We start from the raw sequence: 144179 nt of genomic DNA on the forward strand, positions 1-144179 counted from the left end.
AAACACTCTTAGATGTAGACCACCTGGCCTCTAGGGCCATAAAAGACAGTGTGATCAGACCTGTGAAAAAAAACATACTTACTCAGAAATACAAAAGATAATCACGATGTATATAATATTTTTTTATTTGCAATACGAAATAAATGAAATAAAACTGTATACTAACACGTTCTTTAGCGCTTGTCAGGGTGAACAACAGCTGATACATGTCATCACTGACACATCATAATAACAAAAGTAGATGCAGAATCTCCTGCTTTAGGAGAAACTATTAATTAATACATGAGGGAAATTGTTCAATTTGAATGATAGAATCGTACAGTTTTGGATACTGTGGTGATACACAAAACTTTAATTTAAATTTAATTTTGAAATTCATTATTTTCACCCAAACTATCAAATATCAATATCAATAACATCAATAAAGCCATGACTTCATAAAACTCAATCACACAACAATTACAACAGAGCTTGTATGGTGATGATTTGTCTAATAATTATAAACTTGCAATAGTTTTTGTAAATGCAGCTAGACAACCAGTATTTCCTATCAGGAACACAACTAACATCATCTTCTTGGCTTTGGAAATCTGAAAGAAGTGACAGTGAAGAATCAATAAAAAAGAGGAAGGTATAACAATTTAAAAATAATAAATAAAGGCGTATCTGACCTCTCCGTGCTGCAATCTGTCAAGCTGAGCAAATGAAATATTCTCATCACTGCTGCTGTTGCCTGTGGATACATATGTGATTTTTAGTCAGACACGTTTGCTAAGTAGAGAACACTAAAACCAATATATCTTAGTTCAAATACTGCTATACCAAGAACATTGCTATGTAGAGAACTGGATCATCACTGCATAGTAAAATAACAGACTTAGCTCTGCTGTCTCTGATACTAGACCTGAGCCTGACGGGATCCATCCTGACATGCTTGGCCATGTTCAGATAAAATGTTTTAAATTATATTTGGGTTCAGGTCCAGTTCAGTGCGTGATTATTGTCAAGCTGAGGGCTTTTCACTGTGCATAGATACTATTCTTACATAATAAAAAAAGCCAGATAAAGAAACATTGGTGAATTTCAGAATTTTTGCAAAAACTGCGCAAGAGGGTTTTGAGAAGAAATATCATCTTAAGAATGGTTGGTAAATGAGGCCAAAAGAGTTAAAGTTAAGTCTTTCATTAAGATACATGCTGCAGATGTGATGATATTTCCAAGCTATTTCACCTTCTCATTCGTTCAAGCCCACGTAAAAACACCCACCCGTGATGTGCACAGCGTTTGTTCACCCTGACTCAGCACAGAGGCTGCAGCTTTCAGGACAGACACCAACAGAATAAAGATACTAATAAATATGAAATAAATATTATCTTATATATCACGCACACACACACACACACTCACAATTTTTCAGGGCCTTAGTCATAATGCTTCAGAACATAACAATTGATTGATTCTCTCGCTGCAGGCAGCAGCAGCACTGGCTGCTAATTGAAACAAACAGGTAATACCTACTGTTCCAAGTCTCCAGGCGTTAAGAACTGATTCAAATTGCACAGCTATAAAAAGAGAAAGCTAAAGCTGTTTTCCGGCATGACTTACGGAGGATGTCCTGAGTTTCACACATGTACATCGCATCAAGAGGTTCTCCACTTGAAGTGTTCACAACAATACAGAAATCTCTGCAGCATTCAGGTGAGAGGTGGTGCAGCAGGCTAAAGGAAAATGTTATGTAGTTATTATGCTTCAGAAATCATAACACGTAGGCTATTTTTTCCACAAGCTCTCTTGAAATCTTCTTTTGTGTTTTCTGTGTAGGGCACAGTTTTTTCATGTGGAGGGATTTGTGTTGTTTTTTTTTATTTTTGCGTCTAATGCGTGTCGAGTTTCTCTTATTCTCATATCGACTCCTTCGGACATTCTGCAGATTTTTTACTTGGGGCTGGCCGGAGAAGTCAGGAGGCTCTCATTCAGGCATTTGCATTGACAAAACAATCCTCCAATTAAGTGCATGTCTGAAAGCAGTTTAATGTCATTCATCCAATAATATGGGTCTGTATTGCGTATACCTCTGAGCCTGCACTGGTGGATTAGTAGCAGCAGGTCGACCATCATGATCCACAGCAGCCATCCAGTCAGCACCGCAGGAGACCAGGGACTGGGTAACAGCAGCGCCTGCTGAGCAGCACCAAGGAATACACACACTGGTGGGAGGGAGAGAGGACCAGACAGTGCTTGAATTTCAATCTCAGGCATCGTGAAAGAAAACCACGTGGATCATGGGGCACACAGTAAATTGTGCTTTACTGCACAGACTGTGCTTCGAAAAATTATTAATATAATCATTCACGTTTTGTTTCTTTTATTGATTAAACAATTTAAGCAGTTCTTTTGAATTTTAGTTTTTTCCACAAAATGTGTTCTTCTTAACTAAAGGTGCCTTAAATTATAGAATACAAGTTAACAGTTTAAATTCATTAATGTCCAAGTGAATGTGACAAAAATCTGTTTACTGTAGCCTATGCATTTTCAACTGGAGTTCTAAGACACTGGTATTACATATTTTGAAATAACTGCCATTCAAAAAAGTTAAAATATATAAGTAATAACTCATGGTCCTCAAGTCATCATCGAGCAGCAGCAATCGTATTTAATTTCTCCAGAATAAAATCTTTTCTAACTAGTCGTCTTACTGGCAAGTATCTGGGCAGCAGTGCCTGCTCCAAAGTGAAGCCATCTGAAGATGATCCTCCTGCCAATGTAGAGAGAGAGGAGAAGAGACAAGACCTGGGTGAATTTAAAAGTACTACTGCTGCTTTTCACAGTACAGTCATGTGCAAGTTAGGGAGTTATTGAAATCTGGTTTTAGGTCTTACCTGGGGGACTCGGGAACTGGTCGGAGAATTGCCATTATTGGTTGGATGGTAGACAGAGCCATGATGCTGCAGCCTATGTAAGGGTGAGAGCCTGCACCCTGGGAGGAAAGAGAAGACAAGAGAAAACACGGAGGAAGATGAGCTGCAGGGATAATCTGTGGCCCACTGGGGAAATGTTCTACTATGCTGGTAAGAAAATAATCAGAAACACATTAACTGTCTCTATTCATTTACAATCACCTATGTTGTTGAATTCTTAGGATTGGTATTAATTTAATAAACTCGTATTCTTTGACAACCATAGCTATCAGTTGTGATTACATGACATTTCAATGGAATAAAATTTCATCAGCCAGGTTGTTTACAAGTCTTTGGTTAATCAGTTGGAGGATCACTTTAAGGGGAGGTCAAACTGACAGTTAGAAAACCTGAAATGTTGATAATAGTTCCTTACTGCACAGGTACATTGTGTGCTCACCACTGCAATGAGTACACTAGGTCAAATATGAAGCAGGAAATTGTTCTATAAACTGTTTTATTCAAAACTTTTTACTATAAACTGTTCACTTTCATTTTCTCTTCCTCTTATATTTGCTGATAACCCTTTTGATCATGTCAACTTTTATTAACTTTTTTGATAAAGCAGGAGAGGTGGGTGAAGTGTTTGAGTTCACCCACTCCTCCATCGGAATTGGTGGTGGGTAGTGAATGAGTGAATTATCCTTTAGTTTTTATTTTTTGGGGGTTGACACCCACTACTCTCTACACCCTCTGCATTGGGGTTTTCAATGTTTATTGCATTTATTTTTAATCCTTATATTATAAGCATCATGATGTGAGGCGGTCATGGCTATGGGGTTAGAGCAGGTCCATTAGACAGACGGTCAGGGATTTGATCCACGTCTGCCCCATTCCACTTGCCAAAGCATCCTTGGGCAAAATATTTAACCCCAAATTAACCCTGTAACAATTGTGTTTGAGTGATTTACAGTACAGTATTTTGCCAATTTCACCCATTTATACAGTGTATCTATGGGCAGCACATTAATTTTTCTTTTAAAAACAGCACAAACTAAGTGCTATCTAAATATAGGGCATTTACTATCATGATAAGCATTGCCATCCTATTGACATAAACATTATTAATGTTATTATTTTCTCCTTAACCATGTGTTAAAAGTGCACAAGCTGTTTCTTCACTGAGATAACTACATTCTGAGACTTCAGAAATCCACTTACAGAGTAAGATTTATACCTTCTCATTAACAGCATGCAACTTTAGAAAGAAAATATTTAAGTAAAATTTAGCAGCTAACAATTTAATTCTGGCAATTCTGATATAACAAGCAATGCTTGGAAATAATATTGAAGTACATTTAATACATATTAAAATGTTATAAAGGAGTACCATAAATGTCCTGGAATCCTTCACTAAACATAACTGAAAAGCATTGGTAGGAATTACAATATTCAGTTAGATACAGTGTGGAAGTTGTTGATCATGAGAGGATACGAGCAGAATCCTTTTTTTAAATAAAACTACATTCTACATGTGTACATGAGCCAGTTTCATCTTATTTGTTCTTATTTCAGACTAGATGTCATTAACCTGTGTCAACAGCCACTAGATCCAGAGAAGGAGACAACTTTCCACTTGCATGTGGTCTGAAGATCCCTCACCTTCTAACAGCTACAGAGTAAAATAACTACACACTTTATCTGTACATAAAGTGTTTGTATAAAAACAGAACAATAGAAGCACTGACATGAATGAGGATAGAACCACATCATCTTTCATCTGTATCTTTTTAAATAATTGAGTTATGATTCACTGGCGGACCTTCAGTCATTATGTTCTATTGGCCTGTGATGGGAAAGACAGACACCTAGAGGCCACTGCACAAAACAGGAGAATAAACAGCATCTAGGTCAAGGAGCTGAAAATATTAACATCTTTATGTTTCAGGTCTATTTTAGCCTTGTACATGCAGCTACTGTCAGCACTGCATTTCCTTATTCAATAGAGTTTTCTCATGTTTATAATTTTCCTCCATGTTTTCCCACTTCAGCCAATTTCCGATTTTTTCATGCTGATTGATATAATGTGAATTTTAGATTAGAAAATTAAGGATGAACATTCACTCGTGCTGCCGTGACTCCGCCTGACACTGGCAGAGGGGGGTGGAGATCTGCAGATTACAGAAAACATAATTCACTAAAACTTTTATGTGTTACTGCACAAAATTTTGAGTTTCAGTCAACTCTGTGTGTGTGTTTGTGTGTGTGTGTGTATGTGTGTGTCTGTGTGTGTCTGTGTGTGTGTGTGTGTGTGTGTGTGTGTGTGTGTGTGTGTGTGTGTGTGTGTGTGTGTGTGTGTGTGTGTGTGTGTGTGTGTGTGTGTTTGTGTGTGTGTGTGTGCGTGATATATAAGATAATATTTATTTCATATTTATTAGTATCTTTATTCTGTTGGTGTCTGTCCTGAAAGCTGCAGCCTCTGTGGTGAGTCAGGGTGAACAAATGCTTCGATGTACTCAACACTCTGTCTCTCACACCACAGAACGGCATGTGATTAATCTGGCTGAGTCATTCACACACATACACACCCCAATGCAGCTCACAGTGTTGACCACAACGTCAATCACGGCAGAAAAAGCTTATTCCTAAAATCGACCTCAAAGGACACAGTTTTAATGAAGAAAGACGTGTGACTAACTTATCAAAGATAAAAATTATACATTATAATTATATCTTATCAGTTGTATCATATTATCATGATAATCATACATTGATGGCATTGTTTAAATACTATCACAGACTAAGAAATCAAAGTGAATTGATAGACAAAGCCAGGATGATATGTAATAACTTCACTCCACTTAACTTTTCATCCAGTGCCAACTAGATACAAATATTATAATGCTAATATGTCCCACACTGACTGGTGATTTCATTTCCGTTAGCATATATTTTATTTTTAAAGCTAATTAGCAATGTTTGTATGCTAACATACTCCACAAAGACGACTACCTTGGTAAAAGTGTTTTCAGGTGAACATGCATTAGCCTTTACTTTAAAACACTGATATGCATAAGTACAACCTCACGGAGCAGTATACTACCTGGACAATATAGTGAATACCTCATTATGGTATGTCTTATCAGTCTTTCTGATATCGAAAATAAAAGAATATTTGCTAAATGTTTTGTGAGGGTGACTAACTCCACAGCTGAAAAAACATTTATTCATCCAATTTCACACATTCCGACTCAAACAGAGCATTGAGCTACCACTCATTGTGAATGGAAAAGAACGTGTTAAAGCACATTGCCTGGGAAATTTATTGTGTTTCAGTGTGAGAATGTGATAAAATCATAGCTGAATATTGATCCATCTTTGAATGTGTATGTGTGAGTGTACCATTGGTCGGAAAGACTCTTTCAGACAACACTGATGGAGAGAAAAGGTCACAAAAAATGCCATGAAGAGGTTTTGCTACAAGGTATATATATATATATATATATATATATATATATATATATATATATATAAATACTGTTAAGATATATATACCTTGTAGCAGAACCTCTTCATATATATATATATATATAGACTGACTACCGCCAATACACACTTACCTTACTCCATCCCCTCCTGTATATGAAAGGCAGAATGAAGGCTGCACTAGTTAGGACCATAGCCAAGACCATCATGGTTCGATGGAGCTGCAAAGACAAGGAGATTAAGAGAGAAGGACTATTTAAATTCTATCGTGAATGTCTGTTTAGTCAGGTCCATGGAAGACAGACAGTAACACATTAAGAATATTATTGTGAAGATTAATGTGTACGTTTCTGTCGATAACATTTAGAGCATATAGAGTGTTTGAAAGACAGATATGCTGGGGTTCTCACCTGAAACCAGAGCCTTTGTCCCAGCACTGTTGTGTCGGGCCAAAAGTCTTTGTAGTGGCGAGCAATGAGGGCGGCTGTGCTCACTATCCACATCCAGACAGTCAGCATGACCACACCTGAGGACAGATCACAGGTGATGATCTGTTGATATTTGGTGGAAGAAGGAGAGATTCATGAGCTAGTCACAGTCTGCTTCATACCTATTATGAATACTGTACATGTCTGTTTTATTTATTATTGCTCAAAGTTCTTGTTTTATCCTTTGTTCTTGGAGATTTTTTGAGAATATCTAGATTTTCACTGTTATGTTAATTTATTATTCTGGAATTTTAGCTACATAGCCTACACACATACCCAACATACACAGTAGGTACACTGTAGAATAGATGATGTGTGCAAAAATGTGACCACATGTTGGAGCTATAGTGATATCAGATGGAGTAGGATTCAGTGATATTATCACAGTGTGAACAGAACCAGGGAGATGACAGGATATAAGGTTCTATTCAGTAGTTCAACATGACATAAATTTGTATCAGCATCAGTAGATGACAGAGTTACTGTGCCTAATATACTACGGAACACAAAATGGCTTGATGTTATTTTGGTTTGTCCAGCTTTGCGCTACTCTGAGATGAAATGGACACAGCAGTCTTTCTGAAATCTTCAGATTTTAGACTGTCGTGGAACTAACCATGAAACTTGATTAGCAGGGGGGAGCGTGAGCCACTTAAAACCTCCGGAAGTCCAGTAATCACCTTCTGAATGGTGGAGATGAGAGGTTGATGATGGTGTTTGTAAATCAAACCTATGGAGGACAAAGTTTTACCAATATGCACTCTGCACAAAGTTTAGACAACCTTATGGATGTCACAGTTTTTTTCCAATAGTAATTGAAGAGGAAACTATGCTATTCTCAGCAAACTGAGTCATAAAAGTATTCCCACTGAAGGTGTGATGCATCAGATTAAAATACACATGACCCGAGAAGAGATAAAATGTATCTCCCCAGCCTTCAAAGTGTTTCCATTAATACAACAGAATCCGATTCAGCAGACACATAAGAAGTTGGGAGCATGAAACTCAAATTGACAACTTTCAGAAGGTCAATGCTGAACCTGAAATAGTCAAATGGCTTTCTTAACCTACAACATCTACATTAGATTTGCTGCCCTACACCTGATTCCAGTTAATAAACACATGGCCTTAGGTAGAAGTCAATTTTAGAAAACCTGTCATATGTCAAGTTTTAACATAGTTTTAATTTTGTGAAAATCGTGTCTGTTACTTAACAGATCTTGGAACCTGCTTACACACAATGTGAAAAAACAACAGCGGTTTAGTAAATTATTCAAACACACACACACACATATATATAAGCCTCACACATGAACAATAATAAAGTAAATTCAGTTTCATCTCATGAAAAACATTGACTACTAAATGTTCTGTGCAGATAAACCAGGTAGGATGAATGCAGTTTTATAATGTCACTCTACACCATAGACATGTAAAACAAAATGTCACAGTATATTGTAGGCCAGTGGGATAAATTTGGAGCAGATCCAGAGCATTACCTCAGACAAAGCAAACAGCCCCTCTAAACAGGCGGATTAAGGACAGGCACTGTACTAGTTTAATAAATACTGTTCACCTTTCAGAACTGAGTTTCCCACTGTCTTACCATGGTGACATCTACCATGCGCCAGAAACAGGAAGTAGCTCTGGTTTAAGTTGAATCTGTTATGTAGGTGGATGCTTCTGTGGAAACGACACTGGATGACTCCATCAACCAGCCTCCAGGCCTGCCCCCACAGAGCCTCCTGGAAACAGAGAGGTTAGGACTGAAAACCGATGGTTACAACAGTACAGCCACTGATACTGTGTGGTGATGACGATCAGTCAGTGTTTACCTCTGTTGCAAGCTCAGGGTGATTTCGTCCAGAGACATATCCAGCACTGATGGTAACACTGCCTCTATCGTTCTCGCAGAGATAGACGTCATCATTCCCCTACAAGGGTAAAAATCAATAGTACACACACTGATATTAATTTACAGCTCATTATTGTCAGTACCTTAAAGGCAGCCTTATCTCCCATAAATTCAGTTCATGTGTTTTGACAGTTTTGACAGTAATGTTGTCATGGCAAAATAATAATTGGCTAGATTATGTAAAAATGCTGGGTTAAAATCGGTCAAGCATTTTGATTAACTGCAGCACAGACATTAAAGGGATAGTTCACCAGGAAATCTTAATTCGAAAGTTATCTCCCGCTATTCCGATGGAGGGGTGGGTGAAGTGTTTGAGTCCACAAAACATTTTTGGAGTTTCATGGGTTAACAGCGTAGCAGCCGAATCCAATATAATTGAAGACATAAGTGACCTCTCTTCAGCAGAGTAAAACAACAGAAAGAAACATAACACGCCTCCATAATGCTCCTGTGGTGTCATCCAAGTGTCCGGAAGCCCCGACATTCAAATTCGACTTGAACCGGCTTAATTTACATAATTTTTAAAGTTCACTAGCTTAACCACTTCTGGTGGACATTTAAGCTAAAAACACGATGAAAATTAGCTTATTTTGAGTCAGATGTGAATGTCAGGGCTTGCAGATATTTTGATGACCCCACAGGTTGAGGCTGAAGTCACTGAAATGTTTCTGCATTAAACCAAACTATCATCCTTTGAGTGGAGTCTGCTCACTTTCCCCAACACCATACAGACTTTTGGAGACATAGTTTTAAGCGTGGTGGCCCCCACCTTCTATCAATCAATCAATCAATCAAGTTTATTTGTATAGCCCACATTCACAAATCACAATTCGTCTCATAGGGCTTTAACATGGTGTGACATCCTCTGTCCTAAACCCTCAACAAGAGTAAGGAAAAACTACTAAAAACCCTTTTAACAGGTAAAAATATGTAGAAACCTCAAAGAGAGCCACATGTGAGGGATCCCTCTCCCAGGACGAACAGAAGTGCAATAGATGTCAAGTGTTAAGAAAACATCATCAGGATTAAAGTTTTTAGCAGCATCGATGAGGGTAAACATTTTTTCAATACTATAAGTGAAGCAGTCCTGCTGCAATCATAGTCTCTGGTCAGCAGCAAGATCACGATCCAGCATCAGGATGGGATCCACTATAGTCCACAGTTATTGTCCACTGCCGCCAGTTAGAATCCATTATCAGCTACCGCCTCGGTCGTGGTCCACCATCAGCTGATGCCAGCGCGACAAAGGATCCTCCATTACCACTACGATCAGCAGGCACGATACAGAATCCACCGAACTGGATCCACCATTGCAACCTCTGACGCGCGATCCACAATCATATCCATGGTGCGGCCACAGCTGTGGCCCTGCATCTGCGGGCGCTGAGGCACAGAAACTCCGGGAAAGGGGTCAAGTTAGTAACATGTACTGATAAGATAAGAATTACCTTGATGTGTTAGGGATGGAGAAAAGGAAGGAGAAGCAGGAAAGAGAAGCTCCGTGTGTCTTGTGTTATAAATTCCACTAATTAGCTCTAACTATAAGCTTTATCAAAAAGGAAGGTTTTGAGTCTACTTTTAAACGAACAGAGCGTGTCTGCTTCCCTAACTGAAAGTGAGAGATTATTCCACAAGAGTGGGGCTTGATGGCTAAAAGCTCTGGCTCCTACTATACTTTTAGAGACTTTAGGGACGACAAGTAAACCTGAATTCTGGGATCGGAGTGCTCTAGTAGGTTGATATGGTATTAACATCTCTTTAAGGTAAAAAGGTGCCATATCATTAAGGGCCTTGAAGGTGAGGAGGAGAATTTTAAATTCCTTTTCTTGATTTAACAGGAAGCCAGTGTAGCGATGCTAATACTGGGGAAATGTGCTCTCTTTTCTTAGTTCTTGTCAGGACACGTGCTGCGGCATTTTGGACCAGCTGCAGAGTCTTTAACGACTTACTGCTGGAGCCTGATAATAGTGAATTACAGTAGTCCAGTCTCGATGTAACAAAGGCGTGGACTAGTTTTTCTGCATCTTTTTGCGAAAGGACATGTCTGATTTTTGAGATATTACGCAAGTGGAAAAAGGCGGTCCTAGAAATTTGTTTTAAGTGACTATTAAAGGACAAATCAGGATCGAAGATCACTCCCTAGTTCCTGACTGTTTCATTGGAAGCAAGGGCAATGTCGTCTAACGCAGCTATATCATTAGATAATGTTTCTCTAAGGTGTTTAGGGCCGAGTATTATAACCTCAGTTTTATCTGAGTTTAATAAGAGAAAATTGCGGGTCATCCAGGTTTTTATGTCCTTGAGACATGCTCGAAATTTAGTTAATTGATTACTTTGATCAGGTTTTATTGACAAATATAACTGGGTGTCATCCGCATAACAGTGAAAATTTACCGAGTGTGTCCTGATAATGTTTCCTAGTGGAAGCATATATAATGAGAATAAAATTGGGCCGAGCACAGACCCCTGTGGAACACCATGGTTAACTTTTGTGCACAGATGACTCATCATTAATTTGTACGAATTGGGAGCGATCAGAAAAATAAGATTTAAACCAGTTTAGGGCTGTTCCTTTAATGTTAATTAACTGTTTTAGTCCCTGATCTGAAGCTATTAGAAGGTCATTAGTGACTTTTGCCAGGGCTGTCTCTGTGCTGTGATTGGTTCTAAACCCAGACTGAAAGTCTTCATGTATATTATTTTCCTGGAGAAACTCACACAGCTGATTGGCTACAACTTTTTCTAAGATTTTAGAGAGGAAGGGGAGATTGGATATTGGCCTGTAATTTGCTAAAACCTCTGGGTCTAGGGTGGGTTTTTTGAGTAGGGGTTTGATAACAGCTATTTTAAAAGACTGTGGTACATAACCTGATGATAATGACAGATTTATTGTGTTAAGTAACGAACTATCTATTAGGGGCAGAATTTCTTTAAGTAATTTAGTTGGAATCGGATCTAAGATACAGGTTGTTGGTTTAGAACCTGAGATTATTTTGGTAAACTGATCACGGGTGATCAGAGAGAAGCTGTCTAAGTAATGGGAGGGATTCTCAGCCGTTTCTGAGATCTCTGTTGTTGGGAGGGTATTAGTGCCAATTGAGGGCAGGAGATGGTTGATTTTATTTCTAATAGTTAGAATTTGATCATTAAAAAAGGTCATAAAGATATTGCTATTTAGGGATCGAGGAATACTGGGTTCGGTGGAGGTGTGACTCTCTGTCAACCTGGCTACAGTGCTGAAGAGGAACCTGGGGTTGTTTTTATTCTCTTCTATTAGTTTTGAATAATAGGCAGCTCTTGCTTTGTGGAGAGCCTTTTTATATTCTTTAACACTACTCTTCCAGTCTAGGAGATTTTCAACACTGTTGCTGGAGCGCCACTTCCTTTCTAATTTTCTTGATATTTGTTTCAACTCATGTGTCTTGGAATTATACCACGGAGCTAATTGACTATGTTTTACACATTTCTTTTTTAGAGGCGCTATTGAGTCTAATGTTAATCGTAATGAGTCTGCAGAGCTATCTACGAGATGGTCAATCTCAATAGAGCTCGGGTTTTTAAAGAATTTGTTGTTTATGTAGCCGAGCGTTTATTTGTGTTGTATTAGTCAAAGGAAGACAGAAGAAGGGCATCCATTCGGGAGACAGCACCCGTTTATTATCTGTCAACTTCACAACAAAATCATCACACACCACACACTTCCGGTAAACCCTTCACACAACACACTTCATGATTTTGAGGGCGGCTGTGGCTGAGGGGTAGAGTGGTCGTCCTCCAACCTGAAGGTCGGCGGTTCGATCCCCAGTCTGAACCATCTGCATGCCGAAGTGTCCTTGGGCAAGATGCTGAACCCTCAATAGCCCCCCATAGAATAACAAAGTGCTGCAAGTAGATGCACTGTGTGAATGGGTGAATGTGTAACTGTACTGTAAAGCGCTTTGAGTGGTCATCATCAGACTAGAAAAGCGCTATATAAATACAAATCCATTTACCATTTAACTTCCGGTAAACTCCTCTTCAAACTAAAAGTCACAATATCAAAACACAAAAACAATAACAACAGCCCCAGCAACAAAAATTACACATATACATATATATATTTAAAAAAAAACACCATATATATACCTATACATATACACCTGATACCATGTACCACGTACACCCAGGCCAAAAAAAATAATTCAGTTAACCCACACAACTGTCGAACAGATCAGTTATTTCTAAACAACATAGTCCTTGAAATGAACCGGCTGTCTCACGGCTCTCCCAGAACGGGACACCATCTGGCGAGGCTCTCTCAGGCCAGTGTCACTACCCGCCAGCGGCCCTTCAGCACCACAGCCTCCTTCAAGTGACCCCTCGTCCTGTAGCGAAGGAGCATGACGAGGAGAAGCTGGGGAACTACACGCAGAACCCACCGGCAGTGGTAGAGTGTAAGCCTTGAGTCTGTCATAATGAACCACCCGCTCCTGTCCAGGAGTGAAAGGGCAGTTAATGCGATAGGTCAGCCCACTTTCTCCAGCAGAGTCCATCACAGCCAGAACCTTGTAGGGGCCCTTCCAGTGGGGAGCCAGCTTCATACGGTCCTCCGTAGGATCGTGCAGCCACACCAAATCTCCTACTGCATATGGCCGATGACGAACAGACACATCATAATAAAGTTTCTGTGTCTCGTGAGCACTGATACTAAACTGCCTGGCTCTTCCAAAAGCAGTTTCCAGCCTCCCCACTAGAGAGGCTACGAAGTCAGCGTGAGACAAAGTCACGTCCAAATGCACCGCCTGAGGGGACACTAACACATCCACCGGGACACGGGCTTCCCGCCCATGAGTCAGGTAGTAAGGCGTGTAACCCGTACTTGCATGCACTGAGGTGTTGTAAGCAAATGCAACATGTTGTAGGTAGTCGTCCCACTCACCTCCACAGGCCAGCAATGATCTAGCTAACTGGTCAATGAGTGTCCGATTAAAACGTTCCACCATACCATCCGATTTTGGATTATATGGCGTGGTGCGCGTTTTCTTAATCTTCATAAGCTGACACAGTCTCTGAACAATTTCCCCCTCGAATTGCCGACCCTGATCACTGTGAATTATCTCAGGAACACCATGAACCAACACATAACCCTCAAACACACACTTTGCAACCGAATGAGCGGTTTGATTAGGAAGATCATACAGATTCACAAACTTGGTAAAATAGTCCTCAACAACCAACACATATCTGTTACCCTTAGACGTCACTGGTAGTTCCAAAATGTCCATCGCCACTCTCTGGAATGGATGAGTAGCCTGGGACCCCCCCATCGGTGCCCGATGTTTAGGAACAGGGGCCCTGCGGGTCTGACAGGGGACGCACTGCTCACACCACTGCCTAACATCCTTAAACATACAGGGCCAGTAACACGATTGCCTCGCTCTTTCCCACACCCGCTCTGCAGAAAAATGTGCTGATGCAGGGCCTCCATGCAGGTGCTGCAGTACATCAGGGATAAACGAGGAGGGCACAACCACCTGATACTGAGCGTCCCCTGTGAGAGAGGAATACACTGACCGACAGAGCACACCATTCACCACAGAAAGACGAGGATATTCAGTCCATAATTTACGAAGCCACCGAGAGCTCCCTTTCATCTGCCACCGTGGAGGTCGCGACCCCTTCACCTCAATCCAGTCCAAAACTACACTAATGTCACTAGTGTCTGAACTGCCGTACGCCCCAAACTACAGCCCATAGCTCCTTGTCAAAAGTGGACCAGCGTCTTTCGGTGGCAGTGAGTGACTGACTAGCATACACCACCACTCTCTCCAATCCATCCCTGTCCTGTGCCAATATGGCCCCCACAGCGTCCATGGAGGCATCCGTATACACTTTAAAGGGGCAGACATGCCCTCACTTCCGTTGGATTCTGTGGAGTAGGCCATGTTCTGACCTTGTCTGTGTTTCGTGGGTCTGGCTGCAGGCCACGGCAAGACACAACATGCCTCAGGAACACCACATGATCTTTAGCTAGATGACATTTCTTAGAATTCAACCTAAGACCCGCCGCCTGAATCCTGGAGAAAATTTCCCTCAGGCTGGAGAGATGTTCCTCAAAGGTGGGGCTGTATATGAGCACATCGAGATACACCATACACACCTGCCATGGGAGTCCTCTAAGCACGAGCTCCATCATGCGCTGAAATGTTGCAGGCGAGTTGGTGAGACCCATGGGCATCGACCGCCACTGGTAGAGGCCCCTCCCCGTTGTGAAAGCGGTCTTCTCCCTGTCATCTTCAGCGACCTCAACCTGCCAGTAGCCATTAGAAAAGTCCAAAGTGCTAAACCACACGGAACCTGCTAATGCATCTAATGTGTCATCCACCCTGGGAAGGGGGTGGCAGTCTCTCACTGTTACGCTGTTTAAGCGGCGATAGTCAATACAAAACCTCCACTCTCCATTCTTTTTCTTCACCAGAACGACAGGTGAGGCCCAGGGGCTGCAACTCTCCTCTATCACCCCATCAGCTAACAGAGCCGACACCTGCCTATCTATCTCTTCCCTCTTGTCTGGTGAGGTGCGATATGCACGCTGTCGCTGGGGTGGATGATCATCGGTTTTAATATGATGTTCAATGAGCCTGCATTTGCCAATCACCCCCTCTGGTGTACTAAATATTTGCCTATATTCCTCCAGCAGTTCCATCAACTGTGCCCTCTCATGCTGATTAGTTGGGGATTCCCTCAGAGACACAATCGGCCCCTCCGTGGATGAGATGGTGGAGACCGTCGCCACTGGGGTTTGAGGGAGTAGTACTAACTCAGATTCCTCGACCGACAAAAACTACCCCAAATGCATGCCTTCCCTGAGCACAATAACTCTGTCTGTAGGGTTCAAAACACGGGCTGTTGTGATTCCATTTTTTGCCAGGGTCACAGTGTGAGCCACTACAAACTCACTATTTTGCTGGAGATTTGGAGACAAATATCCGACAAAGTCTGGGAGCCGATCAACGATCCCAGCTGGAGATACACTCACAGGAACAATCATTTCACTGAGGGGGGGTAATTCCAGAGCAGAAGAGACCGTGACATTGCAGCATTCAGGAACAAAGTCTTTGTCACTCAAAAGGGAAGTCATTGTGTCCCACAACTGCAGTCGGCCATGGGCGAAATCCAACAGGGCGTGATTCGGAACAAGAAAGTCCAAACCCAGCAGTACTGCTTGTGTCGATCCCCTAAGTACATAGAAAACTTGCTGCCAGGACTCATTACCCAAGCGTAGAGTCGCAGTTATAGTGCCCAAGGTGTCGAGCATCTGGCCATTCACCGCACGTGCAGCAATGAGATCAGGGTTCAGGGGTCGTCTGCGCAGGGCGGGGACAGCCATACGGAAATCAGCACTGATGAAAGTCTCTGTTGCCCCAGAATCCACTAGGATATTGACTTCAATCCCTTCCATGCAACCTTTCACATAAGAGGTGCTCTTCTTCAAATGGCCCATATGTGTTGTAGCTGGTGTCTGGGCCGCAACATCAGCTACATCTCTTTTCCCGACTGCTTGGCTGAGTCCTCTCTTTTGGGGGAGAGAAACCGCACACCGCGCTGTCTCTGCGGTTCCTCATAAAAGGGTCCCCTGGCAGGTCTTGGACCCCTCCAGTTTGGAGAGGGGGCTCTGTTATGTTCAGGCCCCGGTAAAACTGTCTCTCTCTGGAGCCAACCTCGGTTTCCCGTTCACGCCAGAAACGGTCCGGGGAGCGTCCTCCTCGCTCCCCTTGTGGGCGACGAGATTGGCAGCCATAATTGCCACAGTCACACTGGCAATGACTTCCATGCGCCGAAGGAGAATTTTTCCATTCGCTACGACCCTCGATGGATCTCAGGCGTTTATTCTCATCTGCCATCTGTCTCATGTCCATTCTCATTTCTCTCATTTCCTCATTCAGTCTATCTATGGCTTTGAAAAAACCACCGCCATCAGAAATGGACTGCACCATGGATGTTGAACCACTGTTTACTGCAGGCTGGTTTGCATGAGGATTGCCATAGTCCATCTTTAACGTCTCTCTGGCCATTTCACACCGACCTGCGATAATCAGAGCTTCTTCCAAATCAGTAGCCCCCTGCTCATGACATTTAGCCCTCAGGGACGGGTCAAGGCCATGTAAAAATCTGCGGAATTTTTCTTCTCTTTGAGCAACATCCCCATAGCCTGGGAATGCCTCATGGACCAGCTTGCTGATGTCTGCTGCATATACCTCCAAGCTCTCACCTAAAGCTCGAGGACGAGCTGAGAGATTTGCTCTGAAGCGGTCCAGAAAATGTCTCTGTCCAAACGCCTCTTGTAGCTTCTCCTTCACTGCAGAATAGTCACTTTGAACTGCCTTTGGCAGGCTATCCCACAGGAGAAACGCAGCTCTAGCCAGGCGGGTTGGTAGAATCCGGACCAGTTCATACTCATAGTCGCCTCCTGCGCCTGTCACCAGCGCCTGCACAGCCACCTCGAACTGTCGAGCCCAGCAGGGGAAACTTTCTTTTTCCTCCCCAGTGAAGGGCAGCGGGAGCTCGATCCTGACGTTGCTTGAGATCGATCTCTCTCCGTAGGGCATCTTAGAGTCCAGGGGGTCTGTGGCACCCCTCCACATCTTAATCCACGTTGACGTTCTTTTAATTCCAACACTCTCTTTTCTTATTGTGAGGGAGAGCTCTGGTTTTCCTCGTTGAATACGTCACAGAAGATCCGTCCACACTTTAGCGGCACGTCGATTAGCTGTGGCTAACTTAAGCTAACTCGTCAAAACTTTGAGCTGCTTCGTTCTTCCTCACCGTGCACTTTTCCTGCGATGGGCTTCGGGTGGGCTCGAAACCACCGCTGCCACCAATGTAGCCGAGCGTTTATTTGTGTTGTATTAGTCAAAGGAAGACAGAAGAAGGGCATCCATTCGGGAGACAACACCCGTGTATTATCTGTCAACTTCACAACAAAATCATCACACACCACACACTTCCGGTAAACCCTTCACACAACACACTTCCGGTAAACTCCTCTTCAAACTAAAAGTCACTAACTAAAATACTGGTTTAAATGTAATCGGAATTATTTCCTTGAATTTAGCTATAGCACTATCAGGTAGACATCTAGAAAATTAGTTTTTTATTAGGGGCATATATTCAGATAATGAAAAATCAAAGGTTATTAAATTATGGTCTGATAGTACTGGATTGCGCGGAAGTACTGTTAAATGTTCAATTCCGACAGGTCGATGGACTGCTAGCTGAAGCTAAACTACGGGCTGAGCTACGTGGCTTCGCTGCGGCTAGCACGGGGCGGCTAACTACAGCTAACGGGGGTTCTAAGCTGAGGAGCCGAGCTTCTTAGTCGCTAAGCCTCGCCTCCATCGCTACCAACATACTACATTTATTACATTTACCACTACTGTTAATGGAGGCGGAGGAGTAAGTAAACATGAGACACTCGGAGCAAGAGAGAGCGGTGGAGCGAGAGGGAGAGAGAGAACACATCGCTGCTAAAACTACGAGGGTGAGATTTAAACAGAACACAGACTCACAAAGCACCAGAGTGTAGGGGCTGGTATGTGAGGGTGCTTAACTATATACCGGTGATTTTAGCCGTAGTAGAACAGAAAGACAGTTGTGTTTTAGCGGAGGAGCTAATTCAGATAGCGACTACACCACCCGTGGCAATAACAGGAAGTGACGCAGCACGCTTACCGTAATGACGTCCGTAGAGCGCAGGATCCCGGTATCCACAAGCGACCTGTCTGTTGGATTTTAACACCTCTCAGAAAAGGCGTCTGCTTACGAGTGGTTAAATGAGAAGGCTAGAAGGCTCTGCAATTGCACTTTCCCAGGTACATTCAATAAACTACTCAAAACTCAAAACTCTAACCCTTAAAAATGCATATGATCTGATCTAATACAATCTGTACTTGTATGTCCTTAAGAGTGTTTTGCCAAATGTGTAAATTAATAACATTTGCTCATTATGTTAATAGAAATCATAAATTAGCCATTACTATCTTTCATTCAGGATGAGTTTGCTCATTCAAATTTATTGTATGGAATTTCTATATGGGAAATGCTGTCAGCAAGATAATAACACACCAAATGTTTTTGATATTGACATAATATAGGACATATGGACACCCAAATATTTTTTATGTCAAATACATATACTGTACATCAAGCCATTTTTTTTATTAATCATAAATAGAGACTAAAACATTGATTCCTAAATATACTGTACACAGTGACACCACTTTACAGAAGTTTTTTTTTAACTGTACAATCATCCAACTGGGTTTCAGTGGCTCATGTTTGAGAGTCTTCACATCAACAGTATAGGTGAACAATTTGTTTCATCATTTAAGTATAAAGCTTCAGGGCAGCATGTAAACCTCTCAACGCATTCTGATACTGTATTGATATGAAGGAAAACCATTTTTTGCCAGGAAGGAAGTTACTTTGGGAATTAAATGACAGCAGTTGTGAAAGATTTGAAATCGCTGATTAGTTCTCAGACTTCAAGCAAAAGGTGGACTCTAATGATTTCCTTCTTTCTGTCCATCACACATCATACTTTATCATTGATAAACCTGGGATTTTTGGTTGTTTAAATTGAAATAATTATACTTTCAGGGGTTATTTAATGATAACTGACTCTTGAGATTGAAAAGTAAATTTCATGATTGAAGTAAAACTCACCATCCATTTATCGTGGGACAGGGCAAAGGACATGTAACCCTCAGTAGGCCCACTAAGTTCAAACATCACACTCCGTCCTGCTTCATCAGTGGTAAACGACAGGAAGAAACAGTGGGGATCTGACTCTGGGTCACAGCCCATTGGGTCTCTGAGGCAAGATTTACTGTGGCCACACCCCACTGAACTAAACTGAGGAGAGGGAAGAAGATAACAATTTAGATATGCTATTCTTACTCTGAATGGTAAGAACCTTGTTATTCGGGATGATGTGCAAACCTTCCCCTAAGGTCTGTGTTGGATCTAAATTAACAGAGACAGGGTTTCTGAAAGCTGTGTCTACAATAAACTTAATTCCATTCACAGATGTTAATTTAGAAATCTCTGAAACATATATCTGTGAACCTGTAAACTTGTTATTTATAAGGCTATACTTTGGATTATCTCCCCTCTGTGCGTGAGATACTGACCTGTGTGGACAGAGCAGTGGGGCTGGTGGTTTGAGGAGATACTGCTGTGGTTGGAGCAGCAGTCATTCCTCTCAGTGACACCACAGGACCTGCAATCTTCACCCAGTAAACCTCATAGTCATGTACCACTGTCACACTGCAAAAACAAATTAAACCCACCTTGACATACTGAAATATATTCATCTATACAAATCTGTAAAACAAGACCTGTCGATGAATTTGAATACTGTGTTTGCTGGACAGCGCTTTGTGGGTGGCTCCGGATATCAACCTGCAGTTTGATGCATACTCACAGAAACCGGACTCTTTGTGGAGGCTTCTCTGGTGACTCCCACACTGCCTGGACCTGGGTTTTTTTTGTGTTTCTCTTGTGGCTCACCCCAGATCCCTTTAAATGATAGGGATTCACAGCAGCATACACCCAGAAAGAACACGCTCATTAAACACATCATGTTTATCCCCACTGAGGTGGCCTGCCAGGACTGGCATCTTCTTAGGTCATGGTTTAGCTCATACATACAGTAAGTAATAATTATGTGCTATAAGAGGGGACGAGCAGCATGTACACTGCAGGTGGAAGCAGGTGGTGCAGCAGCAGTGAGACATGCATTTCATACAACAAGGAGGTTTTTTTTTTCCATGTTTTTCAATAACTGGTAACACAACTGTTTTGTTGTGCTTATGAAATGTGTGTTGTGAAAACATCTGCAGATTAAGTGTCCAATACTGTATACCTGAGTGTGGCCACACTGTAACAGCTGGGACTGATGAGGGTCCGTCAGGATGAAGAATCCTAATGGTGGGAAGTCCAATTTCCCAGCATCCCGTGCTTCCATAAGGAACCCCTTGAAGAACGTTGGGTCAGAGGAGGCCACTTGCAAAGAAACTGTGAATGAAGGAGAGGAAAGAAGTAAGGAGAAAGGATTAGGTCACTATTGTAACCTGTAAAATGAAAGTTGAACAGGTTACCTGTGATGTTTTCACCAGGACTGAACGTGGATTTGTCCACATTGATCGTGTATGGAGGAGGCTCTGGTCTGGGCTCATGACCATGTTGAGGTTCCATGTCTCCACAGGCTACACCCACCTTCCCGTTACTGAACCCTCCGACTGAGTCCACACACCAGGTCAGGGCTGCAAGGGTGAAGTATAGACCCCACATTGCGGATGCCTACAGCAAAAACAGAGGAAAGACACCTACTAGATCTGTAAAGATAATTGACCCCCCCCCCCTCCCTTATTTGTTAATTTATGTGATCATAAATACAAATTAAATGTTATTGTGTCCCTTTTAATGGTGGAAGGTCAAAATGTGGAAAGCAACACCTACATTTAATCACATATATTAGAAGTAGGAACAGTCTTAAGTTATCGACACATCTTAATCCTGCACATATTAAAAAGCTTCAGTGGTTGAAAGTGGGAAAAAGAAGCATTAATTGTTGAAAAAATATATATGTGGCATTCTAATGGTTTGTTTTGTTTCTAAAGCTTTAAGATTATAAATGAAGTATGCGTTTACTCTGTAACCATATAGGGCTGTGAAACACTCAACTTCAAACGTATGTGCAGATTATTCAACTGTACTGCTGCACTATAGAGAACTTTTTTTTAGATAAGGCTATCGAATTGAAACGATGTGAAGTTTGTCAAACTATGTTTTGTAGTGGGAAATTATAAGTGAAATTATAAAGTGAGCCAAATCAAATAATCCACTTTTTTAAAATACAGTTCTCAATAAAATTAAAAAATAAAGGAGAAGTCAACAATTCAAAGCAAGCTTTCTAAAAGTACTACTTTGATGTCAAAACTCAAGTAATTTGTCAAATAAGACACATCTTTAATCCAATGCCTATATTGTTTTAGAAGAAAGTTAGAAATACAGTTCAATTCCACCATCTCATTCTCATCCTTTACTTTTTAAATGACTGTGCTTAGAAATAATGAAGCTGTCTCCTGCTAACACAAATAAACTTTATGATTGAATAAAACTGGCTCATATACTACATTTCATTTGTCACAGAGCTGAGACATTTCAAAGTCAATTATCTAAAACAAAGTGTTAAGACTTACCTACCCCGTGTGTTGCCAGTTTTTGCAATGCAGCTCCAACCTGTACATAGAGAGTAGTGAGTCATGTTAGCCCCCAGAGGGCAGGGCGTCTGCTGCCTTCACTTCCTGTAGAAGAAAATCGTACATGTGACTACTCTACCATGACACACAGTCTCCCAGATCGATTTCAGGAATGCCTTAAATAAAAAGGGACAAAAAGGCCTCACTAGCTGGTAAAGTTCGACTTCCAAATAAACGTCCTGTCAAAATTAAGACAAACAGAAATACATAATCAAAACAATAATTCGTTTAACATTAGATAGTTACTAAGGACGGAAACCTTATTTTGACCAGGACAAGTCATCTGACTTGTACATTGACAAGAAAGCTTTCTTCCAGCTGAACAATTTAGTAAAACAAAAACTGAAAATGAGAAATTCTCTTGCTGACAGGAACTCATGTAATGCCTGTCTCAGCTTCTCTGTATTGGCTCCTAGTTAAGAAATATAAAAAAACCTCCTTCTCACATCCTTAGATACAGGCTCACTTATTATTCCTAGAGTCTGTATTATTCCTGGAGTCGTTGGATTTTCATTTGTTTGTAGTACTTGCAAATCACCAGCAAGTGGAGATTGCATTGATTAGAAGTAAACCTAGTTATTTTTTAAATTATCCAGTCAATGCTTCACTATGTGGCGGCAGAGAAGTTCATATGAGGTCAGAAGCTTCACTTGATGCTTCACCTAACTGACCTCCTGGGATTTTCACAGAAGTGTGGTTAAAAACACAAAAACATCCAGTGAGCAGCATTTGGAAACACGGTTATTTGGAGAGACCAGGGGCGAATAGCCAGACATATTTGAAAAGATTAAAGTAACTCAGATAACAACTCTTCACAACTGTGATGAGCAGCATTTCAGAATGAACAACAGGTCCAACCTACAGGTGATACACCAGCACTGGACAGTTAAGGACTGAAGAATGTAGCCCGATCTCCCAAGTGGTGGATGTTTACAACGTTATAAAATCATGTGTCATTTTAACCTCTTGAATCCGATACACAAGAATGACATGTGGAGAGCCATAATAATACAGTGCTGCCATCATGTGGCAAAGAGCATCCATTACACCACTCTCTCTGCTAAAAGTCACCATCTGTTGTTGCCGTTTCCACGGCAACAGTCTCCTGTTACCTGGTGCAGGTGAGAACAAGCTAAGGCAAACAACAGAACAGAGGAGACACAGAGATTACAACAGAACAAATATGACCAGCCTCTTCTCCAGGTAGGAGAACTTGTATGTTTAAAATTATCCAAAGTATCCGAAGTATCATTAAAATCGTATACTTGCACCTTTTTTCCTGCTGATTTGTCAAAGCCGGGACATCCAGGTGAAGAGCATGGAGCAGACAGTGAAACATGCTGAGAAGTACCTGGGTGAGATCTGCTACCTGCTGGGCTCCTACACCAGGAAGACAGCTAAGCTCAGAGACAAGGCCGACCTGCTGGTGGCTCAGCTCTTCGACTTCTCCAGCACAGAGGGCCCAGAGCTCCAGATCGGCCTGAAAAACCTGGCAGAAGATTTAGCCATGGTCCAGGACTACAGGCATGCTCAGGTCAGGAACACTGCAGTTATCCATGCATCACTGTCTTTTATGTCATGACTCTTTAACACAGTGTTGCCTTCATGATGAATATTTATCATTGCAGGTGGAGAGACTAGAGACAAGAGTTGTTGCTCCTCTGAAAGCCTATGGAGACATAGTGAAAAATAAAAGGGTGAGTTTGGATTTAGATATTTTCTATTAATAGGAATACTAGTTGATTACTTTATTGACATGATTATAAAATGACATTCCCTTTTCCAAGAGCAGTTTTTGGAATATTTGTAGCTTTATCGTGATAGGAAAATAGATATTTACACTTACTTAATTAGGAAATACTTGAGTCCAAAGGAAAGATGGAACCCGTTCAAGCTGAGTTTCTCATAAATATGAGTGTACTTGACACCAAGGTTGTGTTCGGAAATTCTTTATAATCTCCTTTACTAACCACTAGTCCTTGACCCTGATATGGAATATGTCACGAGGTCCAGGAAAGATGTGAAGGAGACGCCTTAAGGAATTAGGAAAGGAGAAAATCCGACTCAACTTACGTTCATATAAAACCCCACACTTATAAAACCCCTACAAACTTTCTGTATAAGAGCTGGTACTCAAAAAATGCACGGCACTCTGTGCTGTACACTGTGCACTGACAGGTATAATAAAAAAGTGAACATATAATCAGTACTTACTCACAGCCAATAAAACTGGCTCATATACTACATTTCATTTGTCACAGAGCTGAGACATTTCAAAGTCAATTATCTAAAACAAAGTGTTAAGACTTACCTACCCCGTGTGTTGCCAGTTTTTGCAATGCAGCTCCAACCTGTACATAGAGAGTAGTGAGTCATGTTAGCCCCCAGAGGGCAGGGCGTCTGCTGCCTTCACTTCCTGTAGAAGAAAATCGTACATGTGACTACTCTACCATGACACACAGTCTCCCAGATCGATTTCAGGAATGCCTTAAATAAAAAGGGACAAAAAGGCCTCACTAGCTGGTAAAGTTCGACTTCCAAATAAACGTCCTGTCAAAATTAAGACAAACAGAAATACATAATCAAAACAATAATTCGTTTAACATTAGATAGTTACTAAGGACGGAAACCTTATTTTGACCAGGACAAGTCATCTGACTTGTACATTGACAAGAAAGCTTTCTTCCAGCTGAACAATTTAGTAAAACAACAAAAGATTGAATTGAAAATTTAAATAAAACCAACAGGACTTAAATGTTGAAATAATATGATAATGTGAAGGATATATTCATGGAAAAAACGTTACATAAGTGGCGAAAAAATGTTTTTCAGCATTGACGCTCCTTTGCTAATACTTAAGAGAATTCGAACAGCTCTTATTATGGTGGCCACTGGAATACTTTCAGGTCATTTCACTCAGTTAGAAAGGTTCCTAAGCTAAATGGACTATTCCAATGGAACCCTACTTTCACCTCTAAAGACAAAATCATCTTATCGGTTTTCATAAAACTAATTTCATATAGTTTGAGAAAAATCATTCTACACACTTCTCTGGATATTTTACATGCACAGCAGTAATTACATGTGGCATTAATAGACAAAATGCCTTTTAGTCTACGAGTCTACGACCAAATTGTGATTTCAGTCTATGACCATTGTTAATGCAATCATAAATTAACTTAAATGTTTCAAACCCTGGCGACGCAGAGAACACACACAATAATTTAGATTTAAGTCAACTTTATTGGCCTGACATCTATATGGGGTGACAAAGCACAAATGTAGCATCGAACACAATAATAAATCTATCATCATAATAAAGATATCATTGTAAAAAAACAGATCTAGCTTCTATCATTGTACTTCATTTATTTTTACTGATGATTGTATTTCTTTCCTTTGCCATGATTATAAAGCACTACACCTCATGTTGATTTTAATGTGCTTTATAAATAAATCTGATGACCTCACTTGACTTGAGAGTTTGTAGCACTAAAGTGAGATTCTACTGTAATTAATATGACCTCTATAAGTCCTTGTGATACAAATGAAGTTAAGGCATTGGGATTGAGTTTTTGCCCGTCTGGCAAAAAACTCAATCCCAAAGTCCAGCCTCCTAAATTTGATCAGACAATCTGTGCTACGTTTGTCTTCTGATGTCAATGACTTCTTCCTGGCCTTTATTTTGTATGTGGTGTAAGGTGACATTGTATTTTCCATCCAGACTGATCTGAAGAAGTTCAACACTGATCTGAAAAGAGAACTGAAGGAGCTGCAGAAACTGGAGAAAGTCAGGCTGAGGAACCCAGCAGATCGACAGAGCATTGTATCCTTCATATACCAATTCATATAATTGCATTATATGAATATGTAATCATGCAAAATTTATTTTATTGACTTACAAAACCTCCATAATGTGACAAACTCATAACAGGCAATCAAACATTGATCAAAAGATTCTTGAGGATACACCAAAGCTCGAATTGACCAAATTTATGTGAAAGAATATGCTCACTAGATATTGTGTATATTTCAGTTAGATATAGCCATTAAACATGTAGTATAAACATCATATAGATTTGATGAAGAGATGGTGCAGGCTAAAACATAATATTGATACAGTATCTGACACTTTCAGACATTGTGGAATAAAAACAATTTTTCAAAACATAAAATATTATAACAAGACTGTTAAATAGTGATGTAGTGGCTCAACCAATATTATTCAACTCATGTCTGTCTGTGTCTGTCTGTGTCTGTCTGTGTCTGTCTGTGTCTGTCTGTATGTGGAATGCATGTCTTGCCCTAGCCCTTTACACTTGGAAGGTGTATTTTTAGTTGTCATGTGAATTGCAGTGGTCAGTTTCAGGCAATCAACCACCTCCTGTTTAGCTTTTTGTCTTCACAACATTCAACTTTTGCTGTAATTTCTGATACTGAGTGGGATTACAGATCTTTTATTTTGAAAAGTTAAGACCTAGGGCCTGCTTACCAGATCTTTGAAATAGCCAGATGCAAAGTGTGAAAGAAACATCATTCAGTCAATGATTCAAACATTTATAAAGGTGTAAACAGTGATAAAGCAAATTCAGTTTCATTTCATAAACAACATAAGTAGTGTAAAAATTGCAGATAAATTGGGTATGATAAACACAATGTTTTCAATATTCACTCTGCCTTAAGATTGTATATAAAACCTTTGCAGACAACATCATGCACAGAAACAATAAAAAAGGGACAGTATATTGTCCAACTGTTTGAGGAAGGCCTCACTAATGACAAGGCCTAATGCACTGGAGCATTTACAAAGGCCAGGTAAACAGGCAAGTTTAAAGCAGGCACTTTTAAAGTTTGAATAAAAAGCAGGTATGATGACTTGTTAACAGCTGTTCACTTAGTTATAGCGAGACTTATTTTTGATATGGGTCCAAAGTTGTGAAAACCTGGTTGTTTTTAAGCTTAGGTAAAAGTTTTAAAAGTTTAGTTAACTCCAAACTCCAAATACTCATAAAACATGAAATTTGACAATATTTCCTTGACAATAACTTTCAGTCCCAGGTAATGATTTCATGATTATCTTGTACAAATTATCACATTTATGGGCCTTTTAGCCACTCATAAAGACGTGAGGTAAAACTGTGTTACTGCATTTCATCCACAGGCTGAAGTAAATGCTCAGAAGGCTTCAAACAATGCTCAGCACAGCATCAGACAAGTAGAGGCGACCATCACAGACTTCCAGAGACAGAGACTGGAGGATATCAAAGTTGGTCTCTGTCTCACATGCATACACGCACACACACAAACTGTACATCCCAAATGTGCATCGTAAAGGATCAGTGTTTGATAACATTGCTTTGTTTTTTTTTGGCAGAAGATTTTCACAGACTTCATCACGGTGGAGATGCTCTTCCATGCTAAAGCACTGGAGGTCTATACACACACCAACCAGAATCTTGAGGCCATGAATGTTCAAAAGGATCTAGAGGTATTTGATGATACCTCAAGATCCTAGATACAGTCGATACCACTTCAACCAAATGTGTGTTTACTACTCAATCAGATAGCAGGTGGTGAATATTGTAGTAGTAACATTTAATTCAGTTCAGCTTTGTTGTATAGCACCAAATAACCCTAAAAGATTATATCACAGCACTTTACATATGCTGCTTTCAGACAAGCTCTCAACTCTGGATATTATTATTGTTATTATTTTTCTTTTCAAGCTCAAAAAGAGTGTTCAGGTATACAATTTTTAATGGCTAACCACGTTGCTCTGCTTTTGCTGGATTTGTAATTAACTATTTACGGCCGCATTTGGCATATTTACTTATTATCACTAAAACCAGATTATGCGTTAAATGGTGTGAATACAATTTGTTATATTGTGGATTGTTAGATTTCTTGACAGTGAGGAAAAAACACAAATTTGTAAACTCTGCCTATGTTTTTGGGAGGAGGCATGTGACTATCTTTCTGTCTCCACAGCTGTTTAGTGGACGGCTCATGATGTCTGATTCTCTGGCTGGGCACCTGGATACCCCCCTGAGCAGCCACTCGTCTCCCCTCATGAGCCGCTACCCAAGTCCTCCTGTAGCCTTCCCCAAAGGCCAAAGCCTCAGGCCAATGCAGGCTCTTACTATAGGCCTAAACAGCAGGCAACCACTCATACAGTGTCCAGAAAAAGCCAGGAGGGTGAGACCTAATATCTCAGTTTCCATGGTAACATAGCAAATCAAACTTTGAGCTGCTATCTAAAGAACATCTCTCAATTAACCTGACACTTTTCATTTGCAGTCTCGTAGTACCTTACAACGTCAAAGAGGTATGGAGGAAGCGGACCTTGAGGAGGAAGAGGAGGATGAGGAAGAAGAAGACGATGAAGAAGAGGATGATATGTATGAATCAGAAATTGAGGAGGCTCAGAAAACCAGCAGACAGTCTTATGCTGCTCAATATGCCCAAATGCACAAATGGCAAAAGTAACAGCCAGTGCATGGACACACACACGGCACACAACCAAATGTGCACAGTGCTGCTCCTGGACAGATGAAAACATTTTGTTGTTAGCTAGTTTCCTCCACACTTGAATACGTGCGTCAGCACTTATTGCTGCAGTCTTAACAATATGAATGTGTTTAACTTAAATATGTAACCCTGAATTCACAGAAATTGGTTAAGTTCATTTATATAGTAATAGCTATGCTATAATCTATTAGTTTGTAGTCCCTGCTGCTCGGTTTTGCAGAACAAAGTTCCAAAAACATCTTCATCTGATGAATACTTCTTGCACATAATTAATTTGAGATGAAAAATAAATGACTACAACAGATGCAGCAAACAATATGACATGGTATCAAAATGTAATGTCATTAGGAAATGGCAGCTAAGGGGACATGAAAAAGTTAAGACAAGTTATAGGATTAAACTTTCAGATAAAAAATTGCATGTGTGATGCACTAATAATATGTCTAGATGGAAGAGTCATCGGAAGGAAATCCTTCCTGCAACTTCATCACAAATAATGTGCCGAAATGTGGATTTCTAAGAACTTTAAATAAAATGATTGAATCAGTTATGATTGATCAGCATAACTGGCACTGTGGTTAAACTGGGTTAACTATAGTACATAATGTGAAACAGCATCACCATACAAGCAGGGTATTGTATGCATCTGTGTGTGTGTGTACCAAATAAGAATGGGTGAATGGATTCTCAACAAACTTGGTGGTAGTTTTACTCAGGAGGATTACTCCGGGGAATTTTTGTTGCTGATCAATGAATGGTCAAGTTAAAGAAAATATATTCTGAAAAACAAAATTTTCACAAAAAATTAAAGCGTAATCTATGGCATGGTCAGAGAATGATCCTCTATGAAATAATTTGATGTCATAAAGAAATCACGATGTCAAAATGATGTTGTGCATTGGTAAATCTTTTTAATTACCAGGTATTTCTGTGTAGATTAGGACTATAGATACAAAAACTCAAGTACTTTATAATCCTATTGTAGGAATTATGTAGTCATCTATGATGTCAGGAAATTACATCATATATAGGGAATCCATTTACTTTTGCAACCAAAATGATAAGAGATTTAATCTAGTTTTTTTAGGTTAACCAATCATTTATTATCATATGGTATAAATGACGTCATGATGACATTATTAAGAGAAGGGGTTTTACAGTATGAAAAAGTAAGCACTTCTATATTGAGGTACACACAGGGAACACTAAGGAATGCTTTGCTTTCATTCTTAGATTAATCAGGAAACTGTAGCTTTGCATACGATTTGAAATAGGTTTTTGTTCTTCTACTTCTGTAACTGCACATCCATATTGTGAATTTGAAATGAAAAGGTTTTATATAGTTTTACCTGTGAGCAATAAAATATATGTCCATCAGCAGTAATAATAATCATAATAATCAGTGAAGGAACACCTACAAATGTGCAAACGAAACTAACTTATATCAAAGACTTGTCGAGTCTCCTCCCACTGACCCACTTCTCAGGTATGTTTAAAGATCTCCAGTCTGCTCCACATCATGGGCAAAGAAATGGGTTTGTCACAACAAACAGACCGTTCTGCTCTTATCCTCCAGTCGTTAGACTAAAACTGAAACAGGATATGAAGTGTTTTTTTCTTTGCAAATTTAAAGGTAAATCAAAGTTGCCTGTTTTGACTGACAGTACAAAAGAACGTGATATATTTGCATGGCCCGTATCATAAGACAAATTTGGCTTGATAATAATATATTTAAACCACATGACCCCCATACCTTGAAGTACAATCACACACAGACTACTCATGACTAATTAAAAAACCCCAGGTTCAGAAAAAAAATGGTTTATCGAAAAATGCCGAAACTATAGTTTGGTGTGATTTTGACCCCTTTCAGAAGGTCGGAGGCTTGATCTGCCTTGAGCAAACCCCAGGCATCTTGATGAAATATTTTAATTCTGTAGACAAGCTTTATTGGTGTCACAATTGTCGTTCTTTGTTCCAATACCATAAACAATTACCAAAAAAGAATACCAAGAACAAATAATCACTTCAGTTCACAGCCACATTTGTCAGCTTAGGAATGTTTAATATTCCATATTGTCAGAAGCTAAAACATTTGAACATAAAGGTGAGAGGAGTACATTACACTGAATGCACTTACAAGGTCATATCACTGGGCTGCATTGATTTATTTGAAAAGAGATTATACCAGAGACCAGATACACAGAGCAGGGATACTGGATATCAGAAGTACAGGTAGATAAATAACTGTCTGTTTGTGTGTGTGTGTGAGAGAGAGAGAGAGAGAGAGAGCGAGAGAGAGAGAGAGAGAGAGAGAGAGAGAGAGAGAGAGAGACAGAGAGACAGAGAGACAGAGAGACAGAGAGAGAGAGATGCTGTCAGCCTAGTAGCACAATAAAGTCATCAGTTTCCTGAATCTGGTTAAATATAGCTGGATTCTTCAAAGATACAAAAAATAATCTTCACAGTATTTTTCATCACATCCATGCATGTCATTGTAAGTCATCCATGGCACACTTCAAATGGCACTTAAAAATTAAAAAAGAAAGAAAGAATAGGTTGTTTACTCATTGACATGGTACGTATAAGGAAGAGTCGAGGATCAGACTCGAGGAATGTGTGTTGCTGGAAAGTGTGGGTTGCTGCTGTTTGTTTGAATAAAAAAGCTCTTTATCTGTAATGAGTTGAATCTTCTTTGGGCTGCATTTATGTTGTTTTTTAATAAATTGTTTGCGAAATACCACGAAATGCACCAGAGAAATACAGAAAGATATCCTGGTGGATGGAGATCACAAAACACGTCAAAACCCAGCTGAAAGGATCCTGAAACTATATATTTGCACAGAGAAAAGCACAAGAATCGTTATCCCCCTCCTCGTTTTCCCTTTTTTTCAAAAGCAGACATAGAACAAAACAATACAAAACAAATCATCTGGCACTGCGAACTGTTGGCATCTGTCAAATCATAAAACATAAGAACAGTGGAAATGAATGACATAGATTTGTCGACAGGCAACGTCTTTACAGAGGCAGCACAGTCAGAAGTCCCACGCTCGCTTGCAGCAGTACAGTAGTAGTATTAGTACCAATTTGAGCGTGACTGAAGGTATATTCCATGCTCCCTGTTTGACTCAGTGTCTCCAGGAGACAATTCTCAAGTTTGATTGTTAACCAACCTATAAAGTGCTTTCAAAAATAATCTCCCCAACGTCATAATCATTCTTATCTATACATTAAATCAGTATATCAATTAGGGCAATGATACCGATAGGAAAGGAAGGGGGAGGAATTAAAAAGGGTCTGTTCAGGCACGAGCAGAGAGCTCTTCTCTTTCTCCTCCTCTTTGTCTTGTTTCCACAGCTTTCCATTTCTGTCAGCTTTTTTTACTTCTTGAAGGGTGTCAATCTCCCGATGTTGTGCCAAAAAGTGGAGGCTTTGCGCTTGGGCTCAGCCAACATGAAAACTTGCTGCTGGGGCAAAGCTGTGGGGAGGGAGGGGTGTTTCTGTCGCAGAAGGAAGTCATAGTAGGGTCTGGCCACCGCTGTGAACAGAAAATTGAATCATTTATTTAATGCATGAGTGAAATATGATCAACTGATAAAAGCTCCCTGAACCACTGGGTTCCTACCTTTGGGTTTCCCAGCTGGATGGCTTTTACAGGCATTCAACATGGCTTGTTTCTTCTGGACCTCTGTGAGAGAGAAGCCTGCAAACAGAAAAAGAAACACTGTCACTATTTAGCTTTCTCAAAATATTTTTTATTGGGAAAAACATGATTGATAACTGCTACTCTTGTTTTTCTTTTACATGAAACTGTCTGGACATGTAGCATCTGGGTCAATATTTGTCTGATGACTATAATGTGAGGAAAAAAAAGGGATTCCACTATTGTCTAATGTTACCCTACACATGTTCAAGAACAGTAGGATACTGGTGGTGGATGAGCTACATAGGTGAGATAAATTACTTTTATATATGCTTCATTAGTAATGCAATAGGAGTCATTGAAAAGACTGTGTAGGAAATTAAATTAAGATAAAGTGACGGTTAGATGCATGATAGACAAAATAAACAGCCAACCAAGGCACCTTAGCCTGTATACTATGTATGACATTAAAAATAATATTTATTATTATCTATAAATATGAATTAAATGTTCAAGAAATAGAAAAATAGGATGCACATGCAAATTTGGAAACATCCATCACTAACTTTTCATGCCCTATACTGGGAGATGTTACTAAGCTACAGCAATGGGCACCATAACTTGGTACTCTCATTTTTGCAACTAATGAATAAAAACTAAAAGACAGTACATTTTTCAAGTAATGCAAACTAAACGAAAACAGAAAAACAAAAACCTTGACCATAGAAAAAAGCTTTCAACTGATCTAAGGAAAATTCTCAATAAAAGAGACAAAAAGGACAACTAATAGGTGCTATACATACCATTTTAACCAAAGCTGAGAGCAATGGCGAATTACTACCCAACATTACCAATAAATGGACTAGTTCTCTAGATCTTGGAATGGTGAATGCAAATGAGAAATAGAAGAAATGTTTACAACTCGTATGTAAAATGACCACTAGTTAACATGTATGTTTAGTTCAGTATAAATGAATGATGAGAACATACTTTAGTAGAGACAAAAGAGTATCACATCAGCACATTAGATAGATGTTTAAAATGTGGCACTCACAGTGACTCCCTCATCCAGGTAAAAGAAAGTAAGAAAGACTTGGGATTTATGAAGCTCTGTAGCTGTGTAGAGACGCAAGATCGCCTCAAGGCACACAACTCACAGGTTTGTCATGTTGTTATGATAAAGTCACCTGTTTCCTGAATCTGGTTCAACATAACTGTGAATCCAGTGATTTACTGTCAACATTTCTCTGATCAATATACACCCACAACCCTCTCTTGAACATACAGTAAAATGTGAGGTGCATCTTGCAAACACTCACTAAAATGAAATTAGTCTATCGGTATCCAAAACACATGTGCAGTAAATCTTTGACCCTCCAAAAATAATTGCTACATTAACCTCTGAAAGTCTGCTGTAGACTTGAAAAGTATTATAATGTGACATCAGCCTGTTTGATGATGAATCCGGTAATAAGACAACCTTAGTCAACTTAAAGGATGGAAATGTAAAGGACTCAACACGAGTCTAAGACAAGGAAAATAATCTCTAATTTCCCAAATCTTTAACCTTACCTACAGACCGACAACACAGGGCAGAAATCTGGTGGTGTTTCAAAGCGGGAGCTGAGGTGGAATCTCAAACACTCTGCTTGTCTTGTCTTTGAATCAGTATCATAGAGACTATCTCCCCAGTACAGTATATAGTCCACATGTATGGGACAGATCAAACACCTGTGTTGGTGTGAAACAAGGTAACAGTTTGATCAACACATGTCTCCCAGCAGCCTAAGTTTTTGAAAAGTTGTATATTTACTCAGCAAAACAGAGCATTATCCATCGTATCAATGCTATCTCTCTCTGTTACATGTTCCATATGTACCGAGTAACTCTTCAAGACACCTTGTGAGGAGACAGTGCATCCCACAAGCTGGTATGTAAATGGTAACTGGTCTGTATTTATGTTTTTCTAGTGCTGATGACCACTCAAAGCGCTTTACAGTACAGTTTTACATTCACACACACATATTCATGCAGTTCATCTATGTGTGGCACAATCTCTATGAGAAGGGGCAATTTGGGGTTCAGTACGTTGCCCAAGCATGTGGACTAGGGAATAGTGGGATCGAACTGCCAACTTTCTGGTTAGAGGACGCCTGCTCTAACCCTGAGCCACATGTGACAAATGCCCTTTTACAAATGTCCCATAATACACAAAGGCCAAGCTCTGTGGTTAGAATGGCTGCATACGTTAATCAGTAAAAATAAATTGCTCATATTGATAGCCCTTGATCAGCCTATAAAAAAAAAACTCTCACTGAAAAAAAAAGGCCTCTGCTACGCTTCAACACGGACTTTAACCCAAAACTATGGGTTGAAAGACTGATGGTCTACTTGCTAGGGGCAGGGCTGGGTAGTAACACGAAAATGTTCTCCCTTGTTTACTGTGAGCTATATGGGGACACTAGCCTAGCAACAGCTCATGAGACTGTGAGCAATATGCTAGGATGAGGAATCGCTGCCGCCAGGAGCTTCTGACAAAAACAGAAAAACACAGATGAGGGAAACAGCAATACAGGGAAGACAGACACCCAACTAAATAGCAGGTAACTGGTAACGATGCTGTAACCAATGTGCGGTGTGTTGTGAAGTGGAGAGATATTCTTGATACATTAGTGAAATCCATTTACTGCTGGAAGCTCCTGACACGAAGCCCATTGAGGAAAATACAGTATTAACACAGGTTTAGTTTATGGGAACAGCTCTGTGGTTTGCACAGAGGGAAGCGAGAGGTTTGAGACAATGGCACTTAACCAGAGGATCACAGGTTTGATTTCAGAACTTTTACAGTGTATTCTGATAATTGGTTCATGATGCTTATAGGATCACTAAAGTTTTAAAAAGGTGCATATATCTGACCTGTATCACGGTCATGCTGAACCTGCCTCCTCTCATCGGCAAAGGCTCTGAGCCAGCGTTGTTTCTGTTCAGGCTTCTTGGCACAGAGGAGGTGGACCTCATCACCAGCCACTGATCGCAGCTTCAGGGCGTTCTTCACACTGATGTTAAAGTCTTTCTCCTTGCCGTCCTCCACATCTATCACCTCCATGTTGTCCATGTCCATCCGACCCTTGTAGTACAGCATGTCCCGCCGTAGGAGGTCCTGGAATGATAAGAATGGCAAATTCATCCAGGGCCTGGGGGAGATTTGGATCAAACCGCCAACCTCCTCAACCTTCACAGCCACACCATCCCAGACAATTAAACGATCAATTATTAATACCGGATTTATTGTTGTTGTTTGTTTTGGCATTTTAAACTATGCAATTATGGATTTTTTTTGCTTTAGCTGATGTGCTCTAAAGCAATCTAAGTGAAGAGAAGTTTGATAAGTAGTTTTTTTTATTGTATATTTTTGTTTTGTAATGTTATAAAAAAATCACTTGAATCAACAGTGAATTTTTTAGCAGTTTAAACATGTTTGTCTAGATTTCTGTCAGTTGGATAAGAAGTGCATTTATAATTGAATGATTAATTGTTTTTGAGTGTGGACAATTTTGACTTGGACCAAAATTTACTCTGAATCCTACTTTCCCATATGTAAACAATCATTTGTTTTGCATATTCAGCTGCGGATCCTCTTCAAATCAAGGAAGATGTTAAAACTCAAGTTCAATGGAAAATATAACGGTAAGTCAGCTGCTTAATAGGGCCATCCATTTCCTGGATTTTCTATCATTGGCCAGACGAGTTCAGTGCTCGTTTTGAACATGCCTTTCTGAGACTGTAAAAGTCACCTGCAGTAACTGAGCTGTGTGAATACTCAGCGGTTCAACATGTCTGCATAAACTAACAGGGAATTGTCCCAGTGGACTCACTGTCCTCTCATAACCACGTTAGTTGAGAAATGTAAGACTAATGCAAAAGTAGCACATGTAGTGAGTTCATGTAATAAACCATCCCCCAACCCACTTTGCTGGCATTAATCCCTGGAAGCAATACTGAGGCCAAGACAGCAGTGCAAATGGTAAATGGTACGCAGCGCAAAACAGGTGAGAAAAAGGTGGCAAACAGGCTGAGAACTTTCTAGTATTCTAAACGGAAAGTAAAACATCTAGTAAAAAACAGTTTAAACTGTTGAGGCACCTTTTTGCAGTACACCATCTGATGGTCAAAAAGGAAAAACATTCTTTGTTGACTCTTGAACTGAGGCTGAGACAGCTTGGTCAACTCCCCTGAAAAGATAAGATCAGAGCTCCTACTGAGGATGTCTTCACCCTGCATGGATCAACACACACAAACAAATACACTGTTAGTACAATCAGCGAGAGACCATTTCAGAACAAGGCAACACAGATGCTTCGTGCCACACCTCCCAGTCCTCTATGGAGCTCTGCCAATGGGCGATCTTGTCAATATTCTCAAGGCGCCGTTTCCTCTCATTGATCAGCCTTGCCACGTTCTTCATGGCATTCAAGGCTGCCTCCACATCTTGGTAGTCTCTAAAGATCATAGAGTGACATGACATTTAATAGTTGTATTCTGTATATCTGTTATGTTTGAAAAATTCAATGCAAAATCGAAGATCAAGGATGAGTTGTGTTTCCAAAACCTGAAGTAGAACATTTTGTAACACAAAATGTTCACTCATTGTGGATTAATCCATTGGAACTACAGTGTCTGGCTGTTTCAGGAAAATTATGTAATTTTTTACATAAAAATAATAATAATAATGATAAAATATGTTTTAGCTGGGCTTTAAACCCATGCTTAATGCAGTAAAATCTCAACCAACTACAACATGAACTTGAGATCCACAAGATAATTTATTTACAAAGCATATTTCTTGGAATTCACCGAATTATACAAAATACATGTGAACTACACACATAAAAAAAAGAAAGTTGTTACAGAATTACAACAGTCCTTGAAGCAGACGCTAAACCTAACCCTAATCCTCCAAGCCAGAATCAAATAACATTTGATGTTATAAGGACAACATACATTTTCAGCCAAAAAGAAATGATTGGTTATAGTATAACCAATCATTTAACCAAACATTGTGTATAATATACACAATGTTTTATGTTTTGAAAACATGATAAAATGTGTAAAACTTTCACAAATCACAATTTGTCTCATAGGGCTTAACAATGTGCAACATCCTCTGTCCTTAACACATTATCAAGAGTGACAGGTGGAAAAATATGTATAAACCTTAGAGAAAGTCACATCTGAGGGATCTTCTCCCAGGATAGAAGTGCAATAGATGCCGCGTGTAGATGCCAATTGGCAAGGTTGATTTTTTTTTTATTGTTCAAAGATTATCGATATCTTTCATAAAAAATAGTAACTGAAGACTACAATTTCTAACTTCATGTTGTTTTTCACCTTTCTTGTATTCTGAAAAAGAAAGTGAGATATAAGTTGAAAACTGGATAAAATTTGCCTCTGGAGTTTGGCTTAAGATATCCTTTTTTTCCCCCGTCAAACTAATGTTTTCCAGAATTTAATCACCCTGTGGTTGAATTTGTTGAGTGCAGTTCCCTCAAGGTGTTGATCTAGAATATATAGCATTCACAATAACATTAGATCAACATGACCTTTACCTTTGACCACCCAAATTTCATCAATTAATTGATTGAGGCATTCACGGAGCAAAAAGGGGTTTGTCAGGTCACAGTGACTTTGATTGTCAAACACCAAAACAAATCACTTTATCTTTGAGTCCATCTGAACTTTTGTACCAAATTTAAAAGAATTCCCCGATGGAGTTTCTGTAGCTGCTTCTCAGGTCACAGTGACCTCGATCTTTGATGGATGACAAAAATCAGATCATTTCATCCATGAGTTCAATTGAATGTTTGTGCCAAATCTGAAAAATTCCCTCAGAGTGTTTTGTTCACAAGATATATTTATCACAAGACTGAGATGGATGGACAGACAATCCGGCAACATGAATAATAACAGGCATAATAAATGTTTACTTTCAAACTTTCTGTTTCTGTATCTGTATCTCTTATGTTGATCACTCTTAGAAAAAAGAAAAGGTGACATCTGACATATGTGTGCCAGTGAATGTCACAGAGAGATTTTGCAGTTACCTGTGCTGTGGGTTGGTGTATTTGAGCAGCTCAGCCAGCTGCAGTGGGTACTTGCAGATCTTCTGAACCGGGGTGAGCAGGAAGCCATCCAAGGAAATGTCGATCATCTTCTGGAGTAGTCGGCAAGCTTCAAAGAAGAACACGTACTTGTTGACTTTCATCAACTTACAGAGCTGGATGCAGGCGTTGGGGTGGTTGTTGCAATACTCTGAATAGATCTGGAAATCGGTTTGCTACACATGGAAAACAAAACACAGAACAGACAGACAGTTTAAAGGGATGGTACACGCTACATCCGCTAGCATCACTTCTTCCGGTAGAGGACTTTTAGGCCTAAAAAACGATGTAAATGATGGTGATTCAAGCCAAATTTGAATGTTGGGGCTTATGGACACTTATGAAGAGCACACGAGCAGTATGTAGGTATTTTATGTTTTTTGACATTTGAAGGCGGCACCCGTTACTTAAATTGTATTGGTTTTTGATGCAGCAACACTGTTTACCCCTGAGACCACTTAAGTTCACCCACCCCTCCATCGGCATAGTGGTGAGTAGATAATGAGTGCATTTTCATTTTTCAGTGAACTATATATTTTACATGGAAATTGATCGCATCTTTCACTCAGTTGTTACTTTATTAGGACCAATGTAGTTGAATATAAACCTACACTAATCCTCCATAAGGATTATACGGTTCAGTTTGTTGTAACTTTATTTAAGAGTTGTTGATTCAACTGTGTGTGGAGGATGAATTCTGTAATGCTGTGCAACTGCACTGCATAGAACAACTAGTTCAACAGCACCACAGACTGTATCCTCCAAAATGAATCAACACAAAAATGGAAAATCACCACCTTCATGAGGAATTTATTGCAGGTTGTATTAGACTATGTTAGTTTGAGCCATGTGTTCCTGATAAACAGACAACTGAGTTAATATTGATATTAGCTTTAGCTCAAAAGATAATCTTGTTACAAGAAATGTTTTAAACCAACAGTTGTGTGTTACTTCTTTCATACAGTGGTAACCCTCTGATAGCACAATACCTATTACTACTGTTGAAATTTAATTTTCCAGGGTCTCCTGATTCAAGCTGTTTTGTGACTGAGCTTACATGTTCAAGGAAGCAGCAGCCAATCTCGCTGAGGTGCGGCTGCTCCTTGTTGAACTTCTTCTCCAGACCTTTCAAGAACTTCCTCTGGAATCGGTAGATCTCTTCAATATTGCCAAAGATGGTTCGAAGCTGCTCCTCATTGAACATGTCTGTTCTCTTACGGCACTGTTTGATGTGACCCTGAAAAAAACAGAAACAGGATTCTTATAAGCTGCTCACTCCAGTGTTCAAAAGCCATCTACATAGATTGCAGATTTTTCTGAATTTTTGTGATGATTGTCTATGTTACTCCTAGTTTGCAAATTTATTAAAGTTATGTGTTTTGTTGATTGGCTTTCATTTCCATGTAAATAAATTTGTTTAAGATGGGAGAATGTGAATGCAAGCCTCACTGCTGTTTACTATGAAGACAGAGCCGCACTGTAAAAACTAAATCGTTAAAAGAACCATCAACCACTTCGAGCATCTTTATGACCACTTTACCGCAGAGCTGCTGCTGCTCACATGGGCCTGACAAAGTGTAATACAACACTGGCCTCTGCTACTTTAGATTCTAAACGACCAAGAATTGGAATAAGACTAAAAGTCTGGTTTTTGGAAAGCTTGATCGACCATCCCTGTATGTATGTTCGTATGTTATCATTTCATCGCCTCGTTTACTGCCATCGGCGCATTTGCAATAAACTTGACTTTCACTGATGGCGTTGGCCGGTGTTCATTGGTATTGTAACGCCCCCGCCTCACAGACGACACGTAACTTCTTCACTTATTTGTAACTTTATTCAAGTCAACACAAACATGTCACACTCCTTGTTCATTCACTGACACTCTTCACATCAACAACCGTCTTCGACACTTCCTTCCTCATTCACCCCTGACCCCCAACAAACGAGCCAATGAGAACCTTTCATCCCACACAACCCCACCCCATTGGTCTAGAACTGTCACATGTCCCGACCTGACCTGTTTACTGACCCTCAGGACATCTCAACACTCCTTTAACACGGTGTCTTAACTGAACATAACAAAACATATGCATGAACCCAGTCCGTTACACTATGTTTTCTACAGCCTGCCAATCTAGCATCCAGATTATATCCCAAGGTGGTGGTACACTCACACACTCAAAACAGGACAATCTGAGGAGGGCTGTTTTAGACAGGGTAAAAAGGGTGCTGTTTAAAATTATCCTTGTGGTATTTTGACCACAATATGTTACAGACATTTCATTAAGACCCCAAGGAACCATATCAACTTCAATCAAGTTTATTTTATTTATTTGCTGCAAATGTTTGTTAAAAGATAAAAATGTTTTAATCCTGAATTACTTATCATAAAATGTTCTCTTTGTTTGGACTCTTTCACTCACTGGATTTGCATGACATGCTCAAAGTTGATCTCGGTTATGAATTATAATGATTTTATTTATTTTACAAAGTGCTTTTTATTTCAGAAACTTATATTGAAATGCTGCATTGCACTCGTCCTGATGTTTTCTGTGTAAAAAGTTTTCTTTGTACTATTGATGCATTTCTAATTTGTGGTAAAATTGATCTGGAAATCAGTTTAAAGGGATGGTAAACAAAGTTTAGTTAAACTAAAGATTGTTTCATCAATCTGATTTAATTTGTGCTCATTAAAAGATAAGAGTGATAAAGGGCTGAAATAATTTAAAATAGTGCTTTTTAAATCATGATTAATTATTTTCCTGGCACAAAAGCGTGAATGAATAACAACAAAACAAAATAAACAAATATCGGTATCGGCTATCGGCTAGATTGTTGTTTTAAACATCGGTATCGGTATCGGCCAAGAATTTCCATATCGGTGCATCCCTAGTGAAAAAGGTTGGACTTGAACTAAGACTGGTCAGTCATCAGACGAGTGTTTTCTATGTTCAAGGTAAAGCAATTTTTGGTGGACCTGATGTATTAACAAGACTCTAAAGGACAACAAATCTTCCACATCATATTTCCACTTGATGTAATGCAGACCTCACAGATGTCTTTCAGATGCTTGATGTAGTCTCTCTCTGTGCTCATTATCTCATTGATAACGTTGGTCCTCATCTGCTCTTTGCAGGGTAAACCAGGTCCCAATAACAGGCCCAGAGCCGCCTGGTCCTTCTCACCGGTGTGCACCTCCTCCAGGTGGGCCAAATACTCCTCCATCGGCTCGTCCTGATTCACACGCAACTGAGGAGAACACATGTGACTTTAACAAGAATTCTAATCTGCCCTGAACATTTACTGAACACATCTTTTATTTTCCATTCTATCCAAAGGAAAATCACATGGGTGTACACAACACTTCATGTTCTTCCATTTTAAGTCTAAAGTATGCATTCATAAATCACATTGTGTGCTTACATTTTGCCACTGGTGAAATACACAAAAGAGCGTAAGTTGGTTGGAGTTGAAGTTGGCGCCTCTCTGTCTGGAGCATCTGAGTTGGATATGAAAGTCGCTAAGCGTAGACACTACAAAGTACTGTTGGTTGTTCCTTTATCTATAACCTCACCTTTGGTACTGCTTAGAAAGAGAAGGGAGTATCTGTCGAATTAGAAGGGCACCATTCTCCTGTACAGATATGATGTGTAATATACAATATACATAATATATAGTGGTGTATACAGTAATATGTGAGGATAGTCAAAAATTCCTCAACAATAAGAAGAAGAACACAAAAATACAAAATAAAAAAAAATAGGTCTAGTGTAGCATATTATAGGAATAGGAGTCTTTCAGCATTAGGGACAGAATTTCTTACCCGCACAAAGCTTGCAGGAAACCAGCCCTCGCTGTCCATGATGCGACCCCACCACCACTCCTTGTTAGTGGCATCCACTACTTCGATGACATCACCGGCCTTGAAGCCAAGCTCCTGGTCGTCCATGGTGACATGGTCCCAGAGCGCCTCAGCATACACCACACTGCCATCGCTGATCAGCTGCAGAGGAAGCAGCACAGAGAGGACACAGGTCAGGATTGTGTTCATTTATTTCTAGTTCCAACACATGGAACAAAATTACATGATACAGTAAGGACTTGTTAATCATTCAGTGAAATTCAAGGGTCGACTAACAGCCTCCATAAATGTCATAATTTCAGGACAACATATTCTTCAAACTTTTTAAGTTGAACCAGTTATCTTCTGCCATCCTTTCTCACAAGCTGAGCAGTGTTTGACTCCGACAATTGAGGTAAAAGGGCTATTAACGAGCTGCTGCTACATGTAACACTTGGCTGAAACATTAAATATTATAATTATGCATAAAATACAATTTTACTTTGGAAATAATGTTCAGAAATAAAACAAATATAAACAAAATGAAGTATTCAAAGATTTCAGTCAACATTTATCACTTTTGTGATATGATAATGGGTTTGGAACACCGAGAGGAACAAGCAGACATTTAGCACACATAGGTCACTCTGTGGCACTATGATGTATGACTGTATGTGCAATTCACCTCTAACAGGAATTTATTTAGGATTTGGTTGAAGAGTAGAGGGAAGTTAAAATGCATGAGATAAAGTAAGAGGAGGCAGAACAGGGGGAGACCAGAAGGAGGTGGAGTCTGTGACACCGATAAAGACACTGCAGTGGTCATATTTCACACCGTCTCATGCGAACCACCAGTTTTACTGCGTCAACATGGTCCCAGGCTCCACAGAGACCATCCATTATGCTGCTCAGACTCACACTCCTGCAAAGGCAACACAGATCTTGCTGGACCACATCAGCCCTACATCTTTCCCCTCTCCAACCGGGTCTCTTTCAGGGACAGAGCAGAAAGTCTGGCCTCCTTTTTCTCTTAGTGATCCGTGTCTCTGCTCCACTGATCCATCATGGCGACAAAGAAAACAGATGATGTGGCTGTTGCTAAGCAACACACCCACACCATCTTGCCTCTCTTTCTCTCTAGATTCACACTATATCCTTTCATTAAATGTTGAGATAGCAAACCACTACGTACAGCTTGATGTAAACAGGCCAGACTATTGTCTTTATATATCATACATTACAACAGTAGCTGGTTAACATGCAAACAGACGCACACACACACACACACACACACACACACACACACACACACACACACACAAGCCTTTTCTGTGCACACATACAATAAACATACATCAGGGACCTGAATTATACCTGTAAAAATAAACAACCAATGCTCATGGTCATAAGGTTTCAGAAACACAGCCTCAATGGCAACCGGTTTCCTTCATCCACAGCGATATACGAAAATCCCACTATTTATGCTCTGCCCTGCCAGTCTGGATGCCAGATTTATCTTACATAATACATGTTTAGAATTTACTGTGACAATCATTTTACAAATTATTTTCCTCATTCAAATTTTTTTACAAATCTAGATTTTAAAATAATTATTACATTTTTTTAGACAAAATAATATATATAGGCTGGTGACAAATTCAAAGAAAAACCTGGTTATTGTAAGGAAAACACATCAAATACATATGCTTCCACTCATTGGCAGGTATAAAAACACCTCAGCAGGCCCTGCTGATTTTTCTTTTGTGTAAAGCAAGAGGAAAAGCTCTAAATATCTTTACAGGAAAGTGTATTGCTATTGGTGATCACCTTCACCCTATGATGAAACATTAAAAGCTTTTGGACAGTGCTGGACAGTGTTCTAAACCACCTTCATCTAAACACAAAATTAGTGTGAATATGAAAAGAATGCCATTCATCCCTCCTGTAGAGCTACAGAGAAACGTGCACAGATTATTTGCTTATTTATTTCTGGATTTTAAAGTGACTTCCTCTTGTTACACTTGTAATTCACTGTTCTCCAATACTTGTCAGATACATAGAGAGGGATTTTAATAGAGGGGAAACCAGTTGCTCAGTATCTCTGTGAAGTAGAAAGTTCCCAAAAATTACCCCTTCAAGGAGATAACATTAGGACTCATATTCATAAGACTGCTTAGTTTTGTTTTGATGTTTGTGAAAAAGATTGTAATCGTCAAATACCTCCAGAGGCTGCACATGTTGGTTGATTCATTGGTAGGTGGAGACATAATCACAAAAAGATTAGTAGTACCTTCTACGAGATACTTAAAATAACAATAATTGTGATAGATTGATGCAAAGAAAGAACAACAAAACATCAGCCACTTATATTATTTGCCATCACTATCACACTACTAAACTGTCTACTAAATTCTTATTATATGAATTCTACCAACAGCTGATTGTACCAGTACACATTTACCAGCCAATATACAATAAATGTATCCCTAATTAGGTTTCAAGACCCTAAATATAAATATATAGCAGTGTTATCCATTTAAATGTCAGTTATACATATACTGTATAGTCTTCCAGAATAACAAACTAATGATTAAGCCATTATGAATCTTTTAGAATGTAAATGTTAAACCTCTGCTGTTGGCAGAATCATTTAATACCTGTGTCAGTGGTCTGCGGTTCTGTGTATGCTGCAAGGAAACAAGTGGCTGAGTTGTCAATCAAGATAAATAATGTTCAGTGGCTATTTACAAAATAAAGTTGTTGTTTTTTACAGATTCTGTAAATAATAAAACAGAAGCTGGTATATAGTAAATATATAAATATAAATGATGGTTGTTATTAAAGACTGCTAAAAACATTTGGTGTGAGGTAGGAGGGCTGGCTCACACATACATTTTCCACACAAATGTTTAGAATTAAAAGCTTTCCAATGGCTTAGAGAACTAGATCCCATTCATGGTAGGCTCAGAGTGATAAGTGATCATTTTCAGTCATGTATGAAAATCCTTGCTCTCATATTTCCTGTATGTGTAAAAGTAAAGTAATTCTGACAGATAAAATTGATATAATTTTTTTAATTTCTAATTTGTTACCGCAGTATAGTCAGTTGTTATGTGGATTAATTCCTGTTATGGTGCAACGGTACACAGTCAATTTAAATATCCATGTGTTCAACAGTTCGAGATGATGTCGATCCATGTAATATTTCCATATGGAGATTATTGTAATAATCTTTCTATCTTTTGGCTCTATTCTTTCACTTCAAATGCTGTCACATAAGTCAGCTTTGTTTACGTGAAACACTCTACAGACTTAAACAATAAAGCAACATCAACTAATGTCAATTGTCAAGTGCTCTCCACTCAGAAAAGAAGAAATCCAGAGGATTATATTATATTATATATGTTACATTTAATGGCAATCGGTTATGATATATCGTACCAAAATTTGTGATAAAAAAGAGCAGGTCAGTTTAGCGCACACATGAATCCTGTCCAGTTCTGTAGAAACAGCCAGGTTGTATGTGCACAACACAATCAACCATGGTTAGCTAAGAAGATCTCTAACAGGGTCACCAAGAGTATGTTACATCACCTGAAAGCCCTCTATTACACTACTGTTGCTTTTTAGGTTCCTACAAAACAAATAAACACAACTAACTAACAAACAAGCAAACAACGCATCATCTTAAACTAGAAATAACAAAGACAAATGTATTTTCCACAGCAGCCAGTTTCTGGAAGAGATGTTTATTCTTCTGTGCCATAGAGCTCCATTAATTTCCAAATACATCAAGGAGATACACTGTTGCACTGTATGACAATTTCTTTCATTAACACACACTGTTCATTTAGACTCAATCCCACATAAGGCTTCATGCATCCTAAAATAATCATTACAGCAAATGAGTGTTAATCCACTGATGAAGAGTCCCCATCAAGTTCTCCTAGTTGAGTAATGGGTGCAACACTGACCAGCTTTTTAGTTTTGAGGTTAGTAAGTAGGCCCACTGAGACAGAGCAACACATTGTTGGTTTCCAACTATTCATAGGCTTTGTTAATAACACAACCTGAAATTCATCAGTGCAGTTAGGTTAGGATGGAGATAAAATCAACAAAGAGAAATGTTTAAATGTGGACAAATCAACCCGAAACAATTGGCACTGATTATAATTACAAAAGCTACAATGTTAGAGAAATAAATGCTTTTCTACAAATCGATTATGTTCCTATGCTCATACAGAAAGAAATTCCTTTTCTTCACGTTTCTGAGGACACACATGTACAAGCATCATCCATTCTCTCAGTAAAGTACTCCTCCTGGTTGTACCTGTGTTCTGCTGCTGCCATGCTGGACACCCATCAATCTCAGCAGCTCTGCTCATCAACAGGGCAGTCTTCTGCTTCAGGTCCCTCTGTGTTTCAGTTTATCTGTTTTCTTCCTCCATTCCGAACCGTGTGTGTGTGTGTGTGTGTTTGTATGTGTGTGTGTGATGTTTGTGTGTGTGCGCGCGTTTGTGTTTCAGAGAGTTATATGTTTATGCTCTCTACTGGAAGGCCAGTAGGAACATGAGCACTACGTTGATGATGATGAGCAGCATCATGATGATGAACACCACCACCTTCTGGGTCTCTGGGGGGAGGTTGCAGCGCAGCATGGTGTTTAAGAATCCCAACCTCTGCCTGCTCCACCTCCCCGAGCCACTGCCGCGAGCCATCAGTCCCCTGGCTTCCTCCTCTTCCTCCTGCTCAGCACCGCCGCCCCTCCCCCGACGCCTTTCCCTCAGTGCTGAGCCTCCACACCACACAGTGTCACCTTGTCCTCCTCCTCGACTATCTCCGTTGTTGTCCTCTGCTGATCTCCTCCTCCGCTCAGGTCTAGCGGTCTCCTCCTCTGCTTCTCCTGCCACTTTGCCGATGCCTGTGGCCCCGGCCTGCCGGTGGAGGCTGGGTGCTTATCTGTGTCAGCCTGTATGGCTGTATGCGCTGCAAAGCTTTTTGTGCGCTACGTGCTGAGCATCCCTCTCTCGTCCTTTACTCCCTTTCTCCTCTTTGAGGAAAAGGCACCTCCCCTCTCTGTCTTCTTTCCGTCTTCCACCAATTTTGTCCTTCTCTTCCTTTTCGTTCCTTTATTCTCGTTCACGGTCAGGATTTCAGGATGAAAGACAAAATACGTGAAACTGAATCTCTCCGGTTCATGCTCATTCCTCCTCCTATCCTCCTCCCTCTTCCTTTTTTTCTCTCTTCTTTCTGGCTTGTTCTTCTCTCACTCCAGCCTACACATATGCTCAGTCGTTCTACCTCCAGAAACAACCAGCCGTTTGTTCTCCCTTCGGCTTGCTTTTTATTCTCTCCTATCGCTCAGTCTCTGAACACCTTTTCTTTCCTTTAAGATCCTGATAAAATGGTGCTCGGTGTAGTCCCTGGAGCCGTGCTGCCTCAGTCATCTATCGAATACCAGGATCGCCCTTTTTTCCCCTTCCTTCCCTATCTTTTTTTGTGTGCCCACCCTTACATATCCAACAGCCAATCAGAATGCAAGATGTGTCAGCGTATCCTGGATACCAGACTAGTTGGGGCAGGACCATAGCAACCTCTGGGATAGTGATGGGGGGGGGGGGGGGGGGGGGTTGTTTGGATGAGAGGGACAGAGGGAGTGGGATGATGGAGGCCATGCACACTTATGTCTAGATCTCAAGGGAAAAGGTGAATAGTGTTTACGTGTGTGTGTGTACTTCTTTATTGCTTTAAACCTCAAGTATCAAAATGTATCCTCAGATCTTGCTAAGAACTTAATTCATGGTTAAGATTATGCTGTTTCTAATTAACCGCCGAAGCTTTAATATGAACAGCTGGATGGTAAAGCAAGCTTTAACTGAGGTTGTTGATAATGAACGGTATAGTACAGGTTATCCAGGACAGACCAAGGTTAGATTCAGTAAAACAAGATAACAAAAACATTTCCTGGGTATGTTGAACTTGCTTTGTACATACCATTGTCTGTATAAGCTCTCATAATACAAGAGAGTAAGACTGGTCCTTCTGATGTAACCCGTGGAAGCCCAGCAACCCTGTCTCCTAAGTCCTTATTCCTTTAAGCCACGAGACATTTTTATGTCATGATATATTAAAAGATATCATATGAATATTCCTAAACTCATCTCTCATTAATTCAGACTCAAGCAAGACACAGAAACAGTAAAAATACATTGAAGAGTCAATAAGGCCATTAGTGTTGTCCCACCCTTTCTTAAATATGAAATGTTGTTTTGGACCCTCTGAAGTTACACCACATTGTATAAACTTTGTATAGATGGTAAATGATCTGTATTAATATGGATCTTTTCTATTCTTGACCACCCAAAGTTTTGCCATCCACCCATTCACACACACATTCACGCAGTACCTTCTGTAGACATCTCATACATACACATCTCATACATCACTCATACACCACAGCCGTCAGGGGCAATTTGGAGTTCAGTTTCTTTTCCAAGAAAACTTTGGCATGCAGAACGGTGGAAATGAGGGTTGAACGGCCGGCTTTCTGGTTAGTGGGAAACCCGCTCTATCTCCTCACAATGACCTTTGATCACCAAAATCTAATCAGTTCATCCTTAAGTAACAGGGAATATTTGTAAAAAAATTCAGGAAACTCAGTCAAGGCATTCTTGATTATTGTATTCAAGGGAATGAGACGAATGGACAGACCGACAGAAAACTCGAAAACATAATGCCTCCAGCCACTAGCTGTTGTGGGCACGGAGGTATAAAAAGATAAATAGCCTGAATTGTTGGTTTTAACCAAAGGTAAAACCCAAAGATACAGAGTTAAACATGAAATGGAATTTAATTTAAAATGGAGAAAAGAGCCATGTTAAGGTAGCTAGAATCTGAGAACACAAAACACACACACCTCTGCCACATCCACCTATCTCCACTGACTGAGCATTCCTCTCCACAGCAACGAAGCCATTTTATTAACAGCACACATCACGTTTTTGTTGAGACACAATCTTCAAGTTCCTATATAACAGACAGCAACCATCCATTAACCCACTGGATGGCAGCAAAGGGCTGACTCTCTCTGGTTGTGAGGGAGAAGAAGAAAAATGATCTGATCAGTCAATGTCAACCAAGTGAATGCAGTGCAGATGTAAAAAGTAAAATCTTTTATATCTGAAATCTGTAAGAGATTATTTTACCAGTATTTGGATATTCAATTGTTTGGCTATGGGTTACTGTGCCAGAATTATTTTAGTGTGTGTTCCTTTCAGGCTGTATAAAACCTAAACAAGATCCAGCTTGGTAACAAGAAACTCAGATTGCCTCAACATGACAAATATATACAGAGATCAACTATTTATTGGCAGTGTCACACTGTGAGTAAACAGATCGTCTCTTTAAATTACATTTTACTGAATTTGTGCATAAACAGAACCAGACTAGGTATCCATGACAACCAAGTAATCCAGCAACAGCAGAGCACTTGTGAAGAGGCCAAGAGAGCTCTTTACAATCCTCTGCTGAGACCAGGCTCTGTTTCACTTACAACAGTAAACAACTTGGAGTGTAAAGATCAGCCCATTTACTGTACTTTATCAGGCAGTGATCTGAATCAGAAGGCGTGTGTCTCAATTCAGCGGCTGCATCCTTCGGGGGACCCGGGATCCTCTAACAGCCGCATAGACAGCGTCAGACGTACCGGAATGAGACAGTCTGGTCTTCCTATTTCGTCACTGGCTTATCCCGCCCTTACAGCCGTTACCAAGCAACAAAGAAGAACATTTTCTTTGGTTTATTAAAAATGATGAAAAAATGCTTTTTTAACATGTGTACCGAGCTGCAGTTTTGTCTTGCCTTTTGCCTCCCTTAACTTTTTGAAAAACAGTAAATCACTGAGGTGCAATAAATTATGGGATATGTTGGGCCGGGAATATTCAACCTGGTGGAGCCTCTGTTGCTTTGGGGTGGAAGGACACATTTGTCGGGCGCATTTGGAGGCGCCTTCGAATCGAGACAGCCTAGTCACGCTGCTGTGATGTAATTGCTCTACAAATGCGACTTCCAATGGGTGCAGTCTGTGCAGTAGTGATCGTGGTGTAGAAATAATGAAAGATAAAACACTAATTATTAATGTTTTGCAAAAATTACGAAGTACAAGCCTGACAAAAAGACGGAAGCAGTGTACTGATGCTGTAACTTGTTAACTTGCAGCAGACATTTGACTAGCAGAGCTGCCAGGTGGGAAATTTTTATTCAAGACCACAGTCCCAAAATTGCAAAACAACATCAGTTTAAACGTTTAAGCAGTGCTGGATGATAAAATATGGGCCCTTGCAACTGACATGTGGTCCTTCTGCAACATGATGCCGTGCATGTCAGTGACAGCACATTATGTCAGCAAAGAGTGGAATTTGGAATCGAAATGTTGTCAAAAAAGCTGACGACTTGGAAGAGGCATTGCATGGGACCATACCTGATTGGAAGATAGAGGAAAGAAAAATCTCCTGCATAACTACTGATAAAGGGGCCAAATTGTGGCTGCTATCAGGCAATTAAAATGGCGTGGTCATGTTGTTTTAGTTACAACCTGAACATTGCCATAAACAATTCACTCTAGCTACCAGTACTGATCGGTATTCTGGGATTGCTAGGCAATCAAAACTGCCTTTTTTCCTACAACTGGTTGCAAAGACGTGAGCTCTGAAACTCCCGGAGCATTCCTTGATCACGGTCATTAAAGAAAAGGTCTAGGTCAACCTTTAACTAGCTCATAACAAAAGTGTGTATGTGTGTTAAATTTCTGAAATGTAAAGCCATAGGCGGTTTGTGCATACTTGTGCATATTGTAAATACACTCAACAAGTTCTTTCTATTACTCCGATAAACATTTTATTTGTATTTTTACGGCTATTAGTACCTAATAAGAAAGTATGTCATAGTAAGGAAGGAAGTCCGGCCATATTAAGTCTAAACTAGGGCTGTTTCATATAAAATGACGACATTTGGAACAGACAGGATGTGACAATAAATCGTCAAGAGAGTTTCCTATAGTAATTGCAATATTAATAATTCGTAGATTCTTCATCAACATGATGTTGGACAGCCCAACCCTAATTGTAATAGGACCACCTAAAATCACGGAAACCATCTTTGAGAAATGTTTCTGTTCACTGTCCCATCTGCTAACATGGAAGAGGTGGCGTTTCTGAACTATACTACAACTATGGGGCAATCAGGATGTTTTGGCGTCACTTTTATGGTGATGGCATGTCGTCCATCTTTACATACAGTGTATGATCTGGTTACAGATACTTCCCCACTACATTTGCGGAGAGGAGACCAATCATAGCATTTAGTCACAACAGTGAACCAACTTCTTCCATGCTTTATTTCCTGGAGGGACTGGCCCTGTTGTAGTAATGGTTTTTGAGACTCAAAGTTTACTCCTATTTGTCAGAACAACTCCTCCAGACAACCAGTGGGAGGAAGTAGTCGGGAAAGGGATATGAATCTTAATATTAGGATGATGAGTTCTCCACCATCATCACTTCTTGTATACCATGAATATGGTATAATATGTAATATCGCACTTTTCTAGTCCTGATGACAACGCAAAGCGCTTTACATTACAGTTTTTTTTGCCATTCACCCATCAATAACTCATACTGCTATCAGGGGAAGTTTGGACTTCAAAATATTCCAAGAATATGCAAAATGGTGGGGACGGGGATTAAGAAGATCCGCTCTATGGCCTAAGGCCACAGTTGCGTCAATTTTGGTATATAGACATCTTCACCTAAACACGATAATTATCAATTTTAAAGCCATCATTATTTATTTTAAATCATGGTGCCCTCAAGTAGTAACATCAAGCACAAACACTTGCACTGTCAGAATAACTGTTTGCATCTTCATTTTGCTTACCTCATTGATGGCTAGCTGCTCCCCTCCGCCTCCACCTGGGTGTCCAAAACGATGTCCAGAACTGCGAAAGTCTTCATACAGGAGATCGTCTTCGCTTCCAAGCTCATCCCCAAACCCCGCCTTCTCTGAAGCGCCATCAGGAATAACCACCGCTGGGACATGGAGGAAAGGTGGCAGGGGCAGAAGAAACAATGACAAGATAATACGATTCATTTACTTGCAAATGATCTGCTGAGTTTTTAATTCAAGCCTAAAATTGTGGCTGCTAAGTTATTTGACTGATATTCCTCATCAAAACAAACCACACAAGAATTAATGATGAGCAAAAGCGTAATAACTAGAATAGCAGGGAGAAGAGCACATAACTCTACCTTATGAAACGTTACATAAATACATTGCACACAACTGCCTCACAAATATATAATTTATATAATATGCCAGATTTTTTTCATTAAGATTCATGTATTATTGTAACTAAAATTTTGAAAAACGGCCTGCCTCCACCACAAATATTGACCCATCCCGATTAAGATCTGCGCAAAAATTGTATGCATACTTCCCTGAATTATACTGCACCCTTTCACCAAATTTTTGGGTAATCTGTCGTCTGTCTACAGACAGACAAACCAACACAGAAAAAACATAATCCCCTTGGCAGAATAGAGTATCAGTTTATCAGTTTAATTTAATTTAATTAAACAAGCCTGCTGTTAAATATGATACAGATTGGGTTTTTCCATTATCCTTATCACATATGTCCAACACTGTAAACTGTCTCTTACTAGTTGAATTATAATTAGAGCCATAAAAACATCACTTATGAGGGGAATCTTTACTTATCTTTGACAATTGTATTTCGCAAATTAACCAAAACATTAAAAAAATCAATCAATAGATTAATCACTATTGAAATGGTAAATGGAAATTGAAATGTGCAGAACTAAATAAACTGTTTCAGATTTAAAAGAGGGTTCTTCTATCAACTAAAATGGCGTTATTCCTGTATAACCTCAAACTTAAACATCAGGAAGGTATTATACCTTAAGAAAATAGATCTTCTTTTATATGTGCCTTAGTAGGAAAAAACCTGGTGTAATTGCTGGCTCCTATTCTCCTATTCACTTTTTGGAACAAACATAACAAGGAAGCTCTGAGGGAGTCGTAGAAAGTAACATCCCAATAATGGCCATCACTGATAAGCTTGATCACAAAATGTTTTTAAAAAATGCTTTATGTTATTATTATTTAATACATGCCTAGGCTTTATACATTACAGAAACAAAAAGGGTGGCATACATTTTTTTAATATAATTATTAATCAACCACATGTATCTGTGTCAAATTTTTGTCAGCACTCAAGATTGTATCGTGTCATATTAGTAAGCTAGTGTTGTCACTTCAGCTACAGTTCAATCTTGCAACTGCATTCAGTAACTTTTTCTGTTTTTACTCAACTGTTATCAGATAACTCAGGAGCCTAGCAGCACCCTATCAATGACTTATAAGTCGTAACCATGGAGATCTTTCCCATCGCTGCCTTCCCACATGAACATAACATTACCCATGGCAGCACACAATAGCAGGATGCACAGTAGGCACTGGAAAGCAAATTTTGCAATAAAAAAACATGTTCTTGCCTGTTTTTGAAAGTCAAACCTTGTTCAGTAGGAATCACGAATGTCTCATATGATGTATATGATGGAAACCAGATGAATGCTGGCACACGGAAACAGCGTTCAAAACATAAAATGGGCACAATCAGCAGCCTCATTCCATACTAATGTGAGTCTTTTACAAAGCAGCCTTTGTGCTTATTCCCTTTCTACAAACATCCTGTGAAGTGTCTGAACTCACCATTTCTGGCTACCTGGCTGAGAAGCTAAAAATACACTTGCTGTCACACCTCATCATAGGCGTCACCCTCAGCTGCCTCACCGACAGCTGTTGCCATTGAGGATGTATCCGTGGTGACAAATCACCGTGGAGACAGAGACAGATATAATGAAAGAACATATAACAGCCCTCTGGGCAATGTGGATAAGAAAAGATGCAGTTGGAAACTCGACTCAGCTGTTGAGGATGCATACATACACTCAGGTGGGAGGAGAGGTCAATAAGCAGTCCTGTACAGTTAACATATGGCACAGCATACTGAAGGCTCTTGTGTGAATACTTACAACAGAATCCTACACATCGTGTAACACTACGTATTTAACATGGCCATCACTGCTGCCATAGGAACCATGGTAATTACGGGTGCTGCCCTCATCGGGGCAGTGTGGTACACCCAGACTGGTTGTGTGTGATGTAGAAACATGGAGAAGCTTCAGGTATTGACCGGCCTTTATTTATGCGCAGTGGGATACTGCAGTCTGACTTACAGTAGCACGGGGAAAGGAGGGACACCACATTAATTCTTCAACAAAACACTGCTCTACACTGCTAACCGCGGACACTTTAAAAAGAAATGGCTTGATTTTCATATTATATAAAACACATTGAATAAAAATAATCAAGAAAAGTATTTAGACACAAGAGTAACAAGGGTGATTAATGAGATAAAAACAACATTGTCACAGAATGACAATATTTGCAGTATAACTCTTTCTACCGAGTCATGTTATTGCAGTGGAAATAGTGATTTTATAGCTCAGGTAAATCAGTGAAATTAAGCCAATCTTCAGAAAACCAATGACTCTTTAAACAACTCACTGTCATCACATTAAAGTACCTCGCCATAAATGGCTTAACTAGACATTTTGGGGCCAAAGGAAGACAAAAAACCTTGGATGGGTTTACAATGTTGCCTTACAGTTCCTATCCTGTAATACCCAGTAACACAAATAGTTAAATATATTCATTAAGTATCTTCACTGAAGTGAGCAGAAATAAAAACTAAATCGAATGTTCAGTATGACCAGCCTTCATTTGAAACAGCACATCTCTGAGAACTTTTGGCTGTCTTCATTGTTTCTGTCTCTTCAGGTGATCCCAGACTGACTTGATGATGTTGAGACAAAGCTCTGTGGGGCACAGACCTCCACCTCCAGCCCTTGCTCTTATCAACACTTTAACTTCTCTTGGATGTACCTTTTTTAAATTATGCACCCTGAAAACTGTTTTATTGATTGAGCTTATCATTTGAATACAATAAAGCATTATATAAATTACAGTAATTAATTGTTAATATTGTATTTTTGTTAATCAAAATTACAAAAAATCACAATTAGTCAAATGACCAATATATGACATGTAGTCGCTTATGGGTCAGGGCCTTGTGGCAGTTTCCTCTACACTGGACCGCTGCTGAAAAAACACACTTTAAAAATAAGAACATGAATCCAAAATTCCATTACCACAAAGCCAAACAATTACTCAGAATTAATTGGTCTCACTTAATTTGTTAGAATCCTGTTCATCTCGTGAATCTTAGTGATCTAGTCTAGTAATCTAGTAATCTAATCTAGTGATTGGAGTTTCATCTGATTTGACTGATATTTCCTTGTTTATTGAATAATTGAACATCTAACACAAATTCAAACTAATATTTTCAGAGAATGAGCTGCTATAGTCAATTTATTTAAAGAGAGACATTTCTTGTTTCTTTCCTTACGTACAGGGTTAAAACTACATTTTGTTACAATATCTGTGATACTGTCCTCTATTTCTCAAATGATTTTTTATTCTATATCGTGCCATGTACAGTAACTGCAGGAGTAAATCATCTGATTAATAGAAAACTGACAAATTGTGTAGAATGTAATGGTGACATGCTGCTGTTCTATTATCCACAGAGATAAAAAGCAATCAGTGTCACCTTTTGAATAAAAGCAGCCTCCCAGAGACCATCAAGTCATTCACAGCACAGAGGGATACTCGTCAGTATGTCCTTGAGCCAGAGTGGGAGTTATGGCTGAGATGCTGATGACACCACAGAACAGAACACTGATTTGAGTGGATTTTGTGTGAATTTGTGTGTCACTGCAGGAAACTGGCAAAGCGTGTTAGTGGATGAGTTTGGGCTGTAGCATTTAATCATCCTGAGCCTCTGGATGTGGGTTAGCCACATTAGTTGATCACAATTGTCTGCATATAGAACATTCAATACTCAATGGCACAAGTGTGTTTGTATATGCGTGTTGATGACTGAGGAATTCAAGCGTAATGGTTCCATTTTCATTAGTGTCATTAGTGTGTGTTTGTACTGCAGCGTGCCACGTGTCTACTAGCGGCTCCACGTGACTTGCCAGCCTCATACCACTGAATGCCTTCAACCACTTGGCCAGCAATAAAAGTGCCCAGATAGGATGCGAGGGCGAAAAAGGGAGAGGGGTGTTTTTCTGTATCTGTCCCTTAAAGGCGTAAAATTTTTTTAGATATGAATGTAAACTACTTTATTTTTGGGAATGTGAACTTAGTTCAAAGTTCTAAATTGTGCATTTTATCATAACTGATGGAATTATTCTTTTAAAGTTATACTCAATTTGTAATAAGCCTAAATTATCCCTTAAAATTACATATTGCTCTCCTTTCAATGAGCTAATGCTAACAGTGACAATCGCTTTATCTGGGGTTTTATTTTATTTGTTTGCATAAGGGTAGCTCAGCAGATGAAGTTTATCATGTACCCTCCCCTCAAAACATAGTGACACTACCACTGCCTTTCTCCTCTATTATAGGAAGTGACGAATTGGAGTCAAGCATGTTTCCAAATTGTCCTCAAGGTGACAGAGACGCCTGGTGGGCTGAACCTCAGCTGTGACTTGCCCAGTGGGCAGATATTAAGACTTCACACTCACACATTCATAGATTGAATTTTCTTTGATACCTCAAGCTTTGGATTTTTTAAGTACTGATTGTTACAAGTTTAGCCCTCCACTGGAACCCAGCTGTGCTCTTTAATTCATCTTTGCCAACGTGGAAAAAAGACAATCATCAAAATCAATTGCTTGTTACCGTACAGCTCAAACGTGTGCTAGAACAAAACTGCACAAGAATATCAGACTTTGGAATTGGGAAATAATGTGTCAGAAATTAAGGACATTTTCATTCTGAATGTGATTATTCAGCGAACCAGCAGCCTGAGCATCTGTGCACAGCAAAAAAAACAACAGCTCTGCAGCAGAATTTGCCAAAACACACACCCACCCTCAAACACACACACACACACACACACACACACACACACACACACACACACACACACACACACACACACACACACACACACACACACACACACACACACACAAACACACATCCTTCAGGGTGACCTCGGAGGGCTTCTCACGATCTAAACGTTCTTCTACATGAAAGAGGACTATCTTAAAATCAGCTGTCCACCCACTGTGAATGTTGACGGTTTCTTGGTGGTGGTTCGGGAGAAACCCACTTAATTAGACTTATGTGAATACTAACCAGACTTAAAATCTCTCAAAGAAGGAACTATCACCACAATTTATTAGGGGAACTTGTTATACTTTTTCTTATTAGTATTCTCTCACCAGCAGTTGTGTCAAAAGTGAATCTAGGTCACTTATAATAAAATGTATTTATTTTACAAGACAACACAATGGAAATAATATAATAAGGATAAGGCAGCAAGTCAGGTCATTTTATTTTATATCATATCCTCCCTAGTCTCCTAATGAGAGCAACTGTCTAACTAACTGTATTAAACCAGTCTTCACCCAAGCCAGAAGCTGTACTCTGGCAATCAGCTGAGGTTAGGGGAATTAGTCTTTCAGGTATTTGTCCATGAACAATTGGACATCTGACTCAATGAAATATTGCAAATTCATCCTGAGGGGATAACTAGACAAACATAAACATTATCCTAAATAAATGCTCACAACTAGGAAATTACTAAAAAAATAACATGGGTAAAAGCTCACATAAGTAGAAAAAGAGAAACATTAAACAGGTGCCACTAGTTACTAGGCTGCCTCTGCCACTATTTCAGGATTCTGGCCAAATTTACCATGTTGGTTGTATAGAACCAATGGTGCTGAACACTCTTGACATTTAGCAACACATGGACAGCTCGGGGCTTAGTGTGTCAGGACCTACCCTTAATTAAAGCACAAACAGACAAACAAATTCCCAAAAAGATTCTTTATCTTTTCCTTATGAATATTTTTTCCACAGACTTTGTTAAGCTTTTTGTCAAGCAAAATATGAAAAACAGGATGTAAATTCCTACATTGCTTACAGCAAAATCCCCAGGCAGGTCCAGTGACAGAGTGAGCCAAGTTTAAAAAAAAAGGGAAAAAAATTGGCTGATCCAAGGACCTACTGTAGCATCATCTGTTCAACAGAAATACTAGGATAGAAGTACCGACCCCCTGGTTAGTTGATGTTCCGCTCTCCTGAGCGACAGCTGCCCAGGATGACCCCTGGTGAATGACAGAGCTAAATACCCACACATAGCATCCTGTTATCATGAGTGAGGAACCACCTCTCACTGAACTCTAACTGAAATAGAGACCCATTTATTGTCTGGATGATAAAGCAAAAGACTATTATGCATAAATATGATTTTTTTTGGCAGAAAAGATGTACATATATTTAAAATGGTATGTTAATTTTCTTAATTCAAATTCTACATAATTAGTTGCATTTGTGTTTAATATATATATTAATCCATATCAGTCCGGCACTGAGGGCAAGGGGTTGGGATCGTTCACACCTTGACAGCCACTGAAGAATCAGCATCAGAGAAACTTAACCCTCTGATCCCTGTTTGTGATTCTCTCAGTTTTCTCAGTGCATGAACAAGATTTTGTCATTGGAGTTGAGCCTGTCAAATGCTATCACTCTTAGGATACACTACGAGATAGCAGATGTTGGCATCTAAGTGCCAGTATATTTATCCTTTTTCCCCCAACCTGTACAGCCACTGACATTCAAACACCAGACATATCTGAGTGGACAGAGGGCCAAGAGAAAATAATATCATGTTGATATGCTCTTTATTCTGTCAATAATGTCAGTGAAAAGATTACATCTGAGCACTATGTCTCCCCTACTGTTTTCTTAACGTCTACACTTGGAAAGTATTAATTTCTTTTGACCACAGCATTTTACTCTCATCAGCAATATCTATCAGACTTTACTGTCACGATTGACAGCTGCAAAAAGACTCCAACGTTCTTATCTGTCATAAATAACATTGTAGAACCCTGTTCATTCTGGCAGCATGTTTTTTTATGCTAATTGTGTCAATAGGATTCAAATAATTACAGGCAGCGATATTAATGTCTTCACACTAAGGCCTAATGAAAGTGACCATACAATAGACAGCACAGTAACTTGTCACTGAACAGAATTTCTACTTCCAGGAACTTTCAAATCTAAATGATAATAGTACAGACACAGGTGTAGAAGCTCATTCAGCCTAATTTTAGACACCAAATAGGTTGGATGTCTGGCCATGAATCACAGAGATGGGATCGATGTGCAGCACAAGCACCAGTTTCTCTCTGTGTATTGATCTCCACTAAAATTTATTTGGCTTTTGGAGCCACAGCACAGACACCACTGTGAGGTTATCTGGTGTCACTGAGAGCACTGAATGCACAACGAAAGTGAGATACACACAGACACACAAACGCACACGTTTGGTCTCTATGTAACTACAGTGAAGAGTAGGAAATGGGGCTCTGTAACCATATGGTGCAGTACAGAAGACTGGCTGAGTGTGTCACACTGGTGCTCTTTGAAATTCCAGGCAGACTTTGTATAAATTGTGTTGGGGAGAATTCAGCCAGTGATTTTCGGAGGAGGAATAACAGAGGGGGGTGTGGGGAGAGAAAACACACACTCTGCAGTGTTGACAGATATGGAGGTGTGACTGCAGAACACTATAGGCTATCATGTTCTCAATGCTTTACACTGACTGGTGTCATCAAGAAACAATTATTTACATTCTTTACTTGTTCAGGTTTCCAGGCAACTGATAGGGAACAATTCAGTGGTTTTTAGTGCACAAAGCAATGAAATAACCTCTTCAATTAACGGGCTGCTGGACAATAATCTGACCTTTTGTATCCTATGACCTGGATGACTGAAAATGTTCAGAGACATGCTGTGGTCATGGATGAAAACCTTTGGAATGATGAGGAAATGTGAGTGGATTTCCCTAGCAGTCAATTACAGAAAAAGCCATTTGGGTCAGTGAGGAAATGTCTACAAGAAATCTACATTGCTATTAATGTAACTACTCACAACAGTTCTACTAGTGCCCATTACAGCCTTATATTGTACCTCAGACAGATCAAATACTCTAGATTGTTAACCGTAAGATCAAATACTTCAAGTATAGGTCTATGGCTGTTACACTTTGCATCCTGACCTTATTAGAGCGTAGAACAATACATCCTACTTTGGTAATAAGACAGGAGGTCAATGTTTAAAGCATTTAACCAACAACCACTGCTGTAATTTCCTGGAAAGGACAGGCTCCTAATGCCTAAGAAAGATAAATCTAATGAACTTAATATATATTTCTACAGCAGCAAAACTTTAATACACATTCACAAAGTTGAATTTGTGGGAATGCTTTTGTTTTACAAATACACACAAATGCTTTTTTTACAGGCTCAAAAAAGGTGGCATAAAACTGCCAGCTCAAAACATTTGACCCTTACTTGATTCCAGAGAAATCTGAATCAGTATGAAGACAAAGACATGCCATAGATTTATGTCTGTAACAAGCAGAATGACAAATGTGAGCAAGAGAGAAGCATTGTCGTCAGCATTTTTGCCTCATTAGAGGTTCCCTCTGGATTCTGATGAGACTTCCAGTCCACAAACTCTAAACAAACACCAAATAGGGAACACATACAATTTTAAGTCCATAGGCTCAAACATAAACAGACAGCTGGTTTAATGGCATACTATATCAGAGATAGTCAAACTGCACAGCAAGTATAGATCAGCTGTTAACCAAGCAGACTATCCCAAGCCGTGAAATTCATAAAATTAGTAAATAAAGTGTATTTTCTTTGTATTTCTTTTGCTAAAAGCTATGATAGCAAAGAGCTACACACAAATCAATCATGCTGTTCCTCAGTGGACACATCAGAAAATACCAAGGTGAAGTAAAGAGTGTGTCAGCTGTATTAGACCCTGTAACCCACAGTTATAATCCATGAGACTTTCACTATTTCAAGTATTTAAAGTAATATGTTAAAGCCATTTATTTATTTTTTTCTGAAACTAGATTACATTAAGTAGAAGTCATTACTACTAACAGAGCCCATCATTGCCACACAGGATTTAAATTATACTCTCACACGAGATGCAAATGAAACAATCCCCCTTTTTTTTGGAAATTAAAATGCCCAAATACATACAGAGATGTGATATGTAGAGTATAGATAGCTCTGTATAAACAATTTGGTGAAATCTCTCATTAGGGACACATTTCAGTCATCCTGTGATAGAAATCTGTAATAATATTATAAGAAGCATTCCTACTCAGTATAATAGAAAGTTTGAATAGAATTTGTTTTGTGAGCCCTGCTGATTTGTCTTCACCCTCTCAACCCAATGTCAAATACTGGAAACTCCCAGAGGTGCTTCAGCTTCATACACATCTGTTAATCGTAGGAAGCCTGGATTCCTATCACATCACCCTCTCTTTTTTCCTTTGCTAATCAACTTCTGACCATACTTGGCTGTAGTGAGAAGGATAGCTCCTGATCCTGTAAGCCTCTTCCAACGTGTCTGTATTCAGCATACTGATGGGATTGCTCACTCTACCTCCAGACCTATTGGCTTCTTTGCCCCTGAAACATTTCCTCCAACCTCCATACTCGGCCCATGAGCAGAGACCCTCCCTTACTGACTCACTTTCGTACGTTCACTCTTCACAGCACTCTCTTCTAGGTCTTCCTTCACTTATTTGGGGGCGGTGTACAATTTTAGAAACAGCCCAAACATCACCACCATTCCCTAAGCTAAAGGATTGTACTGGAATGACTCAGTTGACATTTCAACATGTTACTCTGAGTCAAGAAAAACAAATGTGTATTTATAATATATATCTTTAATATACCTTTCAAATACTCTTGAATTAATCGAAAGACAATGGCTTAATGTGAAGGAAGGACAGGAGTTTAATTTAAAAGGAAATTAAAACTGAAGCATATCACTAAACAGGGAAACCTCTTACTAAAATATGAGATCAGATGTACTATAAATATTAAGAGTAATTACCACTCTATAAACTGCCACTGTAGGTCCATAGTCTCCTTCTAGAAATTAAGGTAGATTAGGTAAAGTTCAGATTTGGCTGTGGCCAAGACAGAAGTGGAATATCCATTGACAATGTTCAAAGGAGAGGTGTTTATTGATCCCAGACATCTGAATTTATTGTCGGAATGAAAATAGCACACCATCTGTGTTGATGAGCTTTCTATTTTTCTGTTGACTCAAACTGTGGATTAGCCAAGACAGAGAGAATACTGAATCATCCTTAACTATAAACGCTATCATGAGTCATTATGTACTAACTATCAATGGGTGACTATATTGAACTTGTCACTGATTTTGGTACATTTGGTTGGAAATTATTTTTTTAGCAGTTGAAATACTGACGTCTGTCTAAGCTACATACTTTATACACACATTAGATTACAAAACACAGACAGTTGTTTAACTATAACATTTAACTATCAGGTTTATATGTCACAAATTCACTCGTTTGCACATGCAGTGCAGTAGTGACCCATTCTAAACTCCAACATGCTGTGATGTAAGACACTAAGTGTTTCATCAATCTTGAAGGAGAAAACTTACTGGCTTGTTTCTGGCAGCTCACTGTGAGCATTCCAGTCCCAAAGAATGATAAGGTTGACAAGTGATGACTTCCAGGCGTCACTGCATGCCTTACATGGTAAGTCAACAGAACACAATTAAACACAGGAGGAAATTGAGATCTCTGACAAAAAAAAGATCTCCAATTAGCCAATGTCTCATGCTTATATTATTCTACTCGACTTCTTTCCTTTCCTGAAACCTTAGAAACCTTAGGAACCCTAATCTAAAGTATTCAGACCTCATGCACATAGACTACACTGATGGTGAATGTAATGGCTACACTTATGTAGCTTCATAAACACCCCAAATTAATATTAATCAAAAGAACCAAGCAATTGAAAAAATGGTGAAGTAATGCCCTGAAAACTACAAATTTATTGTAAACATCAATTCTCTGCCTCTAATTTCATTCAATATTCCTGTGCAAATGCAAAAATTAAATCAATAAGGAATTATGTATTATGCAAATCAATAAACAAAATGAGAATATCCCATGATAAATCACATCAGAACCTGTAGTTCTGGATGTTCATTTTTTTGAAACCAGGATCAGAAGGAATTAAAAAAGCTTCTAATATCTGGTTTTACATACACACATTCACAGAGAACCAGCAAGCAGCAAGTAACAGATGTGTTCTGCTGTGGTGGAAGCAGTCCCAGTTCTGTTGTGTTATTTTTGCTTTTATAAAAAGTAACAGTGGGACAAGTTGTCCTCCTTGAGTTGGGGAAGAGCTTGCAAAGAATTGGAAGTAATAGGTTTGGAGATATAGTTTGATTGATTAGTTTCACTTTTTTGTTTGTCCTTCATATTTCTTGCGACCTCTTCGCTGATTGATGTCAAACTTAACTGATGTATTGATGGGGACTTTGAGAAGCATTTTGGATGAGCGCTTGAGATTGTAACCCTTATCCTAAACCACTTCTTTATTTTAGTCCACTTGTAATGATGGGGTGTGACAGAAAGAGTGACTTTGATAATGGGGTGCAATCTCTGAATGTCCCTCTGTGGTGTTGTAATTAGAACACATTACCCCATCAAGTAATTTTTTCGCAAATATGCCAAATAAACAATAATTTCTTTAATTTTCTCTTGCAAGTGGAAGTGTCTGATTCTGTGAACTGCTCCAGAGCTTTTCAGTTACTTTGGTGAGTAAATTATTCAAACAATAGGTAGACATTATGGACAAATGTCTTTAATGCTAAGGGAGAAAGCGATTCAATGTTGGTTAAAAACAGCTTTTCAGACTGTGACTGACTGAACTGGGGCAGAATAGCTCTGTGCATCTGTCTTATGTGAGGATTATTTGTGCTCTTATTATGACAGTGGATAATGAAGTGGATGATCGGAGCCTGTGGCAGGTTAGACTTTTAGACCTGATGACAACACTGTCCGAGTTATCTGAGTGGAGAGGATTTCATCCCCACTCAGCTTAACCTCCCTGCTGGTTTGCTGGTGTGTGCACACATCCTCACATTCACTGGGATTAACAGGCCAGAGAGAATTAATTACAGCCAGTGAATGACATTACCTTAGAACACTGCAGAATAAAGCAGCTTAGATTTCCAAACTCACACGATAATCTTTTCAATAGTTCAATTCACCTCTAAATGTGAGAAGCAGCTCCAGCAGTGGAGAAATTCTGCTCCACTAACCAGAATGCATATTTCTATCAAAATATATCTGGTATGTGTGCAAAGGACTGTGCAAGTAAAAACAGTAATTGAAAATGTCCCAATTGTAATCATGGAGTAATCCCCAACATTCTAGGTAACAACCTACTGAGCATCATTTGGACAATCCAAAGCATCTCTCTCTGCTTAACCTTCATTAATCTAATTACACACATTATATTGGTTTACATAATTTGTCCTATCAACAGGCTCATTTGAAGCACAATGGACTTATCCAGGGAAGAAAACAGTAGAAAACAACTCACATTTACTGTAATGAAATTGAAAACATAATATTTAGGGCAAATCAAGAGTTTACGTTTGGTTTCTAAGTGTGAGGTTAGGAATTGAGGTATTTTTTGCTATTGAGGTTTGTGTTGCTACATAATGTTCTCCTGAATGTTTCCAAGTTTGGTAAGCTTACAGATTCTGTGGGGTAGCAGTGCATTTACTTTATTTTATTTGATGAGTATTAGAACCAGTTTAAGTGTCAGATGTTAGTATTGTGGATATTTTGGGCAAGTGAGAAAATTTTGGCCTGACAACTTTAAAGAGCTGTTTGGGGGTTGAGGCATTGTTAAAGGGTTTATTTTAGAATTAGGTTTAGATTCAGGGAGTTGTGGTTAAAAACCTGGCCCTACTTCCTGTGGTGATGCTTCCTGTGATGCATGTGGTTTTCTGTAAGAATGACAACTGCTTTCTTCTCATTTTTCTTTTACGTCTTTGTACGGCTGGCTTTTCACTGTAGTGCTTATTTCACTGTTGTGAGCAGGGATTTGATTTTGTGCATTACTGGCCATTCTGGGGATGTTCTAACCCAGTGGTTCTCAAACTATGTTACACGTACCAACAGTGCTCCCTGTAGTGGTACATGGAAGAATCGGATAAATATGATAATATTATTATTATAAAATAGATGTTTCCAAAAACCCTGTAGCGACTCCCAGAAGACTAGGCCCCACGGCACCATGTTTTCAGCCTAAATGCCTGCTGTTGTCCTCCTCCTAGTTACTGCTACAGTAACTGTAGTAATGGTGTAAATAATGCTGTTTCGAGTCGAATTTGAATGTCTTACAGACACTTGGATGACGACACAGGAGCAGTATGGAGTTTTTTTTTCTATCTATCTTCCACTGTATTGGTTTGGGCTGCAACGCCAAAAGCTTTTTTTGTGGACTCAAACACTTCACCCAGCCCTCCATCGGCATAGTAGTGAGAGAATATCAGTGAACTTTCCTTTTTAGTGTTACCTATCCCTTTAAACCTACTGAATTATAGTAGGTGATGCGTCCACTATTTTTTGAAAATAGGTCAATTCAGGAAAATACTTGCTTAAACCTAATATTCTTTTGTCACAAAATGAAGCATTCCCATCTGAAAATATAATTAAACTGTTTGCTTTGGTTACTGAATAAGATGCAGCGTGGATTGATCTATACGTCTATTTTCAATTCAACGGACAATTTTAATGTTTCCTTAGATTTTTTTGAGGCAGTATAATGCAATCTATTCCTATCATAAACTGCCTCCCCCATTAAACAGACTCCAACCATTTTACCATGTTTTACTCTCTAGACCACCTGGCCCCTATTCACAATAAAAAAGAATGAGCAGAATTCTCCTTGTTGCATACAATGGTGAGATTCAAATTTTTGGTGACTTCAATATTCACCCAAACCCCCAAGAACCCTTTTCTTTCTTACTTGATAGTTTGATTTTCATTTAGTTTTCTTGTGAACGGACTTACTGCAGTGGCAACACTATTGACTTGATTCTATCTTGTGGGATAGAAGTGTCTAGTCTGACTGTCTCTCCCCTCACTTCGATTATCTCTGACCACTTTCTTATCCACCTTGCGGAGATACTAGCCGGCCCTTTTAACATTGGTTCAAATGTATTTACCACTCAACCCACTGATCCTTTAATTCTAACTGCTCTTGGTAAGCAATCTCGAGTGATCCTAGCTTCTCTCACTGCAGCAACAGGTCCCGTTGAAAATTACACCAATCAAGTAAACATAGTCCCCTGATTTCAGTTGAATCTCTCCCCACTCAAACAAGATTATTAATGAGGTTTGTGTGTTGGGAAATTTTGTGTGTACCAACATGTTCATCCAAAATAGGGAGTACCCCAGGGCTCTGTAATTGACCCTCTCTTAATATATCACTGTATTTTACTTTTTGGCCAAATTGTTTGCAGTTCAATTAATTAAGGATTTCATTTCCATTGCTTCACTGATGATATACAGCTATCTGTGCCAATAAAGGCTGATGCCAGACAGGCATTAGTTTGTTACCCTTGGCAACTGTGTGATTTCTCATTATCTTTTTTCACCTACATTACAGCTAAACTTTTCTTTCCAGTGCAGATGCCAAAATCGTAATTCACAGCTTTGCAGAATGCTGCTAAATATAAAAATGTTGACTACATTACAAACTATTTTAGCGTGCATGTGGGTCGCGAAACGTCTTGTTTTTTTATTTTAGGTCCAATGTTAGCAGCAACAGTGCCTGCGTGACCAGCAAGTAACGGTTGCGCTGCAGATCTGCTTTGTGTCGCGTATGTCTGTCGCTTAAGCAGCAATGTGAGGTTTCTTGAATGACTACTGTATTTCCTCAACCTCGAGTACTACTTATACTTCAGACTTTTCACAACTTCACACTCATTTTCATACTTTCCGTTAGCAGCTTAATAGTTCAGACTCTCCTCTCTTCCCCTTACTTTCATGTCTCTCTTCACCATAGATTTTACTTTCTCACCTTTCTCATCTCCTCCTGTTACTCTCTGCAGGTATTTCTGCCGTGGAAGCTGTAGAGTCTGTGATTGCAAGTCTCCCAATGCCCCTATATCCATGCTCAACACCTACTGCTAGAATTACAAATAACATCAGTAATATGTTACATCCGGAACTTGCATTCTTGTCTTTTCTCCTGCTCTCTCTAACCTTCCTCTCCCTCTCTAAATGTATCTCTCAACCAAAAGATAGGCAGATGGCCAGCCACCCTAAGTATGGTTGTGCTAAACGTGCTTGTGCACAGTGGGCATGGTTGGGTCTATGTTAACAATATTAAATGAAGAGTACTGTCACACCTGCTCTACAACAAGAAGTGCCCTGAGAACAGTTCTGTTTTGTTGATTTGTTGTAATATAAATAAATTTGACTTGAATTGACTAGTGGTGGATACGTTTGAGGGTGGGGTAAAGGGCTGGTAAATGCATTATGAGGGCCAGACACAGAGTAGTTAGGAAGCATTTAGTATTTGTTGAGGTGTTATTTTTATATTCAAAATGTATGTTTATGTGTTCTACTTATGTTAACAACTATAAATGATTGCACTTTAGAAATTGCCCAGATCTTGTAGAAACTGCTTTATATTGAGATAAATGAAAAATACTATTAACACATTATTTTTCATATTTGTTGTATTCAATCTGAAATCCTAGATTTATTTATTTAAAAAAAACAAGAGTCCATCTCCATGTTAATTGTGACTAGGGCCAAATAACAGATCAGCTCTTTCAAATCCATCCTGTTGAGGTCAGACTAAAGTGCTACATTAAAGTTTAATTTCCTCCCAGAGCTGATGTCATAGAATGAACAGACACAACATGTGACTGTAATCAATCCCTATACATCTGTGTATTTATAGTCAGTAAAACCAACGGCCATCTATTGTCCTGAAAAGTATTGTCTTGCTACATAATCAATATTATGTTAAACTGAAATAAGGAAATTGTATGAATAAATCTAAAATCCCTAAACCTGCTATTAAGCAGATAGCGCCTTGCTTCAAACGTGACCTACCAAGCTGATCAAAAAGATGTTTGAAGTGCAGAAATAGTTGAGCTTGCATTTAGTAAATGACAAAGAGACTAGATCTGCCACAAGAGCAGACTGCACAGATATGGAAATAATATACACACTATTCAGAAATATGTTTTGCCATCCACTCATTCATACTTAGACTCATACAGTGCCAGCACAACCTTCAGGCAATTTGGGGCTAAGTATCTTGCTCAATGACACTTCGGTACTTGGAATGGGGAGATGGAGCTCAGACCACCAAGCTTCTGGTTGGTGTACAACTCGCTGTAACTCCTGAGCCACAGCTGCCCTTGGATGCAAAGGTATGCAAAGGAAGCAGTAACTTCCAAAAGCGGTAAAATTTCCAAAATGTATTATTTTCTTAACTATTTTAAAAATTTTAACTAAATTGTGTCCATCAAGAAGCAAAAGTCAGTTGTGTCTTGAAAAAACTGTGTGAATCACTGGTCACATCCTTCCATAGAGAATGAGAGTAACATTTACAGCCTTCACTGGGGAGTGAAGACCCTGCAAATGTGACTGATCGTCACTGATGAGGACGTCCAGGCTCTGACCAAGTGATATGAAGAGGGATGACAGAGTGGGTGGGGTGGGGGTCGGAGAGTGTGTGGAAGGAAGTGCCAGGCTGAGCCGCGTTGTTCCTCTGGGTCTTTGTTTTTCAGGCATATATGGGAACTATAAGAACAATGTATACAGTACAAGGGCACAAGCATAGACACACATACAGACACCCTCCTCCTCTCTTTGCAGGTCTGTATACCTCAACATCCCACTTCCTCCCCCTCCTGCTGCTGCACACCATGCATTATTATCAGACAAATTGGGGGTGGGAAAGAGAAGAGGAGTGGAAGAGGGGGATGGGCACATGAAGGCAAGGCAAGGCAAAGCAAGTTCATTTGTAAAGCACATTTCAACAACAAGGCAATTCGAAGTGCTTTTCATAAAATACAAAAGACATTGTGACAAATTGTAAAGCAAGATAAAACAATTCAAAAAAATTCTAAAAGAAATTACTACCTGCAAAAATAAAACAGTGCAGTTTATGAAATTAGTAATTATTTGAAATAATAAAAGGCTTGACAAACAGGAAAGGCTTCAGCATTAATTTAAAATAACTTAGATTAGCCACTGACCTACAGTTCTCTGGGAGCCTATTCCACAAATGTGGAGCATAGAAACTGAACTCTGTTTCCGCAAGAACAAGATAATAAAGAAAAACAAATCTCAAGCTCTTTTCAGGAATATGTAACATTGCTTCAAACATTTCAAACATGCTGTTTAACTTTCGGTTTATTTCAAATGTTCCAACACAGTCACTTGCATAGGTGGAAAAAAGAATGTTCTTGAAGCGTATCCAGTGAGTGAATGTGCAAACAATGCTGTAATTGTGGGTGATGTTCCCGTTATTGCAGACTGATGGTTACAGACAAAAATTAATTACCGTGATGAGATGAACGTGAAGTGATCTGGATGATTTGTTCTTTTAACAGAGTTACTCAGTTGATATTCCATTGTATTTGCTAGTTACGATTACAGTAAGACCTGTATGTTCCTGCAAACCTATGCTCTCTCTCTTCCTGTTCACCTGTGACCTTTAAACACATGACCAACATCACCTGACCCGTGTTACCTCATAACCATCTAGTGATCTATTGAAGAGAGCAAGCCAGACCTCTCTCTGTTCATCGGATAGGTCTTGGTACAGTGCACTAACCACACCATGGCAATTTCCAATATATGCAAATATACGTGGCAATAAAAATAATTCTGAATCTGATTCAAGTTTTCAAGGGCTTCTCTCAGTTCCCTTTTGGCTCCAATGAAATTCGTTCCATTGTCGGATCTCAGATTAGAAACTTGACCTCGGCGACACAAGACAGGACAAATGGCATTTAGGCACGAATCGGTGTCCAGGGAGTAGGCTACTTCAAAATGTACTGCCCTGCTAGTCATACATGGGAAGAAAACTCCACTAGTTTCCGTCTCACGTCACCATTGGGCCACCAGAGAAAGCGGAAGAAGTTGACATTTGTCTGGGACACCTTCACCTGAAGGAAAATTGCTTAAATGTCTGACATTAAAGCAACTGGTTCCTGTCTAAACCTTGTAAGGATGCCAAACAGGGAATTGGTTAGGTCCGGTCCTGGTATTTGTTGATTGTTCATGGATGTTTCTTTGAAACTTGTTCCACAGTCAAACACTACCCTTAGGGTTTTGTTTTGGGGGTGATGGCAGGTCAGTGCAGTAGTGGTTCTCTATGAGTTGAATAGATTCCTCCATTATCTGTAGAAACCTAAGAGCCTCCCTTGACATCCCAACTTCATCAGAAGACTTCTCATTAAAGTATTGATTGTACTGAATATTCAACAGCTCCTCCACTCTGGCAATGGAAATGCTGTTGGCAGTGACTGTAGGGCAACTACTCTTCCCAGAGTCACTCTCATCTCCCCTTAGTGGAGCATTCACAACCCACCCCAGTAGGGTCCCGACGACATAGGGTCCATTGTAACAGATGTTGAAAACTTCCCATGGTTCAAGAAGCTTTGGGGCGTTGGTGCCAATCAGCAAATCCACTTCAGCTTCAATATAAGGAGTTTTGATCTGTTTAATATGAGGCCATCTTCTGAGGTCTTCTTGAGTCACAACGTTGTCTTTGGTCACAGGCATGCTCTTTAGAGTATAAACCCTGGTAGATCAAAATGTTGTCCCTTTTTATAATTAGAGACCTCCAATTGAGTCAGTATAAGAGTGTCCACAGTGTTCTCCTGGCCCATGGTACTAAGAAATATGTTGGTTTTGGTGCCGATTAAATTCAGCTTCCTCATTAGCTGTTCTGTACAGAAGGTGGCTGAACTACCTGGGTTCAAGAAAGCATATGTTTCCAAGATGTTGTTTCTACTCTTTGCCTTGACTTGTACTGGTACAATTGAGAGAACACAGTCTTGTTTCCCGGCCCCAATATGAGCACAAGTCTGCTGAGATACCAGATGCTGGTTGCTCATCAGATGTTTAGAGCTTAGCTGTAATGTGGAATATTATGGGGTGCTTTAGGTTGCACACACTGCATGTAATGCGATTTTTACAATCCTTGCTGACATTTCCAGGTTTTAAACAGCCAACGCAAGTCAAGTTTTTTTGAAGAGATCAATCCTTTCACGGTGGGTCATTTTCATGAGCTGTGCAGATTGCTCTGGAGTATGGCCATACATTACATGCACAAGAACAGCTGCTAATGTGGGAGCTAGGCAGCAAACGTTATCAGTCCTCCCCGTCTTTATCCTTAACAAATAGTCTTAATTTAATAGGATAACACAATTGTTTGTGTCTGAAAAGTCTGATGTTTCTCTTAAATTCCCGGATTGAAGCTGGAAAGGTCTACCAGCCACTGGACATAAACAGTGATGTTGATGTTATTGTCTTAATTTTCTGTGGTATCGAAAATGGTATTGAGTATCGATATCGCATTTGAACTCTAGTATTGTGACAATCTTACTTTGTACTATGTAGTGCATTTCATTTTCACATCACTACATTTATCCACTATGCCATTAAAATGTCCATCTGGAATGAATACAGAAGTTTACATTAATTCCTTTCTGACGACTATCCCACAATGCAATAGAATTTTTGTCTTCAAAATCTAAGAGTGATTACATAAAATGATGATAGGCTTAGGGTTAGACACATTGTTAAGTGTCTGAAATTGCACTTTAATGCTCATTACTAGGTCAACTATGAAATAATATGTATATTATATGATATCATATTATATAAGGAGTAGTGAATAAGTAACAAGAGGGAGTGACACCACCAAGACTCCACTATGATATCATGGTTGTAAACATTAAGTAAGGGTTAGGGTTAGACTAATAAATAACAATAATAATTTTAAATAAAAATCAAATGGACAAACATTACTGGTGGATACTAACCCCTTGGAAATGTCAGTGACTACTAGCTCTCAGATTAAGTCTCAGCAAGTTCATGGTGTGATCTCCTAGAGTCTGACATGACCAGATCTTGTCTGACATAACAGTCATTCTCTGTCTGCCTTCTGTTTTAAGGCAGGACACCAGAGATCAAATATCTTGATTGCTATGGTTACAATAATGTTCACCTCACACTTTCACAACCTCTGCTCTAGAACAATATCACTATGCTGCCTACTTTGTTCCTGATCAACAAAAGTCATAATAACTGAATGATTGGGAGCTTTGCCAAGAACATATGCCAGTGTGGAAACTAAAACTGTTGATTTGTTGATGACTGCAACAAAAGTCCAAATGCATTTGAGCTACCATTACTGGAGATACAACTTTGATAACTGATATATTTTCAAGATGTACTACTACTTTGCTACTCAACAAATATAGGATGAAGATTAAAAATTAAACTAAAAGAAATACACAATACATTATAATTGTTCATAAACCATGGACATTATGTAATGACAGTTTCATCCTTATTTTGTAAAAATCCAATTCTAGTGCTTCAGGTGCTCATAATTAAGAAATGAAAAGAAAAAAACAACACACCAATATTTCAGTTTTAATATGCTCTTCAATTTATCATCACTGAAAGAAAATTCACTGGAGACTATTGATTTGTGGAAAAACCTTTCACTACGGCTGCAGCATGACATCATTTCCCCTTGAACACCAGCCACCACAGCGTTCCATCTCTTTATGGAGCACAACATGCTCCTCGCACATGATGTAATGAGCTGTTTGGAGACAACAATGCTGTTAAGTAGACTTCATTGATCGTAGCACTTTAGATTGTCTTTCTGTTTGACACTCACTGCAGACAACTTCAGCTGTAAGTTATCAGAAACTGGAGGGAATATGTTGTGCAATATGATGGTATCCAAGGGTTGACGTTTTAAGGGATATTATCAAACCTGAATCCTTTTCTATCTTGTTATAGCATGATCTAGTTAGAGGGCAAAAAATACTTTTGAGCATCAGTCGATCAATCACAACATGCAGCTCTAGGAGGAGATTACACAGCATGTGTCAGCAAGATACTATTTAGTATATTTTTTGGGCTAGTGCCAGTGAAAGAGAGACAGTAAACAGGATGAGACAGTATAGGGGAATGTCAAACAGGTCAACCCAGTCATAGGCTGTTTCACAAGGCGTATGTGCTGATGTCATTTTAGCCAAACATTAGTTACTGTAATATTTTTCTGCCAGAAAATTGTCAGTTTGTCCAATAAAAGTGACAGCTAAAGAATGAAGAGGCCTGTTAAATATTTTGGACATTGACAAATAATGAATGCAAAATGAGTCTGGGTATTCTCTCAAATGCTAATCTCAGAAAAAATCCATAGACCTGTCTTGGGAGGGTCCGTAAATGTTATAACCCTGGCTCTTGTTTTACAATTTGAAAACAAAAAACAAAAATGTTGTTAAATAAACATTGTTTTAGGTTTAAACAAAAAGTTTTGGTTAAGAAATAAGAAAATCTATAATTTACCATATAAATCTGGAATGTTTTTACATATTACATATTGCCATTCAAGGTGCTCTCAAACAACAAGCAGCTGTCTCAGGACCTCTACAGTTTCCCAAACAAAAACCATGACAGCAGGTAGTTGCACTTGACAACAGGTTTTTTAGCTGATTGGACCATTGCAACCACAGACACCTCTTTAGGGAAAATAACATAGAAACTCATTTTAATAGTATCTCAGTTTCAAGAATTATACACATCTTTACCTGCAGTGAACAAATTTCTCTGAATGATATTCAAACTTAGAGCGGTCGTCCTCCAACCTGAAGGTCGGCGGTTCGATCCCCAGTCTGAACCATCTGCATGCCGAAGTGTCCTTGGGCAAGATGCTGAACCCCGAATGGCCCCCCATAGAATAACAAAGTGCTGCAAGTAGATGCACTGTATGAATGTGTGTGTGAATGGGTGAATGTGAAAATGTACTGTAAAGTGCTTTGAGTGGTCATCATCAGACTAGAAAAGCGCTATATAAATACAAATCCATTTAAAAAATTAAAAAATACAAATCCATGTCAAACTAGTGGATGAAACTGTGGAAATCATTGCCATAGCACTGCTCTTTGTTTCCACTGTCCCATTACGACTGAGTAACTTTTGCAGAGGTAGAACATGTAGATGCCTCAGGCTGAATTGCTGTTCGGCGGCGACCTATTTCCCAGAGAGCCCTGTCTCCCATTTTTTGTGATGGATGCTTTCAGACATCTTTCCCTCCTCCTCTTACCGTTCTTGCCACACAGATGCGGACAGTTGTGTGTGTGTGTGCGTGTGTGTGTGTCTGAGTGCATGTGGGTGGCCCAGTGTGCTGCACACTTGCCAGCTGGCCTTACTTTAATTCACTAGCCCACACGAAGAGAAGTGGTAACACAAGCACGTGCCAGTCACAAACATGTTCATATACATGACCTCTGTAGCATCATTTGACAGATTTTATTGTTATTGGGGCCGTGCTGCACCGAGAGCAGGACGATGAAGTGACATCAGTTAATGTGGTTTGGGGTCAGGAGTGACAAAGCCCTGCAAGGAACAGGATGCATCTTTGCTGCATGTCTGAGAGAGCTGCGTCATGATGAATGATGGTAAATAGATAGCATGAATTTGAACAAGTAGGGAAGAAAAGGACTAAATGATCAAGATTGGAATGTACTTATTGCCAAAATATTAGGGCAACTTTGTCCAGATATTGGACAATGCATTTTTACTCTGTGTCTGTTCTTCCTTGTTCGGTCTTTGCAAGCCTTATTTAAGAGGGAAAATAAGTCACACGTATCCATTACTATAATATGTTGGATAATAACTTTGTGTCAGCAGTTTGTGCTTTTTTGTCCTTCTTCATTTCAACATGCCAACTTCCTTATTTGCAAAGCCAGACCATTAAGAAGTACGTTTTACACAAAGCCCATAACCTACACCTCATCTAAGGGAGGTAGACACCATCTGTACGTTTAACAGTAGGCTTAAAACCTTCCTTTACAATAAAGCTTATAGTTAGAGCCGGCCCAGGCTTGTCTTTGACCTGCTCTTAGTTATGGTGCTATAGGTCTAGAATGTCGGGGGACACATGACACTATTTCCAGCTTCTCCCTCCTTATCACATCAAATAAATTAATATCTTATCAATACATCTTACTGACTTGACTTCTTCCCTGGAGTCCCTGGAGTATGATGGTAGATCGCGAATCAGAGATCGTGATCGTAATGGCGGATCCTGTATCTTGTTGGCATACGATAATGGTGGTGGACCACGATCTATGTAGCAGCTGATGGTGGATCCTGATGGCGGCAGTGCATCATGATTGAGGACTATAGTGATGCTGGCTGCTGACCATGGACTATGATTACAACAAGACTGCTTGATATATAATATTTCTCCTCAGATACTCGACCATTACTGACAACAATTCATCAATTAATTTATCTTCCGTTATGCTACAAACTGTTTATTCAAACCAAGGCTGTAAATACTCTTATCTTTATGATGTTCTCCTTTACAGGTGGCATCTATTTCACTTCTGTCTGTCCTGGGAGAGAATTCCCTCACATGTGGCTCTCTCTGAGGTTTCTATGTTCTTTTTACCCTGTTCAATTTGTTTTTGTTGTAGTTTTTCCGTAATCTTGTTGTCACACCTTATTAAAGCCCAATGAGACAAATTGTGGTTTGTGAATATGGGCAATACAAATAAATTGGATTGACTGATTGATTGCTTCTGTATGGGAGCTAACCCATTAGTTATTTCAAATGTTTTGTAACGATTGTCATTAAAGATAACAGCTTTGGCAGACTATTATACCTGGAAAAAAACATATGAATAAATACTACTGCGAGAAACAGTTAGTGACTGAAGGCACTATTGTACATTTAGAGCAAAGTGTCTTAGCTCTTTTCAGACCAACTGCAATATTGAAGCATTGCTGTCTTGAGCCAGTTAAAGGCTATTTTCACTTTTTTTCCATTTAAAACGGTATTGGCGCTCTCAGAGCTCTGATCTTAAAATCATAAAGTTGTGGCAAGTTCTTCAAGGAACAACCTTGCAAGTGTACTATAGAGAACTGACACTGGCAAAGGGTGGTCAAATGGGTGAGAGAGTGTGTGTTCTAATATCTGTCACAGGAACTCAGCGTTACGCAGGAGACAAACATCCCCATGTCTCTTTGCCAGGGGACACTTTCCATTTGATCCAGCTCCTTCCAAAAGAAAAAAAAACTAACAATGTAAATCAGATTAAACTTCTCTTCTAATTTCCATCAGTGGAAATCTCAAACCCAAACCCCCCTTTACTCCCTCTCCTATCTGTCAAGGGCAAAAACAACACGACTGGATGCTGCTCATACTCTCATCTCTCACCAAGCTCTGTACACTCACAATGCTTAGGATGTTAGATTTGTTCCTGTGTGCTACACGCTATACTGATAGATATAATACAAAAGTGACTCAACCGATATTAATATTGGATGTTATGCTGATCCTTACTGATCACTGAGTGTATGGTTGTTCCTTCCTGAAAGAAATGATTTGGTAAACAAGATGTGATTTTTTTTCAAGTTTTCTTTTGAACATAAATATATTGTATAGATTTGATACAAAACTAAAGCACCACTGGTACTCCCAAGAGGCTTCATCACAATACCCCTGGACTATGAGGAGCTATGGGTTGGAATTCAGAATCGTACTGAATTAACTAGGTGAATTTTTTATTAATATAATTTCAATGATTCAGCTGCATTCATTTTCTGATGGTTACTGTTGTTCTAAAACAGTCAACGATAGTAATGATTCAGATATAGGATACAAGTAAGTGATTCACTGTGAGCTGAATATTTTAAAATTCATCTGCTTACCAACTAACAAATATCTATTCAGCACATGAATTCTTCACTGTAAGTTGTGGTCAATTCAGGCATCTATGAATCTATGGTTTTCAAAGCCCACTAAATCAGTTGTAATCAATATAACCAAGACTTTCAAAATAAAAAAAAATTGACGACAGACATTCTTTGGATACTAGATTAAACATACAGTGGTGATAAATGTAGTAGGATGAGTCTGTGATGACTGTTATTTTATTTTTTACTGTTCTAGCACCACTTTGAGTAAGGTTTTGTTAAGTTACAGGAACCTAGAGTCTTCTTTAAACAAAGTTTTTGTTGAATCATCTGACATCAAAAATCTTGCCTGCAACAAACCCTCTTGACTTATGGGTTAAGGACAATTATTATTTTTTTTTTTGTATTGTAATTTTTGCCAATATTTGTCTATTGACATGTTCAGCTTCATCATATTGCTGAAATAACTTGACTCCAGCAACATGATAATGGCTTTTACCAAGAGTCATAATGGCTTTAACCATTATCATGTTTCTGGAGGCAACAGTCACTGTTAGAGACAGGATGTGAACAGAAGTCCTTAATGTCATAGTCACATGCTTTGTGTAATCCCAACCTTCCACTCTGACCTCCTCGCCCTAAGGTTTTACACTGATATAACATCATCCTTCTGTCGCTGTTCCTGATGGACCATGGCATGAAAGACATTCAGCTGTAGCTCAACCTTAAATCACATTAACCGTTGGCCAGTGATGTAGTTTATTGAAGGACAGTCTCCATCCTTAACCCTTCACAACTGGGGCAAACCATGAGTTCTGTGTTATGAGCTCATATTTATGTTTTTGCTGCTATTGTGAGTAAACAAGAGTGTAGCTGCCCGGGGGGAAGAAACTGTGCTTGGTAAAGGACACAGCTACGTGTGACAACAAAATATCATTACAAGTGTGTAATACATGTAAATAAAACCATATACCAACAAGTATGTGTGTTAGTCCACCTCTGACTGAACAAACACTTGCTTATATTCCAAAGGGAATATACAGTGCTGTAGTCCAGCCTCCTCCCACTCTACTGTACATTAGGGCGGCCACTAACGACTATTTTTCTATCGATTAATCGGACGACTATTTTATCGATTAGTTGATTAATCTAAACGACTAATTTTCCTCCAAAAAAATCAAATTGACCATTTCATTTCAGTTAATTTTATTTTGACAACAACAAACTGTATGTCATCGTATAATGCAGCACAAAACAAAATGTAAACAAAGGCTCAAATATTAAAGTGCAAAACTGTAGGTTTAAACTAGCAACTCCAACGTGATAAAAATAAATAAAATAGAGGGCATATAAGTTAAGTCAGCAGTGCAACTCAAAAAGATATCAAAGTTTCTATTTAACCCCTTATCAAAATAAAAAAGTTAGGTGTGCATATTAAACAAAGTGCAACAAGTTTAAAGTATAAGAAACAATGGTGTCCAGCTCAAAATCAAACTCAAACGTTAGTTAGACATGCGTGTTGTAATGTAAGAATGTCAGCATGTCCACATATTCTGGACTCAGTCTAGCGGCCCCCCCTCCCCCCACGCGGGCGCCGTAGCTGAGGTGACGCGAGAAGGACCCGACTCGCGTCCAGGGCCGCCGTCCGCACCTGCGACGGACACCGCCCCGCGGTCCAAGAGAAAGGAAGCCCCCGCACCAGCGACGCCGTGAAGCGCCGTGGACGAGGACCCCCCCCCCCCCCAAAAAAAAAACAACTTGAGGCGGGCCGCACACCGAGCCTCCGGCTGCGTGGAGGGGAGGGGGGCGCCGGGGCAACTGCTGCCCCAGCCGCGGCATGCATAGTCTATCGCGGCTGGTGCCCAGCGGTTTAAAAAAAAAAATGTCGTAATCGATGACGTCGACGAATCGCGGCAGCCCTACTGTACATCTTCACCCCTCCTCCCTGAAATATACACACTCCATCTTTAACAAGTAGAACACTATAGCTTAACACACATACACATACCCTGAAGCTGCAACAACAACAATTAGGAGTCATGTTAAAGCTTATGTGATGCCTCTTCAATGAGGCAGATCCTGGCTAACTGCCACAGTTGTATGAGCTTATAGGTCTCCCCTCCACTGATTTTGCTGCTGCCAGCTTAACATTTCACAGCTGCACAAAGTCCTGAGCTGAAGGCCAATTTGTCTTCCATTCAGCCTGGTCCTACATCAGAATGCTGCAATGAAAACAGTCACATGGCAGCAACAGCAAAGCAGGCTGTGCTACACAGACACAGTGTACATCCACTGTGTGTACACAATGTCCAGCAGGGTCAGATGTCCTTGGCATTAAACTGAACAAAATTCCTCTGCGTCCATCGTCCAACAATAGCTGGGTGGCACAAAGTCATCTTTGACATAATACCTATGGAATATTCATGTGTAAGTGTAGAGGTTTTAGAAAATGTGGTCACAATTCATTAAATATATTAATACTATGTAGGCATCTTTTGTACTGAAGGGTTTGGTGGATCAAAGTCAGGAAACTACATAATCGATTAATGCATTACTAGTGGGTAATGAGTGCATGATGTAATGAGGGTTATACTGATTTAACTATATGCACCTAAGTGTTAAAAATGCTGTACTGAACAGAACTGAAATAGTTATTTTTTTTCTGTTATAACCTAATGAACTCCAGAGATTCTCTTAACTTTCTCCGCAGGGGCTGTACGTCTGAACCTTATATATACAGTCTATGGTCTGAACGCAATTGGGACAGCCAACAGAGTTTGTGGACTTTTTCAACCTGGCCCCCAGGTACAAAGTCAGCAGAAAGTGTGGAAGCGGTGCCTAATGTGTAGATGACGTCAAGAGAGTTTTTGGTAATAAAAGCTGATGCTGGTCTCTGAGTGCTATAAACAAAAACGTGATCACGAGAGCAGAATCATTGTTGTAATATTTTTTTAACAGTGTCTTGTTTTCTTGTCAGTAGTTATATGCTTTATGAGCCAGAACGACTCTGCATCCACTAAGTCTGGTCCCCTTGGAATTTACAGCTATTTACTGACACATACTGACATAACAAGGAAGTGACAACAACTTGAGCAACACATGTCATCCTGTTCTATTCACGCTAGCTAATCTGAAAGCAAAAAACAGGGTCACTCACTACTTGTTCCCCCAAATCAATGAATCAAGGTGAAGAGATGGATTCACTATGAAGCCAGGAATTAACTACGGTGACTGCAAACTTTTATTCCTTTGATACAATATTACTTGTCATTCCTTGTTTCTCTCATCTATGTGCAGTCAGTTTCAAACAACCAACTCAAAATATTGTTTCAGCAAAATACACTAACATAAAAGTCTCAGCCCTAATTTCAAAAAGATTTCAAATGATAACCAGCTCTATTCCTTTGAGCTCAGGGTGGTTTCCTTACATGCAACCAGATGGCCATCAGTACAACCTTGGAAAACAAGGGTGTACATTACCACCATAGGAAACTGTTGATATGTCTATTTCTGCATGACTAGTAACCAACCCACCCAAACACATGGTGTCGGCTGACCAGCTGGCATGATACCCGCATCCACAAACACAGACACACACACACCCATTCAATCCTACCCTGAATAACTGAGTAGCCTCATGGCATTGTATCAATCTACTGGGGTGCATGCGTGGTCACATACAGTGAACTTATGCATTCCATGTGCACAAAAAGGAGACGATATTTTGATATTTTATATATTTTTTTTTAAACATATTTAGAAATCTGTTGATTTTGAAGCAGCTCAGCAAAGACCTGTATTATCTGTGCAGAGCACTTACCTGTGGTAGAGTGCAGACTTTCCAAGCTCCAATAACGCGACAGGACCCCCCTCAGAGTGCCGCCTAAGCTGCCGCCTCCACCCATACATCCACCCACCCCATGACCTCCATCCAACATGCTGTCCACCACTCTGCCTGTTGGGCTTCCTCCGTCTGAGTCGGAGCCTGGCGACAGTCCTGAGCTGCCACTGCTGCCACAGCTACCCCCAGGCAAGAGCACGCCCCCCTCCGAGCCCTGTTGGGTTCGCATCCCAATCTGGATGCACGACAACAGGGGGGAAGATTGAAGTGGACAGTAGAGAAGTAAGTGGAAATAAAGAAGAAGCAAAGCGGCTGGCAGGTGGTTTATTCCTCAGGTAGGCAGAGAATGCAGAGAAGGAGGAGGAAGAGGAGGAGGTGGCCTCTTGGCTGATATCTGCTGCACTATTCGGCAGGGTAAGCTTCAGCTGTTAACTTGCTGCTTCCTTCTCCCATGCACAGAACAGGAGAGCTGCACTCCTCCCGTCATCTCTCTGCTCTGGATAAGGCTCTCATACAGCTCCTGCCTCCGCGCTCCTGTTTCTCTGGGTCTCTACCCATTTGCACACTCTCTCTCTCTCTCTCTCTCTCTCTCTCTCTCTCTCTCTCTCTCTCTCTCTCTCTCTCTCTCTCTCTCTCTCTCTCTCTCTCTCTCTCTCTCTCTCTCTCTCTCTCTCTCTCTCTCTCTCTCTCTCTCTCTCTCTCTCTCTCTCTCTCTCTCTCTCTCTCTCTCTCTCTCTCTCTCTCTCTCTCTCTCTCTCTCTCTCTCTCTCTCTCTCTGCTGACATCAGTGGGGGTCCTGTTGGGGGATTTGTGCAGCTCAACCATGTCATTTGCCTTCCAGCGACAGTGTGAACAGCTCACCAATGGTGCAGGATCCATTAAGGTGAAGTCTTGGAAGAACAAGCAGCCACAGTATGTTGATTTTAAAATCATAAAAACTGTACATAGCACATTTTCAGATGAGGTTAATGGACATATTCATTCGGTGTCTGACTGTAATGAGCGAGGCATAGTTTAAGTAATATGTGATAGATGTGAATTTCAAGATGATGTCACCATTAGATTTCAGTGTAATGAAACCACCTCAAAGAAGATCACATGTGCTAGAAAGAGATATACTACTGCCAGATTAACTATGCTCATCTTGGGATCAGATTGATAATGCACGACACTGTATACGATATAAGAGACTTTATAATGTATACGATTATCTTACTGTGACATTGTTAAATCAGGTGTGGGTGTGTGTGCAGACATGACCTAATGTGCATGACTCTCCCAGACATTCAGTGTGTTCAACAAGCACAGCCAAGGTGGGGATTGTCATTTAATGACAATAATGGTAAGGTTAATGACACTGTAGTAGTGCTGATATATGGGGCAGCTATGGCTCAGGAGGTAAACAATTTCCTCCATTAATCAGAGGGTCTGTTTCTGGCCAGTGAGACAATATGCTATGTATGGCGAGTATGTTTGAATGTGTGAGTGAATGGGTGATATGTAATCTGTAATGTAAAGCACTCTGAGTGGTTGTGAAGACTAGAAAAGTGCTCTAGAAATACAGTCCAGTTAGCAGCACATACTGATGCAGTGTATCAGTACATGTGGGTGTTAGCAAGGTGGTTTTACCTTCTGCACCCCTTGGATACAAAGCGCAATCAGTTGCCAGATTACTTGACCTAAATAAAAGAAAGGTTTAGCCTGGTGTGCTATCAATGTAAAAAATTGGGTTAACAAAAGAGTGGAAACAACTTTTCAGCACAACATGGCAATTAAACAACTGTACAAATGACAGCATACAAAGCCAACTTCAAGTTGAATCAACACTTTACAGTCTCTAAATGGTAAATGGTAAATGGTTTTGTATTTATATAGCGCTTTTCTAGTCTTGATGACCACTCAAAGCGCTTTACAGTACAGTTTTACATTCACCCATTCACACACACATTCATACAGTGCATCTTATCGCAGCACTTTGTTATTCTATGGGGGGCCATTCAGGGTTCAGGATCTTGCCCAAGGACACTTCAGCATGGGTCAGACTGGGGATCGACCACTCTCCCCCTCAGCCACAGCCGCCCTTACAGGTGGGGTTGCTTACCCTGGAAAAGCTTTCAAAAGTTTGATATGTCCCACCTCCTCCCATCGACCTTAACATCAAAGCAAAGTCCATATGAACAATGTGGCCGGACATCCAGACGTGAAGAGTGTTTCAGAAACAACCTACCATCCCTACCTTTAATGAAGGCTCCCCATGCATTAGTTTTAATTAGGTGGACCTAATAAACTGTCAACTGTTTGCAAACACAATATTAGTGATGTTACAGCAACAGGATTTAGATTTAGGGTTGATTTTATGCCATATTGTGATGGACATTGGACCTTTCACCCCGTTTCTTGTGTGACGTGTTTACTTCACTTTTCATTTCCAAAACAAGTTCCGTGCATGCATCTGAGGGCACACACTCAAACCTGAAACCACAGAGTACGGTTTATTACCTATGCAAAAATATTTCAATCTCTCATTTACGTCTATATACAAGTATTTTGCTGACTATAGCTGATGCACCTGTCTACAATTTGGAGTACTGTCTTTACTTAATCTTAACGACATGAATAAAACTTGACTGGAGTCCACCTGTGGTAAACATTGGTAAAACATAGTTTAGAAAGAAACACCTGTCACATGTGTATACAGCAGCTCTCTGTAGATCTCCACAGTAAAATTGTGACTTCGCATTGATCAGGACTATGGTATGAACTATTTCTAGATCTTTGAAAAAAGAATTTGGAACCAGCAGAGCACATGCTAAAGTTGTGCCGCAGCCAAACTAAATAACCAGGCAAAAGGGGGGTTTTCAAGGGGGTTGTTGAAAGTGAAATTAGGACTGAGCCTTGACTTTCCTTGACTATCCCAGCCAAAGCTGAGACTTAAACCCTGTTAAACATATGTGTAGAGACCCGAAGATGGTAGCTCATAGACACTTCCAATTTAACTTGATGAAACTTTACAAAATCTAGAAAGAAGAGTGGGACAAACTGCTCAAATTCAGCAGTACCTGGCTGCTGAATCCATCTACTATTTCAGAAAACTACGTCTGTCTGTATATTTAATGAACGCATATCTTGAGAACGGTTCATCTAGTTTCGAATTTTCTATGATTTGGACAGGTGACTTGCTAAACTTTTAATAAACAGCGACCAGTGCTATGTAGCAGTGGTGGCTGGAAAAAAACCATTATCAATTTGAAACTACAAGACATTAAGTGTAGTAAAAGTGAGGAAATGTATTTAAAAAAGTTGACGTTTGTGTTGATTTAAAAAATATTGTGTATATTTAGAAATGTTTCATATATTTTAGAATTTTTATAAAAACCAAGGCAATATATTAGCCAGAACATTTTAATTTGAAACAACCGACTACTCAAAATATGTGCAAGCGACATACTTCATGTTGCTGATGAGATGTGCTTTGCTATTTGTTTTATTAAGTCTGATAAATATATAAATGTATGTCCTTTCTGTGTAATAAGAGGCCCCTTAAAATGAAAGAGTGCAGAATTAAATAAAATTGTTCCTGAAATAATCGGATTCCCTTTCATTAAATGTTGTTATGAATCTGTATAATAGGAGGGGCTGTCTTAGCCTGGGGTTACAGTTAGAATGTACTGCAGCCAGCAGGTTGAATAAGGAGCTGCAGTTGTTATGTGTTCAAACCTATACTGGAAATGTCAAAAAGTTGCCTCTGATAAAAAGATATGAGGTAAACTGTATCATTACAAATGGTAGTGAATTTGACAGAAAATGCAGCAAACATGAAAACACAATGAAATAGAAAACAATACAACAAAAACCCTTTAGATTTTGAATATGTGATCACTGAACCCAAATAATATCAGCCAAGTAATGTCTCCTCATGGTTCCTGCTGAAACAAGGTAATAGGAAACTGTGACAAAGTAGACATTTCTGTCATTTCTCTTGAGTTTATCAGTTTAATCCAAATCTAAAGCAAATCTTACACAGCTAGCCACATGAATAAAATGCATGAACATCCTTCTGACTGGAGAAATCATCTAAAATGCAGAGTGTCAAAGGTGCAAAAGTTTTGACTTCCATTTAAACCCCTAGGTCAATGTGGAGGGGAAAGAGTAAAGAGTTCAAAATCCTAAATAAAAGACTGAACCAGACTGGCTACTTACAGGTATAGGAGATGCGTCTTCTCCAGCCCAGGCAGTCAAGTCCAATGGGAGTGCTCTGAGAGAAGCAGTGGGCTTTAAGCGGCATCCCCCTGAAAGCCTTTATGGGCCCTGAGGTGACTCCAGCATCAGTCTGTGTAAATGGAAGAGGATTGTTTTCGATCAGTATTGTCACTCGCCTTCTGGCTAATGAAGACCTCGACATAAACGAGTTTAACATAATCACTTATTCAATATAATTGAGTGAGAAGTAGAGAAAATAATACAACATGATCTGGCATGCATGAATTAAGGGCAGAAGAAAAGAAAAATAGATTACTTCATGCATAAAACAGAAGGTAAAGTGAGGTCAGAATTAAGTTTAATTTCCAAGAGAAACCACCAGAAGCTACACGAGTGAAACAGATTGTCCAGGAAAACCAGACTCTCAAAAGAAAGGCAAAGTGGGAAGAAGGTGAAAATTACAAAGATTTCCAATGTTTGGATCTTTGTGTTGGCAGCTCACAGCAATGTGACCACATCTTACTTTGTCCATGTCTTCAGATATCAGTGTGTTGAGCTGGCCAAGGCTTCCTCTGATGACTCTGGCCAATTTGCGTTTGTATTTCTTTTGCTCTTCAATCCAGAGGTCATCTGAACAGTTTTGCCATTGATGCCAGCCACCTCTTTCATGGCCCACATCCAACCAGCAGCCATTCCTCAGCCTGCCAAGAACCATAGAGGCCTTCCCTTCGCTTTCCACCTCCAACAGCTTTCTTGTTCTGGACTGACTGGCAGGCCGACCACCATTTTGAGAGCCCTTTTGAGTCAACGGTTAACTAGTTAGTCACAGTCGCCTTTTCTATCCCAACTCTACTCCCTTTGTGACTCCTGGTATAGTGCACAGCTGTGGTTAAGTTGTGATCATAACTTGTGACAAATGAAAAGTATGCAATATACTTGACTAGGTACTTGTATTCACTGAAATAAGGCTGGTAAGTAAAGTCTGTAGAGATCCTAACATCTTCAGTGTCATGGTGGATAGCGAGATAAGATGATGGCAGCCTGTTGACTCACAGAATCTACCACACTGCTGGAAGTCGAGAGGGAGAAAGAGTTGACACTGCTGTTTCTCTACTCAACTTCATCCTCTGCACTGAGAGCCACAAAGAAAGAGGGACTTGTTCTCTGTCCAAACCCAGATACTGACAGATAAAGATACACTGGCAACCACCCTAAGGCACATATTAACACAAATACTATTCAATTCAGAGCAAGAGATTAACTGGTCTTTATTTCCCTCTTTTCTTTTCTTTCAAAGTGAGTTATTGTGGATAAGTTAAAACTGGAAAAGAAACACATTTCCAGAGGAGCTGGAAGTTGGCTGTCATCTTGAGGTTGAACAAGGCCTGGTCTTTCTACCTTTGTAGAGGTGTTTAACATAGAAAAAGCAGGGGTATTTACAACATTTAAACACAGTCATCAGAAATTTGAATGTGATCCCAGAAAAACATTTGCATTCATCATTAAAAATGTAGCATTTTTGTTGCACATTTCTTTTGAATAAATTTGATTTCTTCTTACCTCTAATTCACTGATGAAGCCGAAGGCATACAGGCTGATGTGTGAATGGCTGTCTATTCTGTGCTCTTCCGTATCCAGAAGATTTAGATTGACAACTAAAGGGCTAGTTGAGGGTTTTAGGGTTTTAGGTCTTTCAGGGGGGTCTGTCAGACCTCCCACGCTGACTGTATGACCGAGAAGATTAGGACACACAGAACTGGCCCTTGATGAGTGAGGATAGCAGAAGTTTTTACGTTGAGCTGCTGGCCTAGGACTGTTGGGTTTAGGGCTCATTGGCCGTAGGGGGCTTTCAGTCAAGACCTCACTAGCAACTTGGTGGGACCTACTCCAAGGATGTGAAGGCTGGTGGATAAGGGCGGCTAGTGAGCTGGGGCTCAAAGGTGAAACAGGGCTGATGTTATTGAGATGTGGAATTCCAGAGTCATTTGAAAATTGCGATAGGCCAGGTAAACACTTTCTTCTCTGGCCCTCAGATTTGCACCCATGGGGGTTTCCATTCCCTTGTGGAACTACCCGTTTGGATATGGGATCTGTGTGGCGAAGGGCTCTGAGGGAGAAGGGTGACCCTGGATTGCTAAGCCTGTCCAGGAGTGGAGAAGATATAAAGTGTCCAAGGTCTTGCCCAGTGTTGCTACATTCTCCATCTGGCGCTGACAGAGTTCTTTTCAGAAGCTCAGCCTCCTTGGGCTTTTTTAGCTTCCTCCAGGATTGTTTGGCTTTAACTGAATCCACATCAATGCACACAGTGGCCTGCTCCTCATTCTCCTTATCCATGGAACGGGACTCAAACAGACTGGAAAGAGACCTGTGTGCCTGTGCAAAGCGCATACGAATGTTTAAACTGTCATTGCTCTTGCTCCTCTTGTAGTTTAGCCCATTAGGGGACTCAACTTGCCCGAGTAGGGGGCTGTCTGTGCTTGATCCTTCATTGCCCACCAGGCTACTCCCTTGGCCGATTAGATGACGGACATGATGTGCGTGTGGAGTAGAGGTGAAGAAGTCGCAGCTTTCTTCATCTACCTCGTAATCCACCGAGGAATGAATTTGATGGACTGTTTGGTTGATGATGTCACCTCTGACAAAAACCTCATCATCTGAATTGTCCTTTCTTGGGCCTTGTTCAAACAGTAGCTCATTATTTTCTCCATCTGGTGACTCTTGGGGAACATTTTCACTTCTGCTACCCTTAGAGCCCTTAGTCTTCCTAAAAGAAGGCATTTTAGCAAAGACAGAAAATGTAGAGCCTCTATTTTCTGTCTGACAGCCTTTTGTTTTTCTTCTTTTTATCATTTTGTTTAGATGGTCATTTCTTTCTGAAATATTACAGTTGCTACTAGCTGAGGTGTAACACACAGCATCATAGGCAACAGTCATAGGTCTATAGTGCTTTTCGCTACTGCGTACGACAGACGCAGCTGTCACTTCAGGCTCTTCCTCAGCAGTGGCCAAGGATATTTCCTTCTGCTCAGCCTGGTGTTGTGGATCAGAGGGGCTGAAGATGTCCTCTGATAGGGTAACAATATCCCTATCTTCTTCAGCAGGCCTAATTTTCTCATGTTCTTTCTCTGTTTCTATTGTTAAATCATCTACTGTTGTGCCACAGTTTTCCAGTAAACGCTCAGCCTCCCAAATTGGTTCTAAACTTCGGACAGCAAGTAGGTTGAGACTTACATCAGGGTGTGAATATCTGACTACCTTCACCTCTTGCTGTTGAGCTGGCAAGCTCACCTGTGTGTTCCCTCTGCACTTAACAGCCAGTGTATGTCGCTCTAATGATTCAGACGTGTAGCATCCTCTTGTATTAGGTAAGCTGTGATCCCCTGGTAGCTTGTCTTCTCTAAATTGACACTCCACATTTGAACTCAATGGCTTAGGGCCTTCAGACCTTTCTGAGCTGGAATGCTTGCGCATTAGTCTTTTTAAAACTACATTATTCTCAGTACTCTCCTCTGTCTTAGGTTTTTGTAGCTGATCTGCATGGACCAGGCTTAAATGGACAAGGCTATTACTGTTTTTTCCTTGCACACAATCTGATTCCTCGTTGCTCCAGTTGAATCTGTGATCTAGTGAGGACACCTCAGAATGTTTCTGGGGTTTGTCTACACCTCCCAAAAATGTAAGGATCGCATTTGTTGATGGCTCAACCAGTGGGTAAATTATTTTGTCATTACTCTTGATCTGGGTTCGCCCTAAGAAACAATCTATACCCTCTCCTCTCTGTACACCTTTTCTACTGCCCTTGTTGTTATTGTTAGAGTCTGAAAGAAGGAAAATAGGTGTTTTGGGGCTACTAAGAGTTTCAGGGATCTTCAGATCCAACTGAACTTGCTTGCATTGACTAGAAACTGTGCTGGCAGTGGTTTGTATGTTTGTCTGAGAAATTGGCTTTAGACTTACACCCGGGTGTGCTCTGCTTCTGTACTCAATAGACTCACTCCCTCCAGGATAGGTTGATGTCTCCCCTATCTTACAAGGCAAATGTTGTGTATAAAAGTAGACCTCAGCATCATTGGAAAGGACTTCTGGAATAACTTGCAGCTCACTGTGTTCAGAGAGCTCCTTTTTGCGAAGTTTGGACTGTGAAAGACTGACTTTACTCTCTGCTTTACTCACTTTTTCCGGGTCAGGACAAACATAACTGTACTCCCTCTCCAATTCCTTGGCTGGCCAGTGAAAAGAGCAGGGTGATCCGACCCTCACCCATTCTCCCCTACACTTCTCTGATAACAGAGAGGGGGTCTCCTCTGCTTCTTGCTTGTCAGATAAAAACAGGAAATTATTTGAAAATGTGTGAGAAGACAGGCATTCCTCAGACTTGTCAACAATGTCACGTTGGATTTGAGTTGAGTCAGGCACTGCCTCTATGGAGACTGACTGAGCACTCTTCAAATGTTTGTCCACTAAATGGAGCTGCTTGCAAAAGGGTATTTCTGATCCAGCATTCCCCTGATCCAACTTATTGGGGATTAAATTTTGGTTTTGACTTTGACCTTGCCATAGTTGTAACATCCGAGGTTGCTCTTGATCTTGTTCCCTCCCTGTGAACTCCTCCCTGTCTATCTCAACCAGTGGGACAGGTGAAGCTACTTTAGGAAATTTGGGAACAATAGTCTGCTCAGTGGCACAGGTATCCAAAGAGGCTGTAGTCTCTGTGGAAAATGTGATGGAGGAACAGATTTCATTTACTGTTCCAAGTGATATTGTCCCCTCTGCAACAGTGGCAACAAGCCCACCCGGTTCCGCCTGGAAGTAGATACCTGAAACCTTTCTCTTATCTTGCGATGTTGTAACACCATTACAAACTTGAGGGTGGGTCTCCGACAGCCCTCCGTTGGGACTCTCATCACACTGAATTCGTGAACAGCTAATGTCAACCTTGTTTGCCAATACATTGATTTGTGTATTGAGTTTGCCAATGAGATTAGAGTTGTTTTTTTGTGATACCCTATTTGTCTTTCTGCCAAATGCGTCTGTGATGTTTGAAATTGCCAAGTCTTCTGTACTTATCTGAGAGTCTGTGTAATTACTCTCAGATTGAGGGTATGGTGGTGGACAAATAATGTCAGTTTTTTTTGCATTTATTCCATCTATACAATTTGAATCTGCTATGCTTGTGTTGTTGCTATATTGAGTCTCTATTTTGTTAGGTGTTTGATTATTAAATATCCCCACACTCTTACACAAGCTCCTATTGTCACTGATTTCATTGATTATACTCTGATGCTCTAAAATTTGATGACGTTTATCTATAAAACCAATGTTGCATTTATTTAGACCTGGGTTTCTCTCTCCAGTATTTGTACTGAGCTGTTCAATATTACGTACTACATCCTGAAAATTGCTGATTTCTAGACTTTCCTGCTGTTGTTCTTGTTGTGTTTCCACAGTTCCTTCCTCTTTTGCATCTGTGTGTATCATACATGTTTTGAACTCTATGGATTCATTCGGTCTGTTGGATTTGTTTTTTTCTGGCTTTGCAAGGAGCTTTACTTCCTGGGTGTCTATTGGAGTATTTACCTTGTTATTGTGTTGGCTCAGTACATGTAAACTGTATGGCTCCGTGCAACCCTTTGGTTGAGAGTCTGTGGAAACAGACTGTAAACTGGACTGTTGCTTGAGCAAGTTGAGTTTTAATTTCTCTTTAATTGGATGGGGTCGGGTCTCAACTGAGCACAGGTTTCTGGTGCTAAGCTCTACGGTATAAGAGTCTAGATGGTTCTCTGGGCTTTTCAATTTGCTAAAACTGGTTTGTCCAACAGAAGTTTCTGTGGCATCTCTGTTGCTGTCCTTGGCGGTCAATAATTCTCTCCTTCGGGCTTTATTCTGCCCAGTCTGCAAGAAACCGCCTTTATGATCATCGTAGGTATCTTCTAGTCCAAGCAGAGTAACAACACAGTCCTCCCCGTCTGCAGTTAAATCCGACAAGGTGTCACTGTGCCATGAGCGAGAGTCAAAATACTCATCCGATGTGTCACCACCTCCTGTACTTCTCTCACACCATATCAAGGAGTCAGCACCCAAATCCCCCTCCTCTAAGCCTAATCCTTCAGAGAGAAGGGGGGAGTCTTCAAGTTCTTCCTGTGGCTGTGGAGACAGTAAAGAGAAGGGGGGATATTTAAATCAGTTCAATAATAACAGTGGATATAGCAAAATTCTAGATAGGACATAAAGCTAATCCTCATAAAGTCACTAAGAGCTACACAAGGAAAAATCTTTATGAAGGCAAACACTGATTTGAACCCAAAAAGCTAGTCAATTAAAGTCAAAAAAGTCATAAGATATACAACAATATTCAAAAGGACATCCAGTGTTCAGACTTATTCAAGCTGCCAATAATTTCAATGAAATTAGACAAACTAATCGATCATTACACTATAAAAGATAATAAGTCATGTTCTGTGGTGTCTAGGAGAACACCGCACTGTATCATATGAGCATTGACACAAGTCTTCCATTATGTGATGGTTTAGGTTCTTTGATTGAAGTCACATATGAACTTTTTTGAGTTCCCACCCACACACTGTATAATGATGTAGTACCGAACCACAGTTACATAACTCCAGTTAGAACCAAAATTCACTGAGCGGGTGGGTAATTGCAGGAAATTAAACACAAACAAAAAATAAATATACTAGTCTTAGCAAGGATCATTTTTTTTATTTAAATCTGATTTCAAGTATTGCTTTTATTATATTTTGTAACACTTACAAAACAGAGGGGGCATGTGTAATCAAACAAAACTGTTGGTGAACAGAAATAATAATGTGTGTTCCACATTGTTACTGATTTGATAAAGAATTAATGACCTCAATGAACAGGTAGGCTCCCTTAAGCATAAAAGAAGCATGCACGCACACGCTCCCTTAAGCATATACGAGCATGCACGCACACACACACGCACACACGCACACACACACAATTCAAACCAGCACAACTTCAATTCTTGAATGAAATCCTACAAAGCCAGCACTTTACTTACTCTCCAGTGTCCCAGTGCTTCAGCTGTTTCCAGCAACAGAGCACAGACGCGAGCAGCAAGCCAGCTCAGCACTGCTCCCATGGCGTCTCTCACACATATGCTCACACACATAACCACACAGTTCAAACACTCTTCACAGGTTCTTCTTTTCCCTGGTACTCCATGGTCATAGTTTCCCCCTGTACTCCTCTTTATTTGTCGCTGTGTTTATCTTCCATGATCACCAGTTGAGCTGGCTAAGAGTTCGAAGTCTTAATTACAGATCCACCCCTTTCTTCATCTACTTGCAGTGACTGGCCTGTACATAAACCTTCACAAAAAGGTAGCTGTATACACAGAAACATGCAGAACTTCCTTATTCTCTGCATGTTAAAGATGTTGTCCTTCTACAGAGCCCAGTGTTTAATCTAGCCTCCAAACAGCACGTACACAGTGATCTCTGTGTCTTAATAACAAGGGAAGACACTAAGACGAGCTGCTATAAATACAGAGCTACAACTTTAGGCAGTGCAGGGTGCATGACAAGACAGCTTAAGGACAAGTTACCTTAATGCAAGCCAAATCACATTAGGAAACAGCTCTATGCTTGTACAGTAACAGGTGCACAGTCTGCACAAGACCTTATGAAATGAGGTTGTCTGTCAAACTGCAAACTTTGATACTATATTATTAGTATTGTAAGTAAGTATTGTATAAATGTCTTATTCTGATCTAAATTAAGTGTTATTGTTATCCCATAGATTGTATGTATGATTTAACAGGTTATGAATTGAGATTCACGATTTCACCTGTTTAGGTCGCCCTTACCCTCACCCTACCTCTAACCATTAAATAGTTTACTAAGTGTTAATATGTATATGTACAATGTTGAACAGCGGTTTAACATTAGACTGTAAAGATTAGTGAAATGTTTCAAATACTCTGTAGGCTTGGGACTATCTGTAGGACAAATAAAATGTGACCTATTACATGGTCCAAAAAGTCTTGTTAAAATCCTCCAACAGTCAAATACAAATCCTGTTGTATGATGATAATGATGTTGAATTACAAAAAGCATGATATTACTAATCTTCAAAGCGAACCAGGCCAGGTAGTGGCTTTGTGAGGAATCCTTTATGAACTAAACTCTTCAGAAACAAACTTTAGTCAGTGATGGAAATAATGCACAAAAAAAGATAATCTCAGTTTAAGGTCTATAAATGACTAAATTGAATTTAGGTAATGGACTTAATAGGGCTGTTGCTCTAACACGAATATGTAGTGTCATGTACCAGTGATCTTCCATTTTGATGAGACTGGTTAATACAGGGAGAGTAGATATTTTCAGAATAATTGTGTTATTTCTGACCTTTCTAATACAATAAATGAGTACATTAAAATAATTCATGTACCCAGTTAATTTATTTATATTTATAATATGGACACCTGGTTCAACACTGATTTTAGTAAAGTCTTATTACTGATATCACTAAGTAACAAAACATGTCCTTATCCCACTTGCCTACCAAAGTCGGATCCCCATCAGGCCAAAAGACAACCAAACAAGAAAAACTGCAGTGATTGGTTAATCCAGACATGCTCCATTCACAGAGTAGCCATGTTATTTTCTGCTAATTAATTAGAGTTGAGTGTCTAAAAGAAGCTTAAAGGCTTAGCAGGCTCCCTTTGCACCACATAGTGGAGTGGTTGATTGAGGCACAGTACTATTCACCACATTTAATCAAGCAAGGGCCATGCAATTTTCTGTTACAGGCAGTCAGCACTTCAGCATCCAGGATTTTTATTTCTATATATCTCATGGGGGAATTTTTTTGAATTCTTAAAACACAGAAAGTGTGAAAAAAAATGCATCTTTTCCTTGTACTTAATACCCAATGTTCAAAGTTTCCCTCTCTGATGTCACTAACCACTGAATTTAAGGAACATGCCCTTCATCCCAGTCACTCTAATCCTGCAACAGGAGGAATCTAGACAACTTCACTTGCAGTAACTTTCATGACAGACAGAGGTCGCAATTGACCTCTACATGCACACCTGTAAGTCATGTGCAGGGTAAAGTTCCTTCTCTTCACTGCTGTGATGCTTACAATTAAAAGGGTTACATGCTTTAAAATTCAGGAAATGCATTTCTTTCCTTATACTTTCCCATGCTGCAGCACCTCTTTCAGCCTCTGTCTGAGACACTCCTTTCTCCTGTCTCTTTAAGGCCCCCCTCTCAATGAAGCCCAGCCTGCTCTTGACTATTGATGTGGAGTTTCAGGAGCTTTAGGAGCAGGCTTTCTGGGGAAAGGCTCCCTTTACTGCAGACTTTGGGCCTTTTAACTTGCAACAGTTTACTTACACAAACTAGAATTACCGCACTCCAGTGTTATGCCTCTGCCAACTAGTGCAGTTTCCGAGTTCATATAATGCCGGGTTTACACCGGGCCCGGAAGCGACGCGTAAGCGTCCCGTAAGCGCAGCGCCATGCCTTAAATAACAGCTGACTCCCATCCACTCCCATGTTAATCCTTTGTGCCGGTCCCACCAGAGGCTGAAGGGCCGTGCTGCGCCAAGGCTGCCTCGCGGCTTGCAGCGATCGTTTCGGCGTCGAGTCTATTTTTTGCGCTTGACGCGAGCATATTGCGCCAGGAAACACAGTGAAAAATGATTTTAAACGATATTTATGACATATTTTATATGATATAAATGATCAAATATGCATCCCATAGTTTGTATTCCCCTTCTGTTGTCCTGGAGTTTTAATTTTACCAATTTTACCGATCACATTATTAAATGTCCCCCTCTGCCCCCACTACGGCCACACAAGCAGTCATAAAGATAAAAAGAAAGGGGGGGGGTCTACGTACCCTCCCCATAGGCTTGAGTGGAGAATACGTAATTTACCCTCGACACCTGACAAAGAACGGAGCAAACAGCGGAGAAGTTCTTGAAGATGGATGACATTAAATTAATAATTAAGTGGATAAGTAGTACAGTGAGCTGTATGATCCTCGGCACATGTTGTATAAAGACAACATTAAAAAGGACAGATGCTGGGACGCCCTTGCAGTTAATGACCAATATCAGCTGTATGTGTGATCACGGAGAGGAATCGCAGGATGACCGCCGCGGATTTAAGCGTGTCAGGTGTGACCAGCCAAGCGCCGGCGCTCTAGGGATTTGCGCTTACGCGTCGCTTCAGCGTCCGGTGTAAACCCAGCGTAACCTTTGTGACCTTTGACCACTGAAACTAAATCACTTTGCCTAAAAATCTTGGCCAGAGAGAGCACCGAAATCAAATGAGTTAATCAGTAATTAAATGGTTTTGTATTTATATAGGGCTTTCTAGTCTTTATGACCACTCAAATCTCTTTACAGTACAGTTTAACATTCAACCATTCACACACTATTAGTAGCACTTTGTTGTTATATGAGGGGCAATTCAAGGTTCCGCATCTTGCCCAAGGACACTTTAGCATGCAGATGGGTCAGACTGGGGATCAAACTGCTAACCTTCGACCACAGCCAAAGCCTGTAATCCTGTACAAAATTCACTTGCATTTATGTTTCCATCATAGTATACAAACAAACTTTGTCCGATGATGTCCATTTTATAAAAAAACATGTGGTGCGACAATCAAGAAAGGACCAATTTGGGACTTTGATGTTGAAATCCATTCAGAGACAGGAAGTTGCATCATAAACCATTTTGCCAATGACCCATGGAAGCAGCAACAGGTTTGTAACTTTCTCAAATTTGGAAAAAAATGACCTTTTTCAAAGCTGGTATGTAGTTGCCACACTTGCATATCATGTGGTATGACCTAAAAAAAACAATGAATTCTAAGTTATTTCAAAAAATATATTGTGACCTTTTGTGCTGACCTAGTTTGTTTTCTTTAGTTGGCCAATTCTTTGGCTCTAAATATTGACTGAACTAGAAAAATATCAGGCGTGTTTGTTTATCCTTAATATGAGAAGATGAGCCAGCTCGGTTTTGTTCAATCAAGTATTTATTTAGAAAGCAATGAACAGGAACGAATCAGCAAAGCAATGGGCATCCAACACACTGCCCGGTAGTCTAGCAGTACCGGACAATCTCGAGTCGTATCAGAACACGCCGGCGCCTGTCTATTTTATAACAGTAGATCTTCGTTCTTCCTCCTCGAAAGTGCGCAGGCGTAGGCAATCCTCCTGGCATTTGAATACGGAAGTGAAGAGGAATTCACTCCCAATCTCACTCCTCCTTTGATAGTTGCTAGGCAACCTGTTCAGTTCTTGAAAGGCCTTGACCCAGCTGATGCCATGTGTTTTCCATGATAGATATGTGTCCTAGATTGGGAGTTTTGGGGCTTTTTAAAATTCAATTAATGATTTTTATACATAAAGTACTTTTTTTTAGTATTATTTGGAAAATATTTCTATGCGATAGAGTATTTTTTTATAATATTTCAGAAACAACTGTTCATGTTTAATCTTTGTAAAATATCATAAATAAATACCACCCCAAAAATGTAACATGTCATTTTATCTCGGTTGTTATGAATTATTAGTAATTTATTATTTATTTATGTTTATTTATTACTAACTGTTTACATTTATTTGGCCAGATGCAACTTCCAAGCAAAATAAAAAACGCTCCCCATAAGCAGCGTGTTAATTCTGACCCTGTAGCCGGAGCGGAAAACCTTGCTCAGAGAAGAGAAAGGTATGTTAAAACATTTTAAAAAGGAAAACTACAAGGAAAGCAACATGAAGTACATATTGCTCTTATGTGTTTTTCATTACTGAACAAAATGCATAGTGGTATTTGCATTAAAATGTTCATCCATCATTAGTCCAAACTAACTTATTGATTTATGGCATGACATTACAAATCTTTTTCAATTACGAGAGAAATAAACAGCAGGGAGAGATTCCATATGCCAAGTCAAGTGAGTTGACAGAGAGAGAGGAAAAGAATCAGAGAGAAAAATGGAGGGCTGCATCCAGAGCTTACAGAGAAAGTCAAAATATGGCGGTGTTAGACCTTACACCGCCATCTATGGAGAACATTCCACCAGTTCTGGTTGATGTAGATGTAGCCAGTTTAATGAAATGTTTGTTCACAACAATGTGTGCTGCCCTTAAATGTTCTTGATGAGATTTTTATTAAAAAAGATGTTTAGGAAATGTTTGTGTTCATGAAAATTCTATGAAATTTAAATAAAATCTGGTTTAAGTAAATTTTCTGTATGGAATTTATTGTTTATTGATCTTTTTAAACAATATGAGGTTTTCATATAATTTGGAGCGACCACTCATCATGTGGTGCAACCAATAATGTTTATATGTCTGTATTAAATTGAAAGCAAAATATAAAATTCCTGTCGCTGAAATAATAATCACTGATACAGTATGCTTAAATTAATGGTATTTTTATTTTTTTTTATCAATTTTATGCACTTTACCCTGAAATAAGTCTGTTAACTACATTTAATAAGGGGACTGTGACATTATAGAACAAAAATATGAGATCATCGTTTACAAAAACTCAAAAGAAATGCAACTTCTTTGTTACTAATGAGTTTATATTGTTGAGAAATTGTAAAAACAATTTAAGCATATTAAGGAAATTAATTCATTTTAAGATAAATGAAGGCCACGGTCAATTAATGTAGATGAAAAAACAGTAAAATCAAATTATTGGAAATTGTTAAATGATTTTATGTGTACACAACATAGCTGATGTTTGAATAATTATAATAAATATTTTTTTTTTTGTATTTTAAAATTGGCTTGTTGAAAATCCCTATACGTCATTGACCCACATACGTCTGGATGTAAGTCTGTCCCATTCCTGTGAACAAGATATCTCAAACATCTCCAGAAAATGTAGAACATACATATTGGTGATGTAAAATGGTAAAACTTGAATGAGAATCTGAGCAGCGATACAGAAAGTCACACAGATGGGTTTCCCATTTCTCTTCACACATGCTTTTACTTGCACAACTAAGCTGGGGGAAAGCACGATGACTGGTTTTACTTCTACAAGAAACAACACTTGTAATAAATAACACGCTCACACACATGCAGGATACCTGCATACAGATGTCTTTAACCTTGTGTCCCCCAACCTCTTTCTGTTTTGGTTTCCAGCACCACATGCTGCATTCTAACAATCCACAGAGCCAGTGTTTCTTCTTGATGGCCTAGTCGAGAAAATCCACCCACACCAGCATGGAGGGAATGTGGATGTGGGTGCTGCAGGCACCCTGGTGTGTCAGGGCCCTAGGGACAGCACTCTACTGTGCCAGCAGGGCTCCACTGAGTTCACACATATACACACATCCCACCAACATACACTCTGTTTCAAAGAACAGTCTCATCTTTCTCTTCTTTTAGGGAACAATATTCCTCGTTCTACTGCACCAGCTTTGACCGAGCCTTCACCTCACCATATCCGAGCTGAACCTGACTTCCACTCCACCTGTTCACATGCAGTTATATACATCTATATCTCACAATGAATTATTCTTTAACTGACACAATATTTAACTGAAATCTGTCCAGTATGAATTATTCATGCTGATTCTTTACAGAGCTTCAAAAGAAGTCACATTCATAACTTACCTCTAGAAGAACCTTATCTAGAAGAGTATGCAGGGTTTATGCTGGCAGTCTCAGAATCACTATCCTCCCCTCTCACTTTCCACTCCTTCTATCTTTCCACAGTCAAACACTTCCTCCATCACCATCACTGCCCCTCCTCCCTCTGACTGCTATCTGAGGTCACTCCCAGAATGTCACCCACTGTCTTGTATCTCAGAGGAGGAAGAGGAGGAACCTGATCTCTGTCCTGGAGGGTACTTGGAGTAAAGGAGGGGGTACGGGTGGTCCCTTGGGTTGAATATGATACCTTGGTGTACACTAAAGCTCTGCTGTGCTGCAAAACTGACATGAGAGAAATATTCAAGGGACATTTAGCTGTCTTAAGTGACAACATTAGTGAAACTGCAGATCACATTACCTCAGGACCTAAAAGTGTTCCATACACAACTATTCCAAAAACATGAAATATAACAATCAGGATGCATTACAGCCACAGAAGAAAGCTGCAATGATTGGGGAACTGATCCAATATTTTCTTAATTTGTAAATACAGCAGAGATCAATGGGGAGGACTCCTACTCTAATGAGGACAGAGAGAGGAAGCAGTAGGTCCAGCGTGCACTGAAGGTCAATTGGCATCACATCATCATGACATCCCACGTGAATATGAGCAGCACCACAACTAGCTATGTTGGCAAACACGGCGTCATTCACTACTATATATGTTGGACACTCTATTGCATCACGATGAGTAGCAGACTTCAATACGTCACAAAGCGTTGAACTACAGCGAGGTTCATCACATTGTTGGTCCTTTGGAAATAGTGCATTTTTCGCTTTTTGCAGCACGTTTCTGTATTTGCATGTGTTGGGACTTTTTGTAGCGCATGTGTCGTCAAATCGATGAAGTTGTTTCTTAATTTTACAAGTTTTTTTCTATTTGCATGTTGTTTTTTATTGGATTTGCAGTGTGTTTAGCTCTCTTGGCTCCCTGCACCTTAGACCATAAAGGGCCGCCCAAATTCTTAATATATATACACATACACCTTTTTCATTAGTCAAGCAAAAAGTATTTACACCTATTTATAGTGTTTTCTTTATTTAAATTCCACACAAGCAGAACCTCACAGTTTAGGTATATGGTATAATAAAATCAAGACAAATTTTCTGAGTGTGGACTTAACGGAGCCCTATATCTACACCAGCCAGCCATCTCAAATTACATCAGCCCCTCAATTATTCATGAGTCAGAACCCACACGCTGCTGCTCAGTGACATACACATGGTGGCAACCATATGGTGGATAAATACAAGAGTGCCTGGACGAATGTATGTACTATAGTATCAGATTAAATTAAGTAAGAGTGGACTTCTTCTTCTTTACTCTTCAACTAATGGATTTACATTAAATGGTGGTCCGATCCATTAAGTAAGTTGCTGTAGCTACTCATTTAAGTGCAATTATGTAATCAACAATATCCTCATTGATGATGAACAGTAAGCAGATTGATTAGGCTGCTCAAAAAATATGTTGATAATAGCTTATTGGACATAGCCAGTGACTCTACTGATAAATCACACTACAATGCAGAAATGCCACCGGCATGTTGAATGTACATGTAGGAAATTAGTAAGCTATGGTGAATAGATCTTTACCACAGCATGATGAAACAATTTTCATATATATATATATATATATATATATATATATATATATACAGAAATAATGTGAACTACTATTATTATCTTTGTGTTATGTATTCATTTATTGTGTCACAATTTTGTAAAATCACAGTAATTTATCCTATCATCCTTCAATTCACTGCGACATGTATTTGAATCAGCACAGAAAACTATGAGCAGAGGCGTAAACTGTAATTCAGTTTTGTCCAGCAGGGAGCAGATTAATCCTGCCAATAGTAAACACAAAGCACTGTCAGTATTCATGAAGCAGTGGAAGGTTATGGTGGAAAGAATAATTACTTTTTGTTCGAAAAGACAATAACGCTTTCATGGCGATTTGTTTAAGTCAGGCAATGTGAATAAGTGAAAAGGTCAACATTTACCATTGAGTTTGTCTGAGCACATTTGCATTGCTGACTGTCCACAGCCTGCAGTAAAAACAGAGCACTCCAGTTTGTAACAAAGGCTTGCATTCAATGCTTACACAAGACTAAAGAGGCAATATTGTGTCTTACCGTGAGGAACATCACAAAAATTAGCATGGCTAATGAGCTGCAGTTCATTCAATTCATTTCAAGGTCAGAATACCAGAATATTAACTAACTGCTGATGTAAAAAAGGGAACACAAAGATAACATAACCAGCAGCCCCTCAACACAGAATGAGAGTGTGTTCACTGTGAGTGCGTGAATGTGTGTGTGTCCCGAACCAATGTTAGTCCAGGTCATCCCAGGGTCAAGCTGGGTCATGTGATCTTGGAGAGCAACTACAGGCTACAGCCTTAGACGGATCCCTCCTGTGCCAGGATATAGTCTGATCTTTGCTGCCTCCAACTGGTAAAAATTCAGATATTCATGACATACGAACATACAAAACCTTTAAGTGCAGTAAGGGCAACACCAAACGAGTCATCTTGCCATCGATTTAAGTGATTAAGTCCTTTCAGTTATCAAAGCTAGTCTCGCCTCCAGAGGATACTACCATGGAAACATGACACAAAGGGAGGGACCATTGAAAGCAGGCCCCAGAGGTCTGGGCTGGAATACCAATAACACAGTGTGGGAAAGAAGCAGCCAATTATTACAAGTGATTCCCTGCAGACTGCATTAGTCTTGCCAGCTTTTCCTTCTGCACCAACACCTCACACTTAGGCTGTGGCTGAGAGGTAGAGTGGTCGTCCTCCAACCTGAAGGTCGGTGGTTCGATCCCCAGTCTTAATCACTTAAATCTGAACCATCTGCATGCCGAAGTGTCCTTGAAAGCAGCCCCCCATAGAATAACAAAGTGCTGCAAGTAGATGCACTGTATGAATGTGTGTGTGAATGGGTGAATGTGAAACTGTACTGTAAAGCGCTTTGAGTGGTCTTCATCAGACTAGAAAAGTGCTATATAAATACAAATCCATTTACTTACAGTTTCAATCTCTTGGGTAAAACAGGGATAGAAATAATACATTACTTATTTCATTACTCAGCTGTCCACCAGTTAAATGAGCTTGGAATGAATTTGCAGCCCAGCAGTGCATTAAGCCTTTTTTTTAAAGCTACAGAATGTAAAAGGAATTAGAAAACAGCTTATGTCCTGAAAGACATATTCACAAAGATGCTAACTTTCAGCTCTAATGGCGCAACTGTTGGGGGAGAAAGTATGTTCTGCCTCGTCTTCAATGGAATTTGAGTGTGCAAATATTGTTAAGGTTAATCTGTGAACTAAGTCTTTGTGTGCTAGCTGGTGTCAGGAAGAGGGGTAATCGGTTGGTAAGGTTACCAGGGCAATGGATAAAGTTTCTAACACAGTGTTGTCAGCACAGATATTTTATTTTAGTATAGATCCACATTAAGTTTAATATATTTAATGCATTACCTCTCTAATTTTTGGTTTATAGTTATGTATCAATATTCTATACCAAACAATTTTCAATTAGTGTTCAGTGCCACCTCCATGAAGTCAAATGTGCTGGGATGAGGGGATGTTTGTTCAAAGATCTGAAGAAATGTTTGTCCAGAAATGTTTTAAGACACAAATGTACTCCATGTGTTTTTCCACAAAGACTCTTCTTCTCCCTTAGTATAAAATCTATAACATATAAATATGTGAATATTATTTCTTAAGTTTAACACCTTGTCACAAGACCTACTTGAAAAGTCCATTCTCAGCGTACGTGATCAAGAGTCTTCAGGTTTCCACATAACTCTCCAGAATAATGCGGACTGGATCATGAATGACTTAAAAACGAATAATGATCGCACAAATCCTGCTGGAGACCTCCCTTACAGATCATTTTCAAAGCTAGTAAGAGTTACATCAAAACAGTGTAAAGTCTGTGTCTTGTGCATTCCATGTTTTTCCTTTCCAGTAGTGCTCCAGTATGGACCACTGGGCTCCCACTGGACTGAGCCAAAGCTATTTTGATCACTCACTGGAATTCAGTTCTATGCTCCAGACACATCCTGATTCACACTGCTATCGTGTCAGTTCCCAACTGTCAACTGTGTAAAGATAGATAAGGGTATTTTCAGCATTGGTTAGAATAAACAGGTTGGAGCAATGATGAAAGGTCAATGAATTGATGGATTATTGTTAGTAATGGTTGAGTTTCTGAGGAGAAATATTGTATATCAAGCAGTCTTGTTGTAATCATAGTCCATGGTCAGCAGCCACCACAATCATGATCCACCATCAAGATCGGATGCCACCATAGTCCACAGCCGCCATCAGGATCCACCATCAGCTGCCACCTCAATCGTGGTCGACCAGCAATATCAGATCCCAACATGATTCAGGATCCGCCATTGTCATCACGATCAGCCAGAACGATACAGAATCCGCCATTATTATCACAATCAGCCAGCACGAAACAGAATCCGCCATTACGATCACGATCTCTGAATAGCGATCCACCATCATAATCCACGATGTGCCCCTGGATCTCCGGACGATACGGCAAAGGGACTCCGGGGAAGAAGTCAGGTCAGTAACATGTATTGATGGGATATTCATTTCTTTGATGTGATAATGATTGAGAAGAAAAGGGGGAGCTGGAAAGAGAAGCTCCGTGTGTCATGTGTCCCCCGACATTCTAGACCTATAGCAGCATAACTAAGAGCAGGTGTAAGACAAGCCTGGACCAGCTCTAACTATAAGCTTTATCATAAAGGAAGGTTTTAAGCCTACTATTAAGCATAAAGATGGTGTCTGCCTCCCGAACTGAAGTGGGAGATGATTCCACAGGAGAGGAGCTTGATAGCTGAAAGCTCTGGCTCCTACTCTACTTTTAGAGACTTTAGGGACGACAAGTAAGCCTGAATTATGGGAGCGCAGTGCTCTAGTGGGTTGATAAGGTACTATCAGCTCTTTAAGGTATGATGGTGCCATATTATTAGGGACCTTGAAGGTGAGGAGGAGAATTTCTAATTCTTTTCTAGATTTAACCGGTAGCCAGTGTAGTGAAGCTGATAAGGGAGAAATGTGGTCTCTTTTCCTGGTTCTTGTCAGGAGTCGTGCTGCATATTTAGGACACTATAGTGTGTAAGAATGTGATTGCTAAGAACCCCCATTAGGAACACCTCTATACCTGTTTATAGAGTAAGAAAAAAACATATGAACACAGCTCAAATTCATGAAATCATTTAGGAGCTTCAGTTAATGTCTACATATAGTGAGCAGTAGTTCTGCAGACACACCAGAAACACCTTGTAGATGAGAGATGTCAGAGGATGACTAAGATAAGAGGAAATGCATAATGTTCCTGTGGTGCTGAAAATCATGGAGAAAAAAAGCAGAAGATCTAAAGTTCTAAATCAACTTTAGTTAATTAATAACTTGTTAATTGTTGAGCCTTTTGTTCTTAAAATGTATTTCTCTGTTCGAACATGTTGAGATTCAAGCGCCCAGCTGTCATGGATAATGCTAACTTTCCATCACTGACAGTTTGTACAATGTTATAATTAAAAAAAATGTATACTTTGTAATTAATCTGATCTCAGTGATTGTAATTAATTTAATATCAAAAATATAAAATTTACTCATATATAAAAGCTGCAGAGAAAGACAGGAGACTTAACAGGCCTAATCAAAGCCCTGTGGTGAGTTCCCACAGTTTGGACATTTGTGGAGCATCTCTCTTTTATTACTCACTGTGTGTCTGCCTAATGCTGTGAAGGGGGACTGGTTTTGGCAGTTGGAGTGGGTCAAGGGGCCAGGGCTCTCTCAGGCTGATCAACAGCTTGCTTGTCATTGTGAGTGATTTCCTCGCAGGACATGCTGCTCACACAGCAGTTATTAAATCTTCCCTTCTTTTATGTGTCATGGAGAGTGTAATGAAACCATCACCATCCTGGAGTTTACACCATCCCTCTTGTTAACGTTGACTGATTAAAAACGTTCAGGGGGCTCCAGGGTGTCTGAGAGCTTCTGGCAGACTTAAGTTCCTTTCAGAAGGCAATAGTATTGAGTAAATGTGTCACATTTGAACTTCTCACATCATTGTTGCAGCTAAATTGTCAATCAATCAAAAATGTATATTATGTATAAACCCTTATTCACAAATCAGAATTTGTCTCATAGGGCTTTACCAAGGTGTGACATTCCCTGCCATTAATCCTCAAAACTACCAAAAAAAACATATTAACAGGTCGAAAAACGTAGAAACATCAGAGAGAGCCACGTGAGGGATCCCTCTGCCAGGAACAATCAAAAAGCCTAAATCTAAACGGTTGAAAATGTGGCAAGATTTTGCTTTGTTAAGAGTTTTGCAGTTATTTATATTTAAATATTTAAGTTAAGGTACATTTCATAGTGTTAACTGGCTAATATTTTAATTCTCAATTTGCCTTCAGACATGATGGTCCTTGGCACTAGAACGTGTGTGTTTTTAAAAAAAATCACCTGTAGGCATTAATTCACAAAAACATAAGCATGGTCCTCCTCACACAGCATTATAGATATAAGACAGCAGTAAAGACGAAACAATGACTCCACTGTCCTGTAACCAAGGTTTTGAAGAGAAAACAAAGGGGCAGCAGGGCCTGTGTTCCTGCACAGACCAATTCTCAACTAAAGTATGTGCTTCATTAAAATGACATCCCCTCAAATTATCTCGTAGTTATCAATCAATCAATCAAGTTATATTTGTATAGCCCACATTCACAAATCACAATTCGTCTCATAGGGCTTTAACATGGTGTGACATCCTCTGTCCTTAACCCTCAACAAGAGTAAGGAAAAACTACTAAAAACCTTTTTAACAGGTAAAAATATGTAGAAACCTCAGAGAGAGCCACATGTGAGGGATCCCTCTCCCAGGACGGACAGAAGTGCAATAGATGTCAAGTGTTAAGAAAACATCATCAGGATTAAAGTTTTTAGCAGCATCGATGAGGGTAAACATTTTTTTTCAATACTATATGTGAAGCAGTCCTGCTGCAATCATCTCGTCTCTGGTCAGCAGCAAGATCACGATCCAGCATCAGGATGGGATCCACTATAGTCCACAGTTATTGTCCACTGCCGCCAGTTAGAATCCATTATCAGCTGCCGCCTCGGTCGTGGTCCACCATCAGCCGATGCCAGCGCGACAAAGGATCCTCCATTACCACTACGATCAGCAGGCACGATACAGAATCCACCGAACTGGATCCACCATTGCGAGCTCTGACGCGCGATCCACAATCATATCCATGGTGCGGCCACAGCTGTGGCCCTGCATCCGCGGGCGCTAAGGCACAGAAACTCCGGGAAAGGGGTCAAGTTAGTAACATGTACTGATGAGAAAGAATTACCTTGATGTGTTATGGATGGAGAAAAGGAAGGAGAAGCAGGAGAGGCAGGAAAGAGAAGCTCCGTGTGTCTTGTGTCATAAATTCCACTAATTAGCTCTAACTATAAGCTTTATCAAAAAGGAAGGTTTTGAGTCTACTTTTAAACAAACAGAGCGTGTCTGCTTCCCTAACTGAAAGTGAGAGATTATTCCACAGCAGTGGGGCTTGATGGCTAAAAGCTCTGGCTCCTACTCTACTTTTAGAGACTTTAGGGACGACAAGTAAACCTGAATTCTGGGATCGGAGTGCTCTAGTAGGTTGATATGGTATTAACATCTCTTTAAGGTAAAAAGGTGCCATATCATTAAGGGCCTTGAAGGTGAGGAGGAGAATTTTAAATTCTATTCTTGATTTAACAGGAAGCCAGTGTAGCGATGCTAATACTGGGGAAATGTGCTCTCTTTTCTTAGTTCTTGTCAGGACACGTGCTGCGGCATTTTGGACCAGCTGCAGAGTCTTTAACGACTTACTGCTGGAGCCTGATAATAGTGAATTACAGTAGTCCAGTCTCGATGTAACAAAGGCGTGGACTAGTTTTTCTGCATCTTTTTGCAAAAGGACATGTCTGATTTTTGAGATATTACGCAAGTGGAAAAAGGCGGTCCTAGAAATTTGTTTTAAGTGACTATTAAAGGACAAATCAGGATCGAAGATCACTCCCAAGTTCCTGACTGTTTCATTGGAAGCAAGGGCAATGTCATCTAGCGCAGCTATATCATTAGATAATGTTTCTCTAAGGTGTTTAGGGCCGAGTATTATAACCTCAGTTTTATCTGAGTTTAATAAGAGAAAATTGCGGGTCATCCAGGTTTTTATGTCCTTGAGACATGCTCGAAGTTTAGTTAATTGATTACTTTGATCAGGTTTTATTGACAAATATAACTGGGTGTCATCCGCATAACAGTGAAAATTTACCGAGTGTGTCCTGATAATGTTTCCTAGTGGAAGCATATATAATGAGAATAAAATTGGGCCGAGCACAGACCCCTGTGGAACACCATGGTTAACTTTGGTGCGCACAGATGACTCATCATTAATTTGTACGAATTGGGAGCGATCAGAAAAATAAGATTTAAACCAGTTTAGGGCCGTTCATTTAATGTTAATTAACTGTTTTAGTCTTTGTAATAAAATTTGATGGTCATTTGTGTCGAATGCTGCACTGAGATCTAACAGAACACGGACAGACACAAGTCCCTGATCTGAAGCTATTAGAAGGTCATTAGTGACTTTTGCCAGGGCTGTCTCTGTGCTGTGATTGGTTCTAAACCCAGACTGAAAGTCTTCATATGTATATTTTCCTGGAGAAACTCACACAGCTGATTGGCTACAACTTTTTCTATGATTTTAGAGAGGAAGGGGAGATTGGATATTGGCCTGTAATTTGCTAAAACCTCTGGGTCTAGGGTGGGTTTTTTGAGTAGGGGTTTGATTACAGCTATTTTAAAAGACTGTGGTACATAACCTGATGATAATGACAGATTTATTGTGTTAAGTAACGAACTTAGCCTGACGTTGTCATACTCATTATTCTAGTCAGAATATGAGTCTGAGACCGCTCCATTGGGCTGTGATTATGGGGCGTGTTTCAACGGAACCAGGAAACAAAATGCCTCTTCGCTCAATTGGATAGACATACAACCAATCAGAGCAACGTAGTATGTGACGTATGTCAAGCGACGCATAGTTGTTAGTTGTCTGTTTCACGAGTTTGTTCACTCTATAAATAAATCAATGGAAATGCTGCAAATGCCGCTCGTATCTCCACCGGAGGCAAAGCCCCCAGGAAGCAGCTGGAGACCAGGGCTGTTCGTGAGAGCCCCGGCCGCCGGCGGCGTGAAGAAGCCCCACCGCTACCGGGACCCGGGACCTTCCCGGACCGAGGCTCTGACAGAGATCCGTCGCTACCAGAAATCTACGGAGCTGCTGATCCGCCAGCTGCGCTGCAGAGCTCCGCTGTCATGGCTCTGCAGGAGATCAGCGAGGAGGAGAAGCGGCAGCTAAACGTTTTTTTCAAGCATTCACTTCCTTGTTGCTCCAACATTAACAGCGTCCCAACATGTGTGTTTTTTGTCTCATATGTGCTGAGGAGCGTAGCGCGCCCCCCTCCCCCCCCCCCACTCTCTTTTTATTTATATGACTGCTTGTGTGGCCGCAGCATCGGGGCCAGCTGATAAATTAAACTTTTTATGAATCCCGTAGGAGGACGGCAAAAACATCTGTTCGATCTACATATGCCTTGATCACGTTCCTCTGTTCCTCTTTCAAAATGAATGCGCTGTCGATGTCTGCTGAAACAGACTCGATGGCAGCATCGACACATCTCAGCTCATAGATATAAACACTATATATGTCTAAATATGTCTCAGCTCTCCAGCGGCAGGCAGCGCTCTTTGCTGACGTGGTTGACTACGTCACTGTAGATCATCTGTCAATCATCGTATAAAGCCCGCCCTGACGATCTGATTGGTCCGTACAGCTTCTGTACGAGCATAGTTTCTTCCCAACGGAGCGACTCCAGACCGAACTTCCTGAACAACAAATGTTGTGGGCGGGGCTAAGTTCGTCTGGCACCCAGGCTATAACAAACTATCTATTAGGGGCAGAATTTCTTTAAGTAATTTAGTTGGAATCTGATCTAAGATACAGGTTGTTGGTTTAGAACCTGAGATTATTTTGGTAAACTGATCACGGGTGATCAGAGAGAAGCTGTCTAAGTAATGGGAAGGATTCTCAGCCGTTTCTGAGATCTTTGTTGTTGGGAGGGTATTAGTGCCAATTGAGGGCAGGAGATGGTTGATTTTATTTCTAATAGTTAGAATTTTATCATTAAAAAAGGTCATAAAGATTTAGGGATCGAGGAATACTGGGTTCGGTGGAGGTGTGACTCTCTGTCAGCCTGGCTACAGTGCTGAAGAGAAACCTTGGGTTGTTTTTATTCTCTTCTATTAGTTTTGAATAATAGGCAGCTCTTGCTTTGTGGAGAGCCTTTTTATATTCTTTAACACTACTCTTCCAGTCTAGGAGATTTTCAACACCGTTGCTGGAGCGCCACTTCCTTTCTAATTTTCTTGATATTTGTTTCAACACATGTGTCTTGGAATTATACCATGGAGCTAATTGACTATGTTTTACACATTTCTTTTTTAGAGGCGCTATTGAGTCTAATGTTAATCGTAACGAGTCTGCAGAGCTATCTACGAGGTGGTCAATCTCAATAGAGCTCGGGTTTTTAAAGAATTTGTTGTTTATGTCGACCGATAATACGGGTTTGAATGTAATCGGAATTATTTCCTTAAATTTAGCTATAGCACTATCAGGTAGACATCTAGAAAATGAGATTTTTATTAGGGGCATATATTCAGATAATGAAAAATCGAAGGTTATTAAATTATGGTCTGATAGTACTGGATTGCGCGGAAGTACTGTTAAATGTTCAATTTTGACACTGGATAGACTCGAGTTAAAAATAGCAGCAACTCCACCTCCTCGCCCGAGTTCCCTGGGAACGTGTGAATTTATATGTCTGGGGGGAGTAGATTCATTTAAACTGACATATTCATCAGGATGCAGCCACGTCTCAGTAAGGGACAATAAATCTGTATTGTAGTCTGAGACTAGTTCATTAACTAAAATAGCCTTTGAGGACAGTGATCTTATGTTTAAATGACCACATTTGAAAGTCTTAGTTTCCTGTGTTGTTCCAGAGGTTGTGTTAATTTGTATAAGATTATTGTGAGTTCTCGCTCTGTTATTGTTTAATTTAAATAATTGAATCGGATGGTAGACAGAGACAGTCTGTTTGCGGTTGGGTGACTGATCCAGAGGGAGCGCAGAGAAGTGTTTAGCACTGCAGCTCTGCTTCCTGGTCCCAACTCCGGGTTGTCATGTAATAGACTGGGTAATATTCCTAGATAAGAGAGCTGCTCCATCCCAAGTGGGATGAACGCCGTCTCTCCTAACAAGACCAGGTTTACTCCAAAAAGTTTGCCAAATATCTACAAAGCCCACACCGTTTACAGGACACCACCTCGACAGCCAGCGGTTAAAAGACAGCATGCGACTAAACATGTCATCACCTGTTGTGTTAGGGAGAGGGCCAGAGAAAATTACTGTGTCCGACATCGTTTTTGCAAAAGTACACACAGACTCAACATTAACTTTAGTGATCTCCGACATACGAAGCCGGGAGTCGTTGCTGCCGACGTGAATTACTATTTTACTGTATTTGCGATTAGTTTTAGCCAGCAGCTTCAATTTGGATTCGATGTCGCCGGCTCTGGCCCCCGGGATACAATTGACTATGGTCGCTGGTGTTGCTAACCTCACGTTTCTGAGAACCGAGTCGCCAATAACCACAGTTTGTTTCTCAGCGGGTGCGTCGCTGAGTGGAGAAAATCTATTTGAAACGTGAGCTGGTGGGTCTTTAATCGTGGGCTTTCTAAGGGTAGCACTATGCCCCCTCCAGACCGTCACCCAGCCGCCCTGGGCTCCCGGCTGCCCGGGGCAGGTCGAGGGACTGCTAGCTGAAGCTAAACTACGGGCTGAGCTACGTGGCTTCGCTGCGGCTAGCACGGGCCGGCTAACTACAGCTAACAGGGGTTCTAAGCTGAGGAGCCGAGCTTCTAAGTCGCTAAGCCTCGCCTCCATCGCTACCAACATACTACATTTATTACATTTACCACTACTGTTAATGGAGGCGGAGGAGTAAGTAAACATGAGACACTCGGAGCAAGAGAGAGCGGTGGAGCGAGAGGGAGAGAGAGAACACATCGCTGCTAAAACTACGAGGGTGAGATTTAAACAGAACACAGACTCACAAAGCCCCAGAGTGTAGGGGCTGGTATGTGAGGGTGCTTAACTATATACCGGTGATTTTAGCCGTAGTAGAACAGAAAGACAGCTGTGTTTAGCGGAGGAGCTAATTCAGATAGCGACTACACCACCCGTGGCAATAACAGGAAGTGACGCAGCACGCTTACCGTAATGACGTCCGTAGAGTGACAGTCTCAGACTCAGAAACAATCAGGACAACAGTTATCAAAGACTTGTTCATGTCATTTTTTTTAGAGGAACCCCTTTTAAACCGTACTGTAGCTCCCACCTGACCTTCGCTGGCAATTAATAATAATACCAAATACATTTTATAATTTAATGTTTTAATCGTGTATTTTACTGTCCTTTTACTGTTATGCCTCTGCAATAGTAGTGGAGCAATAGCCCACACTCTGATCTGTTATAAGTGCCACTTGCTTGTGGTTCAGAAACATGAAGAAGGCACTGACCCACTAACTGTCAGTCAACAGCATCACTGAATAATAAATCATATAGGCTTCACAGCATGTAGGCTAACATGTCAATGTCTATAGAGACCAGTCAAATTTTTTCCCGGAATCAATCAATTTGACACATCACTCAGAGAAGGACACAGGCTAGATAAAAAAAGGGTAAAGACAAACAACAACCCCTGCTGTGCCATATAATAAACTGCGCTTTTGTTAGCTTACTCCGCTATAGTGTTAATTGACACAATTTCGAATATGTCCCATAAGCACACTGGTGGTGCTGATCTGAAGACCAGCACTGTAGCAGTTTTGGGGAATGTTTTTGAGAACATCTTTCTGACAAAAGCTCATCCCAAGTTTCGAAGTTGGTGTCAGTTCTCACTCACTTCTTAAACTTCATTAAAAGTTTCCTTTACCACACTGTGGATTTTGGGATAATACATTCACCTTACTACTCTGATCATGAGTTAATATGTGTGTTTTGTAAATTATAAATGTTTGATTTGATTTGTTTTATTTTATTATTTAATATGTATTTGATTTTGTTAGATATATGCCAAATTCAAGTATATCCTGCTAGATGACTGTTGAAAGTTGGCATGACAGTTGACAGTTGGTTTTCAACATTGACCTTGATATTATGACTTCTCAGAGCACTTTTTAGCAAAATATCAAGTCTGTACACTGAGTATCTACTGAACCTTTTAACTTGATCACGTGGTCTTCATTTTGTGAATGGAACAACAGCTCCCATGACTTCTGTCACATAACAGACCTGTTGCTTGCATCGAAAATGACATGGTAAAAACTACTGATGATTATGAGTAGAGCATCACATATGGCACTTTGTCTAGTCTTGATGACCACTCAAAGCGCTATACAGGACAGTACAGGAAGACGGGAGAGAGAAAGAAGGACATATGCAGGTGAAACTCGCCATAAGGTACAACAAGTGGATCAAAGGTTCTTGCCCAGAGTTAAGACCAGGACAGATACTCAAAAGGAGCCACCAGAAGCCACCAAGGAGATACAGTGTGTGATGGTCACCGAAAGTCAGGACTTTCCTATGTTAATAAGTTAGAGCAGCATCACTGCAGTGACATATCATCAGCGTGGAGGCTATTTTTGTCGTATTAAGCTACTTACATGTTATTAAAGTATAAATTAGAGGCAGACAGTCAATAAAGGTTATATTACGTCCCCAAGTTAACAGAACACAAATTGAAGGGCTGTATTTCAGTGCACAATCTCCCTCCATCTCTGAACTATAGGGTATAAGCCTTCACTTTTCGGATGATTAAATGTAATCCCACAGTCTGTTACTAATGGCCAAGGCAAACTCAACGTAGAAAGTTAAGACTGACAGTAGCATTGCTAGAGAAGAGGTGTAGATATAAAACACCTGTGAGCTGTAACAGTTCAGCAAGGCAGCCATGATATAAAGGTAAGATAAGCAGTATGGTCAAGTCGCCCAAAGGCTGAACACCAAACACTGAGCACAGCAGTCAAATCAAACCTTGGTGGCACTGAATGCTAAATCGCCAGATAATGTACTGAATGCTTTTAAAACTGAATTGTGAATCTGTTCTGAGGAAGTCCTCAAACAAACAAACACAGGGACTTCGGAGTAAAATAAAGCTTGATTAAAATTGTATACTGTCTGATGTTGTTTGCATCCCTAAACCCAGAATTCCCCACTGAGCTGCAGCAATGACTCAACCCAGCCTTCTCAGAAGGCCTGAAATAAATGGCTGTGTTCTGGCCGGGCTGCCGACTGCCTGTCAGGATTACAGAGGAAGAGAAAAACAGCTGTGGTTCAAATGCCAAAGACATCTTGTTGAGATATTTGGTACATTATAAAAAATGGACAGAGCTGGACTGGACTTCTGAGAAAGGTGGTGTTAGCAGTCAGTAAACAGTGGAAGCTTGTATTGAAAATGTAATTTATTTGACAGGTGGATGCACATCATTGTGTTTATAAGATAAAATGTTCTACACTAGAGCTTAAACAAGCAAGATTCTAATTTATGTAGCTTGTGAACGCATTGAACTAATAAATCTTTGACAGTTAATCAAACATTTAAATGACAGATTGCATGAGGAAAGGAATATTTGGTCTTGAGAGAAAAAACTGTAAAAGGCCACAATTTGTAAGGTATTGTTTTCCGCCCACAATAGATAACACCACAATGAAACCAGGACATGTGCCATTATCCCTTAAGTGCTCCAAATCCAACCCAACAAAATGTGAATGGACCAGCAAGAGAAAGTGAGAGTTCTGACTAGGGTTGGGTATCGTTTATACTAAAGTGATTTCCAATTCCGATTCTGCTTATCGATTCCGGTTCTTATCGATTCCACATTTCCTGTTACATGTTCAATCTTGTGCCTGATATTTACTCACATTTCCAGTGTTTCAACAGGAAAACTTACTCAAACAAGCATTGCTTTAGTACTTGACAAGTGTGCATTTAAAACTATAACAGTAAAATGGACTTTAATATTTTTCAAATCCCTGATCAAACTTTGCTCCAAAACAATGGATATTGTTGAAAAAACGAAAATGGTATTTTTAATGAACAACAGAGTTGTCTCACTGATTATATCATGTGAGGTAGAGCTAAGTATGTCTGTTTCTTTATAAGCAAATCACAGGCACACAATTAGGACAAAACAGGCTTAAAGCTTTGCCTGCTCTGTGCCAGCCACAACGTCTTAGCCTCCACTGGAACTTGTCAATCAGGCACACACCAACAAGCTCATAAATTGATGCCTTGTTTTCAAATGCTGCTTTGTTTTCTGTGTGAAAGGCTTGCTCCCAAGGAATCTTAATGAGCAACCAAAGTGTAAAGCCGCTAAGCTAACGGCTAACATGTAAAACTCCATTCACTTTCGCTAATAGCGTTAGCATGTAGGATCTGGGATATAGTTGTGAGCTAACCACAATTCTGTTACCTCAGAACTGTTTATGATAAATTTGTATTGTATGTATGTGAATATTAAAAGCTACCTTGCTAGCTATGTTAAGAATAGAGGTTACTAGTGCAGATTTGAAGCCCTGCTTCATGTTAATTTACTCTTGTCTAATAGCTGTGGAGTTTCTACTCATTGAGCTTCAGTATTAGCATGTAGTCATGTGTCTTACATAGGACCCAACAACATTCTACAGACTGACATTTAAGACTTGACTGACAGACTTTCAATTGACTTTTATGTGCACACTTTTCTTTTATTTATTTCTGTTTATTATTTTGGGGAAAATTTATGATGTGTTCTATTGTCAAACCAAGTTGAATTGCTGTTGTGTTTAAATATAAGTTCATCTAAAGAAATTGTGTTTTTGTATTTCTCATTATTGATACTCAACTCCAGGGCTCCTACTTACCTAGAATCTCCTATCCTGGTCCAGACTAACACTTATTCTAGTGTAACCAAGGGTTACACAAACTTAAAACCTTTATCTTTCCTTCAGCCTTTAACTAGATTGTGCATTTGTCCCCCACTGCAGTACTGGCCTATAGCTAGCCATTGCCACGGTACACAGACAATACAAAGCACAGTGCATATCAGTAGCCGTCCTCTTTGACAAATTGTTGAAACAGTTGACGACTGCTTCCAAACATAATATGGTCATAGGTCTGCTTGATATATAGCATTTCTCCTCAGATACTTGACTATTACTGACAATAATTTATCAATTCATTGACCTTCAGTTATGCTTAAAAATGTTTACCCTTATCAATGCTAGTAAAACCTTTATCTTGATGATGTTCTCCTTAACACTTGACATCTATTGCACTTCTGTCCGTCCTGGGAGAGGGATCCCTCACATGTGGTGGCTCTCTCTGAGGTTTCTAGGTTATTTTTACCCTGTTTTTTTAGTCGTTTTTCCTTGCTCTTGTTGATGGTAGAGTATGTCAACTCATGTTAAAGCCCTATGAGACAAATTGTGATTGTGAATATGGGCTATTCAAATAAAATTTGATTGATTGACTGGTCACGGGTGAAGCCTGTGTACAGTGCTCACGACACTGTCGACACATGAAATCATGCATGTTTTCCTAATATCGTGCGGCCTTAATTGAGTTGTATGTCGATTATGTGGTGCTCCCAATATATTTTCCTGGTGCTTCTAAACATTTTAGTAGAGAGCATCAGTGCTGCTGGTGGAGAAGGTTTGTCTGGAGCCCTGGGATAGCACTAATCTTGTTTTCTACACAAATGACTGAAAGACAGTGGGCCTTCCATATTGGTAACCAACAGTTACAGGAGGAAATAATTATGCATGCACTCCTTAATTTGCATAACAAGTGCTGTAGAGGCGGGGGCCAGCTCTGGAAACCTCAAAGACCGTCAGTGATTGTGGAAAGACCCCCTCCACTTTTTACCATCCCTTCCGGTCACCGCAAGAAACCACTTAACACTTTGCTTTGTTCACTCAAACTGAATTATTGATGAGACTGACATTCAAATCAGTTAACCAAAGCCTGGTCTCTTGATGGGGCTGAGAATGTACCACCAAACCATTGAGATCCATTCACAAAATCTGGGCCTGAGTTTATAAAGTGTCCGAGAAAAGAAGAAAACAAATCCCAAACCCGCCAAACATTGCCAGAGCCATGAACATTGGTCTAAGTAAAAACATTTCTTTACAAGTTATGAATGACTACTGAGTGAGTTCTAGAGGAGCCCAAGCCTATTAGACCTGATTGGCTAAAACAACAGCTCTCTAGCCCCCTTGATCTGGTTGCAAGTCCCACACTTTGAGACAGTAATGATTTGGGTCTGTCCTGAAATGATTAGTTAATTATTAGTTGATAATCTGCAAGTATTTTGATGAAAAAAATATTGAACTAAAATTTTAATTTCTAAACTTCTCATACTATAATTTTTCTCATTGGTAAAATAATCTGCATTGGATTTTCTTAATATTTTATTTACAGCTCCTTGTTTGTCAAAGGAAATGTTTTGTTCTGACAACATATGATGCAATGATTCATTCATTTCAAATGATTGTGAAGTCGTGGTATAAACCATTTTGCACAGTTCTGCTATACTGCCATCGTAAAACAATGCGATTAGATAGGGCTGACATAAAGAATGACCCTTTGGTACGCAGATGTGTACTAACAACTTAAAATGCATATACATACCTTTTATATATCAAATTTGTATGTTTAGCTGTTTTTAGACATGACCTGTGAGTAAAATCCAGAGAATTGGATATGAAGTTGTAACCGCAGTTTACATTTTACACATGCACAACCTAGTGACAGGTTCTTTTCACAGGTTGACTCTTATCGCCACAAACTCTCTTGACATCTTCCTCTGTGTCTTCCTGTATATGACACTACTTTTTCACCAGGAGATTTTTGTTTTCTTTTTGTTATGTTCATTTTTGCATGTAAGAAGCATCATCAACCACCCACTCACTTGCAGTGAATCCATTGGGGGATCCGCTGCTACGTGCACAATTTGAATTCTCCTGAATGTAATTTGGAGGGCAGGCATAGAAAGTCTGCAGATATTCCGTAGGCTCTCACTTAGACTTTTGTGTTCAATCATGCACCTCCTCTAGAGAAAATACAGAGGATCTGCAGAGTTCAGTGATAATCAGCAAGGAAATTGAAACTTTATTTTACAAAATATAATATAGAAAACGATGTTTGGAGGCATATATGAATGAATTAATAATTTAATGAATATAAACCCTTATATGAATATTATAATACACTTTCAGTCTTCTTCTGTGGCGCTAATCTTATTTCAACTTTCTACACAATATTCTTTGAGAGATTCTTATATGCTTGATGAATGTGAAAAGGGTTATTTAAAAGTGCAGTTAGCAATGGTAGTCACAGCAGAACACAGAAGACACTTGTGTATGCCCTCCAAATCGATCAGATAGTTGAGTTCTGATAAGAGTTGACAGTGAGAATCAGCTGGACATTGTCAAAAGCATCTAGCTGGTGAGAGAAGCTCCATCCGAGCTGAGAGCCACTGGAGCAAAGCTCATTAACATGGTATGTAATGTTCCTCTAAAAGCAAGAGATGATTCAGTGGATTCACTGGACAGGATCCTTCTCTGAATGGTCACATTACCAATTTGTGAAAAGAGAGAATACAAAAGACTCTTGTCAGTTATGCTCTCACACAAGCGCACGCGCAAGCACACACAGAGTTATCCTGGGCCTGCAGGGCCAGAGAAACCTAACGATCAGGCTAAGAAACCAAAACCACAAGTCCAGAAAAAGAAAGGCAGTCAGTCAGTCATTACGCTCCCTCTGGCTCATTTCATCCTCCTTTGTAAGGAATGCTTTCTTTGGTTTAGCTTTCCTTTCTGCTCACCTACCAGCCCGTCCAACCCTTTTTCCCTCTATTTTCAGCGGCTGGAACTTGAAAATGTGGGTTAGAGGTGGATCAGAGTACCCGGTTCTACTCTACAGCCCTGGCTCCCTCTCAAACAAGTGATGCCATAGATGATCCAATACAATTTTGATATATTTATTATAATTTTTTTCTATTTGTCAGACACTGAATACAACTTTATTAACAATATGCACAATAATATTAATCCACCTTTTCCATCATGGGAACTTACAGAACTGTATTTTTGCCCCTCTAAAAGGGCAAAACAGAACAATGTAAATCTCAACATAAAAAGGTCTTGTAACAGATTTACACATTACAGTGTAAAACATAGGACTGTGGAGACATCAGGCCATGCTCATTCAGCTGCATATTTTCAAGATGTGCCCTCAGGTTGCTATGGCTGCAATGGTTGGCTAAATGCTGTTTAGCTGGCAAACAACTTTATCTTGAGGTTCCACAATCCGGTTTAAGACTGCTCAGAGAGTAACTTACTGTGTCTGCAGGTTGTGAACTCTGTCCCATCTCTCTCACACAGTTTAAATATTTACCCATATCGATATCAACTGATATGAAAAGAAATATGTTTCCCCAAAAAAATTATATCAAGATGAAATGGTCAGATTAGGGCTCACCTGGTGGTCCAGGGCGTGGTTTTGACCTGTGGTCCTTTTGCAGAGTGTCCCTATTTGTCCCACTTTCACTCTTAATCTGCCCTGTCAATTTAAGGCCCTTAAAATATTTATAAGTCAATATCGATAATTATCGTCGTAAATGTCAATTTTATGGTATTTCTTTCAGTTTAAAGACCGTAACCCTTGTTCCTGAGTGAAGGTTGTGCTTTTAAACTCTTCTTTATGATCAGAGAATGACACACTTAATAAACAGCCAAACATTTTACAAATCTGAGGTAGATCAATAATGTGTTATGAGAAGTTCTACTATAAACCACAGAACAGACATAGGGATTTTGTGTAAATGTTTAATAATAAACATTTAAACAACATTCCAATGTTTTTTAAATGCATTGGTTATCAATAGCCAATAAACTGAACAAAGAAGAAGGCGGCATCCCAATCTAAACTAGATGAGGCCTGCCTCCTGTTCTTATCGCTCAGTGTGTATTGTGATCTGTTAGTAACAAAGATAGCTGTATGGCTAAGTGCATCCACTAGAAGCAGAAACAGATAATTTACTTATTCTACCTTTGCCATGATACTGCTAACACAAGGATTTTTATGTTTAACTATGATGTAGCCCTAAATACCAGGCAAAATCAAATTCTAAACTATACAAGATTTATCATGAAATATGCCATGAAATTTGTAGACAACAATTGGCCATTTGTCGCAAAATCTGTATTAATGGCTATATGGTAAAATGGTTTTGTATTTATATAGCGCTTTTCTAGTCTTTATGACCACTCAAAGCGCTTTACAGTACAGTTTTACATTCACCCATTCACACACACATTCATACAGTGCATCTATTCGCAGCACTTTGTTATTCTATGGGGGGCCATTCAGGCTCAGCATCTTGCCCAAGGACACTTCAGCATGCAGAACTTAGCACAACAGTGTGGTCCGGCTAACCAACCAGAGCAAACTGGGCTTTATTAGGAGGAGGGAACCTAAAGAGACTGGAGCTCAAACCAAGAGTTTCAGACATGGGCAGAAAAGAGGAGCTGCAGAAGCTTCCATTAGCATCTTAACCTTTTCAAGTAAAACTAACCATGAACCTAATGATGAGCAAAATATATGTCCTTGAAGGCTGGCTGTTTCTCACAAGCAGACTGAGAAACTAGGCCAACAATAGAAAAACACACAATCAGACATTGGATCAGGTTTACCCCCTCTCCCTTTACAGTAAACCAAAACAAGTTCCACAGTTGTGCTTCATCATAAAGTCTAATGGATTTCAGCTATATGAGGTGGTGGATTTACTTTGTAAGGTTTAAGATTGAATGACCACTGCTGCTGTGTGACGATATTAAGGCCACTGGCAGCATTTATATGTGAGGGTGTGTTCTAAACTAGAAAAAGAGAAATGTGTATGCACTACATTTAAATTCTGGATTCTGACAAGAACTGCATTTCTTTTTCATTATTTCAAACATCATACAATCTACAACTCTATGTGTAAGGAATGCTTTCTTTGGTGTGTTCATGTGAACAATAGCAGAGCTCTTTATGACCTTCAACAGAAAATTGTCTTTTCTATAAACTATTCTCAATGTCTTTGATCGGGTCAGATCGAGTCTTCTTCTTCTTCTTCTTCTTCTTCTTCTTCTTCTTCTTCTTCTTCTTCTTCTTCTTCTTCTTCTTCTTCTTCTTCTTCTTCTTCAACAGTGGTTGGTATCCCGCTTATGGTACATTACCGCCACTTCCACCAGCATTGGGTTCAGTTTCAACACTTCTTTTATCCCCCAGAGAGTACCAGCATTACCATCCCACCTGCGAAATGAGTAGGGGAAGTGAGCCAGGCTGCCGCGGTAGGCTAAAGGCTAACCCACACAGACCAGCTCTCCAGTGTCTGTTTCTCGCGAACTCCAGGTCTCTTACAAACAAATGAATAAGATCAGAATGGGAATTAAGCCTCAATGTGTTACTATCATCACAGGGACCTGGCTGAACAATAGCAGCACGGACGCAGAGATTGAAGTAGCCGAATAAGGGACTGCGGGAAGAGCAGAGGAGGAGCTGTGTGTGTTCATGTGAACAACAGCTGGTGCACAGCCTTGGACAATGTTTACAAACACTGATGCCCCGACCTAGAGCTCCTCACAGTAAGAGCAGACCGTTCTTCCTTTTAAGGAAATTCACCATAACAACAATTATGGCACTATGCATTCCCCCACAAGCTAAGGCTCAGGTAGCTACAGATACATGACCTCATCCATCCTTTTCACTTCTTCCAAAAAAAAATGCACATGGCTAGACCAAGGTTTTATGACAGGAGACAGTGGAAACACTACAGCTTTGGTCCTTAGAGGCACCAACATCTACAAAAATTAGAAGTTCCTTGTGCGGGCTTTAAAAGCCAAAATTCACATTTAGCAGTCAAATCCAAAACAATAGAAAATGTGTAACCTTTCGAGAAAAAATATTCTAACATAGGATTATGTATCTATTTGTATGGCAGGCAAACTGATGCATGGACCATTGTGTATTTAGGGTTACATTAAGACATAGTTTATACATGAGTAATGCATTAAGAAGGAGTTTGATTTCAAAATCACTTTTACTTGGCCATTAAACTTATTTCCGTCTTTAATTCCAAAGTAAATAACAGTATTACAGGAACACTCAAGGACACTGTACACTCTTGTTTTGGTTATATTGCATCTAGTGTGTTATACAGAAGTCGAGTGAGATTGTTTGCAGAGGAAGTTTGACCTTACAGTCAGTTTTTTTTGCCACAGAAAGAGGATGGACAAAAAGCAAGAAGAAAACAGAGGAAAGTGCCAGGCCAGAATTATGTACTCTGAAATAAGCCACATTGGGTGAACTCTGCTCCCCCTCTGGCTTCACCTTCAACACTTTCTCCTCTCAAATTGGAAGGGTTGCGGTCAAGCTCTGGAAGTAAGCAGTGGAGCCAAGTAGAATTATGTCCATAAACCACTATATTCTCTGCACAGTCTGGGCAAAGATGATGGCGGCCTTAAATAAGAATATTTGAATATAGTATAGTGTAGAAGGTGTGCAGGTCAGAGTGGTGGGTGGGTGGCAAATAAAATGTCGTAAATATTTCCTGCAATGTAATGGGTAATGCAGAATTCTGAGGAGGCTGCACTCACTCCCTCACCAGCCAGGCCAGCTCTTTTATTATTCATTCGGAATATTTGGTTTCTGTTAAGAATATGTTTCTCTGTTTGTGTTGTCAGCTAAAGTAGGATCCATGTTAGTTGATAAATGTATTTGTTTAATTTGATATATTTTAATCTAAATATTTGTTTGATTGTTGCTTGTTTGCCTTGATTTCTAATCACCGAAACATATTTAAGGCTATTGTTTGAGGCATTGGGCCATTTTGTCTGTGGGCTAGGGACCCTTCTACTGGTCCGTGAGTTTTGTGTATTGATGCCATGTATCTTTATCTTGTGAGAAAGTAAAATCAGAGCTCTAAGCCAAGTTCCTGGACTTCTGGTCTAATTGTTGCACTTCCATTCTCCCAGACTGACTTCTCTCACCGCGTTGAAAGGGTTGAAACATCAATTCCAAAAAGAAAACTTTATAAATGTTTTTCGTCGAAAAGTTGGCTAAAATCCACAGGGTTTATTCATTGAGCTTTTAAATCAATAACCATGTCAGGTGTATCTTGAATGAGTGGAATACTGATGCTTTGTAATAAGGCAAGGGTTGGTAAACCTTGAAAAGCAAGAGAGAGCAAGCCGCACTTACAAAATGTAACCAATATGTCAGACCCCCTCCCATCGGCTCCCTCATCAAAGCTACACCCATATTAGGCCTGTCATGATAATTACTAAATCAACTTATTGTACAGCGCCTATGTTAACAGATTTGAGCCGGCACACTGACCGCTATTCAGCCGTGGAAGTCGCGCTGCTCATCTAGAGATTCCAGGGTTCTCATTTATATAACAGTGCATGGGATTCATAAAAGTGTATGTGTGCACAAAAGCCGGAAATGGCATTTTCAAAAGAAAATTCAGATTTATAAAACCGTGCACACGCACACCTAAACGCAATGTTCACTCTACAAATCACAGTCCACCTGGAAATGTTTGTAGTACGTGTGTCGGCCTCCAAGTCTGCCCTCCACACGCCCACTTTCAACCATAAATGATCGATGCAAGGCACGTCATGAATATTTAATTTGCAGCTGACCAGTGGGTTTCCACGGTGAGTCCGACAGAGTCACGGCATCAAGCGATATGAAGAGGAAGCGAAACTTTCTGACACTGACATCGAGGCGTTTGTTAGTGAGGTGGAGGTGAAGAATGATTTTATGGGACAGCAGTGATGACATTAATAAAGAAAATACACTAATACTCTGCTACTGCTGTTGTTAATACAATGTGTGAGGGTGAGTACAATAGAAAGAACGAAGCCTGAAATAAAAAATTACCTCACATCAGTGGATAAGCTCCACTCTGGGATATTATTTGAAAAGTGAATAGTTTTTCTTAATTTCTTGTAAGTGATCTCCAGTGTGCTCTGTGCGCCTGATGGCACAGTCATGTTCACTGCAGTGGTTTGATGATACATGTATAGTGTTAGAAGATATTTTTAAAAACTGTTAATGACTCGGCTCTGTAATTCCGCTGTTTAATGGAATCTTAACGTAATTTGCTGTAAATTGTTTTACATATTTTTCAATTAAACGGTTTGTGTGGAACAGATATGTTGCGCAAGCACAACTAAAGCTGTTGGTTTTAATGTAGGAAGTGGATCAATAATCTGGCTTCAGTATACCACCTCAGGTCTGTATCGCCGCTTTCCCGTCTCCAAGGCATTGGTACGCATGGGTCAGAGTGTGCGTGGAAATGCGCGGATTTTCCCGTCAACTTTGTTTATCAATCCCAACATTTGCGTCAGAAGTGGTGTACATATGTTTCAGGCCCCGTTATGTGTGAACGCAACGGTTATAAATGAGACACCAGGTCTGGCCAATTTTTTCACAGCAGAATAGACAGAGAAAATTATCTTTCAGCAAAGTTTCAATGTTTATCTGTCAAATATGTCACGAGCATAAATGTTTGCAACCGTTGTAGCCTACCGTTTCAAAATAAAGCCAGCGTTTCCATTGACTGAATCCATTCATTTGAAACTGACAGTGAACCAGAAATGAGATAAAGTTCTAACATCTTGGGTTCAAGCCAAATGATAAAGGAGAGCTTATTAACGTGAAGAAAGCGGTATGTCGAATTTGTTTAGGAAATGTGGTACGAAAAAGTGAGATTACAGGGTTTCCAATACGTTCATACACACAAGCACACACACATAATTCGTGAGGAAACGCTGGAACCTACCTAAAAGCTAATCTAAATCATAACCATCCCATCCTGTTTACCAAGCTGGTAACATATATCCTGTGCTAAATGTTTTATATGTATTCAAGAGAACCAAAGTTAACAGAGCCAGAGAGTTGTTTGGATTGTGTGTGGTTTATTCCTATGTTTTAATTATTTAAGATATTTTCATATTCTTAAATTTAATTAAAATGTCAGACTGAATAGTCTTAAAAATTGTATCTGCATTGCTCCTTGAAAGGGTTTACTTGCATTATTATGCTCATCTATAATCATTATGTTGGTGGTATATAATTGTCTCAAAGTGATGACAGTAATATTGTTAATCAAAGTAAATTCTTGAACAATATATTGTCCAACAAAATTATTTATTAAGTCAGAACTAGCCTATATGAACTCACAATGATTGACAACTGCTAGAAGCCAACTTTTCGGTGACTCACACCTTAACCTCTGAGTGACTCTGCTTCAGCAGTGTAAGCCTGTGCAGCTTGTGATGACACCGGTCTTGCATAGTGAGAGCACACACATGCAGGGTGCACACACGCAGTAATGATGGAGCATGGGAAATGAGGCAACTGTATACTGAGTATTTTCTCACCATCCATTCCTCTCAGCTTGGCTGGATGTGAAATGCGACAAATTCCTGAGTATATCTCCTGTGTCAACTTTGCAAATGTGTGCTACAAACCGGATGGCAGCCCGCCAGTGTGTATGTTTCATTTCATTTTGACTTTGTCTTATTTCCGTAAGGGACGAAAAAGGAAAAAAGATAGAGCCTGAAAATAAAGTTGGTTGAATAAAGCTTGTGCAATATAAACCAATCATGTGCAAGGATCATTATTGAGCCTTGACCGCTTGTCTTGATTTTCAGAAGTGGCTTTTATGTAGGGTAGCTGCAAGAGAAACTTCAAATCTCATCACTGTTGTGTGTTTTGGGGTGAGTGGAGTGAATGATGTTGTTATTGCAAAGCTTTACTCAAAAGAGTGGTTCTCTGATCATGTCAACAAAGCAGACAGGCAGCTGAATCCACTGAAGCCTGGTGCAACTTCCAAAGTGAACTGACTTAGTTCAGAGCTTTTCATCCATTGACATCATCTAACCTGTGTGACTGTGTGTAATTCCATCCGTTCCATAAACTGTACCCACTTGTTGAAATGCTTTGCCTTCTTTTCAGTTTGTGTAAAATATAGAAATGATTATTAAAATTAGGGTACCCCTATATATTTATATTGTTATTCTAATAGAGTAGGCCAGTACATTTATGGTTTAAAAGCTATTGCATCTTTAAATGCAGTCAGTATATTTTTTAAATTTTTTGTGTGTGTAGAGAATTCAGATGAAATGTTTCATCATATTTACAAAGTCTCACAAACGCCTGATTCTCTTTTATAGATCTCAATGACTCTGAATTAAAAAAAACAGGTGCACATGCACAAGCTTCATTAGCACTACCACAATTACGTAGAAATGCTCTGACATCATATGCCGAGTTGTGGCTATTTATCACTCATGAACCAATAATTCATCACATGTACAGTACTTGAAAACCAACATCGCAGTCATAGCTCATTTATCAATATTAATGTCAGAAAAATAAGCAACAGTGCCCACAGCATTTACAGAGTTTTATAGTTCACAAAGGAAGTGGCAGCTTGAATGCAAATAAAAATACAAAAACAAAAACAATTCTAATATAATCTGAAATTCTGATTTATAATGCCCCTCTGAGTGACATTTAATTGCAAAATGAAGATAAACAAACGTTTTACTATAGCCACTACACAGTTGGGATGCTTGTCTGAATTCTAAATGCCCAAACAAATTAGACTAATTAGTTCACTGTCCCTTTAGCAATGACTTTTGTACCAGGAAAAATGAAACGCACATGATGTGGATAATGTGTAAACTATCACCCTTAACAAGCTTTTTAGTGACATCCAGTCGTCAAACTTCAAATTCTGTAACATTACAATTACATTGGCGGCTGTGGCTGAGGGGTAGAGCGGTTGTGCTCCAACCTGAAGGTCGGCAGTTCAATCCCCAGTCTTCCCCATCTGCATGCCGAAGTGTCCTTGGGCAAGATGCTGAACCCCGAATTGCCCCTCATAGAACAAGAAATTGTTGCTAATAGATGCACTGTATGAATAAGTGAATGTAAAACTGTACTGTAAAGAGCTTTGAGTAATCATAAGACTAGAAAAGCGCTATATAAATACAAAACCAACCATTTCAGCATTAACTTGCACATTCCAGCTCAATTTGAGATGAATTCTAAATCTGTTTATGTTCTAAAGAATCAACCATCATTCAATAAAAGAAGCTTTTCAAATGGGAATCGACAGGGATTTTCAGTGGATGCACTCTAGAATAAACTTTGGGACTAATTCCATGGTCTACAAAAAGCAAACATCAGAACGAGAATAAGCATTCCATATGTTTTGTTTTCATGGGCTGTCAGAGCTCAGTTGGCCATTGGAGAGCATGGCCCAGTGAAGCTCTGCTCAAACAAAGTCAACAACGATCATACGTATTGCAGCTAAGGAGGCTGCATGGTCCAGACGCAGTTGGCCTCACACAGGCAGGAGGACATTTCTTTGCTCAGACGTGGAATGCTGTTAATAAACCCCCGAATTTATTCGGCCATTGAGATAGCTTGTTTTTTCTTACAGCACATTATCACCGGCGCCGGCCCAAATCACGACAAACTCTCTTGACATCTTCGTCTGTCTTCTTTTTCATTTATTGCATCTGTTGTGAAACGTTATCAACAGGCATCCTCGCAGCCAGTGAACACTCCGGAGGATTTCTCTTGACCGTTTACTAGGGGTTTAGCTGCAGAAACTCCAGAGATAGTTTGGTGCCTCTCACTTATACAGGGCCAGAGAATGTCAGGAGATTATCTGGACTTTAGTGAATGTCTGAAAGCAGCTCTAGAGAGAAACAGCCTCACCTGCGCCATTCGCAAAGCTTAAAAACATCCTTGTGTTGGCCAATGCAGACAAGTGGAAACAACTTTTTCTCTCTTCACAGAAATACTGTCTCTCCATGGGAGCCTGAACTCATGCAGTCCAACCAAACAAGAGATTTCCATGAGAGTGGGAAGGAAGACAACAAGAGAGAGGGCGTTCCAGCAACCCCAAGCTGTTTGTTAAACAGTGTTTGTAATTCTGACTAAAACTTCGCTTGAGGTGCGTGGTGATGCATTACAAACAAAATACTTTTGTTAAAGGAAGTTTTCTTTTACTGAATCCATCATATAAACATTTTTTACTTCAATTTTAGAAGCTCCAGTGTGTAAGGTTTAGGGGAAAGGGATCTATTAGCAGAAATTGAATATAAAATAATCCTTGTGATATATAATCATCTAAATTGTTGTTCTTTAGAGCCTGCCATGCTTTTTTACAGTTGTCCAGACTGGACAAACTAAACACCTTTTGAGTTTTTATGACAACTGAAGGCTACCACAGGTTCTCTTTCATGTTTGAATGGGGAGAGTGAGGTGAGGGGTATTTAGCTGCAACGTCACCACTAGGTGTCACTAAATTCTACACGCTGAACCTTAAATTCCCACTCCAAATACGAAGTTGCCTTTACTGTATGTCGAGTCATTCTAATCCTTAGAATCCTTAAAAGTCAGGGGCTGGATTGCAGATTAGAATTTGGTTGACCCAATGATCAGTTACAGCAGCAGCAGGTTCAGCAGAACAGCTTTCACAGTCACCGATTGAGGTGAAATACAAATTCACAAAAACTGCTGGGGATGTAGACTTCCATTGTTTTCTGATGAAGGAGCCCTCAATGATGAAAGCATTTCTGTTGGTTTGTGTTCACAGCAGGAGCTTTTTAGAACGTGGATTTTTGCATGAAGCATGTATGAGGTATTGCATAATTTTTGTTTTGGGGGCCTCAATTTAGTGTATAGTATATTGGTACTAGAGTCAAGGCATTTCAAATACCCATATCTAGTTAAGATCACATCACCAGAAACCACTGGTTGTTTTTAAAAATCCTTTAAAAGACATCTATTGCAATTCTGTCCGTCCTGGGAGAGGGATCCCTCATATGTGGCTTTCTCTGAGGTTTCTACGTATTTTTAACGTGTTAAAAGGGTTTTTAGTAATTTTTCCTTACTCTTGCTGAGGGTTAAGGACAGAGGATGTCACACCATGTTAAAGCCCTATGACACAAATTGTGATTTGTGAATATGGGCTATACAAATAAAATTTAATGAATTTGATTATTAAAATGACAAATAAAAGGTTCTCACCAATTTAGTAAAGCCTGAGCAAACAGACAAGCAGTATGAATTAAAACAGAGATGATTGTCTGAAGAAAATCCTTATGCTGTGTTCACACCAAACGCGGCAGAATTTGAAGCACATTCAGGTTACATACAAAGCCAAAGCAAAGACGCGTCTAGATGAAAATTTGCATTGAGAGTCCTGGATGTCGCAATGGGACCACCGCGTCAGATGCTCCAAACACACTTAGCACTCTTCCCCTGGTGTTTCCACAACATTTACAATGCAGCAACTTGATCGCTTCTTCTAGTAGTCCTCCTCTCTTCCTGGGGAGAACATGGAAATAGTCCCCGGCTGTGCTAATTGCACATTAGGTGCAATAAACCCAAATAAACCCAAATAATTCTGCAGCGCATCTAGGTTGTTTAGAACAAAGTAGGGAAAAAACAAACACATCATTAGTTATCATTAGTACATTGGTCCTGATGTGCCGTAATGTGCTGGGGACAGACACAGACTGAAACACACAGAGAAATTAACTGTGTACCCTCATATTAAAAGAACCCACGGAGAGGATGGACTTTAGCATTTGGCACCAGTGTCATCCGGGCAGTTTTAACGCTAAAAACCCATTGGGACGCCTTCAAACACAAATGCACTGACTAAAGCACTGTGAGCAACTGTCACTGAAAAGAAGACAGAGTCACCCCTTGAGAAAAACCTTGCCCGTCTGTGCAGACGTCTGGATCAGCTACACAGTTGCTAGGTTTGAGGTTTTTCCTGTCCAAACTATTTCTGACTACAGACTACAAGCAATGCTTCTCAGTTAAAAAAGAAAAGAAAAATAACTTTGGGAAATCGACACACCCAGACCATTTCCTGCTCTTTTATTGCATTTGACTTCATCTGATAAAAAATGCAAAAGAAGAATGTATTTGTCTGGCAAGGGAATTACACTTTATACAAGTGGGTTAAAAGTGGGCCCATTGTTGTTTGAATTGAGTTCAGCGTTGGATATCACACATTATGTTTTAATACCCTGTCGCAATAAAGAAAACTACTCGCAATCATGCTGTACCACACTGTTATTGTACTCAAGGTGACAAATTATCTCCGTACATAATAGGCTATGGGTTAGAGAGGTGGTTATGGTAAATGGTCTGTATTTATATGGTTTTGGTAAATGGTTTTGTATTTATATAGCGCTTTTCTAGTCTTGATGACCACTCAAAGCGCTTTACAGTACAGTTTTCACATTCAACCATTCACACACACACACACACACACACACACATTCATGCAGTGCATCTCTGTGCTGCACTTTCTCTATGAGAGAATATTGCCCAAGGACACTTTGGCACGCGGATTAGGGAATCGAGCCACTGACCTTCTGGTTAGAGGATGACTGTTCTAACCCTTGAGCCACAGCTGCGCCACACTTTGACATTGTTTCTTTTCAGTCAGACTTCCTGTAATTTTCACTTTGTCTTTTACAGTTTGAAAGGGGTGATTGTGCCCTAACCAACAACTAGTGACTGAATAAGATTACAACAATCCAATAAGCAAAACACTGGATCTGAACCTTTCTGGAATTAATGAAAATAATCAGTAGGTTTCTTGATTTGTGTGCAAGTTTATTTTTATAAAACATGAATATTACCATAGTATCTTTGCATTACTTCTGGGTTTCTTGACATATGACCCCAGTCTGAAAGTAGTAAACAAAACAATCAGCAGATCCAGACAGTTCCCACAGGTATATTACTGCTGTGTGCTGTGGTTTCTGAGCAGTGCATGAAACGCATCTCCTGGTTGTTCTAAAAATTAGAGAGGGTTCCTGATAGCAATGCCATCCATTGTGTCCTTGAAGTTTGGAATGGAGTTTGGTTTATGTCTTAATGAGCTCCCCTCCCTGAGGAATCCACCAGGCAGGTCACTAAGAAGCAGACAGTATGAGCTGGGATAATCTGGTTCATGTGGGGGTCACAGTATTGGAACAAATTTTACTCCCTTGCACTTCAATGTGAATGTGCCACAACAACAGGGATGAATTTTAAAATTCTTATGAAGTCAGATCTACTTGAATCTACTCTACACTTTGAGTTGGATATGGAGGAGTTGCAGTAAGGAATAATTCTCTCCTCTTCTGACTAGAGTTGGGTATCGTTTGGTATTTACATAAGAAAATCACATTATAACATTTTAATCTTATTTTGGGTCTGCCAGAAACTCTAAACCTAACAAATGGTTTAAAATAAAACTGTTGCACAGTAGTGTTTAAGTCTGAGTAGTGCATTTGATTTTTTATTAAAACTGATCTTTTCCAAAGGCACCAAACAGGCTACAGCACATCAATCTCAAACTTAAAAACCATCACACCCAGCGTGTGAAAGTGAAAGTAAAAAAAGTGATAATTTTTTCAAATTAGTGAATGGGTTCTTCCTTGGCCCATATCCAACCCTTCTCAGGTTTTCTGCAGGTTTCAAAAAATAAAATGTAAGACTTTTTAAGACCTTTTTATGAACATTAAAAATAAGATCTATCTCAAAATGCATTTAAGTACATATATTTTGAAAAAGTTTTTAAGACCGAGAGGAAAACCTTCCATTTCATCAAGTTTCAAGAAAATTAATTCAGCTGTTTTTAAGTGCTAAAAGTAAAAGAAATGGCAATGAAAACACAAATCCCAGAGCACATCCTTGAGAATCCAATACCCATTGTTGTGTTTTTTCAAAAGGGTAGGGTGATATTCAAGAGGGTCTTCTTTAAGAAAACGACCTCATAGGTTATCTGTGCAAAGGGGTTATTATGACCAAAAGTTACGGTTTATTGCAAGGTGACCTCTAGTTGCCTGTCATGTTCTGTCATTTTAGTTTGTTGATTTCAGTCTCTTTGTGTTTTCTGTTTCCTGTTTTATTTTGTAGTCTCTGTTCCTTGTGTGTTGTTTCTGTCTTCACTTCTTGTCGGTGATTGTCTTCCTCAGTCCTCATGTGTAACACCTGTGTTTAATTGCCCCTGCCTTCCCTCTGTGTATTTAAGCCTCTGTGTTTCCCTTTGTCCTCTGTCGGATCGTTTGTTCTTCTACCCGCTGTCGTCCATGGTGCTGTCCTGTCCTGCATTCCTGTCTTGCCCTGATCTACTGAGCCTCTTCACCTTTGAATCCGCGTGTAAGCTTAGTTGTTTTTTCCCCTTTAGTGTTCATGTTTGTTTTGTTAGTTAAACAAAAAAAAAACAATTGTTAATGTATGGCATCCAATCACAACTCACATTATCTCAAGGCACTTAACAAAGATCAACACATTACAATATTATAGAGAAACCCAACAGTTCCCACAATAAGTGGGGGCTTGATGACACTTCTAACACGCAACAGAATCAAAAATTTAAAAAACTAAAAGATAAGAAATATGTCAGGATAAAAAGCGGAGCCACATACACAGACAATGAGCTATAGACAAAAAGATGCAATTTCTCCTGTGCGCACGTGCACACACACACACAGACACACACACACAAACAACTGTTATCAACCAATATTATAAAAGTGACACCCCTTCATTTTACAGGGTGCCTGAATACAATATGTTCAGAAGGGTGTTTGAAGGGCTATATGGCCACTACCCCTACATCACATAGAGAAATGGGACAACACTACCCCTTCAAGGCCACATGCAAAACTAAGGTGTTGGGCCACATGGTAGGGGTAAGGAGTGAATTCTTTGAAAACTTTATGCCACAAAAATACATAAAAAAGATGAATTTTCCTTCATCTTACCTGTAGTGGGGCTGACTGGCATTTCAGTTTCTGAGGACAGAAAAATAAAAATAACACAGATGAAAAAAAAGGTGGGGACATTTGGGATTAGGTTTAATCAATATTCAACTAATATTTTGAATATCAAATTCTATAGTCAGTTTGGATTAACAGCAGTAACAGTGAATGCCAATGGTGACCTATTTTCACAGCAAATAAAAAGCATAGAAACATCCATAAAACTTTGCAAACCTCTGAAGCATATGTTACCACTATGTTCTGCATATCTGGGTCCAAATATCACTATACAGACACAGCCTTGCTGCGATTATTGTCACTCATACTACCATAGATATTGCCATGAAACCAAACTGATCCCTTCTAGTCTACATTGGTGCATCACAGCTGCTATAAAAACATGTGGAAATCTCATTACAAAGTAATAAAACAGTAACAAAGTTTCACCAGCAGCTGAAGAAGTAGTGTAGCCTCATTAAAGCCACATCGGTTTCCTTACAAACTGCATATAAACCGCCACTCTGCTTTAAGGTGCAGTAGTTGTCACATATGGTCGGTGAGTGGTGCTTTGATGCTGAGAAAACACAATTCTATATAAAACTTGCAGACACAAAACATTTAGGACTTCCGGCAGTGACACTGGAGCGCGTAGCTGCTTAAACAACACCTCCCAGTCGGTCGGAGTTTATCCCCCAATTTAAATACGAATGACTTTTAAATTTTGTTCTCAATAATGATGGAAGGTGAAAAACACAAGAAGAGCAAGGGAAAGCTATACAGGAAAGTGGATAAAACTGGTAAAACAGTGATTGAAGAGGCCAGCATGGACTATGGATTTGTATTTGTATTTATATAGCGCTTTTCTAGTCTTGATGACCACTCAAAGCGCTTTACAGTACAGTTCAGTGTTAAATATTCGTTAACGCCCCTTTTCCCATGACTAAGACGAGACGAAGACGTAACGAAAAGGATCTTTGAAAATAAAAACTATGACGAAATCTATTTTAATTTTCGTTAACGAGACGAGACGAAACGAAAATGTTGGCGGTTGACTAAGTCACAACAATTTTTAAAAACATAATCGTATCAGGCCGTCATGAAGTACCCGGAGCAGCGAGTTTGTGTGTCTGTGTGTGCATGTGTGTGTGTGTGCTTCCAGACAGCGCACCGGTCTCGAGGCTCCGCCCCCGCGCACTCGCTCAGAGAGACAGTGAGATCAGAGCTCGTTCATGTGAAGCAGGCCGGGCACTGACTCACCGGCTGCTTCTTAACTATGGAAACAGTGAAAACACAGAGTTTCTCTGGTCTCAGCTGCTCTGAGATCAGCGCCGCAGCTTCTGGATCAGAGCAGAGGCTGCAGTTGGTTTCTACCGAGCTCCAGCTTCTGTGTCCGCCTCCACTCTGATCTGCTTTCAATTTTTGTTTTCACATTTCGCCAACGCCAACTAAAATATATAGGCTGCAGCTATATGTTTTTATTTATTTCAAAATAGGGTACTTCTTATTTCATACATTTCCCACAAATATGGGGATGACTCAAATAACCCTACATAGTTCTGCGTTTAATTTATTTCAAAGTAGGCCTAAACTTGCCTGTGTATTTTCTTCTCCTCTTCATAAGCATTTGGGGTTTCCCTTTGTTGTAACAGGTAAAAATAAATAAAATGTCAACAGTTTTCTTTATTGTTGTTCTATAATTTCATAAATGCAATAATCTACAGATTAGTATAGTATAACTTTATATAAAATTTTATCAGCTTTGTTATCAAATTTGTTTTGCGGCTCCAGACAAATTTTATTTGGGGGAAGAGGGGGCAAAATGGCTCATTTGATAGTAAAGGTTGCCGACCCCTGCTATAGTCCTATAGGAGGGACATCTAATGGACAACCTAGGTACTGCAAGCTAGACTAGTACGCAGTTGTAGACACAACACAGGGGGTCCCTGGACCTGAGAAGGGAAGATAAGGAGTTTAATGTGGCTATTAAATGTGACTAAAACTAGACTAAAATGTAATTTGTTTTCGTCGACTAAAACTAGACTAAAATGTAATTTGTTTTCGTCGACTAAAACTAGACTAAAATGTAATTTTTTTTCGTCGACTAAAACTAGACTAAAACTAAGAAGGATAAAAAAGACTAAAGCTAGACTAAAACTAATTTGCATTTTCGTCAAAAGACTAAGACTAAGACTAAATCAAAAATAGCTGCCAAAATTAACACTGGTACAGTTTCACATTCACCCATTCACACACACATTCATACAGTGCATCTACTTGCAGCACTTTGTTATTCAAGGTAGGTAAGGTAACATCGCCGCCACACGGGAAGACATACGAAATATGTTCACTGAGATGAAGTCCGAATTGGGCAACTTCCGAAACGGAATCAGAGAAGACTTTAAAAAGGAGCTAACTGACTTACGAGAAATTCAACAGAAGCTGGGCGAAGTGGTAGCCGACCTCAGAGCTACAACTGACAGGGTGGGTGAAGCAGAGACGCGCGTAGCCGACCTGGAGGAGTGTAACGCTGACTTCCAGGAGGTGCTGAACAGGTCACTGCAAACTCAGGAACGCTTACAGATGAAGCTCATAGACCTGGAAGCATGCTCGAGGCGTAACAATCTTCGCATTTATGGCATCCCAGAGGGGACAGAGGGAAACAACATTCAGGAGTTTATTGATAATTTCATTAAAAAAGAGTTGTAGCCCCTCGCTGAAGCTGAACTTGGTTAACAGGGGTGCCACAGAGCGCTTGGCCCCAGGCCACCCAATGATGCGCCGCCCAGGTCAGTGATTGCATACTTCCAGGAGTTTAAAACTAAATAACTGGTGTTACACTGTGCATGGAAGAATAAGGAGATCTACCACAGTGACAGGAGAATCGACTTCGACCACGACTACCCCGCTGAAACTTTGGCAAAGAGGAAGGAGTATGCGCAAATAAGGAGAACTCTTCGTGAAAAAGGAATAAGATTCCAAACACCACCGCCAGCCAAACTACGGAACCAGTAGGAAGTAGGCGAAAGGGGAATCCAGGAAACAGAGCCGAGGTCAGGAGCCAGGTGGTCAATCCACAGCAAACAATGTCCGACAGGGAGTAGGCGAGAGAGAGGTCCAGAGAACAGGCAGGTAAATCACAAGGAGGTCAGGCAGGCGATAAGTAAGGAAGGTAACGCTGGAAGGTAAGGTACTAAACACTAAAGATCTGGCAGAGGACAAAGGAAACTGGCAGGCAGATATACTGGAGGTAACTAATGAGTGGATTGGAGACAGGTGCGTATGTGGGTGGAGCCGGTGTGGAAGTGCAGAGCAGGAGGGGAGTGGCTGAACTCTGAAACGACACAGGGATTAGTATATGGAATTATGACAAGTGAAAACATTAATAGGAAGGTGAATTCGTGACAACGGGAGCGCGGTAGATGCGGCGCGGGACATAAAGACCACGGGCCTCATTTATAAAAGAGTGCGTAGGTTTCATACTAAAAGTGTATGTTGGGCGGCTGTGGCTGAGGGGTAGAGTGGTCGTCCTCCAACCTGAAGGTCGGCGGTTCGCTCCCCAGTCTGAACCATCTGCATGCCGAAGTGTCCTTTGGCAAGATGCTGAACCCTGAATGGCCCCCCATAGAATAACTAAGTGCTGCGAATAGATGCACTGTATGAATGTGTGTGTGAATGGGTGAATGTGAAACTGTACTGTAAAGTGCTTTGAGTGGTCATCATCAGACTAGAAAAGCGCTATATAAATACAAATCCATTTACCATTTATGTACGTACAAAATCCGGAAATGGCATTCGCAAAAGATAATGCCGATTTATAAAACTGTGCGCAAGCTAACCTGAACGCAATGTTCGCTTTAAAAATCACAGTCCACCTGGAAACGTTCGTACGTGGATCTGCCTCCAAATCCGCCCTCCACACGCCCACTTTCAACCATAAATGGTCAATACAAAGCACGGCGTGAATATTAAATAATGCTGCTGACCAATGGGTTTCCACCGTGAGTCCTGACGGAGTCACCACATCAAGCGATGTGAAGAGGAAGTGAAACTTTCTGACACTGACATCGAGGTGTCTGTTAGTGAGGTGCAGGTGAAGAGCGACTTCATGGGACAGCAGTGATGTCACTAATAAAGAAAATACACTGATACTCTGCTGCTGCTGCTGTGGATAACACAATGTGTGAGATCAGAGATCACTGAACCCTAGCTTCCTCCTCGTTCTTACAGTCACATGCACACATCGAGCAGATCCCCGCACCGGTGTCACGGCAGTATTTATTTATTTAGAGCATCGGACCGATTCCCTCACATCAGTGGATCCTCACCTCCTCTGGGATATTATTTGGAAAGTTTCCTCATTTCTTATATTTCATTTCTGTGGCTCAGTCCCGTTCACTGCAGCGATCTGATGATACACGCACAGTGTTAAAAGATATTATTAAAACCTATTCATGACTCGGCACCGTAACTCTGCCGTTAAATCGAATCTGAACCTTATTTGCTTAAAGTTGGTTTATATTTTTTTAATTAAAAGGCTCGTGTGGAGCAGATACCTCACCACCTCACGTCTGTGTCGCCGTTTTCCCGTCTCCCCAAAACGCTCGTAAGGGTGGGTCTAAGTTTACGTAGAAATACGCACATTTTCCCGTCAAGTTTGTTTTTATAAATCCCAACGTTGGCGTGAGAAGTGGCGTACGCACGTTTCAGGCCCGTTTTGTGCGTACGCAACGGTTATAAATGAGGCCCCTGGGGATCTCCGTCGAGCTGGAGAAGCCGGCTGATGAGCCTGGGATCCCGGAGAAGATGAAGGGGACCTGGCAGCGAGCAGGGGCTACATCCACCCGACAGACTCCCCAAGAGCAGATTAAGGAGAAGCTGCGAGGTTTTCACCGGCCAAGATAGAGAGACAGGGAGATCGGGAGCTAACGGACTGACGCGCGTTTATTCATAATAAACTGCAAAGAATCGGGTAAGCAAGATTAATGCCCAGTTAAGGACATTTATTAATGACATTTGTTTTAAGGGATGAAACTATATGCCCCTGAAGTGTTTGCATGGACGCTGTCTGTTGCTTCCCTTTCCACCTCATCCACCCTACTAGGAGGAATTTATTTTTCCTATACTGAATATAAGATAATTTTATCATTTTTTCTTTGAAATTACATTGGCTCGCCCTTAGCTTATAGAGTGAATATAGTTGACCTAATATGGGTAAGGGATCTGGTGACACACAAAGTGCACAAAATACACTCATTAAGGAGAGGTATTATAGGTTGTACTAAAGGGAGGCTCTGGGGGTTAACTACTAGACTACTCCCCCCACAAAAAGAAGTAGTTTTCTACTTCAAAATGGAGGTCTACCTGAGTTTTGTGATATGTTTGTTTGTTTTGTCTTGTTTTCATTTGTTGAGTTCATTTTATGTTTCAAGAATAGTTCAAGTTCAGTCACTAATGGTACATAACTCTTGTTAACTGTGGGTTTAAATGCAATGTCAGGAATATAGGGTAATTACCCTAAATGTCAATGGTTTACACAATCCAATTAAGAGGGGTAAGGTAATTGCAAAGATGAAAAAGGAAAAGCTGCATGTAATGTTTTGGCAGGAGACCCATCTTAACTACATTGAACATGAAAAGTTAAAAAAAACTACGGTTTAAAAATACTTTTCATTCGTCTTATAAGAAAGGGAAAAGGAGAGGAGTAGCGATACTGATCTCTAACAGAGTGAATTTCCAACTGGTTTCTAAATTTTGTGACAGTGAGGGTCGATATGTCTTTGTTAAAGGATATCTTGACCAGAAAGAAGTCACATTAGTCAATGTGTATATTCCACCAGGGCAGGACAATTCTTGTATTAGGGAAATTTTTGATCTGATAGCTTCTGAGGCCTCGGGTCTTTTGATATGTGGAGGAGATTGGAACATTCACTTACAACCTAAGCATGACTCTTCTAATACACTTAAGAGGCTAACTTCTAATGCCAGGATAACAAAAAAAATGCTGATGGAGCTGGGCCTGATCGATGTATGGAGGGACTTCCACCCAGAAGAAAAACAATTTTCATTCTATTCAGCAAGTAAAAGGGTATACTCAAGAATTGACTATTTTTTTACTTACAACTCAGACAGACACAGACTTAAAGATTGTAGGATAGGTGTCAGAGACATATCTGCCCGCTCGGCTGTTTATTTAACTGTGCATCTGGATAATAAAAAGGAAAACTTGCTTTGGCGACTTAATATAAGCATCTTGAATGACAGGACATGCAAGGAATATGTGCAGAAGGAACTTAAAGATTATATGGACAATAACAATAATGGAGAAGTATCGCCAAGTGTTTTGTGGGACGCTGCAAAAGCAGTAATCAGAGGAAAGCTTATAGCACTGACCTCACACAGAAAAAAGGAAAGATATAAAAAACTGTCTGATTTAGAAGAGAATCTTAAGGTTTTAGAGAGTGAACACATTGAAAGTAAGGAACCTTTTATTCTAGATCAAATAAGAAATGTCAGAAAAGAAATAAACAAAATATGTGAGGAAGATTTAGAGAAAAAAGCCAAATTTGCAAAGCAGAGATATTATGAGAATGGACCAAGGGCACTGAAGCTTCTGGGATGGAGGTTAAGGAAACAACAAGCAGACAGCTCCATATATGAAATTAGGGACCCTGGAACTAAAAAATGATGCCATAAGTTAGAGGATATTGAATATATTTTTGAAAATTACTATAGAGACTTATATAAGGAACCAAATACAACTAGCCCTCAGGACATAAACTCATTTCTGGAGTCAATGGATCTACCCTATATAGGTGAAGAACAGAATAAAGCCCTGATGGCAGAGATTACAATGGAGGAAATAGGGAAAGCAATCTCTAGGTTAAAAGCAAATAAAGCGCCGGGTACGGACGGCTTCCCAGCCGAGTGGTACAAGGCCTTTAAGGATCAAATAGCACCTATGCTTTTTGATTGCTTTAACTATACACTTAAAAAAGGTGAACCACCAGGTACATGGAGGGAGGCAATCATTTCGGTTATTCCTAATGAGGGGAAGGACAGAAAAGAATGCAGCGCAAATAGACCAATTTCTGTACTCAATATAGACTACAAGTTGTATGCGTCAATATTAGTAAAAAGGTTAGAGCATATAATAGTAGAACTAGTGGATCCAGACCAAACTGGCTTTGTGCGTGAAAGACAGACACAAGATACATTAGACGGGTGCTACACGTTATCGATCATGTGAATAAGGGGAATATTGGAGCCACAGTGATTAGCTTAGATGCGGAAAAGGCGTTCGACTCGGTTCGCTGGAAATATCTGTACTTGGTGTTGAGAAGATTTGGCTTTAAGGATGATTTTATTAACTGTATCAGAACTCTATACTCCTCACCAAACACCAGAATAAAGATTAATGGACACCTCTCTCAGGTTGTCAACTAGTAGAGAGGCTGCCGCCAAGGCTGCCCCCTCAGCCCCGCCCTCTTTGCTTTATTCATAGAACCCCTGGCACAGTTAATCAGGGATGATGAGGTGATAAAGGCAGTCATGATTAGAGGTACAGAGCAGAAGATTTGTCTATATGCAGATGATGTTTTGCTTTTTATAACGACACCAGAGGTCAGCATTCCCAGACTGATGTCCTCGCTTAAAGATTTTGGAACTTACTCTGGATATAAATTAAACGTGCAAAAAACGCAAATTCTAAGTTATAACTACATCCCTCATGCTGATGTGCTGAATAGATTTGGTTTCAAATGGACCTCATCAGACATTAAGTATCTGGGAATTCAAATACCTAAGGACATTTCCAAAATATATGATAGCAATTATGGCCCCATAAGTAAAAACATCAAGGCAGATATCGACAGGTGGTCCCAACTGCCCTTAGATATGCATAATAGAATGGAAACGATAAAAATGAATGTACTCCCCCGACTCTTGTATCTCTTTCAATCCTTGCCAGCTGTAGTACCACTGCAACAATTTAATGAATGGGATAGAAGGATAACAAGATTCATTTGGGGGGGTAGAAGACCAAGAATTCAATTCAAAACACTGCAACTTTCTAAAGAAAAAGGGGGTAGATCTTTACCATGTTTAACAGATTATTACAAGGCGGCGCAATTAAGACCACTAGCATGTTGCTGTAATCCAGTGTATATAGCAAAATGGAAAGATTTGGAAACCTCACAGCTAGATAAACCATTACAATCCATATTAGGTAGCAAAATCTTGTACAAGCAGCATGTTAAAAGTTTAAATCAATGGACTAAAGTTCCTCTAAGAATCTGGTTTAAGGAATGTAGATCACCACTATTTGAAAGACGGTCTAGACTGTTGAGATGGGTCGCTATTGACCCGGACTTTAAGCCGGCAGGGATTGATGGGAGTTTTCGGTATTGGCATAGAATTGGCATCACTTCTGCTCAATCTCATCAAAGGGAGAACTGGATAGTTTTCAGAAAATTTCAGAGATGTACGGTTTATTTTTTTAGGTATTTACAAACCAGGACCTACTTTAATAATGTGATTAAATCCAAGGAGAAATGTGATGCCAATTTAATTGACATATTCATTGACATGTATAAAAATATGGACAACAGGAAACTTGTTTCAAAATTAAACTCAAGTATTCAATCCAGTAGAAAACACTCAACAGATAAGGTAAGATTAAAATGGGAGAAAGAATCTGGACTTGTCATTTCGGAGGAGGACTGGTCAAATATTTGCTCTGTGCAGTCCACTTCCACCAGCTCAGGTCTTTGGAGGGAATTCTGTTGGCGGAATCTGATGAGATATTTCATAACCCCTAAATTAAAATGTGTACAAACAGGTGAGGCAGGAACGGGTCTATGTTGGAGGAAATGTGGAGAACAGCTGGCAGATCATTTCTATATATTTTGGAGCTGCCCAGCCATTCAACCATACTGGCAGGTGATAATACAGACTGTTTTTGGAGATGGATCTGACTGTTCCTTTTCTACAGTTTATTTGGGCAATATCGCAGCTCACCTACTGGTGCAAGACAAATATTTGTTAAAGATACTATTAGCAGCCAGCAAGAAAGCTGTTACAGGAAAATGGCTACAGGCCGACCCCAACAGAGACTGACTGGATAGATATTGTAACTGATATTCAAAATATGGAGAGAATGTTTTTTTCGCTGAATCTACAGTTTGACAAATATTTGCAGTATTGGGAAAAATGGTTTGTGTTTGTGACCTCACAGGATCATCACTGATCTGTTACTGTGTGAATTAACATTTATCTCCATCAGTGTACCATCAGTATAAATGTATAGGTGACCAATTTTTTGTTCGTTGTATGTATGTATGTTTCATTGTATCTTTGTTTCTTTAAAAATAAAGTATCAAAAATGTTTTTTAAAGTGAGGGTGGAAATATGCTATGAACTGCCAAAATACAGTATTATTAATCCATGTTTGGTTGAGTCATTACTTCTATTATTTGATGTACAATCTTTTGGGAAAATAATAAAAAGAGCATAAGGTTGAACAACTCCCCGAAAAGGACTCAAATCAATGAGAAAGATGTTATCACAAGACTAAAACTATTATTACCCCCCCTCCTGGTGGGTAATTGATTGGAAATGCGAAAGCTGGACTTTTTGATTTAAATGGCTTCTTTTTAACAACCACATCTCATCCACATGAGGTGGGCATGTTTATCAGAAACTTCGTTTCAGGAAGTTACAATAATTGTCACAACGAGGTCAGGTTTGTGGAAATGACACAAGCACCTGTAACATGCAAAAAGGAGGAAAAGGGGAACCAAAACAGCTCAACTTAATCAAGAATATACCTTTTGGATTGCCACTCAAAATATATATATGATATATCAGTGAAGATAATTGTACAGACTCTATGTGTGTAGACGGCCATTTACTGAATCTCAGAATTAAATAGTACAAAGAAGAGGTGGAGAAGTCTGGCTGCATGTGAGCGTCTGTAGCTGCTGAGCAGAGAGGAGCCTGGAGGCAGATTCAAGACATGACTTTGCTTGTCCCTGCACTCAGCGTTTCAAACACAAGAACATGAGCCAGGACCACAGACATTTTTCACCTTGAGGATCAACCCCTTTCCTTGCACGCCCTTGTCTTGTTAAGCTTGATAATGGTTTTGTCAAGTCAATGTGCGTTCAGTTCTGACAGATATTTTGTTCTGACAAAGTCTGACAAATTTTAAAATACATCCTTCAACAGGCTACACCTACATTTTCACCTCATCTCCTCAGTATAAAACTACCTGTTTTTCCTTCAGACATATACCAAATCTATGCATTTATAACTGCAAAATGTAATAGCACCTGGATTCTGTTTGTCATATGTCAGACAGCGATTATAATTTCTATATTTGCATTTGTAACTAACACTGATAAAATTTGGCACCTAAAATCATCAAAATGCCAGCCCCACTGGCGTTGAAGGGACAGAGATTAAGACCAGTGGAACCACAGCTCAGAGCCTGAGTTTAAATTATTTGACACACGTTTGCCTAAACATCTCTTCCTCCCGCTTAGCCACTAAAGGATGCCATTGAATTAATGTGAATATAAATATTAGGACCTCCCTGAATAAAAGATGAGGCATCTCCTATATAAACCAATTTATACTTAGAATGCCATAAGTATGGTAAAGGTGCTGCATAGGTGCAGTGTAAGTGCTGCATATATGCAGTACTTATAGGTGCAGTGTAGGTACTGCATAGGTACAGACTATGAACAATATCATTGTCACAATATAATTTTCATCAATAGCAGTGATTGTGATATTGATATTGTTTTATCACATCATATCAGTGATGATTTGGGTACATCTTGTCTGCTTTGATAACATAACATGCAGCTCACATGCTAAAAACAGGTCTTTCCACAGAGAATCCTGGGTCAGCTAATGAATCTGAAATCCAGACACGCTCCTCCATATTAGTCTGTGCTCAACTATCCCAAACATACACATGACATATACATTGTCCCAAAACATACCTAAAACACTGAATAATGCTTTTAAAATGTACTTTAACGACTTGTGAAATTATAGATCGAAATATGTACTGTATTGATCCCAATTTGGGATATGATTTAGTATACACAGTATTTTATGAAAAATGTTTCTATTTTGGTATCTAAGTAAAAAAACAAAGACCATCAGATATGACCTATTATTTTTACTTTGCAGTCAGCTATATCTGTTTTCTAATTGTTTGTTTTGAGTGCAGACCAAGTACATCCACTGTTATCTGCATTGCCCCACAAAGGCTGGGCAAGACATGACGACAAAACCATCTATCTCAGAGTGTGTAATCTTCAACTGCCTCGTGGTCATTCCATGAACAGTCAATGGATCATGTTTGACGAATCAAGAACTTTAACACACTGATGCACAAATCCACCAATAATGCCATGAAGCATTCCTGGTCATTTATTTATACCAAAAAATCAAGATGGCAGATACAACAGTATCTACAAATCTGTATTGTCTGATTGTTATATCACCTAACCGTCATTTAAAGATGATGTGAACTTAGATGCTAAATATGATTATACAGATTTGTCCATTGTCAATGTCTCTGTGATTGTTGGTGAGTGTGTCTGTGTGTCAGCACAAGCAAGAGAAAGAGTTACTTCAATTGTATTGGATTTGGCTTCAATGCTTTTTACTCCTGAAACTTCAGAAGTGTTTTGTGGACTCAAGCACTTCACTCACCCCTCCATCAACCTGGTACATAATGAGTGAATTAAACATTTTCTGTGAACTATCCCCTTAAAGACGGATGTTAAAAAAACACTATGCAACTTTTTTACCTAAAATTACACTGCCTTGGAATATGGGAAATGGTGCCACTTTCTTTTCCTCTCCTCCTCCTGAAGCCCGTTCTGCTTTGGTGAACAGGTATAATCACTTGTGAGAAGTGTGTGACTGACGGTCAGATCGTAAACTGTCAGAATCAGGTCCAAAACGTTCAAGAGTAATGCAGATCTGTGGA

General features: G+C 39.8%; 3 protein-coding genes across 3 annotated transcripts; 1 reads left to right on the forward strand and 2 right to left on the reverse strand.

The window, feature by feature from the left end:
- Positions 1 to 497: 497 nt before the first annotated feature.
- frrs1b (ferric-chelate reductase 1b) lies at positions 498 to 22866 on the reverse strand. Its single transcript, XM_061093611.1, has 17 exons — positions 22846 to 22866; positions 22762 to 22764; positions 20927 to 21128; positions 20692 to 20831; positions 20251 to 20345; positions 19958 to 20093; positions 19491 to 19679; positions 8707 to 8805; positions 8478 to 8616; positions 7488 to 7601; positions 6794 to 6909; positions 6518 to 6604; positions 2880 to 2977; positions 2697 to 2755; positions 2073 to 2207; positions 672 to 733; positions 498 to 590 (listed from the first exon to the last, which is right to left on the reverse strand). The coding sequence occupies exons 1-17, from the start codon at positions 22864 to 22866 to the stop codon at positions 498 to 500; spliced, it is 1788 nt and encodes a 595-aa protein (XP_060949594.1).
- Positions 22867 to 23273: 407 nt separating this feature from the next.
- On the forward strand, positions 23274 to 28576 carry LOC133027193 (CBY1-interacting BAR domain-containing protein 2-like). The gene is made up of 9 exons (XM_061094227.1): positions 23274 to 23293; positions 23387 to 23624; positions 23719 to 23787; positions 25815 to 25916; positions 27143 to 27148; positions 27252 to 27356; positions 27465 to 27578; positions 28079 to 28285; positions 28388 to 28576. The coding sequence occupies exons 1-9, from the start codon at positions 23274 to 23276 to the stop codon at positions 28574 to 28576; spliced, it is 1050 nt and encodes a 349-aa protein (XP_060950210.1).
- Positions 28577 to 30673: 2097 nt separating this feature from the next.
- Positions 30674 to 81455, reverse strand: arhgef4 (Rho guanine nucleotide exchange factor (GEF) 4). Its single transcript, XM_061093940.1, has 11 exons — positions 81173 to 81455; positions 52197 to 52348; positions 42249 to 42428; positions 41474 to 41674; positions 39480 to 39659; positions 38366 to 38598; positions 36634 to 36763; positions 36408 to 36539; positions 35181 to 35424; positions 32247 to 32324; positions 30674 to 32159 (listed from the first exon to the last, which is right to left on the reverse strand). Exons 1-11 carry the CDS (start codon positions 81420 to 81422, stop codon positions 32002 to 32004), a joined length of 1938 nt encoding a protein of 645 aa, XP_060949923.1. The 5' UTR covers positions 81423 to 81455; the 3' UTR covers positions 30674 to 32001.
- Positions 81456 to 144179: the final 62724 nt, after the last annotated feature.

This window comes from Limanda limanda, chromosome 20 (assembly GCF_963576545.1).
Source record: "Limanda limanda chromosome 20, fLimLim1.1, whole genome shotgun sequence".
Classification (NCBI taxonomy): domain Eukaryota; kingdom Metazoa; phylum Chordata; class Actinopteri; order Pleuronectiformes; family Pleuronectidae; genus Limanda; species Limanda limanda.

What these genes read in the sequence shown, in the direction of transcription:
- frrs1b (XM_061093611.1), bottom strand. Translation starts at nt 22,866, where the DNA reads ATGTCTGGCTATTCGCCCCTG. An exon ending in ACAGGAGGGGATGGAGTAAG is followed by an intron (nt 2,978 to 6,517) that starts GTAAGTGTGTAT and finishes CTTTCCTCCCAG; the next exon opens with GGTGCAGGCTCTCACCCTTA. An exon ending in ACAGATTGCAGCACGGAGAG is followed by an intron (nt 591 to 671) that starts GTCAGATACGCC and finishes CACTTCTTTCAG; the next exon opens with ATTTCCAAAGCCAAGAAGAT.
- LOC133027193 (XM_061094227.1), top strand. Translation starts at nt 23,274, where the DNA reads ATGACCAGCCTCTTCTCCAG. An exon ending in ACATAGTGAAAAATAAAAGG is followed by an intron (nt 23,788 to 25,814) that starts GTGAGTTTGGAT and finishes TTTTCCATCCAG; the next exon opens with ACTGATCTGAAGAAGTTCAA. An exon ending in ATGTTCAAAAGGATCTAGAG is followed by an intron (nt 27,579 to 28,078) that starts GTATTTGATGAT and finishes CTGTCTCCACAG; the next exon opens with CTGTTTAGTGGACGGCTCAT.
- arhgef4 (XM_061093940.1), bottom strand. Translation starts at nt 81,422, where the DNA reads ATGCGAACCCAACAGGGCTCGGAGGGGGGCGTGCTCTTGCCTGGGGGT. An exon ending in TACACCAACCCACAGCACAG is followed by an intron (nt 36,764 to 38,365) that starts GTAACTGCAAAA and finishes TATGATCTTTAG; the next exon opens with AGACTACCAAGATGTGGAGG. An exon ending in AGATGGTGTACTGCAAAAAG is followed by an intron (nt 35,425 to 36,407) that starts GTGCCTCAACAG and finishes TTATCATTCCAG; the next exon opens with GACCTCCTACGGCGGGACAT.